This window comes from Giraffa tippelskirchi, chromosome 4 (assembly GCF_054371585.1).
Source record: "Giraffa tippelskirchi isolate mGirTip1 chromosome 4, T2T-mGirTip1v1.2.pri, whole genome shotgun sequence".
NCBI lineage: Eukaryota > Metazoa > Chordata > Mammalia > Artiodactyla > Giraffidae > Giraffa > Giraffa tippelskirchi.
The window spans coordinates 129,259,870-129,400,393 of NC_137278.1; the positions used below are offsets into that span (position 1 = coordinate 129,259,870).

General features: G+C 49.0%; 7 protein-coding genes and 1 long non-coding RNA gene across 13 annotated transcripts; 4 read left to right on the forward strand and 4 right to left on the reverse strand.

Annotated features, from left to right (window-relative positions):
* Positions 1-8,287: 8,287 nt before the first annotated feature.
* KRT83 (keratin 83) lies at positions 8,288-15,209 on the forward strand. The gene is made up of 9 exons (XM_081484321.1): positions 8,288-8,671; positions 10,252-10,460; positions 11,654-11,714; positions 11,836-11,931; positions 12,505-12,669; positions 12,882-13,007; positions 13,260-13,480; positions 14,177-14,208; positions 14,688-15,209. The coding sequence occupies exons 1-9, from the start codon at positions 8,288-8,290 to the stop codon at positions 14,873-14,875; spliced, it is 1,482 nt and encodes a 493-aa protein (XP_081340447.1). The 3' UTR covers positions 14,876-15,209.
* An 8,156-nt stretch (positions 15,210-23,365) lies between these two features.
* On the reverse strand, positions 23,366-37,234 carry LOC145503875 (keratin, type II cuticular Hb1-like). Of its 2 annotated transcripts, XM_081484322.1 has the most exons (11): positions 37,016-37,234; positions 30,568-30,673; positions 29,859-30,189; positions 28,925-29,133; positions 28,079-28,139; positions 27,213-27,308; positions 26,817-26,981; positions 26,442-26,567; positions 26,023-26,243; positions 24,224-24,255; positions 23,366-24,088 (listed from the first exon to the last, which is right to left on the reverse strand). In XM_081484322.1, the coding sequence occupies exons 1-11, from the start codon at positions 37,116-37,118 to the stop codon at positions 23,907-23,909; spliced, it is 1,632 nt and encodes a 543-aa protein (XP_081340448.1). In that variant the 5' UTR covers positions 37,119-37,234; the 3' UTR covers positions 23,366-23,906. The 2 variants fall into 2 exon arrangements, with proteins under 2 accessions (XP_081340448.1, XP_081340449.1); XM_081484323.1 differs by lacking the exons at positions 30,568-30,673; positions 37,016-37,234 and having other exon boundaries at positions 29,859-30,227.
* On the forward strand, positions 24,110-44,959 carry LOC145503876 (keratin, type II cuticular Hb1). Of its 4 annotated transcripts, none has more exons than XM_081484326.1 (11): positions 36,627-36,700; positions 37,229-37,339; positions 39,106-39,481; positions 40,703-40,911; positions 41,636-41,696; positions 42,451-42,546; positions 42,773-42,937; positions 43,216-43,341; positions 43,556-43,776; positions 44,041-44,072; positions 44,314-44,959. In XM_081484326.1, exons 3-11 carry the CDS (start codon positions 39,113-39,115, stop codon positions 44,556-44,558), a joined length of 1,524 nt encoding a protein of 507 aa, XP_081340452.1. In that variant the 5' UTR covers positions 36,627-36,700; positions 37,229-37,339; positions 39,106-39,112; the 3' UTR covers positions 44,559-44,959. The 4 variants fall into 4 exon arrangements, with proteins under 4 accessions (XP_081340451.1, XP_081340454.1, XP_081340452.1 ...); XM_081484327.1 differs by having other exon boundaries at positions 36,653-37,007; XM_081484325.1 differs by lacking the exons at positions 36,627-36,700; positions 37,229-37,339 and adding an exon at positions 24,110-24,324.
* Positions 44,960-50,318: 5,359 nt separating this feature from the next.
* LOC145503878 (keratin, type II microfibrillar, component 7C-like) lies at positions 50,319-56,846 on the reverse strand. 2 transcript variants are annotated; one of them, XM_081484331.1, is made up of 5 exons: positions 56,481-56,846; positions 54,498-54,623; positions 52,345-52,565; positions 51,321-51,352; positions 50,319-50,835 (listed from the first exon to the last, which is right to left on the reverse strand). In XM_081484331.1, exons 2-5 carry the CDS (start codon positions 54,588-54,590, stop codon positions 50,645-50,647), a joined length of 537 nt encoding a protein of 178 aa, XP_081340457.1. In that variant the 5' UTR covers positions 54,591-54,623; positions 56,481-56,846; the 3' UTR covers positions 50,319-50,644. The 2 variants fall into 2 exon arrangements, with proteins under 2 accessions (XP_081340457.1, XP_081340456.1); XM_081484330.1 differs by lacking the exon at positions 56,481-56,846 and adding an exon at positions 55,825-55,937.
* On the forward strand, positions 56,018-69,367 carry LOC145503879 (uncharacterized). The gene is made up of 2 exons (XR_014051865.1): positions 56,018-56,118; positions 65,903-69,367. It is a non-coding gene; the product is annotated as an uncharacterized LOC145503879 (long non-coding RNA).
* Positions 65,497-71,171, reverse strand: LOC145503877 (keratin, type II cuticular Hb1-like). The gene is made up of 9 exons (XM_081484329.1): positions 70,752-71,171; positions 69,760-69,968; positions 69,075-69,135; positions 68,600-68,695; positions 68,229-68,393; positions 67,835-67,960; positions 67,376-67,596; positions 66,529-66,560; positions 65,497-65,999 (listed from the first exon to the last, which is right to left on the reverse strand). The coding sequence occupies exons 1-9, from the start codon at positions 71,169-71,171 to the stop codon at positions 65,887-65,889; spliced, it is 1,443 nt and encodes a 480-aa protein (XP_081340455.1). The 3' UTR covers positions 65,497-65,886.
* A 5,027-nt stretch (positions 71,172-76,198) lies between these two features.
* Positions 76,199-85,133, forward strand: LOC145545647 (keratin, type II microfibrillar, component 7C-like). The gene is given in 10 exon segments (XM_081590489.1): positions 76,199-76,496; positions 76,499-76,581; positions 80,462-80,670; positions 81,290-81,350; positions 82,168-82,263; positions 82,771-82,935; positions 83,147-83,272; positions 84,014-84,234; positions 84,407-84,438; positions 84,958-85,133. Coding segments are annotated over 10 exon segments (1,467 nt in total).
* A 1,722-nt stretch (positions 85,134-86,855) lies between these two features.
* On the reverse strand, positions 86,856-100,698 carry KRT7 (keratin 7). The gene is made up of 9 exons (XM_081588505.1): positions 100,290-100,698; positions 98,709-98,920; positions 96,246-96,306; positions 94,962-95,057; positions 93,336-93,500; positions 92,105-92,230; positions 88,990-89,210; positions 87,530-87,564; positions 86,856-87,164 (listed from the first exon to the last, which is right to left on the reverse strand). The coding sequence occupies exons 1-9, from the start codon at positions 100,614-100,616 to the stop codon at positions 87,007-87,009; spliced, it is 1,401 nt and encodes a 466-aa protein (XP_081444631.1). The 5' UTR covers positions 100,617-100,698; the 3' UTR covers positions 86,856-87,006.
* Positions 100,699-140,524: the final 39,826 nt, after the last annotated feature.

The following is a 140,524-nucleotide window of genomic DNA, read 5'->3' on the forward strand; positions in this document are numbered from 1 at the left end:
CTCACTGCTTCTGGAGGAACACTGGTGGCCAAGACAGCAGCCCATGGGGGTTGAGGGCAACTGAGGAGTCCCGAAGAAGAAGAGGTTTGGTGTCTGTGTTGGGGTGAGGGAAAGCTGATGGGGATATGAGAGGCAGCTGTACCCACAGATGCTGTCAGGCTGCTAGGGAACAGGGCTGATGCTTTGGTTTCCAAAGAGGTGAGGACACCCAGGGGGCTGCAGTGACAGGGGACTCAGCTTCGGGTTCCACTTAGGGGGTCACTTCCAGGGCTGCCCAAGCTGGTCATGAGACAGGGAGAAAGCTAACTGCCAGGAGGGTGTAGTGGGACTCTGTGTCCTCTGGAGTTCCCCAACTCCAACAGCTCAGGAGGCTTGCCAGAGGAGAAATTTCAGGAGCCAAACAGAAAAAGAAAAAAAAAAAAAATGGCCCAGAAGCACTTATAACTAGCCCTTTCCTATCTAGTTCCAGGCTCTCATCTAGTTGCATCATACTAGCCTGATGTGTAATCCATTTCACAGATCAAAGCTCTGAGCTCTGCGGTTCAGACCAGCCGACAGAGATGCGTGAGTCCCACTCTGAGACCAGAGGTGCCTTAGAGAATCTGCTCCTGGACTGCTGGCACTGCCATGCTTCCCCACTAGAGGGCATCCTAGTCTGGCTACCAAAGACACCCAATGCCGTGATTGGGGAAAAACCATTTTCCTCCATGAAGCCTTCAAAGGTTGTTGGACACAAAGTGCATCTTCCCTGACTCTTCCCAGCCTGGATTTTTTCACTCTCCCAGAAGCTTCCCTCTGAGTGCTCAATACCTCATGGTGTAACCTCCTTGGACAATCCACAGTCATCACCCTTACATGTTAACTTTCTAACAGATCTTGTGTACCAGGCCTCCTTCCTCTGGTCCTTCCTATCCCTTGTCAATTTTAGCTCCTTAAAAATCTGCTTCCAAGACACATCTACCTAGGCACCAAAGACTCAGCAGAAGATGTCTGAAGGCTCCTCAGCCCATCTCAGGTTGGCCCCAAGGAAGCACTCTTTCTCATCTCCTAGGTCTTTCCCACTTTCTTTGTTTCGTTTCTGGTTTTTCTTTTAGGCCTCCTGGCCAGAGTTGAGTTCATCACACTTACCAGTTCTTGGCACAGTGTCTTCACCAGCCTGTAGAAGGCTCTTCCCTCTTTTATTCGTCTGTTCCACCTCATTTCTTATCCCTCCTCTCACTCTCCTCACCAAAGGCACCCACTGTAGTGTATGTGATGATGTCTCCAAATTGTATAAAGTATTATAGCCTTATTAGTGTAAAGTAGGGCTTCTCTGGTGGCTCAGATGATAAAGAATCTGCCTGCGTTGCCAGAGACTTGGGTTTGCTCCTTGAGTTGGGAAGATCCCCTGGAGAAGGGAATGGCTACCTTCTCCAGTATTCTTGCCTGGAGAATCCCATGGACAGGAGCCTGGTGGGCTACAATCCATGCAGTCGCAAAGAGTTGGACACGACTGAGCAACTAAGCATACACACACACAGTGTGAAGTAAGTAGCAGTGCTTTTGGACAGTGAATATTTTATTTACATAAATGGTATGGTTTTGACATTGTTTAACTCAATACTGTGTTGTCTGTAAGTGCATCAGTTCTGTTGCTTCTAACTTCCATAATACACCTTTATCACCTTTTATGTCATCTAGGCTGCCTCCCACTTCCTTCTGCTACAAACAATGCCACCATGAATTGTCTGGTGCTGGCAGAGGGACTGCTCTCAGATGCGGGGTTGGACTTCCCTCAGAAGTGGGGTTGCTAGGTCCTAGGGTTTACACATGCCTAAATACACTGCACAATGCTACCCTGCTTTCCAGAATGCCTGCACCAGCTCTTATTCCACCCCCGGTGCCCTAGGGTCCCCATTCTCCCAACTCTCCACTCATTGTTGGTAGTACCTCCTTTTCAATCCTTGCCATTCTGATGGTAGAAGGATATCTCATGGTTCTGGTCTGCATCCTCTAAGCACTGGCAGGTGCATCCTCAAAGCCATTTGGTCTTTCCCTTTGGGGGACTGTCTGTGCAGAATCTGGCTAGCTTTCCACTGGCTTTCCTGTCCTTCACTTGTTGTTCTGTAGGGCTCCTTGTATATTGCAGATATTAACCTTTTCCCAGGCTCTCCACTTTTTCTCTATAGTCTTTTGTTGAAGTAGAATTCTTAATTTTGATGTGATTATGTCAAGCTATTTTTTTCTTGTTGTTTTGATTTTTTCTTTTGTGTGTGTGTGATTTTGACTTTTAAAATTTGCTTAAGAAGTCTTTTCCCACCCCTAAGTTACAAGGATTTTCTTTTATATCTTCTGTTTGCTTTATACTTGCATGTTTCATGTCCAGACCTTGCACTCATTGAGGTCTCCCATGGCATATGCTACAAACTGGACACCAGCTCTATGCTTTCCATATAGTGGGTCTATTTTTACTTATCTCACCAGCTGAGTAAACAACTCTTGTTGCCACCATCATCAAATACCAAATTTATTTTACATTAAAGGGCCTGTTTTGAGCTCTCTCTTCTGTTCCAATGGTCCATTTACCTGCCCCTACACAGGTACTAGGCTTTTTAATTACTGTGACTCTCTATCCTCAGATATTCTCTTTGCTTTCCTTTTTTATAACCAACTTTACTGTATGGACTTTATTCTTTTGCATAAAAATTAGATTGATTTTATCAAGCCCCTCAAAAGAAATTCAGCTAGAATTGTATTGCACTATATTTAAAATTAATTTAGAGGGAATTGATATTTTTAAAATATTAGGTGAGATTATTTCTTACTGTATGGACTATGGACTTTATTCTTTTGCATAAAAATTAGATTGATTTTATCAAGCCCCTCAAAAGAAATTCAGCTAGAATTGTATTGCACTATATTTAAAATTAATTTAGAGGGAATTGATATTTTTAAAATATTAGGTGAGATTATTTCTGAATATGATATAATTCTGCTTAGATTTTCTTATATTCTTTTCTAATAGAGTTGTTAGGTAGTTAGAATAGGAAACAGGAGTCCAGAATGGCGGTGGCTAAAAGATAAGGAAGGGAAAAGCTCCCGAAAATAGAACAAAGGAAGGTCCAAGGACCGGAGTGAGGACCTCAGGTAGAACAAACAACACTCCTGGCTAGCCCAATTTACATAGGACAGGCCCAGGGGGAGGAAAAAAAACATATAAAAAGAGGAGTCAAAGGGCCAGGGGATCTCTCTCTCTCTCCCCCGTGCTCTGGGGCACTCTTCTCTTTGTGTCTTTGGGTCAACATGCCCTCATGCCTCGAGGATGGATTTTCCTGCTATTTTCTAAATAAAATAGAGCTATAACACAGTGCTGTAACACTGATCTGTCTAAGAGCTATAACACGGTCTGTCCAAGACCCGAGAGCTGTGACACGCCGAGGGCTTTAATGTCCGTCACTCCAAATCTTTCTTGTGATGAGACAGAACCGAGGAGCATACACTCATCTGACAGAGTCTAACCTTCTCTTCCATAAAGATTGTATGAATAGTTTATTGCTACATGGCAACTACTGTGTTTTTATCACTCTTAGGAATCGTATCTTTATTTTTCTATTTACTTTCTCATTGGTGACACTGATATAGAAACACACTTTTAATTTTTGAAAGTTGATCTTGTAACTAGCCGTACTGTTCAACGCATCCTGTCATTTCTAGAGCTTTTGGGTTGATTTTTGTTGAGTTTTCTACGCAGCTGATCCCACTGTCTACAGATAATACCAGTCCTTTCTCTTCTACATTAATCGCATATATTTATTTTCTTGGCCAGGAACTCCAGTATGTCAAGCAAGCATGGCATTTTGAGAGCCAGTGTCCTTGTCTTGTTCCCAGCCTTCACTGAAATAAGCCCAAAGTTCACTCTTTAGGTATGACACCCTTTGAGATCCACCGGTGCTCTTTGAATATTTCTGTGCTTTTCTGCCCTTTTCTACCGTTCTGACTTCCCCAAGCCCTATCCACCCTTCAAAACCCAACTCAAGCTTGGCCTTTCCCACAGAGCCTCCCTGATTGCACCAGCCTACAGTGAGCTCAGTCCCTGAAACAGACGCACTTTGTCAGGCAATTGACAATCAATCATAATCAATCTCGAACTGACTTGAAAAAATGACTGTATCTACTATCCATTTAACATGTTCTTATTTCCAAACCTACCTGATTAAACAGTCAGCTTTTGGAGGACAGGGAAGTGTGTAAAATGTCTCCTCATCCCTTACAGGACATGCTGCTGCTGCCGCTGCTCAGTCGCTTCAGTCGTGTCCGACTCTGTGCGACCCCATAGACGGCAGCCCACCAGGCTCCCCCATCCCTGGGATCCTCCAGGCAAGAACACTGGAGTGGGTTGCCATTTCCTTCTCCAAGGCATGAAACTGAAAATTGAAAGTGAAGTCGCTCAGTCGTGTCCGATCCAGCGACCCCATGGACTGCAGCCTACCAGGCTCCTCCGTCCATGGGATTTTCCAGGCAAGAGTACTGAAGTGGGGTGCCATTACTTTACAGGACATAGTACTCGCTGAATAAACAGTTGTAGAGTATGTGACATGCCACGATTTATCAGCTCCAGCCGCTACGACTCAGCGTATTGCAAGTTCAAGGCCGGAAGGCAAAACTGGAGGCGGCAAGATTGGAGAACAAAGCAGGCAAAGGGGAGGGGAGGCAGTTCCCTCCTGGATCGCAGGCAGTGCAGGCTTAGCCTCAGGAGCTTTCACATAGACCATCTCGTTTCATCCTTAGGGAGGCCCAGGAGGCCAGAGTTCCAATCCTCACTTTATAGCCAAAGAAACAAGGCACACAGAGATGGACTTACTTGTCACACAGCTAGTCAGAGGAAGAAATGGGATTTGTATCCACATCTCCTGACTCTCACATCCTCGGCTTCACTGCAGCAGCCTCGTCGCTTCCAGACAGGCAGCACACAGGCACAACCTGAGCCACGATGGCCCTCTTGCACCTAGTGATTTTACCTAAAGTAAAAAGAATGAAAGGACTCATGGTATAGAGGCAAGAAGAAATGACCAAAGTCAGGGCATCCATGGGTCAAATGTCAGGCAGACAGGCAGGTGACCACCAGGAAACTGCACAGTTATGAATAAGGCTGGGTGATGCTAGCCATCCCAGGGTGGTAGGCAGGAATCAGAGCTACAGGGTGAGCTGTAATTCCAGACAGCAGAGGCGGATCAGTCCCCAGGCGGATCAGTCCCCAGGCGGACCCAGGCCAGCTGTGTGAAGGGGAGACACAGTGCACAGGCCTTGGTGACCGAACCAGCCTGGGGCTCAGCCAGAACCTTTATAGCTCAGGGTGAGGGCGGGGCCCAATCCAGCTGGAAGCCCAGGTGGAAGCAGCCTGGCAGGATGCTGCTGTCCCTTTGTCTGCTTCCTCTCGAAGGGGATCACCAGGTCTCAGTTCTCTTTGTTCTGGACCACTTACACATAAGTGCTTTAATTAAAGCTTGCTGAGATGGTCTTAATTGCCTCATAAAGCTGCCTGGCTATTTTCTGCTCACACAAGGATGACACTTCACAGCCAATGCTCACTGGCCCTTTGCAAGGTCCTGCTGGCCCCTGTTAGTACACAGTATAGGGGGGAGCACCTCCTGCCTCCAGGCACACTCCTCATCCTCCCAACATCCCAGCAAGGTCTGGATTGCATACATGTTTTACAGATAAGGAATCTGGGGAAGGATAACTTACCACAGGTCACAAAGCTAGTATGCGGCAGAGCCGAGCTTCCAACCATGCTTTTCATCTCCAGAGTCTACACTCCTATCAGGACCGGGGCTGGGGTACACTCATGGCTTCCCCCAACCCAAGGAGATGGGTGTATCTACCCAGAGACCCTCAATGAAGAGTCCAATTTGGATACCGTGCCCACTGGATCCGGGTAGATGAGCAGGATCAGAGGACAGAGGCGCAATTAGGAGTGCAACGACAGATGGAGGATCCACCGTCTTGCATCCCTTAGCACTCGACCAAGAATTAATCTCACATAACCATTGGACAAGCAGTGAGAACCTTCTAGATGCTCACCAGTTCCAGCTCAGACAAGAGGAGAGAAATATCTTGTTCTCTCTTGGCAGATGTTTGAGCCAGCAAGGGCTGAGCAAGAAAGTACCAACCAGCACGCCTCCCACAGAAGCACCCCCAAAGTCCCATTGGCCATTCAGCTGGACTCAGTCACTCCCAAACTCCCAGGCTGCCTCCTGTATGTCTCTCACAGCTGATGCCCCTATCCCACAGAGCCCACTCCAGACACAGGAGTCTGTGGAAATCTGTGCCTAGGGCTCAAGAGGAGGGGTTGGGAAAGTCTGTTTTCAGTTCCATGTGTATGTCGCCCAGCTCTCTGCCAGATCTCCACAGCCCACCCATTCCCTGCCCTCCCAGAAGAGACAGCCCCTCCCTTACCCCGGGACATAACTGAACACTCACCTGAAAGGTGGCAGGGAGGGCAAAAGGTGAGGCTCTGGGAGGATGCTTGGAAGGCTATTTTTAGCCCAGACTGGGTCAGCATTTGGTGGCAGTGGGTCAGCAAACAGGTTCATCAGAGGAGTCATCCTCAAGTACAAAGGTGGTTAAGAGACATACGCTTGGAACTGTTTATAGGCTCAAATCCTCGGGTTAGGGAAACCTCCTGGCTCAGTCCCTTAGTCCACCCATCAAAGTCATCAGTGGTCCAGGCTCAAAAGGAGGGGGGCAAAATAAGGGAATTTAGCTTTCGGGACAGCCACGTGAACCCACCTCTGCTCACCCAAGGATCCTCTGAGGGAAGAAGTGACACCATTTCAGGACTCTGGTGGTCTCTACCTCCAACACCTTTCACTCTTCTGAGTGGGTATACCGACAGTCATCACTCAGCCTCCCTGTTAGGAAACCGAAGGACTTCCGCCCCACCAACATCTGACCCCAACTCAACCTGGGCATCAGGGGTTTCCTCCTATCTGTGACCTCTCCCCTTCCCACACTGGACAAACCTTGGCACCCGTGTGTCCATGCCAACCCTCTCCCACCTCCAAACACCTCCAGTCTCTACTGGATTCTCAGGACCTAGCAAGGTGCATGGTTGGCACTGGATAAGAATATACCGAATGAATGAAAGAATTAGTGATAGCACAGTTTCCAAATCAGAACTGAACTCCTTCCTTGTCTCCCACCAACCCTAGCCTTACCCCACCCTGGTCCTCCTTAAACACACCTCCAAGAATGCTCCTTGGATTGATCCTGCAGCTCTGGGGTGTTCTACTCTTACTCCTGCTCCCTGGCCCACCGGTGAGTGCTCAGTTGCTTCAGTCATGTCCGACTCTTTGTGACCCTTTGGACCCTATGGACCCACCAAGTTCCTCTGTCCCTGGGGATTCTCCAGACAAGAATACTGGAGGGGGTTGCCATTCCCTTCTCCAGGGGATCTTCCTGACCCAGGAATCAAAGCTGCATCTCTTAAGTCTCCTGCATTGGCAGGCAGGTTCTTTACCACTAGTGCTAACCTGGGAAGCCCACCAGTAGTGATGGCTAAAACTCTGAAGAACAACCTTGGTTCTCTCCTGAACTCTCTGTCTCAGGTTCTCCTATGTCCCAGTGGATGCCCCATGGCTCTTGCCTTCCTAGGAATATCCAAAGTGCAGGGGCTATGCACTCTCCCAAATCTCTCCCCCAACCTCCATCACTGAATAGGCTCTGGGTAGGAATAGCTTAAGAGAAGCTCATTTTGATGGTGAAGAATGGGACATACTTTAAGAGATAAAGGCAAAGAAGCCCAGAACGAGAGGTTGTTTGGGACAAGCCAACCCCTCTCTATGGGACAGGCCAACCACTCTACCCATGGCCAGGTCATGGGTCCAGGGCCCATAGTCCAGCTCTGTGCCTTCCAGAAAAGGATTCGGGGAGCAGGCTCTACCCCAGGTCACTGCAACCATTGCCTGCACTCAGAGCATGGAGTCCAGCTAGATACTTCTAGGAGGTCTCCACTTCCAGTAGCAATGGGAGGGGGAGAGGCCATGAGGAAGCTCGTAAATGGCTTTGAAGATGAAACAGGCCTGAGGCCAAGATTGTTGACACAGCTCTACTGAATAGGCAAACAGTTGGCTCTTAAGAGGCCAGGGTGATACCAAGCCAATAAAATGCAGCTATTGTCTCTTTGCTGCCCCTTTTACTGCCAGCTGCCCTGGTGCATAAAAGGGCCTGCTGAAGCTCAGGGAGCACAGGCCTTTGGCTCCATCCTCTGCCAGCTTCTCCACTGTTCAGACACCTCCCTGTCTCCAACATGACCTGTGGCTTCAGCACTGTGGGCTCTGGATTCGGCGGTCGCACCTTCAGCTGCGTCTCTGCCTGTGGACCTCGGCCTGGCCGCTGCTGCATCACGGCCGCCCCCTACCGCGGCATCTCCTGCTACCGCGGCCTCACCGGGGGATTCGGCAGCCGCAGTGTCTGCGGAGGCTTCCGTGCTGGCTCCTTCAGCCGCAGCTTCGGGTACCGCTCCGGTGGCGTGTGCGGCCCCAGCCCTCCCTGCATCACCACCGTGTCAGTGAACGAGAGCCTCCTCACACCCCTCAACCTGGAGATTGACCCCAATGCACAGTGTGTGAAGCAGGAGGAGAAGGAGCAGATAAAGTGTCTTAACAACAGGTTCGCTGCCTTCATCGACAAGGTGAGTCTCCTTGATCATGCCTTTCCTGAATCCCACCCATGCTCAGGACCCCAGCTGGGCACTGAGGAAGGAGTCAGAGACAAGCCCACAGAAGTGCTCAGTCCAAAAGGAAAGGAAGTCATACCTCTTGGACACAGACAGAAAGACAAGAATAGACTCAGAAGCTGCCTAGTCTAATGAGGGAGACAAACTGGAAACACAGAAACAGAACTAAGGGCAGAAACTCTAGTGCTGAGACATAACATCTTGTGAGCAAAGGGCTGCTGTGTGGGTGTTCAATGCATTTGAGGACTAGCAGCTGCTTACTTGGCAAGGAGGTGCTCCCCATGTCCAAGCAGGGCTGGTGAGTGCAATACTGGAAGACTGCCCAGAGGGAATCTCCTGCTTTGCACAGAGCCCTTTATATACCACTGGTTACTTGGCCACTGAGCAGGGGCCAGTGTGGTTTGTCCATGTCTCTGTGCCTGGGATCCAGGGGTGAGCAACAGACTTGGTCCCCACTCTCCTTGGCCTTGTGGAGAGGAAAGCAGTATGTGGTCTGGTTGAAACCCTCTGCAGATGTCAGTGTCCAACTCAAGTCTTCTCCACTGAATCCAGGCAAATGCCATGAGGCAGTGGTTCAAAGGGCCCAGGGAGAAGGCTTAGTCGAGGAAAAAGTTCTGGGGCCAGGGAAGGTTGTCCAGAGCCAAACTTGAGAGAATTGATGCTAGAGAGATACCCACCAGGAAGGACCAAAAGGATCTGGAGCTCTTAACAGTATGAGAGACCAAGAGTAGCACAAGAAAGGACTTACCAGGGATGTGGCAAAGTTATTACACAAAAGGATCTGAATGGGGTGGTGGGCCAACCTCATGGAAGAAGAATGGATGTGAAATTTTTCTTGGGCACTATTGTCGGCAATGATTGTAGTAAGAGAAGCCCACTCCCCCCACCCTCCCACAGGGCAGAAGATCAAAGTTTGAATTCTTCTGCCACTATAAGATCTCAGGCAGTTAGGGAACCTCTCAATTCTATAAACCTTCCTCATCTGTAAAACAAGGGGGTTGGCACACACCACATCCCTGCACTAATAGTCCAGGTGACTATTATTCTAACTGCATTGTTGTCATAGGACTTTGATTATTGGCACATACTTTATCTTTTAACTTTTACAGTTGGTCTTTCTAAAAAGGTTGACCTGTTCATTTGCACGCTGACAGTCACACCTGTCTTGGAATAGTAGACATTCTGCATTCGGGCGCTTTTCTGCACCAGAGCTCATTAAGCTCTTAGCAAGGCAGGCACTCAGGACAAGGGTTAAGTGCTAGGCCCAAGGACACAACATTAACAAGAGCAGCAGGGTCTGGACTCTGCATGGCTTAGTGCTTTCCATGACAGTAGGTACACTACCTTAGAAGAGACTGACATTAGCTCCAAGGAAGGACTTCCAGGAGAGCCTCTGAAGCCCTAACATGGTTTTAAGAGAGGGGACATAATGCTTCTGAGGACTCTGGGTCAGAGAGTTAGGGATCCTGGGTCTCCCCCCTCTTGCCCTCTGGTCCTACAAGAAGAGGTTCTCAGGCTCTGCCTCTGTGGGGCAGGTGCGCTTCCTGGAGCAGCAGAACAAACTACTGGAGACCAAGCTTCAGTTCTTCCAGAACCGCCAGTGCTGCGAGAGCAACCTCGAGCCCCTGTTCGAGGGCTACATCGAGACACTGAGGCGGGAGGCCGAGTGCGTGGAGGCTGACAGCGGAAGGCTGTCCTCGGAGCTCAACCACGTGCAGGAGGTGCTGGAGGGCTACAAGAAGAAGTGAGTGCGGGAAGGGGCCAGCTCCTGGAAGGGCTTGAAGGTGGCTCCCAGAACAGGGGAGCGTCCAGACCTGTGGCTGGGTCTCTGCCTCAGGATCAGGAAGAGCCTGTGCCCTCTCAGGAAGAGCCTGTGCTCTCTGCCCCTCCTCGAGGCACGTGGGTGGGTCCTGGCCCCCTGGGAATGGAGCTCAGTTTGACTTCCTACCAGCAGGTCAGGGAAATGATGTTCTCTCCCTTTCTTCTACCCATAGATCCTTCTCTTAGGACCCCAGAAAAACTAACATTGCTGATACCTTTGAGTCTAGCTTTCAAAGTCCTGGACCTTCTTCTGAAGTTCACCCCTTCACTCTGCTAAGACTTTTTGAGCACCTACCGGGCACCAGGCAGATCTGGACAGGGTGTTAGCAATCCGAGGGCGAATGATAGACCCAACTCGTGTTTTTGTGGGGCTTATAGTCCCCTGGTAGGTAGAGATGGCAGTCACAGACAGAGACCTCCGATGACAAAGAGTGACACAGAATAAGAAGGCGTGCACTGGATACTCTAAAGGAATCTAGTTTCCAGAGCTGGCCACCTTCCCTCAGTTACACTCTCAGCCATGCGCTGCCAGGCCACCGTGCTCCCTGCCTCTGGCTCTGAGCAGGCCTGCCCACAGAGCAGGAGGAAATAGCAGGCTCTACTTCTCTTGGCTGAGCCAGGAGGAGGATGACAGAGGGGAGATCCCACCACCTGTAGCAAAGCCAGGGGCAATGGGAGGAGTCAGAGGAGAGGGAAATGCAGACCCAGGTGAGAAAAGAAGGCATCTCCCAGCCGCAGCCACATACACACACACACACACACACACACACACACACACACACACGCACACATGCACACATGCACACACACGCACAGTTTCTAGATCCTGTCCCCGGCCCCCCTTCCACCCCTCCCACCACACTGAGGAGCTCAGAGGTGATGTGAAGGTGGGTGTTTCATTAGTCCCATGTATCCCAGGAGGCCTGGACCAACCACCTGGTTCCTCCCTGGTCCCATTGCATTTCTTTTAGAGGTGGAGAAATGGGCTGGGGGCGGGGAAGGGGGTGGGGGCGGGGAGTAGAGGGAGGAACTAGGAATCAAGCTTGTTTGCTTGCCTGCTTCATGGCCAAGTTGAGAGTTGCTCAGAAGGGGCCCTGTTTTCCCCATGCCCCTCAGGTATGAAGAAGAAGTTGCTCTTCGGGCCACAGCGGAGAACGAGTTTGTGGCTCTAAAGAAGGTAAGTGCTTGAGCCAAGCCCCTCCCTGAGGCCCTGGCCACCCTGTCCTCTCTGTCCTGACACAATGCAGTCAAGCCCACAGAGCGCCCTTGAATCTCACGGCCCCTTGAACCCCACACAGGATGTGGACTGCGCCTACGTCCGCAAGTCGGACCTGGAGGCCAACTCGGAGGCCCTGATCCAGGAGATCGACTTCCTGCGGCGGTTGTATGAGGAGGTGAGAGGGTTCTCGGTCCTGGTGGGCATCCCTGAGCCCCTGTCCAGCCCCCCCACTGGCCGGCTGATGCAGGAACACGGGCTGAGATTGAAGGGTTAGGCAGAGGAATGGAGAAGCAAAACAGGACAGAATTAGTAAGGAGCATGGAAGGGTGACAACCTCTACAACAGCTGTGCCTTGGGAAACCAAAGCCCAGGCACACAGCTTGACTGCATTTTCTCTAGATCAGATTTTCTCTGGCAGCCAGGAGCCTGTGGCTGGTACATGAGAACATGAAATGGGTCACAACACAAGGGCCTGGACCCCAAGGAAGTGTCCCCAGCATGCTGGCTGCAGGGACAAGATTTACAGGGCCCTGAAATATCCCCAAAGCAAACATTTGAGAAGTAATTGCACTTTTTTCTAAATGGGATTTCTTACCTGCATGGAAAGTGATGCAATTTCATCAGGGAATTGACTGCTCCAAACGAGACTTTGGCTCCAGATGGACCAAAGAGATTATAGCCATTGGCGGGTGAGGAAAAGCTCAGATAACTTGCTTACACTTCCTCTTTCCTGACTCCCGATCCACAGGAGATCCGTGTTCTCCAAGCCAACATCTCGGACACCTCGGTCATTGTCAAGATAGACAACAGCCGGGACCTGAACATGGACTGCATTGTCGCCGAGATCAAGGCCCAGTATGATGACGTCGCCAGCCGCAGCCGGGCCGAGGCTGAGAGCTGGTACCGCAGCAAGGTGAAAAAAAAAACCTTTTTTTTTTCCCAGGGATTCTGACCCCTAGAAATGATAACAGAAGGGCAGACAGTTTTCAGGTTATAGTGGCAGGACAGAGTTGCCATGTATGGTTACACAGACTGAGCACTGTACAACCTGCAAATCATCCATGTTGTCCTGAGTGGGTGGAATGTCACATGCTGAGCTTCATGAGCCTTTCTGCTTCCCTCCAGTGTGAGGAGATCAAGGCCACGGTGATCCGGCATGGGGAGACCCTGCGCCGCACCAAGGAAGAGATCAATGAGCTCAACCGCATGATCCAGAGGCTGACGGCTGAGGTCGAGAATGCCAAGTGCCAGGTAGGGAGTGTTTGAGGCCCACCCAGGGTCCCACAGTCAGTGTGTGTGCCCAGCTGGATCTCACCATTCACTCTCCAGCCCATTTGGATGACTTGAGTCCTTGGTTATGGCCACTCAGGGAGCCCTAGATGATAAAATGGAGAGGTCTGTTCTTGGGGTGATCTCATCTGTGTGGAGAGACTGGACATATCCAGGAAATGGACACAGAGACCCAGAGGCCATAACCCACCTTATTCTCTCTTGGGCCCTTAGAACTCCAAGCTGGAGGCTGCAGTGACCCAGGCTGAGCAGCAGGGCGAGGTGGCCCTTAATGATGCCCGCTGCAAGCTGGCCGGGCTGGAGGAGGCCCTGCAGAAGGCCAAGCAGGACATGGCTTGCCTGCTCAAGGAGTACCAGGAGGTGATGAACTCCAAGCTGGGCCTGGACATTGAGATTGCCACCTACAGGCGCCTGCTGGAGGGAGAGGAGCAGAGGTGAGGATCATCTCTGTTGCCCCATGAATTCCACTTGCAAAAGTCTTCCCACTTCTGATTTTTCCTCATCCTAGTCTCAGTCCTAAGAACTGGTCCCAAGCTAGACTCTGAGGTCTTTGAAACCCATATCTCGAAGGACTAGAACATGGTCAGTAGCATACAGAGAGGAAATGAAGGCCAGTGCCACAATAATGTCCAGAGTCCCAGAGAGCCCAGGGCCTTCCTAGATTTAGAACCTAGGTGCCCTACCTCCTAGTTCAGAACATCCTCAAATTATTCCATCCTCAGCTCTTGCAAGATCCACTCCCTGCCAGGTTTCTTGGCAGTCATCCTGCCCTAGGGTGGAGATGCTGGCCAAACTCTGATCCTGGCCTCCTATGACTCCCCAAAGGAAACTTCCCCTTTCTAAAGCTGAGCCCAGCCAGGTATGCCAGGTATTGTTGCTCTGGCTGTGCACTACACAAAAGCAGCCAACTGAGGGGCAAGTGAGGCTGAAATTCAATATGTACTCTGTTTGCTAAATAGTGGGCCTTGGCAGTCCTGCAACTGCCAGAACATCACTTTATAAAAGTTAACACAAGGGCATAAATATAGGCCAGAAATAGCCCATTTGACCCATCCTGGCACCCAGGGGAAACTTGAGGATCTTATTCTAACCTGTTTTCTCTTTCCCTTTTTTACCTTTTCCCCACTCAGGCTGTGTGAAGGCGTTGGAGCTGTGAATGTCTGTAAGTATTCTGAGCCATGAAAAGGAAAATTCTAGACTGGGCAACAAGAGTGTCCAGGCTATGAGTGTATAGAGATACCAGGAGGAGTGTTTCAAATAATTCCCTCAGTAAATGGGAGTAGGTTAGTCATACAGTAGGAGAGACTGAGGTTAGCTAACTGGAAGAAACTCACAGCATGAATGAGACTGGAAAGAAGAATAATATATCACTGCAGGAAGGGACCTCAGATGTCACACTGTACTACCCTCACCTTGTATAGTGAGGACACTAAGGCCCAGAGAAAGGAAGGGACTTGCCCAAGGTCACAAAGGAGATGCAGGGCCAGAAGCCAGGGCTCCTGACTTCCACACCTTCAGAACATCAACTGAAGGCCCTTTCTGTCCTTCCTGGGAGGGTTGAACAGATAAGAGAGGCCAGAGGAAGGTGGCCAGATGCAGTGGCTGCTAGCAGGCCTCCTGACACTGCCCTTGTCCCCGCAGGTGTCAGCAGCTCCCGCGGTGGGGTTGTCTGCGGGGACCTCTGCGTGTCGGGCTCCCGGCCGGTGACAGGCAGCGTCTGCAGCGCCCCCTGCAGCGGGAACCTGGCGGTCAGCACCGGCCTGTGTGCGCCCTGCGGTCAGCTCAACACCACCTGCGGAGGGGGTTCCTGCAGCCTGGGGAGGTGCTAGGCGGCCCCCAGGGAGAGCCAGAGAGGCCCCTCGGCCTGCCAGAAGTCCCACCGCCCCCACTGCTGGCTGAGAACTGCAGTGCCTTGGTAGCTGTCCACCTCGTGGTCTGAGAATACAGCACGCCCTTCTTCCCATCAGCCTCTTCTCCGCTCTTCTCATCTTGTCACACCGGAAGGGGATGTAGCCTGGGGAGGGACTCCTCCCTTCCGCTGTCTTGGCCTCTGGCCTCGCCCAGGAAGAAGAGCGCTCCTTCCCATGTCCCCTGACTCTCTGGCCTCTTGTCCGCCGCTCCCCCTCCCCCGCCCCCGTTTCTCCAATAAACCGAGGGACCCGCTTTCTGTGCTGTGATGTCTGGCTTTCTAGGTGTGAGCCCCATGCACCGACTGGTGAGTACCCCAGCCCAGGGAGCAGGCCTGAGGACTGGCGTGCTTCTGGCCTGCCCTCAGCCTGTGCTCCTGCAGGGCCTGTCCCCGAACGCTGCCGGCCTCCCCCTGGCCAGGCAGTGCTGACCTTCCTCCTCAGTCACATCTCTGGGTCTGGGGTAGCTGGGGACTTATTTCTCCGACTGGTTTTGAAGACATTCAAAGGAGGGCATGGGAATCCGCTGGAAGGCTGTGTCTGTTTGTGTGTTTGTGCGCTTGCGTGCACACTTTTAGCCCCCTTCCCACCCACCGTGCTTTCTGGGCACACCTTCATTCTGCTCACCCACCTCCACCACACAATGCACCACAGCAGTAACCGTCACAAGTGCCAACAGCCACCTCAGGGGGCCACCCTGTGTCAGCCCGGACCCTACCCCACCTCATCCCCACTGCTGTCCATCAAACAAGGGGAGATGAGACCCTGACACTGGCCCCTCCCCCATACACACCCCTCCTCAGCACCTGGAACAGCCTCCCAGCAAAGCCCTGTAGCTGGTAAGGGGATACTGTCTACTGACTCTCCCAACTGCCCCACTCACTGCCCTCACCCCATATACCTTCAGTTTGGAGGCTAAGATGGCTCCCCTGCCCCCTGTGTGGCCTGACTTTGCATGTTCTCTGTTCAGGAAGTGTCTGGGAGGTCTTAGGAGGAAGACCTTGAGAAGCCCCAGCCCCATTCTGGAAGCATCAGGCCTGTAGTAATCCCTCTTCTGTGTTGCCCATTTCCCTCCCACTGGCCCTCTCCTTGTCTGCCTTTGCCCCACCTTATCCCAGAGCCCAGTGCTGGTCCTTCCTCAGGCCCTGACCTTTCTACCCAGCTCACCACACTATCTCTGGAGGACCCAGAACCTTCCCTCACTCCCTCCTGGAGTCTAGGGTCCCTTTGGCTCCTCACCCAAGCCCCTCTGCTCTCCGTCACCCTCACCGCCTTCCCTTCTCTTGAACCCTGAGTCTCTGACCTTTCACTTCCTTGCTCTGCTGGCCAGGCTCTCAGCTCTTCCCTGGCTCACTTGCCTCACCCAGACAAACTCACCCTCAAGCATAAAAATGCCTCAGGGCCCTTCCCTCACCACTCTGAGCACACTCCCCAGACAATTACCTCCACCCCTTGCCTTCCCCACCATGGTTAACATCCTCCCTGGTTCAAATCCTCCAGCTCGAGTCCCCATGGCTCTCCACTGCTCTGACCTCACTCCTTGGCTTCAGATCCACTCATCCCAGTTCCTCCAAGACCTCTCCACTTGGCTGTCCTGGAGACTCTTCCAGCCCAACAGACCTTCCAGCTGAACTCACTATTCTTCATTCCATCCACTGGGGTCTCCTCCTGCCTCACTTGTAAAGATCATCATCACAGTTGCCCAAATCTGAGCCTCTATGATCTGCCCAGGCCTGAACTCTCCCCTTCAAAACCAAATAACCCCTAAGTGCTCTCCTTTCTACCTCCTAAGTATTCCTCTCATCCATCTTTTTCCTCTCTCTGCTGCTGCTACCATCCACATTTTGGCCACCACCATCTTGGTTGGAGACCTGCTGTTCTCCCCTTCCAATCTACACTGTGCAGCAGCCAGAGACATCTTTCCAAAACATAGGTCTGACCTGTCAGTGGATGAAGTCAAGACTCTTGACCATGGCATGCCAGTCCTGTGTATCTGGCTGTGACCCATCTCTCAGTGTTTCTCATCACTCCCCTGCTCTGACTTGGGAGCCCTGAACACCTCTTAAATGAGAGCTGGCTTTTGCACAGCAAAGGAAACCATAAAGAAAATGAAAAGCCAACCCTCAGAATAGGAGCAAATATTTGCAGATGAAGTACTAACAAAGAATTAATCTCCAAAACATACAAGCAGCCCATGCAGTTCAATATAAAAAAAAATAGACAACCCAATCCAAAAAATGGGTGGAAGAACTACATAGACATTTCTCCAAAGAAGACATACATCATCAATAGTGATGATGATCACTATTTTCTTAATTGAAAAGTTAGATTTTAGCCTTTTATTTATGAAAGCAGTTCATTTATTTCAACTGTGGGGAGGTGAGAGCTAAAATCTTGAATGTGAAATAGTTATGAAAATTGAAAGTCATGGTTTGAGGAGTTAATCAAGTGGACTTTAGGATATTATTCAAACAGCCACTATGTTCTTGGAGTTTGCATAATTAAAACTGAGAAATTAAAAAAAAAAAAAGATACACAGATGGCCAACAAAAACACATGGAAAGATGCTCAACACTACTAATCATTAGAGAAACGCAAATCAAAACTGCAATGAGGTATCACTTCAAACCAGTCAGAAAGGCCATGTTTAAAAAAATCTACAAACAATAAATGCTGAACAGGAGGTGGAGAAAAGGGAACCCTCCTATACTGTTGGTGGGAATGTAAGTTAATACAGACACATAGAAAACAATACGGAGGCTCCTTAACAAAATTAAAAATAGAACTACCGTATGACCTAGCAATCCCACTACTGGGCATATACCCAGAGAAAACGGTAACTCAAAATGACACATGCACCTCAATATTCGTAGCAGCACTATTTATAACAGCCAGGACGTGGAAACAACCTAAATGTCCACCAACAGAGAAATGGATAAAGATGCGGTACAAATATATCATGGAATATTACTCAGCCATAAAAAGGAACAAAATTGGGTCATTTCTAGAGGCATGGATGGGCCTTTCAGTTCAGTCTCTCAGTCATATCCAACTCTTTATGACCCCATTGACTGCAGCACTCCAGGCCTCCTTGTCCATCACCAACTTCCAGAGCTTGCTCAAACTCATGTCCATCAAGTCAGTAATGCCATCCAACTATCTCGTCCTCTGTCCTCCCCTTCTACTCCTGCCTTCAATCTTCCCCAACATGGGGGTCTTTTCCAGTGAGTCAGTTCTCCACATCAGGTGGCCAAAGTATCGAAGCTTCAACTTTAGCATCAGTCCTTCCAATGAATATTTAGGACTGAATTCCTTTTGGATTGACTGGTTTGAGCTCCTTGCATCCAAGGGACTCTCAAGAGTCTTCTCCAACACCACAGTTCAAAAGCATCAGTTCTTCGGTGCTCAGCTTTCTTTATGGCCCAACTCTCACATCTATACATGACTACTGGAAAAACCATGGCTTTGACTAGACGAAATTTGTTGGCAAAGTAATGTCTCTGTTTTTTAATATACTGTCTAGGTTAATCATAGTTTTTCTTCCAAGGAGCAAGTGGCTTTTAATTTCATGGCTGCAGTCACCGTCTGCTGTGATTTTGGAGCCCAAGAAAATAAAGTCTGTCACTGTTTCCATTGTTTCCCCATCTGTTTGCCACGAAGTGACAGGACTGGATGCCATTATCTTCATTTTCTGAATGTTGAGTTTTAAGCCAACTTTTTCACTCTCTTCTTTCACTTTTATCAAGAGGCTCTTTAGTTCCTCTTCACTTTCTGCCATAAGGGTGGTGTCATCTGCGTATCTGAGGTTATTGATATTTCTACCAGCAATCTTGATTCCAGCTTGTGCTTCATCCAGCCCAGCGTTTCTCATTATATACTCTGCATATAAGTTAAATAAGCAGGGTGACAGTATACAGCCTTGACGTACTCCTTTCCCAATTTGGAACCAGTCCATTGTTCCATGTCCCATTCTAGCTGTTGCTGCTTGACCTGCATACAGATTTCTCAGGAGGCAGGTGAGGTTGTCTGGTATTCCCACCTCTTTAAGAATTTTCCATAGTTTGCTGTGATCCACACAGTCAAAGGCTTTGGCATAGTCAATGAAGCAGAAGTAGATATTTTCCTGAAATTCTTTTGCTTTTTCTGTGATCCAGTGGATGTTGGCAATTTGATCTCTGGTTCCTCTGCTTTTTCTAAATCCAGCTTGAACATCTGGAAGTTCACAGTTCACGTACTGTTGAAGCCTAGCTTGGAGAATTTTGAGCATTACTTCACTGGCGTGTGAGATCAGTGCAACTGTGCAGTAGTTTGAACATATTTTGGCATTGCCTTTCTTTGGGATTGGAATGAAAACTGACCTTTTCCAGTCCTGTGGCCACTTCTGAGTTTTCCAAATTTGCTGGCATATTGAGTGCAGGACTTTAACAGCGTCATCTTTTAGGATGGACCTAGAGACTGTCGTACCGAGTGAAGTAAGTCAAAAAGAGAAAAACAAATATTGTATATTAATGCATACATGTGGAATCTAGAAAAGTGGTATAGATAATCTTATTTGCAAAGCAGAAATAGAGACACAGATGTAGACAACAAATGAATGGCTTCCAAGGGGGAAGGGGGTTGGGTGGGAGGAACTGAGAGATTGGATTGACACATATACACTATTGATACCATGTATAAAATAGACAACTGATGGGAACATACTGTATAGCACGGGGAACTCCACTTCATGCATTGTGATGTCCTAAATGGGAGGGAAATCTAAAAGGGATGACATATATTTATGTATTATGTAGGGCTGATTCATTTTCCTCTGCACTAGAAGCTAATACAACATTGTGAAACAGCTATACTGCCATAAAAATCAGTATTGAAAAATTGAGGCCTGCCCAGAGACTCTACAAGGGCCTTTTCAGTTCTGACCTTTTGGAGAAGTGACTCTGGACTCTGCTCTGGGATTGTAACACCTCTTTCCCAGGTACTTAGGCAGGATTCTGTAATAACCTTGCGAAGTTGTTCAGGTGCCACCTGGGGGAGCCCAGGGACACCCCATGCCTCTGGAGGTGATGCATCTGCCTCCCACCTACCAGCTCAAGGGACAAAGCAGGACTGACATTGTACACTCGACTTCTGTAAGAGCTTCATGTCCTTAGGCCCTGAGCCCCACCTCACACCTTACAAAATTTTTAAAAGAATTATAGCAGATCTAACTGCAAGGAATAGAAACCATTCAAAGTGAAAAGAGGCCTCTGGGCTCCTAACCTCCTACAGACAAGAAGCAGGCTAAGAACACATGGGCTGTTTATCATGGAAAAGAAAGGATGATACAGAAGGTGAAGCCACGATTCCAAAGGATAGAGACAAGGGCAGAGGAGAACCAATTCCAGGGAGCAAAACTAGGCACTAATCAGATACACTCCCAGTCTCTGCAACAGGAGAAATTAGCAATGGGTGCCTGACTGTACTTAGAACTGTTATAAATCAGGGACTGCTCAGTGTGTCAAATTTTTCCTCTTTCTAAACAGAAGTGCAGATTGTGGCTATCCTATCCCAGAGGCTCTACAAAGGGCCTTTTTACTTCTGACCTTTTGGGGAAGTGACTCTGGACTCTGCTCTGGGATTGTAACACCTCCTTCCCCGGGACTTAGCGAGGATTCTGTAATAACTGAATGTAATGGTGATTGCATGATAGGTGTGGTGGACATAAATAATTGCCATTTAATTCATAAGACTTCAGCCTGAGGTAGATAATGATGGAGGAGCTACAACAGAAGAACCATATCCCAAGAGTCTCAAGTGTTAGTGGATCTAATCCAACCAGTGAGATCTTGAATTTCCAGCTGATGTAATAATGGGATGAAATTTGGGGAGGATGTTTGGAGGAGATAGCATATGTTGTTTGTGGAAGGGACGTGAATTGTTGTGACCAGAGGGCACACTGTGGGATCTAGTGTCCACAAGAAGACTTGACCATTCTGTTCTTCTCTTCACATGTAAGCCATCACAAGGTGGAGCCTGTTTCCCCTCCCCTGAATCTGAGCTGGCCCTGTGACTGCTCTGGCCAGTAGAATATGGTGGAAGTGAACTTCTGAGCTCAAGCCTAAAGAGGCCTGGCTGCTTCTGCTCCCTACCTTCCTTCTTAGAACCCAGCCACCAAGCAGCTATATGAGAAAGGCTCATGTGGAGGAGAACCAAGTCCCTGGACTCCAGTTATCAATGTATTGTCTCTCAGCTCCAGAGTCACCTGTCATGGCCTGCTCTGTGAAAATTTAGATAGTGAAAGTGAAGTTTCTCAGTCATGTCTGACTCTTTGTGACCCCATGACTGTTGCCTACCACGCTCTCCTCTGTCCATGGGATTTTCCAGGCAAGAGTACTGGAGTGAGTTGCCATTGCCTTCTCCAGGGGATCTTCCCAACCCAGGGATCAAACCCAGGTCTCCCGCATTGTAGGCAGGTGCTTTACCATCTGCACCACCAGGGAAGTCTAGAAAATTTAGAGGGGCCCTTTAAATACTTTCCTTTGTTTACTGGAACAAGATTGAGCTTTGTCAGTAGAGGGTGATGGAGAGATAGCACAAGATGAAGGGGCTTTCCTTCCTGGCTCCAGGTTCCTCCAGGCAGACTCCTGTAGCACCCACAGTTTCTCCAGAACTTCTCCTGTGTTGCCATAGCTTTACCACTGCAGTGCACAGTGGCCAGCAGTCTCCAGTATCCCCCTCGGGTGGTTTTGAGGTGGAGACATGTCTTCATGAGCAGGTCTCCTTAGTTTTCCCTGGATCTGAGGTCCAGATCTTGGCAACAGGGTCCACTTTCTTGGGTGCGCTCCCTTAGGTCTAGAGGTAGGGGCTGCCCCTTATAACTCCAGCCCATGTATGCTTTAGATTTCTTGCTTCTTACTAGCCAAACTCTCATGCCTCAATCACCTATTACAGTTAATAATTCTTTATATTAAACTTCATCTGTTCAAATGATTTTCTCCTGACTGACATGTCCTGGCCAACAGCTCCAGCTGAACTCCTAGCTAGTGTGTGTTCTTAGTCATTCAGTCATGTCCGACTCTTTGTGACCCCATGGACTGTAGCCTGCCAAGCTCCTCTGTCCATGGTATCCAGCACCAAATCCAGCCATGTGAAATGAGGCCATTTTGGACCTTCCAGATGTCCTAGCATCCCAAATAACATCACATAAAGTAGAATAACTGCCCAGTAAGCCTATTGAATTATGAGAAAAAATAAAGCATTGTGGATATTGAAAAATATGGATACTGAAAAAATAAAGCATTGTGGTTCAAGCCTCTAAATTTTGGAGTCATATGTTATGTGCAATAGATACCTGAAACCTCCCTACAACCCAGTAGGTGTCATTATTCCATTTTACAGATGAATAAACTATAAAGCTCAGTGACAGTGTCTTGCCCACAATTACAGAACTTGCCAATACAGAACTGAACCAATATTCAAACATAGGCTTGTATTAACCAAACTCTTTTAAATACACAGTCTCACTTAGGGAGCCAGAAGGAGCCTTAGGAATAGTGTCCAACATCCCTCATTCTATAGCCAAAGAAACTGAAGCTAGGAGGGCAGAAGTGACTTGCCCAAAGTCACCTAGTTAGGAAATGGCAGAGTCAGGACTCTGAATTAGAAGCCTGGTTCTCCTGACCCTCAACCTGAAGCTCTTCCTCTCCCTCACACTGTTGTTCTTCATGCCTTCCTTTCATTCTTACCCTCACCCAGGTACTTTTCCCCTCCAGGAATGTCCTTGGCAGGGTAGACAGAAGGATCACGCTGGTTGAAAAGCCATAGGGCACATCTGGCCATGTCTAGGGACATCTTTGGTTGTCACAGCTGGGGGAGAGTGGACTATTACTGCCATGTAGTAGGTAGAGGCCGGTGGGCAAGTCACTGATCCTCACCAAATTTTAGCTTCTTCATCTGTAAAGTGGAATAATGATACCTATTGGATTATAGGTAGATTTCAGCTGTCTATTGCCCTTCTGGCTCCCTAAGTAAAATTATGTATTAAAGAGCTGGTTAAACCTATGTTTGAATGTTGATTCAGTCATTTACTAGTTCAGTAATTGTGAGCAAATCACTGATCCTACAATGCACAGGATACTTGCCCCCCAATAAGGAAGTCTCCAGCCCAAAGTGTCAGTAGTGTTGAAGTCAAAAATCCTTGGTCTAGAGAAACCATAACCACACAAGGCAGGGAGGGGTTCCCCGTCTCCATGGGTCTTCTCTTGTTTTCTCAAGGCTCCGCTTGCTCAAGGCCAGATGGGCAGCTTCTACTACATCATTTTCACCTAACGAAAAATAACTGAGTGCATGAGAGGTCCTGAGGACATCTCTGGCAGGGAGCACTTATCTCAGGAGGGCCCTGGCTTTTATGAGACTCTGAGGCACCAGGTCTGATTAGCCACAATTAGTTTATTGGAAACAAAGAGTGAAACAAAGACAAAAGAGCTTGCAGGCAGTTGACTCACTGGCTTTGTAGAAGCCTCTGTGGGCATCCTTGAAAGGTGATGGTCTCCCCTCCCACCGGGCACAGCCCTCAGAGAGTTATAGGAAAACCACCATCGGTTTTCCCCATGTCCATTCCACAGGTAACAGCACACTCACAGATTCCCCAGGATGTGCAAATCAGGAGATTCTGGGGCCTGTCCCGTGTTCCTCCAAGATTAGGTGAAGGGGATCAGGCAGGACCAATGAATCCAGCAAAACACAGAAGGCAGGAGAAGGCATGAATACTCAAGACAGCAAAACGACTACTAGGAAAGGCTACAGAAAGAGGTCAGGGTGCGCCCCAGCCTCCCCCGGGCTCAGGTGCCTGCCAGATGGCACGCAGAGAGGGCAGACCGTGCAGGCCAGCGGGTGGCCCAGGGGCGAGGGGCGGGGGGTGCAACGGAAGGGGCGCTCCAGTGGCGCGAGGTCCCGGCTGGACCGGAAGGCGACCTTAGCACTTCTTACAGCCCAGGATGCTGCCGCCCACCCTAGAGCAGGGGCCGCAGGCGTCGGAGGTGCCCACCACCACGTTGCCGCTGCAGGGGGCGCTGCAGACGCTGGTGGTGACAGCAGGGGCAGCACCGGAGACGCAGAGATCGCCACAGACGACGCCACCGCGGGAGCTGCTGACGCCTGAATGGGAGGAGAACAGGCAGAGACGCGGGTCAGACACTGTCCTAGCCAGGCGGCGTGGGGCGGGGAAAATGCCCCCTCCCTAAAGGCATTGTGACCACCCGGCTGGAGAATGGGGAGGGGAGGGCTACTTACAGACATTCACAGCCCCGACGCCTTCGCACAGCCTGCGGGGAAGGGAAAAGAGAAAAGTCAGTGCCCTGAAAAGACACTGGACCACACAGCCAAGGTGAAAGGTGAGGTCCCCGGCCCTCATTCTGAGCAGTTGCCCCGGAAAGGCGCCATTAAGCGGTAGCTCCGGGTCAATGTATGGATTCTGGAGACAGATCACCTGGTTCTCTAGCCCTTATTAGCTGAGCAACCTCGGATTTGGGGGCTTCCCAAGTGGTGCTAGTAGTAAAGTGCCCGCCTGCCAATGCAAGAGACATTAAGAGATGCAGGTTCGATCCCTAAGTCGGGAAGATGCCCTGGAGCAGGGCATGGCTACCCACTCCAGCATTCTTGCCTGGAGAATCCCATGGACAGAAAAGCCTGGCAGGCTACAGTCCATTGGGTCGCAAACAGTCCGACACGACTGAAGCAACTTAGCACACACACAGCCAGCCTCCTGGGGAAAATCTGCTCCCTGAACTTTGTGAGGATGAACTCAAACTATGCCTGTAAATGCCTGATTTCTGCCATCAGAAATGGTAGTGCTTCAGGAAAGGTAGCTCCTACTATTTCTTTCCATTCTGATTGACTTGTAAATGTATCTGAGGAGCAGCAGATTTAAATTCCTAAATCTGACTGGTATAACTAAAACATGGGCTTCGGGAGGACAGAATTGTTTTGTCTATCCTTTTTCCCTGCTGCAGAACCAACAGTGCCCCCAGATGATGCTTGGTTCAATAAATAACTTGCATAAATGGAGGGGATGTTAGAACCTATTGAGAGCAGACTCAGAGATTAGCTACATCTAGTCCCTCACTTAACAAATGGATAAACTGAGGCCCAGAAAGAGGAAATAACCAGTGCCACTCCAGCCACCTAACTCCATCCAGCCTGGGTTTCCTTCCCACGCGATGCTGTCTCCTTAAGGAAAACACAGAGTCCCTCTGAGAGACCAAAGCAAAGGGTTGTCTTAATCAGCTTCAGAAACGAGGAAAGTCTGCAGCTCATAATCTACCTTCTCAGGCCCAGGTTTCCTAGGGAATCCACAGCAAAGCTTCTGAGTTCATTCCAAGAGTGTTTTGGGGCAGAGGGATGGACCTTTCTGTTTACAGGGGAAAGAACCAAAGGACATAGCCTGTGACTGTTGCCCTCAAGAAGCTGTTCAGCTGCCCTCCACTTGAACATAGATGGCTAATGACCAGTGGGTCTCCCTTTGCCCTCAAAAGAAGCAACAAGTAAAAATGCCCAGAGCAGGCTACAGCTGCTTCAAGGGACCAGTCCCTGTTATCTGTCTACCCTTAATTTCACTTGCTGCAATGAAAAAACACTTAGGCAAAGGCACTATATAGTTAGAATATATAAGTGTGTTGATAAAATCCTCTATTGAAGCTGTCATTTGGAAGGAAATCTGAACTCCCAGGGCTGGGGCCAGGGCCAGGCTTGAGAAAAGAGTTGGAACCCTGAGGGGCATGTGCAGTGAGGGCCAGAAGAGAAGAATCACTATCGAGGGAAGGCGACCCAGCCCAGACAGGGCTACTCAGGAACAGCAATTACTATGACCCTGACTCTGGGCTGTGAGAAACAGATTTGCAAAGGCACCAATCCCAGATCAGCACCTAAGTGGGCATGAGAAACTGAAATGGGGCTAGAAACATACCTAAAGAAATTACTCAAATTACCTGTCCATTTGGAGGATGGGGAGCTTTGTCAAGTAGGAAAGTCAGGGACACCGCATGATGAGAACCCAGGCAGGCCTGGTAGAGAAATTTGGCTACAGTACCCACCTCTGCTCCTCGCCCTCCAGCAGGCGCCTGTAGGTGGCGATCTCGATGTCCAGGCCCAGCTTGGAGTTCAGCACCTCCTGGTACTCCTTGAGCAGGCAGGCCATGTCCTGCTTGGCCTTCTGCAGTGCCTCCTCCAGCCCGGCCAGCTTGCACTTGGCATCCGTGAGGGCTGCCTCGCCCTGCTGCTCTGCCTGGGTCACTGCAGCCTCCAGCTTGGAGTTCTAAGGGCCCAGGAGAGAACAAGGTGGGTTATGGTCTCTCCACACAGCAGGAATCTCTCCCCTTCATCACCTGGATCACCCAGAGTGACCACAGCCTTGGTCTCAAGTCATGCAAATGGACTGGAGAATGAATGGTGAGATCCAGTTGGGCACACACACTGCCTGTGGGACCCTGGGTGGGCCTCAAACAGCTCCTACCTGGCACTTGGCATTCTCGACCTCAGCCGTCAGCCTCTGGATCATGCGGTTGAGCTCATTTATCTCCTCCTTGGTGCGACGCAGGGTCTCCCCATGTCGGATCACTGTAGCCTTGATCTCCTCACACTGGTGGGGAACAGAGAGGCTTGTGAAGCTCAGGACAGGACATTCCACCCATTCAAGACACCACAGATGTGCAGTGCATAGCCTGTGGAACCATAATAGCAGCCCTGTCCTTCCACTATAACCTGAGAACTGTCTGCACTTCTGTCATCATCTCTAGGAATCTAAATTACCAGACAAAAGAAGCCTTGTTAATGTATACCTCACATCCCTTCCATCATGTCTAGAAGGCAGGTGTCCTGGACCACTCACCTTGCTGCGGTACCAGCTCTCAGCCTCGGCCCGGCTACGGCTGGCAATGTCATCATAGTGAGCCTTGATCTCAGCCACAATGTTGTCCATGTTCAGGTCCCGGCTGTTGTCCATCTTGACGATGACAGAAGTGTCTGAGATGTGGGCTTGGAGAACTCGGATTTCCTGCAGATGGTGGGGCGGGAGGGTGGAAAGGTCTTGTTTACACCTCGGCTTCCCCCACTACAGTGTGTACAAGCCTTCTCAGCCCTCCCTGATCTCCCTGGGCCTCCCAGAGACCCCCCCTCTGACAGCCTCATGGACTGCAACTCCTGCTCAAACTCCTGTCCAACTCCAACCCCAAACCAACACCCTCTCTTCCAGATCCTGGTTTCTACCAGGGTTACAATCACTCACCTCCTCATATAGTCGCCGAAGGAAGTCGATCTCCTGAATCAAGGCCTCCACATTGGCCTCAAGGTCTGATTTGCGGAGGTAGGCACAGTCCACATCCTGGGAAGATGGGGAGTCTTTGAGCAATGAGGACCCCTGGTGATCATCATCACCCTGAACTCCTCTCTCTTCTCACCCATTACAAGAAGGTGAAGGGGAAAGGATTCCCTGTGTTCCTCTTCCTGTCCCATCTCCATGCTGCCCTTCCCTAGAGGCATCTCATAACCTCCTCCCCTTCTAAGAACAAATGCTTTGTGCCTTGAAGATGAACCACCAGCCTTTCACCCTTCCTACATGAGACCTCTCACTTTCTAGCTCTCCTTTTCCCCTTCCCTGTACCAAAAAGCCTGCCAGACTGGCTCCCTCGCTCAACCACCTTGACCTTTCCCTGTTTCCCTATAGTCCTCCAAGACTCCACCTGGCCACTGTTGGCTCTGCTCCACCCTCCCCCAGATCCTGGGACTGTGCCCCTCCTCTTCACCAGACTCCTGAAACACTAGACAGGACACCATCCCTCAACAGAGAGACTGAAGCTACCATGCCTCCATGGAATCCCAGCCACAGACTGCTACTTCTGAAACACCACAGAGCATCCAGAGGTCAATTCAGCTATACCCCTGCTTCAGGGCAAGGTGTTAGTGGATTGTCCAAGGTTACTGCCCTTGTCAAAGACTTGGATGTGACTTTCATGACCTGGTCTATGGGAATTTCTCATCCTGACTTGGCAAAGTCACTGCTCCCCACAGAGGATGAGACCATTGTTCTCCACAATGAGAGCATGTCATTCTGAGGTCCTTCATGGCTCTGATTCCTGATCCCATGTTACTCACCTTCTTCAGAGCCACAAACTCATTCTCGGCTGTTGCTCTCAAAGCAACTTCCTCCTCGTACCTGAGGAAGAGGGCAGAGAGGGGAATCATGGCAGAGCAGTTCTCCCCAGAACCCCCTCTGCATTTTACCAGTGAAGGGGACAATAGTAGGGACCTCCCCACACAGCCAGATCCCTGGCAGCCCTGCTGGGTCCTCTCTGGTTGGACTTGAGGTGTGTCTGTGATTCTCTCTCCGCTTGGAATAGAGGGCTCCAGGGGGCGACTCTTCTGGAACCTCACAGTCCTGCTGCCCAAACTGCTCTGAGGTCACCTCTGGAGGAAAATAAGGACTCAGCACCAGCCAGGAGTGGACAGCAGCCCCTCTGGAATGCTGCAGCCCCAGCCTCCCCCAACCTGGGTGTCCAACCTAGCTCAGCTGAGGGAGGACCTATGAATCTCAGAGGCCATCAGCACTAGAGCAACCTAGGCAGTGGGACACCCAGAGACCCAGGACCTGGCAGCCCTGAGAGACATTGAGACTCATATCACATCCAGGTGCTACAGGTGGGAGCCTGAGGGGCCAGGCCTGGGAGAATGCAGATTCCTCCTCCCCACAGAGCACAGGGCACTGCTGCTGGGTGATCAGGCTTCAAGAAGAGAAGCCTGAAGGAGGAGAGAGAGACCTCCTAGGGAATCACCGCCTACTCATAGGCATCTGAGCAATGACTGCCTGATGGGAAGATCCTGCTGCATACCACCAACTTGCCCTGCATGGTCACATCCCCTTCTTTGAAATTCTTCAGTCTCATCAGTGGGTTGAATCCATGTCCATTTCCTGTGCCCAACATCACCCCCAGCCACACTCACTTCTTCCTGTAGCCCTCCAGCACCTCCTGCAGGCTGTTGAGCTCTGAGGACAGCCTTCCACTGTCGGCCTCTGCACACTCAGCCTCTCGCCTCAGTGTCTCGATGTAGCCATTGAACAGGGGCTCGAGGTTGCTCTCGCAGCACTGGCGGTTCTGGTAGAACTGTAGCTTGGTCTGCAGCAGCTTGTTCTGCTGCTCCAGGAAGCGCACCTGCCATTTGGGGTGGGAGGAGGGGTCAGATGGCTCCTACTGCCCCAAAGCCTATTTGGGGGATGGAGGGGATTGGGGAGGGTGCTGATTGCTTTAAGGTAAACTCCAAAACCAAGAGTTCAGCAGAGATTAGACAGAGGGGGCAGTGGAAGACAAGGCAATTTCTGTATTTCAAGATAGTGATCATGTTTGGATTTTCCATATTAGGGTGAGAGCAAGGTGTTTGGAAAGATCATTCACCTCTCAGGTGAACTGATTATCCTGACCTGCTGAGTCTAGATGGCATGTGATCAGGAGTTAAGTAGAGCTCTTTTTGCATTTGGCTGCCCCATCAGTGCCCAGCCCTGGGCATGGGGAGGGTTCAGAACAGGTGTGATCAAGGACAAATACTTGAAGGCTGAACTGTGGTCCTTTTCCTATATCTTATGTGCATTTCTTGAGTCTTGCTTGCATGTATGCTTTCTTCTCTGACTTGTGGTCCCAAGCCTTGTCCTTGTCTGTGGGGACCCTGCCTGTCTGAGCAGAGGTTGTATACAATAACAGTGCTCTATTCAGGAGCCCCTGCTCTATACTCATCTCTCTGGTCTGTTTGTGCCCTGGATGTGTGTCCATTTCATCAATCAGACTGGGACCTGTAGGGACGACATCGCTACTGCCCTTGACTACCCTTTCACTGCCTACCCAGGAACGGAAGGTTCAGGAAGGGTGTGATCAAGGACACCCACCTTGTCGATGAAGGCAGCGAATCTGTTGTTGAGACACTTGATCTGCTCCTTCTCCTCTTGCTTCACGCACTGCGCATTGGGGTCGATCTCCAGGTTGAGGGGCGTGAGGAGGCTCTCATTGACTGACACGGTGGTGATGCAGGGAGGGCTGAGGCCGCCCACGCCGCCGGAGCGGTACCCGAAGCTGCGGCCGAAGGAGCCAGCACGGAAGCCCCCGCAGACGCTGCGGCTGCCGAAGCCCCCGGTGAGGCCGCGGTAGCAGGAGATGCCGCGGTAGGGGGCGGCCGTGATGCAGCAGCGGCCGGGCCGAGGTCCGCAGGCGGAGACGCAGCTGAATGATGGGAGAGCACGGTAAGATCCACAAGTCATGGTGCTTCTTTAGGGCACGGGAGGCTCTCAGGAGGCAGATGGCCTAATGGAGGGCTAGTGGACGAGGTGTTCCCTTCTTGAACATCATTGGGCCTTTTATATATGTGAGGAGCCTGATGTATTCACGTGTTAGGAGCAATTAGACATGTTTATGGGCTTGGGTTGTTTAGCTGCTGTTGCTCCTTCCTAATGTGCTTAATTGGGTGCCAGATGTTTATGGCCTTTTACCCTAAACTGCACAATTTTTGTCCTCAAAGGGCCAGCTCACCTCTCCTCACCCCACCCAAAACTCGTACACAGTGGGGGAAAGGTTTTTGAGGATAGGGGAGCGGTGACTCACGTTGGAAAGGAGGGCAGGGGAAGGCGGGGCTGCGGCTTCTTCCGTACCACCCATTTGATGTGCTCGTGCCGCTGTCCGTGGTGCTGATCACATCGGCACTGCAACACTGGGAGAGCGTAAGATCAGTAGATGGGGAACTTGACATCGCTTCGTGATTTCCCTCACAGGGATGGCTGTTCTTACAGCATCAAAGCCTCACACAGCTGCTCCCAAATTCCTCACCTGCACCCATCAGCCAACTCTCTGTATCTCGTCTCTCTGTTTCTGTCTCTGTCTCTCTCTCACACACACACACAAACATACACACTTGAGAACTCACATGCTGGACTTCCCATCAGCAATCTCACAGATACTCACACGTGCTCATACACACATACACCTACCTCCACTTGCACACTGACAAGCCCACTTCTTAGACCTTATCTGTCAGCCTACGCTGAGAGGAGGCGCTCCCTCCCACAGAGTCTTCCACGAGGCCTAAGGGGACACACCTTGGCTCAGCGGCCTCCAGAATGCCCAACCGTTTCCAACAAGGCCCCAAGCAAGGATAGCCTGTCTAGATTTCACCTCCAGGCTCCATGATTTCTCCAGGGCCCAGAAGGACTGGGGTAGACACAGCTATTATAAGTCTTTATAGCTTTTGGCTCAGAATACAAGAGAATCTTTCTAGATAGAGCCATATAGGGGGAGCATCCAGCCCCCTGCCATCACCCCCCTGAGCCTATATTGCTTTCCATGTTCTAACAACCCTGCAACATCCTTCCCTTTACAGAAATTTGTCAATAGCATTGGAAGATGCTAATCCATACTGTCAGATCCATATTGGTGTGTGCCATCCATCCAACATAGTTAGATTTGTCCTTGATCCCTAAAAGGCTGGGTAGGAACCAGGGATCTTCCATGACTAGCTCTCTGTGATCTAGGGGGTGAGGTAGTTCACTCCTCTGGGAAATGGATTAAGCATCTTCTTCCTAGGGCTGCCTTGGAGAATTACAGAGATGTGCATGCACTCAATAAACTCCAGAGGACTGTGCAGATGTGCTTTGTTGTAATCACTAAGAAGCAAGAGGCTCTGGGACTGCATTTTCTCAGAGTTCACATCATGACCCACAAATAGAAGCAACCAGAATTTTAATGAAAGAGGTTAGGACAAAATCAAGTAGAGTAGAATATAGTAGAAGACATAAGAGTGTAGCATACATAATAAAAACATTTCAGGGTCTTTTATTTCAATAGTATGTGATACGTACATATGTGTGCACTTAATCACCATACAAAATTATTTCTTACTATAATTAAAACTAAAAAGTTTAAATACATGCTTATCAGTTAAGAATACAGACCCAGAGTCCAAACTGCCTAGTTTCAAAGTCCACCTCTGCCAGTTTCTAGCTATGTAACTTTAGGCAATTTCTTAACCTCTCCCTATCTCACTTCATGATTTGTAAAACAGGGGTAATGCTACCTACCTCATAAAGTTTTTATAAGGATTAAAAGAATTAATCCATGTTAAGCAGTTAAAATATAGCCTGACACACTCTTAAGGATGTAATCATATTAGTGGTAGGTGTCGCTGCTGCTGCAGTTATAATGTCAGGTTTGATGGGGAAGTAGAGATATGTGTTATTATTGTTGTTGTTGCTACTGCTGCTGATGTGGATACATCAGCAGGTTTGATGGAATATAACAACCCACATTACTAAACCACATATATAAATTACCCACTAATGATACCAATCTTAAAGGAATAATGAAGTGAAATGAAGTGAAAGTTGCTCAGTCGTGTCCTACTCTTTGCGACCCCGTGGCCTATACAGTCCATGGAATTCTCCAGGCCAGAATACTGGAGTAGGTAGCCTTTCCCTTCTCCAGGGGATCTTTCCAACCCAGGGATCAAACCCAGGTCTCCCACACTGCAGGCGGAATAGACAGATTAAATTTAAAAATACATGGATAATTCTTAACACAACAGCTGGCACATAGCAAGTGCTCAACAAATGTTATCAACTCTTATTCTACCATGGGGTTAGTCTTAGGGGCAAGTAGAACTGGAGACCTTTCCTTTATCCTGAAAAAGAACCCAAAATCAAAGGTCCATCCTCAAGTCCAAGTACCCCAGGGAAGGCCCAATGAGAATCTCTCTTCTTAGGCAAAGGGAAAGTGTCATCAATCCTCAGGCAACCACACTAGTGGGTGAAAAGAAAAGATTGGACAGTCCAAAAAATATGTTATCTGTTATAATTGATAAATTTATGTTCCTTATTTGGCCTTAACAGACCATCAGAAATCTTTAGCCACAAATCAATGACATGCTCATTCACCTAGCCTAATGGTGATTTTTTTTTTTTTTTTTGCCTAATTCCAAAACCTCCTGACTGGTCAGTAGCCCAGGGATATCATGGAGTTGAGGTTGACAATCCAAGTATAGTGTAACTCTAAAGAGAGCAGGACTTCTACTGTGGCTGGACAAATGGAAGTTGGATTTGGAGAAAAACTTGCCAGAAGGAGGGCAAGTCATGCCTTCCTAAGGAGCTTGCATTATGTCTCCCATTTAGGGGAGCTTTATGTAAAAGAGAAACATTCTTTATTCTGGAGTAGCCATCATGTTTATGGAGACAGGGTGAACCAAAAGACCTTTATATCTGGAGATCAGAGCCTCTTCTTTTAGCCCAAGTAGATCTTGTTTCAAGGGATGCCTGGAGAGAAGGGGTAAATCAGGTAATTTTAACATTGAGAAGTTCTTGTTCAGACTCTCTCTAGTCCATCCTGCTCCTGTGAAGGATGTTGCAAAGCAGATGCCCCAAGATGGACGGTGGGTTAGACAAGGTAACATCTTTTTAGATTCAAGAATTTTGTGATATATCCCTGTGATATGCTGAACCCTATCTTAAGTTTGGAAGGAGAGAGGAAAGCACTAAGAAGAGGAAGGAAATATGGATTCTGGAACTCCTGATCTGATGGGGAAGACAGACCCAGAAGTTCAGAATTTCATGAGAAAGGGCAGAAGTCTGAAGAGTGCTTGTTTTTAGCTATACCATCAGATCCTCAGGAGCTCAATGCCTATTGACAGTGCCCATTCTGGGACAGTGTGAAATATAGTTCATCTGATGAGAAAGGTAAGAACAGATCCCTGAAAAGGGTGAGGACAGGCTTCACAAAGCAGCAGGAGGGACAGTGTTGGTAAAAAGATGTGCATGGAGGTGTTTCAGAGAGTAGACAGTGGGGGCAATCTGAGGGCCCTTGCAGAAGAGGAAGGGATCATGAGATGCTGTGACAGTGGAGAGCCAGTGGAGACAGAGACCTTCGAAGCAGAGCCCATGTCATTCTGCTGCATGGCTGCAGACTGGGAAGTAGCCTGTGACCTCTATATCTGGAAGATACCAAAACTCTAGGCTTGCAAGTATCCAAGAGGTTGTGCCAGAGCTCTGCTCCTCAGCCAAGATAGCCTGGGACAGTGACCAATTGTCCATGAGAACTCACCAGAGGAGGGAGGGCCAAAGGCAGTCCTAGAGAATCTGGCAGAGGAGGAAGCCTGACTCAGGAGCTCCACCCTTGGTGAGGTGCATTCCCATCAAACAGGCTGAGCCCCTGCACCTCCCCCAGCCCATGTCCCTGCCCCATGAGGGCTCATTTCTTTAGAGCTGGAGACTACCCTTTAGGCAGGTCTATATCTGTGCCCCTTCCCCCATGAACTTCCTTTGCTCTTCCACTGTGGAGTGTCCCCCCATTATTCTCCCATGGGTCTTGCCCTTCTTTTTCCTCCACTGTCCTCCCCTTCCCTCCTCTCCCCTCTGTCTCCCCCAGTCTCCCTTCCATGCCATTCTCCTCACCCCAGTCAGTCTCCATCCTTCTTCCAAGTGGCCCTGAAGAGTAGTAATCTAAAAGTAAGCATCTTTCTTCCTCCTTTCCTCTAGAAAACTACCTTCCATCCACTTCTCTTTCCTCAACCCTACCCCATCTCTACTCTGGCCCATGGCCTTCAGAATTCTTGCCTTGTTGTCTGCCTTTCCCTTCCACTCCCATCATCACTCAGGTTGAGGAGTTTGCTTTGGTAAAGGACACATCTACTCACTTCATCTTCCCTTCAGGCCCCAGCCAAGAACCTCTCCCCACCCCACCCCCACCCTTAGGAATGGCCGCCATTCGGTCTGCTTCATCTGGTCCCCACCCCATCTTACCAAAAAAAGCTTTATGTAATTAACCATCAAGCTTTGATGGCTCTATTACTCAGCACCTAATGTGCATCTGGGATTCATTTCATTCACGCAACAAATATTTATTGAGCACCTACTGTGTGCCAAGTCCTTGGAATATAGCCATGAACCAATGTTTGTACCCATTGGTATGTGGCAGGGTTTGCATTTTTGTTCATGATCTGGGTATATGTACAGCTTTTCCTTTGGAATTGGAAGCTCACAACAAATAAGAGTGAGCTCTCCTCATCCTGTGGTCCTGCACCCTGAGAACATGCTGAAGGACCCAGAAGGGGTACTGGAGGGAGAGGAGCTTGTGTGAATCTACCATGTACCACGTGATGCTTTAGTGATGGAAGACAGTGGATGGACAGGACTACAATCAAGCCTTTCCATTGTGATCAAATACACCAGGCTATGAGTGCCAGCTCTGCCTCTAACTACAACCTGAGCAAATCTCTTGACCCTCTAGTCCTCAGTGTCCTCATCTGTAAAACAAGAATAGTAACACCAGCCTCAAAGGGCAATTTGTAAAAATTAAATGCATTAATGCAAGTTGGACAATCAGTATAGTATCTACTATGAAATAAGATGAACATCAACAAATGTTGTTATAAGTTTGGAAGACTGTTCATAAAATAGGTTTCTAAGCATGTTCTACCTGAATAATTTTTTTTAAATAACCACATACCCTAGAAAAACTCTTGTACAGATATACCAGAAGACATGGGAAATAATGTTCATGGCAGATCTGTTCATAATACAAACTCTGGGAACAGCCACCAGGACTTGGAGGTGGAAAGATGAATAAACTATGACATATTCATACAGAGAGTACAATCCACAGTGAATGTGAACACAATACAGCTACAGGAAGCAACTTTAAACAAAGGAATACATATAATATGATTCCATTTATATGAAGTTCAAAAACTGGAATATATGGTTTAGAGATGCATTCCTTGGTCCTTAAACTAAAGAAAAGAAAAGAAAAGGAATCATTCAACGCAAAATCCCAGAGAAGAACCATCCTCGTTCAGGAAGGAAGGGAGTGCAGTGAAAATGAGAATCAGAGAAAGTTCCTAAGTTATACATATGTTCTATTTCTTCCCACAGGTGGTAGGCATACCACCTATACATTCTTTTGTAGGGGTGGTATATTTCACAATAAAAGCAATGTTAACTTTCCTGATGGCTCAGCGGGTAAAGAATCAGCCTGCAATGCAGGAGATTCAGGAGATATGGGTTCAATCCCTGGGTCAGGGAGATCCCCTGAAGAAGGGAATGGCAACCCATTCCAGTCTTCTTGCCTGAAAAAATCCCATGGACAGAGGAGTCTGGTGGACTACAGTCCAAAAGGTCACAAACAGTTGGACACAACTGAGAACAATTGACTAGGCTTAACTTCCATAAAGCTCCCGTTGCCAGAGCCAAGACCACAGAGTAGTCATTCTGCCAACCCTTCCCCCTCCCCTCTCCCCTTCCCTCACCAAGAGCTTTTTTCATTCCAAGAAAACCTACAGATAGAATGTCTTTTTAGGTCTCAAAATTAGCAGCCATTAGTAATACCTGAGTTCAATGAAATGGTGTCACATTTGAATTTTTTTGTATCCTGGTTTAAATTGCTTCTTGCTTCTTTCAAATTGCTTAGCAAAGACCAGCCATTAGTAATTAGCTTATGTTTATGCGTGTCATTTTTATAGGGAGTTACACTAGTAGAAAAGGCAAAGTGTGTGTGAGCTGCACTCTGACTCACAGGGCTTCTCCTTGGGACACCCAGCCAGCTCGCTGGCTGGAAGCACCACAACTCCATTGTGGGCAGTGCCCAGAGTGGCAGATGAGGGCATAAAGGGCCTCAGGAGAGCCGGCCCATGTCCCCAAACACATAAAGTGACATCAGGAGCCACACCCTCCTCTGGGATGGCCAGATTGCTGACATGGTCCGTGACCCCATGTCTATCCTATCGCAAGTCCCCATTCCTGAATGTTCTACATGGATATACTATTCTCTTCTCCTCCTTCCTCCTCTTTTCCTACCAACCCCCTCACCTCTTGCCCTAAGCTGCTTTGCCTGCCCTTTGCCCCTAAAGCTCACCAGCTACCAGGGGCTGCCAGCTGCAGTGTTTCTCTTCTCTTTTCTTCCCATCCATTTAAAACAAACCCCTGTACTTTTATGGGATTTTTCTAGTCTTGCTCTGTCGGAATGGGGTGTTTCATGTATGTAGAACACAGTATAATCTTATCAAGGTACTTACAATATACCAGAGGAGAGAAAATAGCTAAAACTGCTATTCTCCATCCCTTTCCTTCAACTCTCGGCCACAGGATCCTGCAGGTCTCTTCTCCGCAGCCTCTCATTGCCCTGTGTCACACGCATGACCATTGGCCCTCCTAGTTCCAACCATTCCAACACCCTCTGACTCTGCCCATTTTTCTTAGACTGACTCTCCTCAATCCTATATCCACAGATTGCTGTTGTTGTTTAATTGCTAAGTCATTTTCAATTCTTTTGTGACCCCATGAACTATAACTCATCAGGGCTCCTCCATCCATTGGATTTTGCAGGCAGGAAAACTGGAGTAAGTTGCCATCTCCTTCTTCAGGGGATTTTCCTGATTCAGGAATCGAACCCAAGTCTTCTGCCTTGGCAGGAGGATTCTTTACCACTGAGCCACCAGAGGAGCCCTATATCCACAGAAACCCTCTCCCAATAAGTTTCTCCACCCTCTTGAAATTCTCCAAGGACTAGGAAATCCAAGGGTTGTCATAACCTATAGGTGAGAAGGCATAGCATCTCCTCAGTTCCACTTCTTAATAGCTGGGAGGTTTGGGGCAAGTTATTTAACCTCTCCAAGCCTCAGTTTCCTCATCTGTAAAATAGGGATAATGATACCTACTTCATATGGTGGACGTGAGAATTAGAGATCATTTATGGCATATAGTGTTGGTAACATAGTAGATGGCCAGTAAAAAGGAAATAGAACCTATATTGCCCTATAGAGATCTTTCTAATTGTAAAGGGGAAAACATACTCAAGTGATCTGATTTAGCATCACCAGTAACAGGACAGCTTGATTGTGCTCTCTGGGGTGATACATTAAGAGTTATAAAGCATCGTTTATGATGTATGCTGCCGAAAAATGTTTCAGTTAAACCCCATCAAGCCTCCAGACCAGCACTATCTGAAAGACACTGGTGTGATGGTGGAAATGTTCTGTTTCTATGCTGTCAATAATGTAACTGCTAGTCAAGCGTGGCATGTGACTGAAAGACTAGATTTTTAATTTATTTAATTTTAACTAATTTAAATTTAAATAGCCACATGTGTCTATTGGCTACCATGTTGAACAGCCCAGCTCAAGAGTTAATTTTCAGTATATAGAAAATACAAGAGATATAGCCATAAGTTAAATCAAGAAAACCTATTTTTAAAAATCATAGGACAGTTAGGAAATTTTAATATGAATGGATAGTAAATGATTTTTTGGAATTATCATTCTTCTTCTTGCATGGAAAAAATGGTACTGTCTCTATTCTTAAGAAATGCACACTTAAGTATTTAAGGGTTCCATGCTATGCTTTCTGTAATCATCAAATAACTGGGCAAATGTGAAGGCAAATATGGCACAATATTAAAAACTCTTGAATGTGGGTACCCGGGTGGAACACATCAGGGTGTTTGTTATACAGGTACCATTTCTTCAACTTTCTTAATTTTGAAAATTCTCATAATAAAAGTGAAAGAAAACATAAAACACAAATATTTAATAATCTACTGACTGCTGTCATGGCAGGAAAAGTCAGATGTTTTTCAGCAGCCAGCTGGACTCTCTGGTGATTGGGAAAATACAGCTTTATGTAACAGTAGGGCCTTGCTCACTACTGGGATGAAAACTTCCAGAAGTTATTTGCTAATACTCCAGTCTCTCCTAGGCCCCCCACTCACACCTGCACACATAGAGGTCCCCTGTTTCTGCCACGTCTGGTTTCCCTTCTCCTCCCTCCACTCTCCTGCCCTGCCCTTCTCATTCCAATCTCCTCAGATGACTGCATGCCCAGCTGGCAAGGCACTTTGAAGATGAAACATGTTGAGTCCCTTACAGCCCAGGGACTGGCATCCTTTACACAGAGGAGGGTGCGGGCCACTATTAAAGCACATTCTAGAGAGGCGTTGAACTCAGCTAGCCACACAAGCCCATAAAGCACAAATTGCCACAACCGCATCTGCATAGCCAAGCCCCTTCCAACCTGAGCATAAATAGGACCCTGGCTCTTTGAGGAGGACATTGGAGTTTCCACAAGACTCCAGCTCACCTGTCGTGTACTCTGCAACCTACACCTCCAGAAGGATCATGACCTGCGGATCAGGATTCCGTGGCCGCGCCTTCAGCTGCGTCTCCGCCTGCGGACCTCGGCCCGGCCGCTGCTGCATCACGGCCGCCCCCTACCGCGGCATCTCCTGCTACCGCGGCCTCACTGGGGGCTTCGGCAGCCGCAGCGTCTGCGGGGGCTTCCGTGCTGGCTCCTTCGGCCGCAGCTTCGGGTACCGCTCCGGCGGCGTGGGCGGCCTCAGCCCTCCCTGCATCACCACCGTGTCAGTCAATGAGAGCCTCCTCACGCCCCTCAACCTGGAGATCGACCCCAATGCGCAGTGCGTGAAGCAAGAGGAGAAGGAGCAGATCAAGTGTCTCAACAACAGGTTCGCTGCCTTCATCGACAAGGTGGGTGTCCTTGATCACACCCTTCCTGAACCTTCTTCCTGGGTAGGCACTCAAGGGTTAGTCGGGGGTCAGGAGAGATGTGGGCCAGGTGAGCCCCCAGGCTGATGGAGGAGATGGACACACTTCCAGGGCACAGACAGACCAGAGAGATGAATCTAGAGCAGGGACTCCTGATTAGAGAGCACTGTTATTATTTACAACCTCTGTCCAGACAGGCAGGGTCCCTACACACAGACAAGGACAAGGTTTGGAACCACATGTCAGAGAAGAAGGCATACATGCAAACAAGACTCAAGAAATGCACACAAGATATAGGAACAGAACCACAGTCCAGCCTTTGAGTGAGTGTCGTTGATCACACCTTTCCTGAACCCACCCATACTAAACTTGGGCTGGGCACTGATGGGGCAGTCAAATGCAAAAAGAGCATTGGCTTGGCTCCCGACCACATGCCATCTAGACTCAGCAGATCAGGATAACTCAGTTGACCTGAGGAGGGAATGACCTTTACCAACCCCTTGCTCTCACCTCTAATATGGAAAATCCAAACATGATCACTATCTTGAAATCCAGAAGTTGCCTTGTCTTTCACAGTCCCCTCTGTCTAATCTCTGCTGAGCTCTTGGTTTGGGTGGTTGTTCAGTCACTCAGTCCTGTCCAACTCTTTGCAACCCCATGGACTGCAGCATACTAGGCTTACCTATCCTTCACCATCTCCCAGAGCTTGCTCAAATTCATGTCCATTGAGTCAGTGATGTGATCTGACCATCTCATATTTTGTCTCCTCCTTCTCCTCTTGCCCTCAGTCTTTCCCAGTATCAGAGTCTTTTCCAATGAGTCAACTCTTCACAACAAGTGGCCAAAGTATTGGAGCTTCAGCTTTAGCATCAGTCATTCCAATGAATATTCAGGGTTGATTTCCTTTAGGATTGACTGGTTTGATCTCCTTGCAGTCCAAGGGACTCTCAAGAGTCTCCTCCATCTCCAGAGTTTAAAAGCATCAATTTTTTGGTACTCAGACTTCTTTAAGGTCCAACTCTCACATCCATACATGACTACTGGAAAAACCTTAGCTTTGACTATATGGACCTTTGTCAGAAAAAGTAATGGTCTTGGAGTTTACCTTAAAGCAATTAGCACCCTCCCCAATCCCCTCCATCCCCCAAATAGGCTTTGGGGCAGTAGGAGCCATCTGACCCCTCCTCCCACCCCAAATGGCAGGTGCGCTTCCTGGAGCAGCAGAACAAGCTGCTGCAGACCAAGCTACAGTTCTACCAGAACCGCCAGTGCTGCGAGAGCAACCTCGAGCCCCTGTTCAATGGCTACATCGAGACACTGAGGCGGGAGGCTGAGTGTGCAGAGGCCGACAGTGGAAGGCTGTCCTCAGAGCTCAACAGCCTGCAGGAGGTGCTGGAGGGCTACAGGAAGAAGTGAGTGTGGCTGGGGGTGATGTTGGGCACAGGAAATGGACATGGATTCAACCCACTGATGAGACTGAAGAATTTCAAAGAAGGGGATGTGACCATGCAGGGCAAGTTGGTGGTATGCAGCAGGATCTTCCCATCAGGCAGTCATTGCTCAGATGCCTATGAGTAGGCGGTGATTCCCTAGGAGGTCTCTCTCTCCTCCTTCAGGCTTCTCTTCTTGAAGCCTGATCACCCAGCAGCAGTGCCCTGTGCTCTGTGGGGAGGAGGAATCTGCATTCTCCCAGGCCTGGCCCCTCAGGCTCCCACCTGTAGCACCTGGATGTGATATGAGTCTCAGTGTCTCTCAGGGCTGCCAGGTCCTGGGTCTCTGGGTGTCCCACTGTCTAGGTTGCTCTAGTGCTGATGGCCTCTGAGATTCATAGGTCCTCCCCCAGCTGAGCTAGGTTGGGGGTAGGCTGGGGCTGCTGTCCACTTCTGGCTGGTGCTGAGTCCTTATTTTCCTCCAGAGGTGACCTCAGAGCAGTTTGGGCAGCAGGGCTGTGAGATTCCACAAGAGTCACCCCCTGGATCCCTCAATTCCAAGTGGAGGGAGAATCACAGACACACCTCAAGTCCAACCAGAGAGGACCCAGCAGGGCTGCCAGGGATCTGGCTGTGTGGGGAGGTCCCTAGCATTGTCCCTTTCACTCCTGTGAGGTGGTGACCTCCCTCTGTCCTCTTCCCGCAGGTATGAGGAGGAAGTCGCTCTAAGAGCAACAGCCGAGAATGAGTTTGTGGCTCTGAAGAAGGTGAGTAACATGGGATTGGGAAGCACAGACATGAGGGATATCAGAATGATAGGATCTTGTTGGGGACATCCATGTTCTCCACCTCCCTGTGGGGTTCAGTGACCTTTCCGAGTCAGGATGGGAAATTCCCATAGACCAGGTCATGAAAGGCACATTCAAGCCTTTGACAAGGGCAGTAACCTTGGAAAATTCACTAGCACCCTGACCTGAGGCAGGGGTATGACTGAATTGATCTCTGGATGTTCTGTGCTGTTTCATAGTTGATAGTCTGTGGCTGGGATTCCATGGAGGCATGGTAGCTTCAGTCTCTCTGTTGAGGGATGGTGTCCTGTCTAGTGTTTCAGGAGTCTGGTGAAGAGGAGGAGCACAGTCCCAGGGTCTGGGAGGAGGGTGGGGCAGAGCCAACAGTGGCCAGGTGGAGTCTTGGAGGACTATAGGGAAACAGGGAAAGGTCAAGGTGGTTGAGCGAGGGAGCCAGTCTGGCAGACTTAGTGTAAGAAGGAGACATGCGAGGTAAGAGATCTCAGGTAGGAGGAGTGAAAGGCTAGTGGTCCACCTCCAAGGCACAAGGCATTTGTTCTTAGAAGGCGAGGTTATGAGATGCCTCCAGGGAAGGGCAGCATGGAGATAAGACAGGAAGAGGAACGCAGGGAATCCTTTCCCCCTCACCTGCACGTACTGTGTGAGGAGAGAGAGGAATTCAGGTGATGATCACCAGGGGTCCTCTTTGCTCAAAGACTCCCCATCTTCCCAGGATGTGGACTGTGCCTACCTCCGCAAATCAGACCTTGAGGCCAATGTGGAGGCCCTGATTCAGGAGACTGACTTCCTTCGGCGACTGTATGAGGAGGTGAGTGATTGTGGTCCAGGCAGAAAGCAGCGGCTGGCCTGGAGGAGAGGGCATTGTTCTGTGATCAGAGTTGGACAAGGGTTTGGGCAGGAGCTACAGTCCATGAGGCTTTCAGAGGGGGCCAGGGCTGGAGACCAGGAAGGGCTGGGAAGGCTGGTAAACACTGTGGTGGGGGAAGCGATGGTGTAAACAAAACCCTTCCATCCTCCCGCCCCACCATCTGCAGGAAATCCGAGTTCTCCAAGCTCACATCTCAGACACCTCAGTCATCGTCAAGATGGACAACAGCCGGGACCTGAACATGGACAACATTGTGGCTGAGATCAAGGCTCAGTATGATGACATTGCCAGCCGCAGCCGGGCCGAGGCTGAGAGCTGGTACCGCAGCAAGGTGAGTGGTCCAAGTCATCTTCCTCCTAGACATTATGGAAGGGATGTGAGGTATATGTTAACAAGATTTCTTTTGTCTGAGGATTCTGATCCCTAGAGGTGGTGAAAGAAGTACAGACAGCTCTCAGGTTATAGTGGCAGGACAGGGCTGCCATTATGGTTTCACAGGCTGTGCACTGGGCAACCTGAAAATCATCCGTGTTCTTCTGAGTGGGTGGTACATCCCATCCTGAGTTACATGAGCCTTTCTGCTTCTCGGTCCCCTCCCCCCACAACCAGTGTGAGGAGATCAAGGCCACAGTGATCCGACATGGGGAGACCCTGCGTCGCACCAAGGAGGAGATCAATGAGCTGAACCGCATGATCCAGAGGCTGACGGCTGAGATCGAGAATGCCAAGTGCCAGGTAGGGTTTTTTTGAGGCCCATCCAGGGTCCCACAGGCAGTGTGTATGCCCAACTGGATCTCACCATTCATTCTCCAGTCAATTTGCATAAATTGAGACCCTGTTTGTGGTTACTCAGGGAGCCCCAGGTGATGAAGTGGGGAGGCCTGTTCCTGGGGTGATCCCTGCTGTGTGGAGAGACCATAATCCACCTTGTTCTCTCCTGGGCCCTTAGAACTCCAAGCTGGAGGCTGCAGTGACCCAGGCAGAGCAGCAGGGTGAGGCAGCCCTCACTGATGCCAAGTGCAAGCTGGCCGGGCTGGAGGAGGCGCTGCAGAAGGCCAAGCAGGACATGGCCTGCCTGCTCAAGGAGTACCAGGAGGTGCTGAACTCCAAGCTGGGCCTGGACATTGAGATCGCCACCTACAGGCGCCTGCTGGAGGGCGAGGAGCAGAGGTGAGGACCATCTCAGCTTGGCCCTGACTACCCATTCCCACCCTTTACACAAATACCTCCCTTGATCCTGGCTGAGCAATGGCCAGGTCTGGGCAAACCTATCATTTATCACTTTGAGATGGGGTGGGGTATTCTGAGAACTCTTCCTTTTGACACTCTGCTCCTCCTTCTTACCATTCGTGGACCCCACTCCAAGAATTTGTGGAGCTCTGTTTGCAGCTCTGGCTCAGTCACTAATATTGCCTTTTTCTTCTTCCCTCTCAGACTGTGTGAAGGCGTTGGGTCCGTGAATGTCTGTGAGTATCCTCGGCCCTGTGTGGATGCGTTTACTCCCTCCCTGTAAAGGATGGAAGGAGTGTTTTCTCTGACACCTAAATATGAGTGGGCTGGCATCACAGGAAGAGGGATTTGGGGTCAGACAGCAGGAAGGACCACTTCTTTTGGACTCAAGTTGTTAAGATGCTTGGAGAGGGTCATAGCCAGGGAGGCGGCACCCTCGGCCCCCCAGAATTTTCACTCAGTCTTTGGGGTTCGCAGGTGTCAGCAGCTCCCGCGGCGGGGTCGTCTGCGGGGACCTCTGCGTTACGGGCTCCAGGCCGGTGACGGGCAGCGTCTGCAGCGCCCCCTGCAGCGGGAACCTGGCGGTGAGCACCGGCCTGTGCGCGCCCTGCGGCCCCTGCAATTCTGTCACGTCTTGCGGCCTGGGCGCGGGCGGCGTGGGCTCCTGCGGCATCAGCTCCTGCGGCGTGGGTTCCTGCGCCAGCATCTGTCGCAAATGTTAGACCTCCCAAGTCAGGCCCAGCCCGGGCATCTCTTCCGCGCAGCCCGGCAGCGCCCGCCCTGCATGGTCCCGCCCCCTCCCCCTCCACCCCAGCTCTGGGTGAAGCAGGCCCTATGCTACCTCTCTCGTACTTCTAAAGGTCCGTCCCACTCCTGGCCTCTCACGCCCGTGCCTAATGCCCTCTTCCTGGGTTCTGCCACCCGCGCTGGGAAAGGCAACCCTAGAGAAAAGTCCCTTTGGCCACCACAAGAAGGGATCCCAGGGCAGGGAGGACCAAAACCCTACTCTGGGTTGTCATGGGGCCAATGGCCAGAGTCCCCACCCTGTCTCAGCATCTCCCTTCCTTCTCTGCTGTGTTCATCTCTTCCAAGATCTATGTTCCCAATAAACCAATGTAGCCAACCCTGAGCCTTGTCTGTACTTCTGTTATCCTCCTCAGGGTCGAGGTTTGGAAGGGTCCCCAAACATGAAACGGAGAAAGCCCCAGATCCGGGGTCTCCACTAGAGTCCTCTGTCCCTGGGCTCACAGCAGTCTCGGGTTTAGCCAAGGACGGTGCTAGGCCACTATATCCTGTAATTTTATCCACACCACTTTCACGCTATATCTTGCAGAGGAAGAAACTCGAGCTCAGGGACCCACAGTAGCAGGGGCCAGGCCCTACCCTGAGTTCAGTGGCCCACAGCTGGGGTTTAAACCTCATGTGCATGTTTAGTGGTCATGTCACTAAACCACAGCTGCCTCCCAGAAATCACCTCTGTGCACATCTGTAAACAAGAATAGATTCACCAGTCACTCAGAGCTTAAGAAAACATCACTCTTGGCTTTGGTGGAGAAGACTCATGCCTGAGTAATTCATGAGAATTCTTTAAGGAATGAATATATGAACATGACTTAAGCTTTCAAAAAGCCTTTGATATGACTACTTTTTTTTTTTAATGGAGTCCTTTTGGGGTTTGGAGACCTGCCATCACTGATAAATTACCTCAAAGCTAGACAACAACAATGAGCAAAAAGATGATGTGGCCCAGAGGTGAGTACACAGACCCTAGATCCAGATTGCATAGGTCCAAAACTGGGCTCTGTTTGTAGCTGAGTGACTTTGAGCAGTTTACTTACCCTCTCTGTGCCTCAGTTTCCATATGACTAAAGTGAAATGATAAAAAGAGCACCTCTCTTTCACCTCCTAGGGTTGTTGGCAGGATGAAAGAATTTTATATATGTAAAATGATTCATGCTTGCCACAAAATAACAGCAACATGTGTTTATTGTTGGTAGTATTCTTTTGCAGAGTATAAAATAGAAATCCTTCCTGAAATCAGGGCCATGACCTGCCTATCACTACGCTTATATCTGTGATCAGAGATGCAAGCATAGAGAGAAATCCCCACATCTTCTGGGCCATCAAGCTCCTCCCTGCAGTAAACTGTCCCCCCTATACTGATGAGGATATTACAAGTGCTGGTGCCAGTGGGACTTTGGCCCCTCAGTTCCACTAGAGACTGAACTGAGTACCTGAATATACATGTGTACAGCACAGTTGAATCTCAAAACTTCTGGATCTGAGGCCAGGAAGCTAACAGAAATGGAAGTCCCCATTCCATCACTAAGGGCAATAGAAATAATTGAGACCAGAAGTGAGAGGTCTGGAAAGACACAGGCTCTTTTGAAGGACAAGATTAATCCTAGGTCTTCTGGCCACCAATGTGTCCCCTCCACCCTCCAATGGAATTCTGAGGACAGAGCCCTCGGAGAGTTCCAAAATCCACAACTGTTCTAACCAGCCCTCTGTGCTGTGACAACACACAGCTCAGAAGTAGACCTTGTCTGGAGTCCAGATCCAAAGCCCCAGCATCACTCCATCCCCCACCCCCAGTTCAGGAGCCGCCAGTACTGAGAGACATCTCTGTCAACTGACCCCTCCCTCTGCATCTCACTAGTCTCATCAGCCCAGCTGGACCTTGATGATCTGTCATACTTCACTCTCTCACACTCCCTCTGGCTCTGACCTTCTCTTACCTACTTCAGCTCCACAGTCCTCACCTCCCTATAGGTTCCCAGTCCTGGACCAGCTCAGGCAGAGGAGCAAGGGTGAATGAATCACATACATATTGCCCATGATGCAGGATAGTAAAGAAAATGAAACATCCTGCTGTGTGACTTCTCCTTTCTGGGCCTCAGTGTATTTATTAGTGTGAAAAAAAAAAATGATTGGACCAGATAGACGCTAAGGTCTCTTAGCCATTTAAAGTTCTATTTTTTTTTTTAATTGAAATATAGTTGATTTACAATGTTGTGTTAGTTTCAGGTATACAGCAAAGTGATTCAGTATATAGATAGATAGATAGATATTATTTTTCAGATTCTTTTACATTTTAGGTTATTACAGGTTATCTAATATAGTTCCCTATGCTATATCCCTGTTGTTTATTTTATATATAGTAGTTGGTATCTCTTAAACCCGAGCTCCTAACTTATCCCTCCCCCTGATCTTTCCCCTTTGGCTAACTGCAACTTTGTTTTCTAACTCTGTGAGTCTAATTCTGTTTTGTAAATAAGTTCATTAGGATCACTTTTTTAGACTCCACATATAAGTGGTATCATATTTGTCTTTCTCTGTCTTACTTCGCTTATTATGATAATCTCTAGGTCCATCTATGTTGCTGCAAATGGCATTATTTCATTCTTTTTTATGGCTGAGCAATATTCTAGTATATATATATGCCACATCTTCATAATCCATCCATCTGTCGATGGACATTTAGGTTGCTTCCATGTCTTGGCTAGTGTAATCAGTGAAAGCTCTATTATTCTTTAGTGGACATAGGACAGGACAAGGAGCTGGAGGGAAGTAGGGAGCCACGGTGCCATGCACTGTGCTTCATCCCTCACAGCTCACTGTCTGTAGGTTTCTGTCTGAGTGGAACAGAATGATTGCATCCAGGTACATGCACATGTCTGGGCATCTGTGTGGAAACATGTACATGTGTGAATATGTGTATACCTGTGTATATGTGCTGAAGAGAGGACATTTGTGGTTACATGAGGGTATGACTGCAGTGTGAGTACACAAGTGGACTAGTTTTGGTGAGACGGGGTCACATATGAAGAACTGGACTCCACACTATGGGGGAGTGGTGATAGGCAGGTGCTGCTGGGGGTCATACTGGGGAGGTACCCTCTGACTGGGGAACCCTAGCTGTGACTTGGGCTCCTCTACCTACCCCTCCTGCCCTGCAATTACTGCAGCTCCAGCCAGGGCAGAGGGAGATCAGCTGGCCTTCTTGAAGTTGGACAGCCTTCTTCAATGGTGCTCAAAACTTTTCCCAAGAACTCCAGTAAGTGAAATATTGATTATATTCATAGAATTCTTACTATGTTTTCAGCTCCTTACGTATAGTAATATATTTAATTCTGAAACCTCCCTGTGTTAGGTACTATTCTTATTTTACAGATCAACAGTAGAGAGATTAATTAGGGAGGAAAAATACAAGTGATAAATGAATCTTCATTAGGTGTAGAGAGAGCAGGACTGAGGCCCAGAAACAGTTGAAAAGTAAAAGCAAGATTGGGGACAGAATCTGGGCCCTTTCTTCTTATTCCAGATCGGACTGGTTGATATACTGTAGCTAGAATCACATCAGGAAGGGCTGCATTTAGATGCATCAAGAGACTCCCAAGGAGGTCCCTAGGGTTAACAGTGGAAGAACGGGGCCAATTCATCCAAGGACAGAGTGGACCACACAGGATCACAGAGCTTCAACCCATTCATATCTACTACATGCCAGACTCTGGAGATGGATGGATGAGATAGGTCACGGTCCTCAAGGGATGCTATGAAGTTGCATTCAACACTCCAAGTGCTGCTATCAAGTGTGAAGCAGGTGTGGGGGCAGATGGGGGCTGACCCCTCAGGATCTCTTTCGCTGAGAAGCAACTGGTGACACCTCTCCTCCCTTCAGAAGTCACTCAACTCACAAAGCTTTGTAAATAGACGAGGACTGACTCTCCATAAATGCCCCAGGCTGGAAAGCCACTCAGAAAATTGGTCCCCAGACTACAAACATTGGCCTGGGCCCAACAAGTGACTAAAATCTGACCCTATGGCCCTTGGTGTCTCTAGCCTGACATCAGGCTTGGGATTTGGAAAGAAAACCTGTGGTCTGCAACCAGTCCTCAGTGATACTGGATGCAGGATGCTCACCATCAATCCTGCCTACAGCTCCTGGGGCACATGGGGTGGGGGTGGGGGGTGGAAGGCAGGGAGGGGCATAGCTCTTCCTTCTGCACTTCCCATAATCTTCCTTCACTGACATGATCAGCATGGCAGAACGTGGAAAAACCTGACTTTGAATATCAGAGAATCTCATCACCTCCTAGCAAACTGCAGGGAACACAAAATCTACCTGAAAAAGTGTGTGGAGGAGCGGCTCTGCTTTCAGGCAGCTGCTTTGCATTGGATGTGTTGGTCAGAATGTTTATACCATTGGTGTCGGTCAGAAAGGATCAAGGGGGGTGATCCACGAGTCCAGTGGGGCCCTGTTCCCTGTTCCTCAGGTGGATGGCAGGCTGCCAGCCAAGTTCTGGTCCCATTCCTCTTGCATGAGACTGCTCTGTTTATCCAGGAGGTAGGTCTTTTGGGTACCTGTTCTCTGGGCAGGAACCCAGAAAACATAGCAGACATTCTGGCACTAGCGAACCTTAAAAGGTAAACCTGGAGCCTCTGGCCAGTGACTCACCTTAGCCCCACCCAGGGACAGAGAAAGCAGGGACCATTGTCCGCCAGTTAGGTTGCTGATGTAATCCTTTGAGCAACAGAAAAGAATGTGAGCTCCTTGAATGGATGCTTCTCTCAGGCCTGTGTGGCAAGGAAAGAACCCAGAAACCCAGCCTTTCTCAGGCCACCCCACCGCCACAAACTGGCCTACCTTCTGCACCCCCTCCCAAAGGTGCCTTGTGAAAACGCAGACCAAACTACACCAGAGACCTGGAAGTAGCCAAACTGAAACTTCTGATTCCAAAGCTCATGTTTTCCTCCTCTGTGGTATGTTGTTCCCAGCCCGTGGTCAGATGATTTGTTTATTTTAAGCCTGGACCACCCAGCTGTGTCCATGTCCTTCAGACCTAATCGGCCAGGGTCATTTTCCCCAGGGCCTGTCCTCAAGTGGTTGCACCAGGGCAGTAGAGGGAGGCTTAGCTTCAACCCCATCACTGTATTTCTTTCTGCTCCATTTCCTGGTTTATGGCCTGCCCCCATCCACCACCACCAGACCATTGCCCAGGACTAGAATGCCTTGCCCACCAAGCACTATGCCTGACCCTCAGTGGCCATTTGGCGCTTATAGAGTGAGTGGATCAATGAATGCAGTTCTCAGCAACTCTGGCAAGATCAGCTGCCTGTGGACCCCAGGCTGGGAATCAGTCCACCATCATGCATGAATCAACCCCTTCTTTCCCTTTCACTAGGTTTCCCTGGTAGCTCCAGGGGCCCTCACACACACACACTCACACACACACTCACACACACACACACACTCTCTCTCTCTCACACACACACACACACACACAAAACACATCCCCAACCCTAAAGATCCTGGTCCTCTGATATCACCATCAACTGAAGTCATGTGAACCCACACACCCAAAGGGGGGTTGCTTCCTGGTAATGTCTCCCCTTTTCTTTTCCCTCCCCCAAATCCAGCCAGCTTTGTCTGCTCTGGGGATAGAGAGCCTGAAGAATCTAGGCACAAACAGCAGGAAGGCTCCAACGCTACATAACTTTTTATTGCAGAAGAGTCTTCCCAGGAAAAGAAGGGGATGGGGCAGTTCAGAGAGGAGGGGTGCTGGATGCGGGGAAGACAAACACCATGCTTCCCAGTGGCACAGCGTTCAGCCTATCCCCACGCTGGGGACGGGTCTACCATGGTCCAGTAAACTACATTCAAAGACTTTATACTCTTAGGTGGGGAACAAGAGGCAGAGGTAAGACGAGGGTCGGAACCGTGGGAGAGGGCATCTGAGACACAGGTCCAAGTCACTGGGGAGAAAGCTAGGCTTCCTTGACTTCTCCGGAGTAGGGCAGGAAGGATTCAGCATCCGCGTGAGCCGCTGCATCGTAAACCCCCGACACAGCCGGGGGAGCCGCAGAGCGCACAGCCGCCGCCAGGGGCGCTCGTCTCCGCGGCGCTGGGACCCGCTCCGGGCGGCAGCAGTGCCTCGGTGTCCGAGGCTGAGCCCGGCCCGCCGGTCGGAGCACTTGCCAGGGCTGAGCGGAGGCCGGCTGTTGGAGGAAAAAACTCTATCGTCTCCCCTGCCCTTTCTGCCCCAGAAGACAAACATACAGATATACAGACGCGCAGACACCTCCCCCTACCAGGAAACAGACGTGCAAACTCCTCAAAGTAACAGATACATAGACCCCATCCCCTAAGAAACAAACTCGGGAATGTCCCCTCCCTGGAGTCAGCCCCAGATTCTCCCCCACGCGAGAATAAAACAGTCTCTTCCACGGGGATAAACCCACAGACCCTCCTCCCACACCCCAGGACACACCAACAGATCCCCCGCCAAAGAACAGACCAGAGAACCCCCTTCCCCGATACACACAAACACCAATAAACCACCCCCAAGAGAAAAAACAGCCCTCACAAATGGGAGACACACAGAGGAAGCGGCTCCCTACTCCCTTGCCAGAGAGAATACCCAGGGTGGGAAGGGGATAACATGTGACCCCTCTCACCCCAAGTTACTCTCTTATTTACTTACTGACATTTCCTGCCCCAAATCCCAGACCAAGCCTGCAGGGAGAAGGAGGGAGCAGGTGAGTGAATCCATCTACCAGGCAGAATACTCACCATTCTCCAAAACAAAGCACTCCTGGCCCTCTCCCGACAGGCAGAAATCCTTCCATTCTGAAAGCTACTTGGGTCTCTCAGATCCCCTCAGCCCTTTCGAGTAAAGACTCCTTCTGGACCTTTACACTCAACCCTTCCTGTCTTAAATTCAAATAATTCTTTTATTGAAGAATTCTTAGAGAAGGGAGAAGGCAGAAGATCTACACTGTCTTTAGCTTAAACTTATCTTGAAATTAGACCCCATGATGGGGGCATTTTGAAGGCAGATCCCAGAGGAGATAGGTCAGTTGTCTGGAGAATATTGTTCAAGCCTCACCCAGTCTGTTTCTACTTGTGGGTCCTTAAGGTGGTCTTTTACTCTCTGAGACTCAGTTTCCTCATCTGTAAAATGGGGATAATAGAACCTCTCTCCCAGGATTTTAAAGGAGACAAAAAATGCAGCTTGTCTGCTGCACGATGGGTTCCCTTTCCTTCCCCTCAGCCTAGTGGGCCCAGCTGGAGCTGGAAGCCCTTGGGTGTCTACCTGCCTAATGTTAAAAGCCAAGCCCTACCTGTTGCCATAAACCCTGCCTCCCCAGGCCTGGAGGAGAGGGGAGCAGAGTTGAAGGCACCGACACCAGGGATCTTACTCCCCCTGGCTGGGCCTTGGTCCTTGCAGTTGTCTCAATAGACAAACTGGCCCCTGCTTTCTGACCCTGGGAATGAAAGAGTCACTCATCACAGGTGCTAAGGTTATTTGTTAGCTGGGACCCTTGGTCTAAAGGTCTGTGAGATGGAGGGAAAAAAACTGACTCCAGGAGAACAGATCCCTGGATACCCAGCTCACCTCTCCTCACCTTATCCCCCACCCCAGCTAGCGAGGACCCAGGCGATATCCTCCCTAAGCCTCTCTACTCCTTGCCTTGACCACATCTGAAACACCACCTAGCCCTCACCTGCTCTCCTCTCCCTCCAGCAGCTTCCTGTAGATGGCGATCTCAAACTCCAGGCCCAGCTTGACGATCATGAGCTCCTGGTACTCACGCAGCTGCCGCACCATGTCCTGCTTGGCCTTCTGCAGGGCAGCTTCCAGCCAGACCAGCTTGCCCTTGGCGCTTCCTGAGGCACTTTCCTCCTGCAGAGCGGCTGGGTCCTTGCCTCTCTCTGGTTCACAGGGCTGGGGGCAAAGGGAAGACCACAGACAGGAGGACATCCTCAGCCCCTCCCCACTCAAGGATCCAGACCTTTCTCAGTAGCCGGAGGGCCAAGGAGAAATTAGAGATCGTTATGAGGAGTGAGTGTGCCTGCCTGCTCTGAAATCTGTGTTTGTGTGTCTGCCCCGCTCCCAGGGTGGAGGTTGGGGACCAGCCATCTTAGGTGACTGAGAGCTTTTCGTATCTAGTATGTGTGTGTGCATGCTAAGTCGCTTCAGTCATGTCCAACTCTTTGCAACCCTATGGACTGTAGCCCACCAGACTCCTCTGTCCATGGGATTCTCCAGGCAAGAATACTGGAGTGGGTTGCCTTGTGCTCCTCCAGGGGATCTTCCCAACCCAGGGATTGAATCCGTGTCTTCTGCAGCTCCCACTTTGGCAGACTGGTTCTTTACCACTAGCCCACCTGGGAAGCCCACATCTAGTATAGTGACACTTCCAAAATGAGCTAGGGTCTGGGAAGCATCAAATACATTTTAGCTTGTCATTCTGGGGTTATTGTTTCATCAGGGAAATGAACAGGAAGAGTATCCTTTCCTCATAAGAGACTGGAATTTGTAGTCTCAAGGGAAAAAAATTATTGATAATAAAGGCCTGCCTTGGTGAGGCATGCTTGCTGCTTAGGAAACCAGTCAGGCAATCAGAGCAGCTGAGGCTGCTGGGCCCACCCAGCCACCACTCTGTCACCCCTGGAACCTGAACAGTTTGTCCCTCCTCAAAGTCAGGGGTTCCTGGAGAAGGGAGAACACCCACAAATATCCTGCAGAGCCTGAGACACTTGTCTCTGCAGAAAACAAGAACTGACTGGAAGCAGAACTCCTTCCCTTTGTGGGGTGGAGCATGAGCCGGGGCAGGAGCTTGACCAAGAGGGCAGCTGAGAGGAAAGAGGAGCAGGTGAGAGGGAGAGAGGTGGGGAGAAAGAGGGCATTCATGTGGGAACCTTCTCTTTCTCGAGCCTAAAGCCTGAGAAACACAAGTGCCTACAGAGCCTAGCTGGAGACATCAAGAAATATAGGCCAGGGACTTCCCTGGTGGTTCAGTGGTTAAGACTGCACTTCTGATGCCCAGGGCCTGGTTCCATCCCTGATCAGGGAACTAGGAATGCTGTAACTAAGAATGGGCGCAGTGAGGGTTGGAGAGAGGGAATAAAGGCCAAATGTGAAGTATATATGGATAGTACCCAGCTCCACAAAGAAATATACACACTCTAATTTTCCTGAAATCACAAGGATGTCTTTCCTGTTTTCAGTCTTTCATTTCTTCACTTTAGATAGAGAGCTAGATCCAGAGCCTAGCTATATCTCTTTGACAGGGATGACAAGAGTACTAGCCAAGATGAAGATAAATGGCAAAGATCCCTCTGCCTCAGTGTCAAAGGATGCAGTTTGGAGTGGTGGACTCTGCAGCACACTGCAGGAACATGAACCCCATTTGAAGATGAAAGAGAAGATAGAGGCCTCTCTTCTCTCACCAGATGTTACTATGTGAGACCATGTGAGACCAGTTTAATATTGCCAGATCTGCATGTTTTTAGAGGGAATCCATGATACTGAATTTCTAGGTAAGATCTTGCCATTTCTGAAGATGGGCTCAAATTTCACACTGTAGGACAATCACAAAACATACAGACTTAAAAATATACATATACATAAAAATGGTATACAAACAAGCATCCATATGCATAGATTTTTACCAACATGTTAATTACTTATCCACATTAAAAAAAACTCAAAGTCCTGGGCGAATGGAACCATGGTATATATACACATAACCACATTCCTGTTTGCTCAAACATTCACAGAGAAACTCTATCCAAAGGATAGGGGGAAGGTCCAGTCAAGTCTAGGATGCATCACCAGCATCACCACTCAGCCACCCCCTCTCCCGCCCCTTACCTGACTCTTGCTGCCGTCCACCTTGACTGTCAGCCGCTGGATGGCCTGGTTCAGCCTGTTTAGCTCCTCCTTACTGTGTCGCAGGTTCTGCATGTATTTCTGCGCTGTTGCCTTTATCTCCTCGCACTGTGAGGTGGAGACAGCCAAGTAGGGTGAGGGGTTGATCAAGAAGATGGGAAAGCAGCAGGTGCACTCACTGGAGACTAGCAAGACCGTTCCAGCACCCGCCCACCCACTTGCTATCATGGGTGGGTCATTTGACTCCTCTGAGCCTCTACTTCTCCATCTATAAGATAGGAATGGTCATCCTTTCTATCCCCAGAGGTGGCTGAGAGAAGGAAGTACACTTGGCTGACACCATGGCACGTGGGCCACCAGGTCTGCGGATGCCAAAGGTAGTGTGAACTCAGCCACAAAGGGCAACAGTGCAGCAGTCTGTTGAGTCTTTGGACTGTGACCACACAGAGCTGATGCCGAGAATCAAGGTAGCTAACCTAGGAAATCAATTCTCATCCTTCACTACATAGGATCATCTAAATGAATAAAAAATGCAGTTAATAAAATTCAACATTCCCAAATTTTAAAAATACTTTTTCAAATCTAAGAATATGAAGGAACTTTCCTAATTTGATGAAAGTTATTAATCAGTGACAAGAGATCCAGTTTCCAGCTACTTCCCCAAACCCCAGGCCGCTCTGGGACAACACTATGGGATGACAAGGGACAGTGGGCCTTTACCCTTCCTGCTTCCTGTCTGTACATGCCAACATCTAACCAGTTGGGTACGGTGACTGACACTTTCACAGTGCCTTACACTCCCCAGTATTTTCCCTCCACCATCTCCCTGGTGCTTAGGACCACCTGTGAAGTACGCCAGGGAGATGTTCCTGTCTCTATTATCTTCCCTCGGGCAAGCTGATGCTCAGCCACCATGCAAGAAGTTGGGACCCTGAGGGATACAACTGACCCTGCCGGTCAATGGCTGAGCCTGGCTGCATCTTAAGTCCACGCACTTTGCTCTGCTCCCAAGGAACAGATAAAGTCACACAGGCCCTTCAACACAGAGAATAGGAACTGTTCACTCCAGCCCAGTGCAAATTTCCTTCCAAGGTATTGATAGATAGGGTGTGCAGAATGGATGAAAAGAGACTGCAGAACTTCATCTCCCACCAATCTCTGCCCTATTCTTACTGCCTGCAACCCCTCTCGTTCCCAAAAGCTGAAGATGCAGCAGGCAAGCTCGTGTCTGGCTGGGTCCAACAGATCTGGGTGGAGTTCAAGACCCCTCCTCCTGTGTGAACTAATGAGGCGTGTAGACAAGTCTCACCATCATGAGCAGAGCTGTTCTCTCCTCTAAGCCTCCCGTGGGCCCTGAAGCTCAGCTCTAGCCCAGAGAGCTCCTAGAATGCTCAGCTCTGAGGGACAAAGCCTCTTCTTCCTGGGGGCTCTGTGACCTCATCTTGTTACAATTGCAGTGTTCTGATGGGGAGGAGTGGTGGAAGGGGCCATCCTGTGAGCCCAGAGGGGAACATGATAGTCTCTGAGCTGGAAAGGACCTGGAAGGAGCTGGAAGGAAAGAGGAGGAGGAGGAAACGGGGTAGGGGAAGGAAAAGGACTTCAGGTGGGGAAAATGTGTGGAGCTGGAGAGTCTGGGCTTTGGGAGTGGGCAACAGGGAGCCACAGAAGGTGCTTGAAGAGGCCAGCGGCGTACGATGCAGTGTGGGAAGGCCTGTCTGGTAGCAACACAGAAGACAGATAGGAGGGAGAGAGACTATGGCTGGGAGTCCATTTCCACTAGTAGGCAGGAAATCTGAGGAAAGACAGGACTCCAAGCCGAAGGAGTAACAGGGACCAGAGAGCACAAGTTGATTGGCATTTTCTTCTGTTTGATAAATTTCTCATACATGCAAGAGTATATATAACATGCATTTAATGATTTAAATAGCGACATAATAAAACAAGCCCTTGTGTGCCCACCAGTACCTTCAAAGCCCGCTGTGGGACCAACCCTTCCTGCTTACAGCATCCTCTCCCTCTGACTCCATTCAGTCTCCAAGGTGACCACTATCTTGGGTTTTTGCGTTAAGCACCCCCTTGTGTTTTCTTTATTGTGGTATCATATGTGTATGAATCCCTAAGCAACTGGTTTAGTTTTGCCTTCCTTTAAGATTTCTATAAATAGAATTATATGCAGGTTTCTATGAATTGCTTCTACCTCCTCAACATTCTAATTGTGAGATTCAACCATTCTGATGCATGTAGCTTAGTTTGTGTTGCAGTGCTGTAGAGTATCCCAATGTGATTATTGCTCCTAGGGGTATACACATGTGTGCTTTTTTTTTTTTGGTCATAACAAACAATGCTGCTATGAACTTTGGGGTATGTATTTGCTAGTGTACTTTGGCAAGAGTTTCTTTAGGGTACTGGCTTGTCAAACTTTTTTTGTAGCCACAGCTCAAGATAAATAGCTGTGGTACATATACACAATGGAATGTTACTCAGCCATTAAAAAGAATACATTTGAATCAGTTCTATTGAGATGGATGAAACTGGAGCCTATTATACAGAGTGAAGTAAGCCAGAAAGAAAAACACCAATATAGTATACTAATGCATATATATGGAATTTGAAAGATGGTAACAATAACATCACTTCATGGGAAATAGATGGGGAAACAGTGGAAACCGTGTCAGACTTTATTTTTGGGGGGTCCAAAATCACTGCTGATGGTGATTGCAGCCATGAAACTAAAAGACGCTTACTCCTTGGAAGGAAGGTTATGGCCAACCTAGATAGCATATTTAAAAGCAGAGACATTAGTTTGCCAACAAAAGTCCATCTAGTTAAGGCTATGGTTTTTCCAGTGGTCATGTATGGATGTGAGAGTTGGATGGTGAAGAAAGCTGAACGCCACAGAATTGATGCTTTTCAACTGTGGTGTTGGAGAAGACTCTTGAGAGTCCCTTGGACTGCAAGGAGATCCAATCAATCCATCCTAAAAGAGATCAATCCTGGGTGTTCATTGGAAGGACTGATGGCCACCTCATGCGAAGAGTTGACTCATTGGAAAAGACCCTAATGAGGGTAGGATTGGAGTCAGGAGGAGAAGGGGACGACAGAGGATGAGATGGTTGGATGGCATCACCGACTCGATGGACATGGGTTTCAGTAGACTCCGGGAGTTGGTGATGGACAGAGAGGCCTGGCATGCTGCAATTCATGGGGTCGCAGAGTCGGACACGACTGAGCGACTGAACTGAACTGAACAATAACCCTGTATGTGAGACAGAAAAAGAGACTCAGATGCATAGAACAGTCTTATGTACTCTATGGAAGAAGGTGAGGGTGGGACGATCTGAGAGAATAGCATTGAAACGTGTATTATCATATGTGAAACAAAACGCCATTCCAGGTTCGATGCACGAGACAAATGCGCAGGGCTGGGGCAATGGGATGACCCAGAGGGATGGACTGGGGAGGGAGGTGGGAGGGGGGTTCACGATGGGGAACACATATAAACCCATGGCTGATTCATGTCAATGTATGGCAAAAACCACTACAATATTGTAAAGTAATTAGCCCCCAACTAAAATAAATAAATTAATTTAAAAAAAAAAAGAAAAAAGACATACATTTTAAGGACTTCCTTGGCAGTCCACTGGTTAAAGATCTGTGTTGCAATGCAGGGAAGACAGACTCTATCCCTGGTCAGGGAGCTAAGATCTCACATGCCATGGGAGCAACTAAATCCAAGTGCTGCAATTATTGAGCCCGCAGGTTCTGGAGCCCACGCACCACAACCAAAGACCCCACATGACTCAGCAATGACCCCATGTGCTGTAACTAAAACCCAACACAGCCAGTTAAATTAATAAAAATTAAATAAATTTAAAATATATATATTTTATATCATGAATTGGTACCTATGTACATATCCACACACATACACTGAAATAAATTTTATGAAAAATTACTTCTACTATAAAGTGCCCTCTGATCCTCTAATCGATCACTTTAATGTTTCACTTTCAATTTATGGACCTAGGTTTTCAGTAAGAGCTCATGTTTAGGTTTTCATATGTTTTAGTTTTTTCACAAAGCCTTATGTTTAGGTTTCATTTCTTATAAATAGCATATTAATCTCATTATTTGTTGAATAATGAAAATGAAATATCCATGAACTAACTTACTAACACAGGAACCCATTCTGTTCTCTCCCTCTCACTCTGGAGGCAACCACTTCCTTGAATTTGTGTCAACATCCCCTTGCTTTTTTTTTTTTTAAGTTTTATCACATATGTTACATATATCTAAAAATATATCTGTAAGGTTTTCTTGTTTGTTTTTTAATAAAAAGGGTATCAGTTACACAAGGCTTGCTTTTTTTTTTTTTTTGTCTTTTAACATTATATAGCTAGGATTCCTCCCCTAGCATTCATAGTATTCTATCAAGTGAATATACTACACTTCTATGTTATTCTGTTTTTATTCTGTTCTATTTTTTCCTTTTACAAAGTTGGTTCTGCAACCATTTTTCTAAATGACCCCTGATGCACATGTGTGAGAATTTCTCTTTGATACACATCTAAGATCTAGGAGTGGAACTTGGGGAATCTTAGGATGGTCAAATGTTCAACATGACAAAACAAAAATTATTTTCCAAAGTTGTGATAGTAACAATTTACACTTTGGTCAGCACTATATGACTTCCCAGGTGGCACTAGTGCCAAAGAATCTGCCTTCCAATCCAAGAGAATCAAGAGACACAGATTCAATCCCTGAGTTGGGAAGATCACCTGGAGTAAAACGTGGCAACCCACTCCAGTATTCTTGCCTGAAGAATCGCATGGACAGAGGAGCCTGATGGGCTACAGTCCATGGGGTCGCAAAGAGTCAGACACGACCGAGTAACAGGCATGGCATGGCATGACAGCACTGTATGAAAGATTCATATATTCTCCACATATCTTAATTTTCAACAATTTAATGAGGACTTCCCTGGTGGTCCAGTGACTAAGACTCCATGCTCCCGATGCCAGGGGACTGGGTTCAATTCCTGGTCAGGGAGCTAGATCACACATACTGCAATTAAGAGTTGGCATACAGCAACTAAAGATCCCATTTGCTGCAACTAAGATCCAGCACAGTCAAATACATAAATAAATATTTTTTAAAAACAATTAAATGGTATAATCAATCTTATTTTTGACCTTGCTTTGAATTTTCATGATTACTGTTGAGGTTGAATAGCTGTTTAAATGTTTATTATCCATATGGATTTGCTTTCTTTTGACCATTTTTTCTATTGGGTTATTTGCCTTATTCCTATTGGATTACAAGTGTTCTTTATATTTCTAGATATTACTACTTTATCACTTACATGTATCACAAATAGCACTTTCAAATTTATAGCTCATCTTTTTACTTTCTTTATGGCATATTTTTATCAATAAATGTTCTTAATTTTAATGTAGTCTAACTTATCAAGCTTTTGTATTAAGCACTCTGTGTGACTTGTTTAAAAGTCCTTTTCTATACCAGGATCAGAAAGGTGTTCTTCATTTTTTTTCTTCTTAGAGTTTTAAAGTTTTGCATTTGACATGTATAATTTTAATTTGCTTGAAATTGGTTTTGTGTATCATAGAAGTCAGGGATCCAATTTCATCCTTTCCCATGTGGCTAACCAATGTATAGTTCTTTCTTTGCTATTGATCTGTCATACCATAGCTATTGTGGATCAAAGATATATATATAGGTATATATCTATATAGATACAGATATAAGGTATATTTAACTTTATATACTATATATAATTTTATTTATGTCATATTTATTTAATATATTTATATCATATACACACACAAGAATAAATTGACCAACATAACTAAACAGAGAGCCCCCAAATTGATATGTATTATATGTATATATATAAATATGTCATATATACATATATGATGCAATATATTATACAGTATGTCATAAGAATAAATTATGCAATACATATGTTTTATATATGTATGTATACAACACACATCAATTTAGGGGCTCTCTATTTTGTCTCATACCCACTCCAGTGTTCTTGCCTGGAGAATCCCAGGGACGGGGGAGCCTGGTGGGCTGCCGTCTATGGGATCGCACAGTGTCAGACACGACTAAAGCAACTTAGCAGCAGCAGCATTTTGTTTCATTGGTCAATTTGTCTAATCCTGTATAGATACTGCATTGAATTTCTGTAGCTTTCTGAAAGGGAAAATATTCATTCTTTCTTTTACATCAGTGCCTTGACTATTCTCAAACTTTTCTCTTCACCATAAATTTTAGAAACAACTTATTAATATTTATGTAAACCCTTGTTTGGAATTCAATTGTAGTGGCACTGGTACTGTAAATAAATTTAAGGAGGATTAATGTCTTCTTTTCTCTGAACAATGCTGTATCTCTTCATTTAGTTAGGTCTGCATTTTAACTTTCATTTCCTATAACATTTCATAAAATGTTTGTATTTCTCTAGGCATAGTTCTCTCACATATTTGTCAGACTTATTTCTAAGTATCTTACGGGTTTTAAAGTCATTAGTTTACCCATCTTATTGGGAGATAATTCACATATAGTAACATACACACATTTCAAGTGTACAGTTCAACAAGTTTTGATAGATGTCTGCCCTTGTTCAACCATCACTGAATGAAGATAAACAACATTCCAGCAAGCATCTCAGTAGTTTCCCTCATACCCCTTTGCAGCAATCTTCCCACTTCATCGAAGATAACTACTGATCTAATTTCTAGCAATGGAAATTAGTGTTGCCAGTTGGAGAACTTCCTATGAATAGAAGCACACAGTATATACTCTGATTATTTTCACTTAGCATAATGTTTTTGAATCATCTATGTTGATCCATGAATCAGTAGTTCATTCCTTTTTCTTGCTGAGTGATAATCATCACATGAATATATCTCTGTTTATCCATTTAACTATTAATAAAAATTTTTTACTGTTACTTTGGGGCTGTTATGATTCAAGCTCCTAAGTAATTCATGTACAAGTCTCTGTGTAGACCTGTTTTCATTTCTTGTAGATAAATACCCAAAAGAGGAATTGCTGTGCCATTTGGCAAATATATGTTTAAATTTATAAGAAATTGGCAAACTGTTTTCAGAGGTGACTATATCATTTTATCCTCCATGAAAGTTCCAGCTACTCCAGCTACTTGATGATCAGTCTTTTAAATGGTTAGTCTTTTAAATGATTAGTCTAGTGGGTAAGTCTTTTCTCGTTGTGGTTTAATTTAGGTTTCTCTGATGACTAATAATGATGAATGGCTTCTCACATAGTTCAGTTCAGTTAGGTCGCTCAGTCATGCCTGACTCTTTGCGACCCCATGAACTGCAGCATACCAGGCTTCCCTGTCCATCACCAACTCCCGGAGCCTACTCAAACTCATGTCCATCGCATCGGTGAAGCCATCCAACCATCTCATCCTCTGTCGTCCCCTTCTCCTCCTGCCTTCAATCTTTCCTAGCATCAGGGTCTTTTCAAATGAGTCAGCTCTTCGCATGAGGTGGCCAAAGTATTGGAGTTTCAGCTTCAACATCAGCCCTTCCAATGAACACCCAGCTCTGATCTCCTTTAGGATGGACTGGTTGGATCTCCTTGCAGTCCAAGGGACTCTCAAGAGTCTTCTCCAACACCACAGTTCAAAAGCATCAATTCTTTGGCGCTCAGCTTTCTTTATAGTCCAACTCTCCCATCCATACATGACTACTGCAAAAACTATAACTTTGACTAGACAGACCTTTCGGAGAAGACAATGGCACCCCACTCCAGTACTCTTGCCTGGAAAATCCCATGGACGGAGGAGCCTGGTAGGCTATAATCCATGGGGTCGCTAAGAGTCGGACACGACTGAGCGACTTTACTTTCACTTTTCCCATTCATGCACTGGAGGAGGAAACGGCAACCCACTCCAGTATTCTTGCCTGGAGAACCCCAGGGATGGCGGAGCCTGGTGGGCTGCCGTCTATGGGGTCGCACAGAGTCGGACACGACTGAAGCGACTTAGCAGCAGCAGCAGCAGACAGACCTTTGTTGGCAAGGTAATGTCTCTGCCTTGTAATATGCTGTCTAGGTCAGTCATAACTTTTCTTCCAAGGAGCAAGTGTCTTTTAATTTCATGGCTGCAGTCACCATCTGCAGTGATTTTGTATCCCCCCAAAATAAAGTCTCTCACCATTTCCATTGTTTCCTCATCTATTTGCCATGAAGTGATGGGACCAGATGCCATGATCTTAGTTTTCTGAATGTTGAGTTTTAAGCCAACTCCTTCACTCTCCCCTTTCATTTTTATCAAGAGGCTCTTTAGTTCTTCTTCACTTTCTGCCATAAGGGTGGTGTCATTTGTGTATCTGAGGTTATTGATATTTCTCCCGGCAATCTTGATTCTCACATACTTACTGAACCTTAATACATCTTTGTATTAGGTTTGTAAAATGTCGATTGAAGTCTTTTACCCATTTTGATTGAGTCGTTTGTCTTCTAGTTACCGAACCCAAGTCTGACTGCTCAATGCTCAAAAGCTATCAAAGAGGCCAGGCTGGTGGAAAGAAACTTTATTTTGCATGCCAGCAAGCAAGGAGGCAGGGTGGGCGTGGGGGAGGTGGACACCTGTCCAAAAGCCAACTCCACTCACCATTGACAGGGGGCAAGACCTTTTATAGACAGAAGGAGGGGGTTACGTGCAGAAATAACACAGTCAGCCCTGACAGTCATCTTGAGGTTGGTCATCAGCGGTCTGACCAGTGTCAACTTGACTGTTTTAGGTATAGTTTATCTTCATTTCCATAGTTGGTTGGTTCTCATTTCCTTGAGGCCAATTCTTGGAATTACAGCAGCTTATGTCATGGCTACAGTCTGGTCATCATATAGTTAACTTCGTCCACCTGGTGAGGGTTTCAGTATCCATAAGATGGTTCACAGGGTATGGCTCAGCATGTTATTCACTGTCGTTGAGAGGGAACTAAATGTTCTTGATTATGCTTAATGACTACATTATTATTATGTTGTCTCCTTTGATTGTGTTCCTTTGTTTCTGCATTTTCTGACTTCTCTGATTAAACTTATTCTTTGGCTAAAGTTTTCCATGGACAAAATGCAGGCAGAGGACATGAGGGAGCAAGGACTATGGGGTCCTGCTCCATTTCATTCTTATTGAGAGCTGAGTTCTTTACCTTTACATTTAATGTAATCATTGATATGATTGGTTTTAAGTCAATAATTTTGTTGTCTGTTTTGCATTTGTCTGGTGTGTTTTTTTTGTTCTCTAAAGTTCGTTTCCTGCCTTCTTTTGATTTAATCAAACATTTTTTTAAATATTTCAAGATTATTTATTCTATTGTATTTTTAGCACTATTTTATTTTATTTTTTTATAATAAACACTGTTTTAGTGATTGCTCTAGAGCTAAAACTGATTGTGCATCCTTGGGACTTCCCTGTTGGTTTAGTGGCTAGGACTCTGATTCCACTGGTGGGGCTGAGGTTCAGTCCCTGGTCAGGGAACCAAGATACTACAAGCCATGCAACTTGATCCAAAAAAAAAAAGTATCCTTGATTTATCAAAGTCAATTAAGATCCCCTGGAGGAGGACATGGCAATCCACTCTCCAGTATTCTTGCCTGGAGAATCCCATGGACAGAGGAGCCTGGCGGGCTGCAGTCCCTAGGATTGCAAAGAGTCGGACACGACTGAAGCATCTGAGCACACACACAAGTCGTCTTCCCGGGGATTAGGCTGATGTGAGATGCTTTTGCTCACCCCTCTTATGATAGCATCTTGGTTCACATTTCATGATTTTTGATTAATTGTGAGCTTCCATTTGTTGTAACACTCTCTGAAAGAATTCCTAGAAGCCTGGGTTTAAATGGCATTCTTCTAGAAAGGATTTGTATTAGCTCTTGCCAGATTCAGGGGAGAACCAACAACCTGGGCTCATTTTAAACTATGTTCTCATGTATGGTACTGTGGGCATTTGCCACCAAAAGAAAAAAAAGTCAACTCCAGCCCAGAGCTGGATGAGGGCAAACTTGTGGTTTAAAGTTATCAGGAAAAACTTTTCTTTACCAAAGCCAAGGTCAAGACGAGCATGTTTCTTTCCTCTCTTTTTGCAGATTCTTTTCCTGCTTCCCCTTTCACTGAGGATCATCCAGTTGCCTATTATGGACCTTGGATCCAATTCTCCCTTTTATGGGCCTAGGCTTTGTGTCTTGTCCCCTAACCATAGTGGGCTTCCATCTATTGAATGCCAATGACCAACAGATGTCCCTACCATGCCATCAGGCTCCATCATTCACATACTTCCCTGGAGTCATGTTTATTGTTATTGTTATCCAACCCTGATCATCTCCCTTATGTTCTTGCTAGCTCATGATGCATTAAAATATTTTTTAAGTATATTATCTAGAATTTTAATGACAAAAAGTTTATTCAGAGTTCCTAGTCTGACTTATTGCAAGAAAAGAAGTTGCTGGTGGCATTCTTCAGAGAAAACAATTCACAAAGTTTGGTGACTCATTATATAGGGAAAATAGGTACCAAAGAATTTTAAGCTGGAAATATTAGAAAGAACTGATAGAAGTAAAGTTGATGAATGGGCATCTGTAGACGGGAAAAATGATGAGATGTTTTTAAGGCTTTTTGAATTTCAATTATCAGTGCAACATTCACATGGAGGTGCCCCGTGGTCAATTGGAAACCTCAGAGATGAACTCATTCATTCTCTTAACATTACTCAGTGCCAACTCTGTGTCAGACACTTCCTAGCACTAGAGAATTACTTCAGAGAGCCCTGAGCTATCAGAGCGCCCCTCCTCAATGTCCCCAGCCCTGAGCACACAATAGCATGGCCTGAGCAGCAGGCTCGCCCCCCATACCCGCCCCCCGCTTCCTGGAGATCCCACCCACCTGTTCCAGGCCTGAAATAATGGACGGAGAGATGCACACATATGATGGAAACTAGATGACTTTATTTTAAGCACAGATAGCAAGGAGGAAAGAAGATTTGGGAAAGAAAGTGACGGACATTCAAGAATACAAGGGAAAGAAAGGTGGGAGGGGGACTCAGGTGTTGCCCTCTTCATGGGATCAGAGAGCTCAGAATCCTCAAATAGACTACATCCATGGATCACTCCTCCCAGCAGCCTTTCTCAGCCAGAGGCAGGCAGGAGACAAGGAGGGGAGGAGGGGATTCCCACACAAGAATTGAGAGATGGACAGTAGAACAGGTGAGTCTGAATGACGAGTTGCACATGGTAGGGTTGGGCAGACGGGCCAGCTGGGAGGCTCGGAGAGGGAGAGCTGGGCTGGGGCTTGGGTGTCTTCTCAAGTCCTGCCAACTCAACACTTCTTACAGCTACTGCCACAGGCTCCCACCCCGTAGGAACTGATGCCACAGGTACGGGTGACTGAGAGGTCACCACATACAACTCCACCCCGGGAGCTGCTGACACCTGCACAGAGACAATAATGGTAAGTCAGAACCTTTGGGGGTGACGGGGAGCTGGTCCCAAACACAACTCCCTCCCTAACACCCAGGAGGATGTCTCTGGATCATCTACATCTCCAGGGAGAAAGACAATGTGAACTCCCGTGTGGTCTCAAGACTCCCATCCTTGCTGGACGGGAATGACCTCAATCTTTCTTAATCTATTCTTCTGTAGCTGATTTCAGGAAGACCTCCATGGGGACAACCACGCTGATAAAATATCTGTTTTGATCCAGAACAAGACAACTGGGGTATGGACAAGTGTGTTTGGACAAGGAGAAAGTCAGAGCTTCCTATGACAGGGAGACTGACACTCCAACAGGCCTGGGGTGAAGTATTATTCCACTCATAACTTGTCAACCAGCTCCCTCTTTGTAACTGTGTGGCTGGAAATGAATGGAACTCTTCTCCCTGGGTCTTTTCACCCTCAGAGCTAAGACATTCTTCCCACTGTCTCACTTCAGTGTCTCCCCTTCAGGGCCCGAATTACTCACTGACATTCACAGCGTTGATGCCTTCACACAGCCTGATGTGGGAGAGAAAAGAGCATTGGGACTGGGTGTTACTATCTGACAACGATCCCTGAGGTCACATAGTCACCCACTCTGAACCCAGTCACCTAAGGAGCCACCCAAGTCCCTCCCCAGAAGGTCAGAGAAAGTCTGGGGTCTAGCACCTCTAGAGGCTCAGCATCTCCCCGGCTCTGTTCCAAGGGAACACAAGGGGGCACGATCTCCCAGGTCCCTCCAGGAAGAGGGTCCCACTGAAGTACAGTGGGACTGCCCCCAGGACTCCAGCTTCAGACTGCCTACCCCACTCCTACTGACTGGCTCTACTATCCTGAACAATCCAGTCTCCCTGGGCCACAAGCTTTTCATCTCTCTAATCGAAATGTATTTTTCTATTTGCCCTTTCAGTCTGAGGCCATTTTTATCCTGTCCCTTAAGCAAGGATGTTCTGGCACCAGCTCCTACCAGTTAGTTCACAGATACTGTTTTGTACATTTCTAGCCAACTCTGCGTGAAGTCACAGTGGTAGCTTGAGCCCAGCCATGGTAGAAGTATTTATACCACTAAAAGACGCAAATGTTATACATCATAGACTTGTTATTCCCTCAGAGAACCAGCAAACTATTGTCCCTAACCAAATGATGTAGGAGCCCATTGGAAATCAGACAGTGGGCTCAACTGAGACTGTTCTCCTTAGTCTCTCCTTGGAACAGAGAGGGAGCCAGAAAGGGTTTCAAGATGCGAGCAGAAGAAAGAATGGAGAAGTAGTAGAGGAAAAAAAAATGGGCCAGGTCTGTGCAATTGAGGCCCCAGCTGTGCAGACTGTACCCACCTCTGCTCCTCGCCCTCCAGCAGGCGCCTGTAGGTGGCAATCTCGATGTCCAGGCCCAGCTTGGAGCTCATTACCTCCTGATACTCCTTGAGCAGGCAGGCCATGTCCTGCTTGGCCTTCTGCAGGGCTTTCTCCAGCCCTGCCAGCTTGCCCTGGGCATCATTAAGGGCCGCATTGCCCTGCTGCTCCGCCTGGATCACCGCAGCTTCCAGCTTGGAGTTCTAAGGGCCCAGGAGAGAACAAGGTGAGTTATGGTCCCTGGGTCTCTGTGTCCATTTCCCGGATGTGTCCAGTCTCTCCACCCAGATGAGATCATCCCAGGAACAGACCTCTCCCCTTCATCAACTGGGGCTCCCTGAGGGGCCATAACCTAAGACTCAAGTCATACAAATGGGTTGGAGAATGAATGGTGAGATCCACTGCCTGTGGGACCCTGGGTGGACCTCAAAAACACCCTACCTGGCACTTAGCATTTTCAATCTCAGCTGTCAGCCTCTGGATCAGGCGGTTGAGCTCATTGATCTCCTCCTTGGTGCGGCGCAGGGTCTCCCCATGCTGGGTCACTGTGGCCTTGATCTCCTCACACTGAGAGAGGAAGCAGAGAGGCTCATGAAACTCAGGACAGGACCTCCCACACATTCAGGACAACGTAGATGATTTTCAGGTTGTCCAGTGCTCAGCCTGTGCAACCATATACGGCAGCCCTGCCTTTCTACCCCAACCTGAGAGATGTCAATACTTTATTTACTGTCCCTAAGGATCAGAATCCCCAGACAAAAGTAGCCTTTTTTAATATATACCTTGAATCCCTCCCAGCACCACGTCTAGGAGGCAGGTGTCCTGGACCACTCACCTTGTTGCGGTACCAGCTCTCAGCCTCGGCCCGACTGCGGCTGGCAATTTCATCATAGTGAGCCTTGATCTCGGCAACAATGCTGTCCATGTTCAGGTACCGGCTATTGTCCATCTTGACGATAACTGAGGTGTCTGAGATGTGGGATTGCATGACTCTCAACTCCTGTGGGGCCAAGAGTCATTCACATTACATACACCATCCAAAGCCATGTAGAACAGAGTTCACATTCCTCCTTTACACACACATACACACACACAAGCCCACAATTTCCAAAACCCTCACGGCTGCAGGCACCCTTGTCTATTTCCTCTGTACACAGGCCGGCCTGGGAATCAGGAGGGCTGAGTGTCCTCTCTGCTGGTGCTCACCTCTTCATACAGGGTCTTCAGGAAGGCCACCTCCTCTACCAGGCTGTGTGCGTTGGCCTCCAGATCTCCCTTGCGCACATAGACACCGTTAACCTCCTAGAGATACAAACAGACAGCAGTCCCTGTTCATTGCAGAGGCTTTCCAGGGAGGCTCCACCTCCCCCAACCCCATTTCCAGCCCTGCAAAGCAAGTCATAGGCATACATCAGAAAGTCAAGAATAAGGAAACTAAGGTCTCCCACCAACTCTAGCAAAATGTCCTGTGTGACTTTAGAAAGTCCTTCCATCACTCTGGGCCACCCTATAAAGGAACAGCCAGAGAATTCCTGACCTGTAGATCTCCTAGAGTGTGAGAAGGGAAATGTCCTTCTATCGGTTGGAATAAAATAAAAGTTTATTAACTGAACAAGGGCATACCGATGCCCTGAGGGCTACCAGACTCCCAGGCGACTATCCCACAAGCAGACCTACTCACCTGCTTGATTTTGACAAACTCATTCTCTGCCGTAGTCCTCAGGGTGACCTCCTCTTCATATCTCCACAAAGGAAGGTAATTTGAAACAAGAGATTTAGCTAGTAATGGAAAGGAGGGCTCAACCCGACCCATCACATCCACCCCCCAGGATATCTGAAACATCCCTCTCACCCACATCCCTCTCACCCACATCCCTAATTACACATTTCTCTAACTTAGACATGATTCACTTTAAAGATATTCATTTTGGCTATTTGGCCCATTACTCAAGTATAATAAACTGCCTGGAAAGTGGATGGAACTAGTGACTTGAACCAGTGATTGTGAACAGTAGAGAAGACATAGTGTCATTTCTTTGTACCTCCAGTACCTAGCACAGTAAAGCAAAAGAGTAAGTGTTCAGAACAGGCTTATGGGTTGGGTCGATGGATGGATAGATGGACGGATGAACAGGGATATGGTCCCTATCCTAAGAAATTCATAATGCAATAGAAAAAGATTCTTTGCTGACATTTCAGCTTCTCTTCTTTTCATGTGTCTTCCTGTCACTGCCTTTAAAGCTGACAAAAGCAAAAAGTGAGTTAATGAAGAAAGAAGTTTCTAAGGCCAGTGCGCTCAGTGGTTCCCCAGTTGTCGTATCATGTCAACCCTTCTGAGAGAAGTGGACCTTCCCAAATGCACTCACTTCTTCTTGTAGCCCTCCAGCACCTCCCGCAGGCTGTTGAGCTCTGAGACCAGCCTGCCACTGTCAGCCTCCACACGCTCAGCCTCCCGCCTCAGCGTCTCAATGTAGCCATTGAACAGGGGCTCCAGGTTGCTCTTGCAGCACTGGCGGTTCTGGTAGAACTGCCACTTGGTCTCCAGCAGCTTGTTCTGCTGCTCCAGGAAGCGCACCTGCCACCCAGAGGAATAGTCAACCAGACAGCCGTAATTCCAGCATCCTGCAGGATCCAGCCCCCAGAACTTCCACCCATTCCTTTCCCCCATCCCACCCCAACACATACATTAGTGACAGAGGATCTCTGTCACTGAGATGGCTGTAGATCTGAGTCCAACTATCCATGATCAAGTGGAAAAGCCTTTCTCATGCCTGGCTTCACTGTGCCAGGGGTCAGAATCCCCTCCCAAATGACCAAGCTTTCCCCTGGGAAACCTTCCCTAGTTAGGTCTCCTGCTGGCCCATTCCTGTCTGAAGTGAACATTACTGGGGAAACCTCAGCTGGCCCCAGGGTTCAATGTGAGAGTGTGAGTGAGTGAGTGAGGGGGTGGGGTGCGGAGAGAGAGACTGGGGTGGGGGGGGACAACTAAGCATTCCAGGCAGCATCATCCGCAAGGATGACCCTATAGTCCTATTTCTATTTCTTTTTTTCTTCTGTTTCTATTTCTGATGTAAATTTCTTATGTGTCCCATGGGGAACAAAGGTCTGTGTCCACCTCCCTCTGACATGCAGTTCCAAGCCCGTTCTTGTCTCTCTTGTACATTATAACAGTGCTATCATACCAGGAGCCCCTGCTCTATGCTCACATCTCTCTGGTGTGTCTGTGCCCTGGAAATGTGTCCATCTCCTCCATCAGACTTGGAGTTCACCTGGTCCACATCTCTCTTGCACCCTGACTAACCCTTCAGTGCCTACCCAGGAAAGAAGGTTCAGGAAGGATGTGATTAAGGACACCCACCTTGTCAATGAAGGCAGCAAACTTGCTGTTCAGGCTCTTGATCTGCTCCTTCTCCTGTTGCTTTATGCGCTGTGCATTGGGGTCGATCTCCAGGTTGAGGGGCTTGAGGAGGCTCTGGTTGACTGACACGGAGGTGATGCAGGGAGGACTGGGGCTGCCAGAGCGGTACCCAAAGCTGCGGCTGCTGGAACCAGCACGGAAGCCCCCGCAGACACTGCGACTGCTGAAGCCCCCGGTGAGACCACGGTAGCAGGAGACACCGCGGTAAGGGGCAGCCGTGATGCAGCAGCGGCCCGGCCTGGGCCCGCAGGCCGAGACGCAGCTGAAGGTGCGACCAGAACCGCACCTTTGAGTGGTCACACTGGAGCTGGAATTGCGGACTCCACTACAGGAGCTAAAGCAAGCTGATCCACAGGTCATAGTGACTCAAGGCTGGAGGAGATGAAGCCAGAGGAAGAGGAGAAGGATTCTGAGCTCTCCCTCACTGTCTGTGCCTTTTATAAACCCAGACACCTGGGGCTGTCTGCGTCGCCACGTGGAGCAACCTTCTTGTCACCTTTATGGGCTTGAGGAATTTCTCAGTCATTTCTCCTCTCCTGGGATAATATCATCAAGATGGAGCTTTGGAAAATCCTACACTCAGGCAACTCTGAAGCCTTGGCAGAATTTTTTCCATAGTTCAGGGCTTGAGGGTGCCAAGGAGCCTAGGTCAACCAAGGCCTAGGGACTCTACATTTTGCAAGATAATTAAGGAAAGGAAGGGAAGCCAGGTTGCGATGATGGTTTTCAGGTCAGCTGGACTCATAAACTCCAACTTTTAGTTTGAGTCACAAGATGCACTAAGACCAGGGACAAAGGGTGGGAAGGTGGGGGTGGACCCTGGCAGCTTTGAGAGCAAGAGCCTTCCAGGGGCTTCACAGGTAGAGTCTTGGGGGCCAACTCTTCAGGGCAACCTATGACACTTGACCCTTGGCATGGCCAGAAGGAGATTGTGTTTACTCCCACCAAGACATGGAAAAGCCAGTCACACAACCAAAAAAAAAGTATTTGTTCAGCCACTTCATGCTGGGGGATCCATGAAGTGGGTAGATGTATGTGAGCAGTGTGGTGTGAGAGTTCAGCATCTGAATCCCTAAAACCCCCTCTGTCCACCCACCTCCATCCCTCTCTGTGTGCCTTCAAGATTCCTCACCCACACCTAACACAGAGTGTCTTCCGCAACTAAACCTTAAGTGCAAGGCCACACTCCCCAGACAGTCTCTTTCAAAGGCCTCCCTGTTTTCTGGGGCATTTTCAGAAGAGCTTCTCCAATAAACTCTGAGCCTGGACTGAGTGGTGGGACCTGGGATCCATTCCAAGAAACTTCAGTGGACAGGATGCCCCAGCTCCCAGACCTGGAAGACAAGGCAGGCCCAGGGTGGGGGTGAGGGGAGTGGGGAAGCTGGGATGGTTGGAAGGGAAGATACCTGGGGCAACCAATGGGCCATAGAGGGGAAATAATAACAACAATAATAATAATAACAGCTGATATTTATTGACCACTTACTATGCACCAGGCATTGTATTAATGCTTTACATATACACTCACTTTATCCATATCACATCCCCGGATAAGTTTTATTATCTTCATTCTAGATACAAAGGAAACTGAGGCTCAGAGAGGTTATGGAATTTTCACCCAGGTTGCAAGGTTCAGAGCCCAGGCTTGAACCCACGTATGTCTGAATCCAGAAACACTTTGACCATTATACCACGGAGAAAAAAGAAGTGTGTCTCTGAAACGGGCATGCTGATGTTCAAGATGTTTCATAAGGATGCCATGGGTTACCAAAAGTAGACACAAACACACACACCCCCCCATGCACTATCCCTACATCCCATTTGCTCACACACGGTGAATATGGCCTTCTGGTCAACTACCTCTCACACTCAGTTTGACAATCTAAGCCCACCTTACCCATCCACCATATTCACCATCCCCCTGCCTCTTTTCCCCCTAACCTCATCCACCCCCTGTTTTCCAACCAAAGTGGACTCTTTGCCAGCTGTTCCCCCCACATCCTCTGGCCTCCCTCGTTTTATGTCTTTGCTTACACAGTTCCCTCTGCCTGAACCCTCCTCCCCTCTCTCTTCTCTGTACATCCAGCTCTTCAGTGTTCTTCATCCCCAATCAAGCTGTCATTTCCTGCTAGACCATGCCCTGACCTCTGGCCCCAAGGCCCTGGAGGCTGACTCTCCCACCGAGTACCCTGACATTAAAGTCAGACCCCCTGCAGCCTTGTATTAAAGTCCTTTGTGTGTGCCTGCCCTGCATGGGGACTGCAGACTCCTTCCAACTCTGAGCCTGACTCCTGTTGGGTACCTATTTGCTCCCTGCCTTGTATCGGCTCCAGGGGCCTAGGATGGGGGTAAAGAAGAATCGCGACACCAAGATAGAGAGTTAGCTTTCCATCAGTTGACTGGTGGGTTGGAGATAAAGGGGGCATGGGAACAATTTCTAGAAGATCTGGCTGAAAATGGAGCAGGCCCCCTCTTCCCCATCACTGTGACCACCAACACTCTTTATGGGGAAGTCTGTCCTTGAATGTATCTGAAATTGGTGCTGGGTCAGGGATTGGTACTGACACTTGGGGGACCACTGTGCTTTAGTTGTCAAACCTGTCATTTCCATCCTCTTCCAGTTATGTTAGAGAGCACAACTCAGCCTGCAGCCCTATGGTCTCTTGGGATTTTAAATGCACTTTAAATCAGTATGAACAAAAGCTGATTATTAACCTCCTCATTGATTGTGATAGCACAGAAAATCTGCTCCATCCATCCACCAAAATGCAGAAGGAGATCCAAGCAAGCATCATGAAAGTGCTTCTGTAAGTCTAATTTAAATCTTTAAATTAAGGAAATTAAATACTCTGGAGTAAGTCCATTTCCTCTTGTGAGGGAGATACCAAGGGAAGATTTCTTCAATACCAGTTTATTCCCTAAAGAAAATTGGAGTACAGGGCTTCCCAGTGGCTCAGTGGTAAAAAATCCATCTGCTAATGCAGGAGACACAGGTTCAGTTCCTGGTCCAGAAAGACCCCACCTACAGAGCAACTAAGCCCGTGTGTCACAAACTACTGAACCCACTTGCTGCAACTAGAGAGTAGCCCCCTCTCTCCACAACTAGATAAAAATTCACACAGTGATGAAGATCCAGCCGAGCCAAAAATTAATAATTTTTTAAGGAAGAAAGAAAACTGGAGTAGAAATTCATAATCCTGAAGCCATTAGTCACACAGCTGGAGCTGGGAGCAGAAGCACAGACACTGGAGGTGGGCTCCGTCTTCTGCAGAGAATGGCACTAAGGTTACACTGAAACCCCTGCAAAATCAAAGCTGGACCAAAGGATTCAGGCCCACAAGAGAACTGGGAAAACAGCAAAGGGGGCAGCAAGGCACTCCCTAGAAATGGGACACGGGCAGCCAAAGCCAGGCATGGCTGGCCAGGGTGACCTCTGGTGTTCCAGGATTTAATTACCCCCTTGCATAATAACACGTCATATTTAAAAGCAAAGGAAGCTAAAGATGATTTGCGTATTTCTCTTTAATGCTAGCTGCTGAGTTCACACTTTGGTTTCCTCTGTCCATAATTGGAAACATAATTAACTACCATTATATGACGGCTTGTAGCCATCTAGGGTTGGTGGCCATGAGCAAGCATCAGTTGAGGAGAAGGCTTTGGATCAGACTTTGGATCTGATTTCTCTAAGACCCCAAAGCCTAGCAGTCTGGGCTCCTGCCTCCATGAGGAACTTAACTCTCATTCAGTCCTGAAGACTCAGACCCCTGAGTCTTGGCGGAGGGCTGGGAGCCTCCTTCCAGATTCTGACTTTGCCCCTTGATGGACCCTTCTGTGCTTTACCTTGTTTTTTTTTTTTTCAATCGTTATTTTTATTTATTTCTTTCTGGCTGTGCTGGGTCCTTGTTGCCACAAGGGCCTTTCTCTAGTTGTGGAGAGCGGGGGCTACTCTCTAGCAGCCCCCTCTTGCAGCAAGTAAGCTCAGTAGTTGTGGCTCTCAGGCTCTAGAGCACAGATTCAACAGTTGTGGCGCACAGGCCTGGTTACCCCACTGCATGTGGGATCTTCCCAGACCAGAGATCAAACCCGTGTCTCCTGCATTGACAGGCAGATTCTTTACCACTGAGCCACCAGGGAAGCCCCCATGCTTGATCTTAAATGAGCCATTGGTTCACTCTGAGTTCACCTTCCTAATCAAGTAAATGGGCACAGTAATTCTGACCTCAGAAGAATGCCCCGGGGGTTAGATGAAATCATGCAGTATAAATTCCTCACACGTTGTATGTGCGTGTGTACTCAGTCGCTTCAGTCATCTCCTGCTCTTTCCTACCTCATGAGCTGTAGCCCAACAGGCTCCTCTGTCCATGGGATTCTCCAAGCAAGAATACTGGAGTGGGTTGCCATGCCTTCCTCCAGGGGATCTTCCCAATCCAGGGATTGAACTCGCTTCTGTTTCATCTCCTGCATTGTAGGCAAATTCTTTAACTGCTGAGCCACCCAGGAAGCCCACACATTGTAGGTACTCCATAAATGTAAACTCCCTTTCTCCTGGCCAGTAGAATGGAGAGAGGTATGAGGGGTGGGAGTGGAGGATCCAACCTTACCAGGTGAGGGGCTATGTATGGGCTGAGTTCTGACAAAGAGAGGAGAGAGTTTTTGTCCCAGGGGAAACAAGATGAATGGCAAATTAATAATAGAATAAACAGAACAAACAAACATTTATGAAGCTCTTATTAAGAGCTAAGTAGGGCCCTAAATACTACCCTGTCCATTGCGCTGCCGCGGGTGCTGGTAGGACCCCTATTTTGCACATGAGGAAGCTGAGGTTCGGAAAGGTTATTCACCTGTCCCAGGTCATGACAAGAATCTCCAGAACTGATCTCTAAGATGTCTCCCCTTCAACATACACACACACACACACACACACACACACACACACACACTCACACACAGACCTCGCAGAGCCGCACAGGCAACTAAGACCAAAGCTTCCCAGCCTGCAGGGCGGTAGCTCAGGCTGGTGGGGCCGGGGGTGCCTAGCTGCCCAGTTTGGGACTAGAACCAATGCCCCTGCGCTTCCCGGCCAAGTCCCGGCCTAGGGCCGCGGGTGGCCGGCCCCAAGCCCACAGCGCACGGCCGGCGAAGCTGAGCAGGCGCTACTCGGCCCCATAAAACCCGCGCGGGCGGGAGGCGAACGCCGTTTTATGGAGGCAGCCAGGAGGCCAGGTTCACTTTAATTCCGGCTCGCAGAGGCTCGCAGCCCGACCTCCAAGCTCATAAACGAGCGGGCCGCGTGCTTCCTCCTCCGGCCCACAGGCCGCGATATAAGGCACATGGTGGGCTTCTGGGTCCAGCTGCCCTCTGCCACAGCCGCTCGCCGCCACCGCACCATGTCCTGCCTCTCATCGCGCGTCAGCATCCCCGGCGGGGTCCGAGCCTTCAGCTGCGTCTCTGCCTGCGGACCTCGGCCCGGCCGCTGCTGCATCACGGCCGCCCCCTACCGCGGCATCTCCTGCTACCGCAGCCTCACCGGGGGCTTCGGCAGCCGCAGCGTCTGCGGAGGCTTCCGCGCCAGGTCCTGCGACCGCAGCTTCGGGTACCGCTCCGGCGGCGTGGGCGGCCCCAGCCCTCCCTGCATCACCGCTGTGTCAGTCAATGAGAGCCTCCTCACGCTCCTCAACCTGGAGATCGACCCAATGCGCAGTGCGTGAAGCAAGAGGAGAAGGAGCAGATCAAGTGTCTCAACAATAGGTTCGCTGCCTTCATCGACAAGGTAGGTGTCCTTGATCACACCCTTCCTGAACCTTCCCTTTCTGAGTGGGCACTCAAGGGTTAGTCAGGGTGCAGGAGACATGTGGTCCAGGTGAGCCCCCAGGCTGATGGAGGAGATGGACACACTTCCAGGGCACAGAGAGACCAGAGAGGGGCTCTTGATTAGAGTACTCTTACTATATACAACCTCTGTCCAGACAGGCAGGGTCCCCACAGACAAGATCCCACACTTCCTGAGCCTGGAAGTCCTGGCAGAACCTGAGAATTTAAGGCCAGTCTCTCCTGGAAATTCATTCCTGGTGGCTCAGTGGTGAAGAATTCATCTGCAATGCAGAAGACCCTGGTTCAATCCCTGTGTAAGCAAGATCCCCCAGAGTAGGAAATGGCAACCCACTCCAGTATTCTTGCCTGGGGAGCAAGAATACACAGAAGAACTATACAGAAAAGATCTTCATGACCCAGATAACCACGATGGTGTGATCACTCACCTAGAGCCAGATATACTGGAGTCCAAAGTCAAGTGGGCCTTAGGAAGGATCACTATGAACAAAGCTAGTGGAGGTGATGGAATTCCAGTTGAGCTATTTCAAACCCTAAAAGATGATGCCGTGAAAGCGCTGCACTCAATATGCCAGCAAATTTGGAAAACTCAGCAGTGGCCACAGGACTGGAAAAGTTCAGTTTTCATTCCAATCCAGAAGAAAGGCAATGCCAAAGAATGTTCAAACTACCATACAATTGCATTCATCTCACACACTAGCAAAGTAATGCTCAAAATTCTCCAAGTGGGGTTTCACAGTACGTGAACCAAGAACTTCCAGATGTTAAAGCTGGATTTAGAAAAGGCAGAGGAACCAAAGATCAAATTGCCAACATCTTTTGGATCACTGAAAAAGCAAGAGAGTTCCAGAAAAACATCTACTTCTGCTTTATTGACTACACCAAAGCCTTTGAGTGTGTGGATCACAACAAACTGTGGATAATTCTTCAAGAAATGGGAGTACCAGACTACTTTGCCTGTCTCCTGAAAAACTTGTATGTGGATCAAGAAGCAACAGTTAGAACTGAACATGGAACAACAGACTGGTTCCAAATTGGGAGAGGAGTGTGTCAAGGCTGTATACTGTCACATGCCTATTTAACTTTTATGCAGAGTACATCATGCAAAATGCCAGGCTGGATGAAGCACAAGCTGGAATCAAGATTGCTGGGAGAAAAATCAATAATCTCAGATCTGCAGATGACACCACCCTTATGGCAGAAAGCAAAGAAGAACTGAAGAGGCTCTTGATGAAAGTGAAAGAAGAGAGTGAAAAAGCTGGCTTAAAACTCAATATTCAGAAAACAAAGATCATAGAACCCGGTCCCATCACTTCATGGCAAAAAGATGGGGAAACAGTGAGAAATTTTATTTTCTTGGGCTCCAAAATCACTGCAGATGGTGACTGCAGCCAGGAAATTAAAAGACGCTTGCTCCTAGGAAGTAAAGCTATGACCAACCTAGATAGCATATTAAAAAGCAGAGACATTACTTTGCCAACAAAGGTCCATCTAGACAGAGCTATGGTTTTTCCAATAGTCATGTATGGATGTGAGAGTTGGACTATAAAGAAAGGTGAGCATCAAAGAATTGATGCTTTTGAACTGTGGTGTTGGAGAAAACTCTTGAGAAACTCTTGGACTACAAGGAGCTCAAACCAGTCAAACCTAAAGGAAATCAGTCCTGAATATTCATTGGAAGGACTGATGCTGAAACTGAAGCTCCAATACTTAGGCCAGCTGATGAGAAGAACTGACTCGTTGGAAAAGACCCTGATGCTGGGAAAGATTGAAGGCAGGAGGAGAAGGGGACGACAGAGGATGAGATGGTTGATGGCATCACCCACTCGATGGACATGAGTTTGAGCAAGCTCCAGGAGTTAGTGATGGTCAGAGAGGCCTGGCGTGCTGCAGTCCATGGGGTTGCAAAGAGTCAGACACGACTGAGTGACTGAACAGAAGTCTCCTGGAAATGGGGAATGAGGAGTGTTGATATTTTATGTGATAGTTTTAGATGTTCCATTGAAGCATTAAATAACATCAAAACACCTAATGAGAAAATTCATCTCTTTAATTTATTAAATTTGATCCTTAAGATCAAATGGGGGAAATCTCATTAGGTATTAATATGTATTTAATATCCCTCTAATACTTGCTACTCTCACGCTTTTAACGAAAGAGAGGAAGCATCAGCTTCAAAGCTGTCTGGGGCAACAGTTTCAGCTAGAATTTCATGCTTTCTGTCTTCCTCTTATGTATGCCTAGTGATACTGGTTTTACAGCTATAGTGCTAATATAAAGTTACCCCTTTAAGCCCTATTTAAGTGTTTAGTGAAATGCTGAACAAATCCATCTGTAGACAAATCATGAGTAAAACAGGCAAAATCCTGAAGTTGGCCTGTGAAGGGTTCATGTTTGAGAATCACTGCCACCAGTGTAGCCTTTTGAGTGCACATAGAGGAGAAAGGAGACGGGGAATTACGGCAGGACCAGCCCCAGCCCCCACTCACATTCCCCGAGAGTGGGTGGCAGAGCAGAAGTCCAAGCCTGGCTCTTCCAGGCTCTCCAGGTCCCTGAGGCTAGAGAGTTCAAAGCTGGGGGCCCAGCTCTCCCACTCCCCTTGAGCAAGAGCTGGCCCACTTCAGCAGGCACTCCATCCTGAGTGTGCTGGAGCTCACACCCGGGAAGGGTGGCCAGGGAGTGGAGCAGAAAGGGTCCTGGCCCAGGAGCAGGCAGCATGGGCTCTGTGTCCAGTTTCTCCACTGATTCTCTGTGTGATGCTGGCCGGTGGCTTCCCCTCTCAGCCCCAAAGCTGTGCTAGGTGCAGTGTGTGTGCTGGCCATGACTCTGAAAGGAAATGTAGGGATCAAGACAGGCAAGCAACTCACCACCATGGCTTGAGCCCTGCCAGCTAAGACCCCCTAAAATGATCCCACATAATATCAGCAGTTCCCTTTCCCCATTTCTGGGAGCTCCACAGGGATTCCCTAGCTGCATTCATTGGGTTGGATGAAAGGATACCAGGTCTATAAAAGGCAAGGCAATGTCTCAAATCCAGCTAAAAAAATATCTGAAAAGGGGAAAGTTGGAGACCAGGGAGCCTTTCTGGCAGCACAGTGATTGCTGCTGTCACATCTTTCCAGTTTGAATGATTCCCAGCAGAGATTTGCATGCTTTACTTCCCTACAGCCCCCACCCTCCCTATTTTTGAAAATCATCCCCCCTTCACATTACCTGCCTGGCTTCCAGACACAGGAGAGTGTGTGTCTCCTCACACAGGAGTGTGTGTCATCCCCCACCAGGCCTCTTCAGATCCCAGCCATCCTACTTGGTGAGAAACTGCCCTCTCCAACCTCCCTCCCCAGCTAGGAAGCCCTGCCCAGGCTGACCATCCATTCAAGCCCCAGGCTGGCCACTGAGGACAGAGCTCCCCTGCACTGGTGAGGTTCACAGTGAAAGGCTTTCCTCTTACTCTAACCCTCTCAACCTTCCTTTACGCTCCTTTCCTCCAGGAAACCTTCCCTGACTGTCACTACTGTCAACCCCTATCTGTCCCCACCCCCAACCCAACCCAGCACAACCCATATGCCCTTCAGTGTCTCACTCACCCCAGCCAGGCCCAAGTGGACAGACCCTCACTCAGACCCGAGCAAGCAACCAGAAAACAAGGAGTCTCCAGCTGCCTCCTAAGGCCAGGAGAGCCCAGCAAGGACTATGCCGTCCACCCACCCTCTGCCTCTGCACACCTCGCTATGAGCGCCAGTTCTGTCTCACTCTGCCTGCTCTTGCAGGAGGGCTGGACTTATTGGCTCCTCTCACTGTTTCTGCCACCTCCACACCAGGTGCGCTTCCTGGAGCAGCAGAACAAGCTGCTGGAGACCAAGCTGCAGTTCCACCAGGACCGTGAGTGCTGCAAGAGCAACCTGGAGGCCCTTTATGAGGGCTACATCCAAACACTGAGGCAGGAGGCTGAGCGTGTGGAGGCTGACAGTGGGAGGCTGGCCTCGCAGTCCAACCACATACAGGAGGCACTGGAGGGCTGCAAGAAGAAGTGAGTGCACCGGGGAGGAGGCTGTGGAGAAAGGAAATGGGGTGAGATCAAAGCAGGATAGATTTGGGTTAGACCCCTAGAAGAACTTTCCACTAGAAGTAGAGAGTGACAGAATGCCTGTGGGGAAATTTTTTTCTTTTCTGAGATGGGAGAGGAAACATTGGCGAGTCTGTGCTTCTCCAGCCACCTCATCATTCTGTGTTTATTTTATTTTGATTTATCAAACATTTATTGAGCATTTATTCTATGTTCTAGGTGCTGTGTTGGGCCCTGAAGAGGGGTAAGGATAAGAAAGTCAAGAGGACAGGAAAGGAGGACACCTGAATTAGATCAGGGTGCCACCACCACCACCACCAGGGAGTTAGCTTCAGGAACAGAAAGGAGGCCTACAAACATGTGCATGGCCCCCACCCTACCTCTGAAACAGGAAGAACAGTGGGTGACATGGCTGGTTTGGGTGCCCAGAGGAGAGGGATGGACACTTTTTGATTCCACGACCACGTCCAAAAGATCCAGTTCCTGCAATTTGTTTGTCTGAGTCTTCCTTCTCTTTGCTTCTCTTCAAACCCCAGCCTATTGAAACTCTAGCCACTGAAACTTGTGCCCTTTTTGTCCCCAGGTATGAAGAGGAGGTGGCCCTCAGGGCCACAGCTGAGAATGAATTTGTGGCCCTGAAGAAGGTGAGTGGCCCCAGAATACACATCCCACAACTCAGAACCGTGGACAGAGGTGGAGGGAGCACTCTGTGATTCAGTGAAGCTAAGTGACTTCCCCAGAATCACACAGCCCAACCTCTCCCCTATTTCTTTCTCCAAATGTCCCAGTGCTCCCTGGGTGGCCCTGGACATCAGAGCACAGTGCTTCAAACAGGGCAATCTTCCACCATCCAAGCTAACTCCCATCTGCCCAATGGCTTCCCACCTCCTCCTGCTCTGAGCTTAAATTTTTTTGAACAGAAGAGCAACTGAATGCTTGGGGATGGCTCTATCCTTGGCCGGCAATGGTTGGGAAATGCTGGCGTGAACAGAGCTGCTGTTCCTCACCTCTTAGGACTTGACTCAGCAACACCACCCTCAGTACACTGAGACACAGACCAAGCACGGGTCTCGCCCTGAGTCACATTGGTTTGGGAGCAGAGTTGATCCCTGGGATGACTTCTGACCACACATCTCTAGATTTCTTTCCATAACATTCCAGAGCAGGGAGAGGTGGATCATCATTAGAACTGAGCTATTTTACATCAGATCCTAAGTTTCATGATAGTGCATTCTAGAGGGATCATCCTAATACCAAGGAGAATGCCTGGAAACATTGGGACCCCCTCTCTCACCCAGACCTGCTCCTGACCCCTCAAAATGAGTAAAGGACTTCACCAACACCATGACACCAGGCACCAGAATGAGCGGCTAAGGAGGGTCCAAGGAGTGCGCCCTCCCTGGTGGGAAGAGCTCTTTGCTGTCTCCCCACTGAGACTCTTGCTTCTCCCTCTCCCTTTAGGACATGGATGGCGCCTACCTCCATAAGTCAGAGCTGGAGGCCAATGTGGAGGCCCTGACCCAGGAAACTGACCTCCTACGGCAGATGTATGAGGAGGTGAGGGGCCACAGAGCAGCTGGGCAGCAAGGAGGATGGCAGTTAGACATTGGAAAGTATTTGCCACCATTTGGCTCCTGAAACTCTTGGTTTGGGGACACAGGGCAGAGCTGAGGGACCCAAGGCAGGTTTACTGTCAGAAGGTGAAAGGCATAGCTTTGTGTCTTATCTGCCAAGCCCAGACAAGCTGGTGCTCCCAGTTAGTGTGGTGACAATTATCACAAATTTTAAGTTCTAGTCCTAGATCCAGGATCAAGACAGGAGGCCCTGACTGAAGTCAGCTAGCAGGCCTCAGAGCTGGACTCCTCTCAGCCTCAGGACTCTAGTCCTGAGGAGCACTGGGAGGTTCCAGGGTTGAACGGGAGATGTCACCTTTGAATTGGGGTTTCAGACAGTAAGGCTGTGGAAGAAGCAGGGGCAGGGGACAGGAAAGGAGGTGAGAAAACAGGCTGTCGGGAGTGGGGCTATGGTCCAAGGGGCTCTTAGCACTCCCCCACTTCCTCTCAGGAGCTACAAGTTCTCCACGCCAACATCTCAGACACCTCAGTCATCATCAAGATGGACAACAGCTGGGACCTGAACATGGACTGCATTGTGGCTGAGATCAAGGCTCAGTATGACGACACTGCCGGTCGCAGCCGGGCTGAGGCTGAGTCCTGGTACCACAGCAAGGTGAGTGGTCCAGCACTCCCTTCCCAGAACAGGGATGCTAAAATCTGAATGCATTAGCAGGGTGGGGAGGTATGCTGAAAAAGCGTTGACCTTTGTCTGGGTGGGCAAGGGAAGGGCAGGCAGCTCTTGGGATGGGGTGCAGATGTGCAAGCTGTGGAGTTCAGTTGGATGACATATCCTGTGTTTCATGAGCATCTGTGCTTCCTCCCAGTGTGAGGAGATCAAGGCCATGATGATCCGACATGGGGAGACCCTGTGCCTCACCAAGGAGGAGATCAACGAGCTGAACTGCATGATCCAGAGGCTAATGGCTGAGGTCAAGAATGCCAAGTGCCAGGTACAGGATCCTGGCCCACCCCTCAGTATAGAAAGAGAACAGGGTTGGCCTGAGGCAGGGAGATTGAAGTCAGATACCTTGCCAAAGTGTGGGAAAAGGAGCAACGTGAAACTTCAGGCAAGTTCCCTCCATAGACAATACTCTCCATTCCCCCTGAATGTGGGTTGTGGGGGGAGGGCTATGGAGAAGAATGGAATGACCTGGTCTTTCACGGTCTCTGAGGCAGAATGAGGCAGAGGAAATAGCAGAGTCTGAGGAGCTGGAAACCTGCTCTCTAACCAGCCCTGCCACTAGCTAGTCACATGATTTGGGGGGGGGGGGCATTTCATCTCTCTGGCCCATTGTTTTAGGTCAGTGATCACACACTGAGATGTCCCCAGAGATTAGTGAATGAGTGAAGCAGGCTGTACCAAAGGCACTAGGGCTCGGTAAACTGGAAAGCACAATGGGCAGAGCTCATCATATCAAACTGAGACAGGCCCTATGGAAAAGCAGGCCCAGTGTGGTCAGATCCTCTGATATTTCAAGAGAGGCCAGTAATGTGGGTTTATACGTTAAATATCAAAAAGTTAAGGACACTGTGCCAACATTCCCAAACAGCACTAATTTGCAACCCCTGACCTAACAAACCAGTAAGGTCCCTTCTTCCCCTGACAGTCAATGGCCAGTGGATACCTGGTCTCTGACCCTAAGTCCAAAAGAAGGAGCCTTAATAACCTTACCCCCCACCCCCACCCCCAGAACTCCAAGCTGGAGGCTGCAGTGACCCAAGCTGAGCAGCAGGGGGAGGTGGCCCTTAACGATGCCCGCTGCAAGCTGGCAGGACTGGAGGAGGCTCTGCAGAAGGCCAAGCAGAACATGGCCTGCCTGCTCAAGGAGTACCAGGAGGTGATGAACTCCAAGCTGGGCCTGGACATCGAGATCGCCACCTACAGGCACCTGCTGGAAGGCGAGGAGCAGAGGTGAGGATCACATCTGTGCAGAGGATGTCTCTTCACCCTCCAACCTGTGTTCAGAGCCAGGGACGTGTCTGCATCTTATTTACATCTAATTTGCATCAAGATTATTTGGAGGAGGGAATTTGCTGGTTCTGCTCTCCCCAACTAATTTTTGTCTCTTTCTTCTCCCCACAAGGTTGTGTGAAGGCATTGGTGCTCTGAATGTCTGTAAGTAATTTGTACTGTGGGTCCTGAAATAAGAGCCTGGGGTTCCCGGTGGGCAAACTTTTAGCCAAGTAGTAAATATTTTAGACCTGGTGGGTCACGCCGTCTCTATTCAGCTGCTCAGCTTGTTGTAATGTGAAAGCAGCCACAGCCATAGCAATACTTAATAGATGTGATTAGGTTTCAGTAAAGCTTTATTTACAAAAACAGGAGGGCCTCAAGGGGCCACAGCTTAAGACCCTGAAAAGAAGGAGAGGGATGTGGCAGGGAATGACTGTAATTACTTAAATAGCTGTTCCTGCCTATAGGGAGGGCCTGGTCTAACAGTTTTTCTAGGATGTTTGAGGTTGGACTACAGGAAAGAGTGTCCGAGTATGATGGTGTTTGAGGGGGAAGGGGGAATAGAATGAAAGGAAGGTGCTCTGAGCAAAAGAAGAATGGGTGGGGGGACTCTGGCTAGCAGGCAGGAGCCGCTGAGGACGACCTTGCACGAGGACTAAGCTATATCTCCTCGCCCCGCAGGTGTCAGCAGCTCCAGTGGCGGGGTGGTCTGCGGGGACCTCTGCGCGTCGGGCTTTCGGCCGGTGACGGGCAGTGTCTGCAGCGCCCCCTGCAGCGGGAACCTGGCGGTGAGCACCGGCCTGTGCGCGCCCTGCGGCCAGAGCAGTGGCAACAGCCTCCTGGTGCGCTTTGCATAGCGCCTTCCGCTTTGTAAATTCACCGCTCCGCAAGCCAACGGTACCTGACTCGGGCGGCGGCGGGTCTTGGAGCTTCTGGAACTAGCCGGCTTGACCTGTCCCAACGGCTGCTTTCTCCTTCTGCATCTCTCCTCCCGCTTGTCTCTTCATTTCTTTCAGGGAGAGGGGCGGGCTACTCGCCTCCACCCACCAGAGTCAGAATGACCGGTTTCCTCCAGCCCTGGGCATAGAGCCCATCCTGACTTGGGCTGCTCTGGGGGCTTGGACGCCCTTGGCTTCTAAGGGACAGACTGGCCCCAGGGCCCCTCCAGTGCCTCCTAAACCCTCCCACGGTGCCTGAGTTTGCGTCCCCGGGGTGGGGGGCGGGGAGGGTGGATAATTTTATGCCCCTGCCTCCCTCCTACTCTCTCCCTTGTGCTTGGTCTCCGAGTTTCCAATTAAGCTCATGACTGGAATATAACGCTCTCTGAGAATCTCCCTACACATGTGGACTGCCAGCTCGGTTTCTGCCCTCTTCCAAAGGAACAGAGGAACTATTCTAAGCAAAGAGGGAGAGAGGGCTGTCTCTAAGGTACCCTGCCCCTAGGACCACACTATACATCCTGAAGGGGCCTAGGGATGTCTGGCAGCCCCCAAAATCTAGGCACACAGAGGCATAAGGGGGAGCTGGGAGGGAAGTGAGAGGGGCTGCAGGGAGGAGTGGTAGCCAGCAGGGGAAGGGTCTTACCACATGTGGCCACTGAAACACCAGTGGTCCACTTCCTCTATTCCCTCACTCCAACCCCACCTCAGTATTTGAAAATTCCTGACCATGGGATCAAATACACAGTCTTCACCTCTTCCCACAAACCAACACTCCCTAGATAGTCCCCTCCAACCCTGCCCCCACACCCACCACCACCATCACCTCCAAGGAATCCCAGAGACCTCCTACCTCCCCTCCAGTACCCAAGATACCAGCTGCTGTCCGTCAGAGATGGATACACCCAAGCACAGACCCCCAAACACCCCACACCCTCACAGACACACACACCACATCAGAGACCCTGACATATACAGACGTCCCATCAAGCAGAGCCTTAACATACTGATGTCCTCCCCCACCCGCACCCCATCAGGGATCCAGATCCACAGCCCATCCCTAGGTGAGGGGGTTGAGACAGCCCCCTACCAGGGATCCAGACTCTGGGACCCCCTCACCCTAAAGTCCTCCCAAACGCACACAGACCTCGTCCCACTGCCATCACTCCCACAGAATCCCAGAGCCCCTCCAGGACCTCAGACACACACCATCCAGGGCCCAGGGCCTGGCCGACTCAGCACCAGGAAGGGCTGAATTGCCACTTGGCTGGTCCACCCGAAACCCAGGCCCGAGGCAGCTAAATGTTTGTGGTCTTCTCACCACTGAGGAATGTTCTCTGACGGCACAGGGCATTGGCAGGGGGAGGAGGTGTGCAAACAGCCCTCCCACCCCCTCAGCAGGAGAGGAGTCCAGTGCCCACTTCCTGGCAGAACCAGAACTTCCAGGGCTTTCTGGCTTGTGCAGGAGAGGAGCTGGAATCAGCCCCAGCCCTGAGAGGGGCCACGGCCTCACTCTGGGTAAGAGCCAGTTTCCTTTGAGCAGCGCCCCTCTCCCAGTGCTCTCTAGAGCCCCTCCCTCACCACACCTTCCCCTCGGGGCCTAATGAAGCCGGGATACCAGGTGTCAGGCAGGGGCTCATCCAGGCCTCAGAAAGCAGCTGCTTTATTGGAAGCTATTCTGATATCTTTTTTCAAACTGTCTTGCAGTTGTCGGGATGAGGGGTGGAACCAGGGTTGGGGGTCCCCTTGTGACTATGGGAGGAGGGGGTATATATCTCCCCACATCCAGGGCTCAATTGCGGGTGCTCCTGCTGGTGGCGGATTTGGTCCTTATGGAGTAGGCCTTGAGGGTCCCAGGCCCTCCACCGCTGGAGAATCTCAGGGCGTTGTTGCCCATGGTTCCCCCAAAGGTCAGCCGGCTACCAGAGCCGCCCGTGGAACTGACCACAGCTGAGAGAGAAGAGGAGAGGTCTCCATCAGTGTGTGAGGCCCACTACCTGAGCCCCCAGCCTCCTGCCATAGCTGCCTGTTTCCCTCCCTCTACCCACCACGCTTCCCCCACCAACAGCCAAGGGCCAACCCAGAAGTAGCCTCAGACAGAAATGAGGGCTGCTCCACACTGCCCCCGCCCCACCATGCCCTCATGCATGGCTTTGCTGGGCTGTCTGGATGGAATCTCCAGGCACCTGCTGAAAGCTGTTTAAGGGAAGGAGGCTCCGGGCCTCCATGAGGCCAGGTCTTCAGGCCAATGTGCCATCTAATAGACCCAGCCTAGTCTGGACAGCACAGGTGATGGGCCGCAGCCAAGGACTTACAGATGTTCACGGCTCCCGCTCCATCTCCGGTCAACCTGGGGGCAGAGGAGAGACTTGTGAGGGAGGGCTGCTCTCTCCTCAGCACTGGAGGAGGCACTCCTGCACCCCTCCATTCAGGCCGCAAGCAGGACTCATGTTCATTCCTGTGTCCCCACACATCCAGCCTTCCTGCAGCCTTTTCACTTCTGACTACACAATCTTGGGAATGTCTCAGAGCCTCCATTTCCTCACTTGTAAATGGGGTCTTAGCCTGTCCCAACCTCACAGGGTTGTTTGTGAGGGTTAAACTCATAACTTACCTAAAGCCCTGGGCACACAGGATTCTGTAAATGGTAGCTGCTCTTATTGTTTATGTAGATGGCTGCCTCCCTTAACCAGATCATAAAATCCTCAAAGAAGGCTGTGGCTTATTGATTCCTGCATCTCCAGTCACCAGCATGAGGTCTGGCACATGCTAATTACTTAATATGGGTTGAAATGGTTAATGAAGTGTAAGTGTTGACTGAGTGAATTCAGCTACAGTGCGAATTGCGAGGGGAAGGAGGAGGCAGCGGTGGCTTTAAGCAGCCTGAGGAGCTGAAACAGGTCTTGTACTGGAAATTAAAAATCTATCTGAGACAGATAGGTATATTTGTTCTGTGACTCATAGCCCCATTGTCACCAAGCCCTTGGCCGTGAGGATGCGTTTATGCTGCAGGGAGGAGGGAAGGCCTCAATTTAGTGGAGCAAGTGAAGGAAGCCCAGCTGACCTCAGCAGCCCCAAGTCCTGGAAGGGGATAGAGCAAATGGCAAGGACAAGAGAAGCAGACACTAGAAAGCTTCCAGGCCCTTTATCTGTTGACAAAATGAGTCAATCAAGCTATCAAGGTATGAATGAAGACCCAACTTTATGGACATAGGTTTTGGGTCTTTTGTGAAGAATTTCCTATAAGACTAACCCAGCCCAGCTTCATCGCAGGCTGCAGGTAAGCATGCAAATATCTCTGGGGACAGGGGAAATTTACCTCCTCACCATGCTCAGTCAACACCACATGACTTAGCCCTCAATTATGTAGTGAGAAGCAGACTGTTGCCAAGGAAGATGGTTGGACCAGGAATCAGCAGAGCTCAATTGCATACTGGCTCTGTCCTCTCAGTTAATAAAATAACCAGTTTCCCCTCTGTACACCCAGAAGTCAATAATACCTGTCTTGCTTACCTGATGTGTTCTGAGAATCAAATAAGATGACCTTGTTAACACACAAAAATGCTGTTATTACTTCAACTTTCCCAGTGAGCTTATACCACAAGGTCTTTCCCTCCAAAAAGCCATCTCATCAAGGGCAAAGAAGCAAGCATTATCTGTACCCTCCCTGCACTTCCCATCCTCAGTCCCCTGCAGAAGGAGGGATACAGGAAATGACTGCAGGTGGATGGGTGTCAAGCTGCAAGCCCCACTGAGCCAGCTTGTGTGTCCTCACCGGCTCTCCTCGCCCTCCAGCAGCTTGCGGTAGGTGGCGATCTCGATATCCAGGGCCAGCTTGATGTTCATGAGCTCCTGGTACTCCCGGAGCTGCTGGGTCATGTCCTGCTTGGCCTTCTGCAGGGCAGCCTCCAGATCCTCCTGCTTGGCCCGTGCATCTTTGAGAGCCAGTTCCCCACGCTGTTCAGCATCAGCAATGGCGGCTTCCAACTTGGCGCGCTGTGGGGAATAGCAGGGCTCTGAACAGGGGTCGCAGGCCTCATCAGTCACTGCCTTCCTGCCTCCCCATCCTGCAGTGAGCACCTGGGCAACTTGCTTACTGTGACTTCACTGGCACCAGCCTTCTCCCCCAAGCACCAGGGAATACCAAGAGTTTAAAACATGGGCTTTGAGGGACTTCCCTGGTGGTCCAGTGGTTAAGAATCCACCTGCCAGTGCAGAGAACACAGGCTCCCTCCCTGGTCTGGGAATATCCCACACACCAAGGGGCAACTAAGCCAGTGTGCCACATCTACTGAACCCGTGCGCCCTAGAGCCTGTGCTCTGCAACAAGAGAAGCTACAGCAATGAGAAGCCTACACATCACCACTAGAGAGTAGCCCTTGCTTGTCACAACTAGAGAAAGCTTGTGTGCAGCAGCTAACACCCAGCGCAGCCAGTAATTAATTAATTTTATAAAACATGGGCTTTGATACCCAATGCCTAGCTTTCAGTTCTGGCTCTGCCACTTATAAGCCATGTGATCTTGTATGAATCAACCTTTCTAAGCCAAAAGTCTCCTCTTTTCTAAGATAACAGTAATCATGGTATATAAATATAGATGGGAATAGCTCAAGAAATGAAATGAAATAATACACAAGTCCTTGGCACAATGTCTAGTATTCAGTAAGCATTTAATAAATGCTATTATGAGTAAATGCAATTATGATTTACAAATGCTCACATACCCAACCCCTAGCTGGAGGAGCTCCAAGGCCATGGGATTCTAGTGTAGTACTCAAATTTCAGGCAGCTGACCAGGCACCTTCCAGGTACCTTGAAAACAGGAGCCATTTTGCAACAGGCCCAGAACAGGGAGACTTGGAACGCAGAAATGCTTCTTGGAACCCCTAGATTCCAAGTCAACAGCCCCCCAGGTGTGGGTAAAGGTGGTGTTATTCAGAGGGACCTGAGCAACAGCTGTCACTTCCTGCCTGGCCTTAGTGTTCCCTCTCTTGTGGCCCATCCCCTACTAGAGGAGCCTATAGTGTCGTGTGTGTGTGTGTGTGTGTGTGTGTGTGTGTGTGTGTGTGTGTGTGTATGCTCAGTCGTGTCTGACTCTTTGTGACCACATGGACTGTAGCCTGCCAGGCTCCTCTGTCCATGGGATTCTCCAGGCAAGAATACTAGAGTGAGTTGCCATTTCCTTCTCCAGGGGTTCTTCCCAACCCAGGGATGGAACCTGCATCTCCTACATTGACAGGTGGATTCTTTATGGTTGCACCACCTGAGAAGCCTGAGCTACCCCTTATTCAGTTCCAAGGGCCACCATCCCATCCCCTAGCCCAGGGCTCCTCCTCCTTCCTTCTCACAACCACCTTCTGCCTTCAGATCCTCTCGCCTCAGCGCATGCACTCTGCCTCTCTGCCCGATCCTCCCAATCCTGCCCTGGAGGCTGGCTGATGCCCTTGCCCCCATCCATCGGTCATCATCCTCCCCGTCACATTGGTGCCCCCTTGGCAGGGTCATGCCACACTGCCTCTGAGCCACAGCTTCAGGGCCTGAGCCTACCCTGCTGTGTGAGAGGAGAACCGGGTGTGGGAGAAGCTGTGGGGTTCGGGAAACTGCCATTCATTGCTCTGTGCCTCCCCTCCTGGCCTGGATGCTGGCTCACTGCACCAGTGACTCATGGCTCTGAATCTGTGCCAGAAGGAAGCCTCCATTCTCGCCCACATGTAAACAGGCCTGCAGGGCTCCAAGGGGAGGACATTTCTGGGTAGATCACCCTCACATCCCGTCCCCCGGCCGTCATCCATCAGCTTCTTTCGCTTCCCACTGTAGATGCCTGCTGAAGCTTAGCTGCCTCCCCCACTTCCATGCCTTCATCAGATCTCAGGGGACCCTTTCTCATCAGTGCCCTCCACCCCAGCTTCACAGGATCTCCTCACATCAGTCTGTCATCTGAGACCTGTGCCCTACTGTGTGTCACGTGCTGGGAAGGGAGGAGCAGTGAGCCAGATGGAAGGGGGGCCCAGCTCTTATGGCATTTTTAATGTCCCAGTGGAGGTGGGGGACAATATTTACTTACACCTAATTAATAAGACTTACCTAGTAAGTCAATGGACTTCCCTGGTGGCTCAGACAGAAAGAATCTGCCTGCAATGTGGGAGACCCGGGTTTGATTCCTGGGTCAGGAAGATCTGCTGAAGAAGAGAATGGCTACCCACTCCAGTATAAGACAGAACATTTCAGAGAGTGTTAAGTGTTTCAGGGATCTTCCCACAGACTGCTGAGAGAGTGGCTAGGTGGCTGAGGAAGCCATCTCTGAGAAGAGGTCTTTTGTCCTCAACAAAAGATGATGAGAAAGGGGCACAATGTGCAGAGCTGGGAGAACCACATTCCAGGTGGAGGGAACACCGAGTGCAAAAGCCCTGAAGCATGAAGATGCTTGGCAAATATCATCTCCAGGAAGTGGCAAGAGCACGGCCAGGGAGGGAGCGGGGGGGAGTGAGGTCAGCGGATGTGGCAGGGCCTTGGGAGTCACAGCAAGTTGGCCCCAGGCCCCATGGTCCCCATTCCCAGGTATACATTGCATCCAGAGCTAGGTGCAAGAAGAGGGCTCAGGACCAATGTGGTAATGAATGGTGGTTCTCATCTGGCCAGCAGCCTGAGGCTCCCTCCACAAGCTCTATGCCCTGCTAGGACTCCTGTTCCCCCTTTGGCCAAACCAGCACCTGGCCAAGAACATTTCATCCTGGAGAGCTCACAGGTGGGTCTGAGAGACTAGAGCTACCCCAGCCTCATCCCCAGGGCAGCAGGGGCAGGATTGATGCCCCTGCCTCCTGCTTCTCATCCTGAGCATGGTCCCAGCTGGCTGCCCTTCACCTGCCCCAAGGACAAGCACTGGTGCCCACCTGGTTCTTGATGCTGTCGATCTCAGCCTGCAGCCTCTGGATAGCCCGGTTCATGTCCGCAATCTCAGTCCGAGTATTCCGGAGGTCGTCCCCATGCTTCCCAGCCTGGGCCTGGAGGGTCTCAAACTGGAGGGACCACACAGAAGGGTATGGCAGGAGTGGGCTATGATTACAGGGGGCTCGTCTTCTCCCCACCCAAAGAAGGCCCCAGGTTCTGAGTGACAAGGCCTCCCAGCTTATCTTGCCAGGGAGGGGCAGTCTGACTCCCAGCAAGCTTTGCCCGATGCCAGAGGCCAGACTCCTGGACAGTGGGGTGGGGCAGGGGTTCAGCTTCCCCCCAGCCAGGACAGGGAGGACAAGGATGGCTCCCCAGACCCGTCCCCACTGATACCAGTGCTCTTCCCGTTTCCATCATGTCCGAACGCTGGAGAACCACAGGAAGTCTGAGGTCCTCATCTGTTAACCCCTTCATCAGCATCACCCATTTCACAGATGAAGAGAATGAGTCCCAGAGTGGAAGGGACTGCCTGAGAGTCACACAGCAAGTCCTTACTGACATACCTGTGTTTTCACGTGCACTACGGATGACCCCCTATTTCTGCAGGGACATCACTCTATGCCGCTTTTAAAGCCTCAGGCTCCCTCCCTCAGAACACTGGTTACCCCAGCACCCCCCACCCCACCCCAGCCTCACCCATCCCCTCATCACCTGCCCTGTCAGCTGCCCTGCCCTCACCCTGTGCATATGGTTAAACCTAATCTGGAGCCCTTGGATCCAAAATCTGGTCTCTGCTCTTCCATTTACTACCTGTGTGGAGCTAGAAAAATCACTTAACCTCTCCATGCCTCAGTTTCCCCATCTGTAAAATGGGGATAATGTTGCCTACCTAATGGGCTGTTCTGTGGCTTATATGAGTCAATACAGGTAAAACATTTGAAATGTTGCCTAGCACTGTGCTTACTCGCCAAGTTTCAGCTATAATAATTATTACTCCATGTCCATTTCCTCTGCCCTGCCCCCTACATCAGGCTGGAATCTCTCCCTGGGCAGGGCCTGGCCTTCTCTTCCTCTTCTTCCCAGGACACTGGAGTCCCCCACAGACTTAATCCCTGGTGCCTGTCAGCACAGTGAGACACAGGCCCCAGAGGCTCGAGACAGGGTGAGGAGTAAGGGAAGCCACCACCAAGGACGCTGCCAGGAAGAGAAAATATGTCTCCAGTGACCACACACCTTGGTCTGGTACCAGGCGTCGGCCTCGGCCCGGCTGCGGTTGGTGATCTCCTCGTACTGGGCCTTGACTTCAGCAATGATGCTGTCCAGGTCCAGGGAGCGGTTGTTGTCCATGGACAGGACCACGGACATGTCTGAGACCTCAGACTGCAGCTCTTTCAGCTCCTGTAGGGACCAGACAGAGCATCAAGGCTTGGGTGACACATTCCTGTCCCCACGCCCATCCTGGGATCCCCTGCACTAGGGAAAGATAAAGGAAGAGGAGGCCAGAGTGGGAGCGAGTCACCAGGCAGCCCGAGCGCACCACAGACCCAGCACCTGCTAAACAGCTCCGCCAGCCCTGGCTCCCAGAGGAGCCCACCAGCAACTTCTCAAATCAAAGAGGCTGGTCAGATCACAGAGGAAAAACAAGAGACAGAGTGTGGTGAACGGCGGTGGCTCCTGGCTGTGAGTTGCTGTGCTGGTTGAGCTCTGTTATGAAGCGGATCACTAGGGGGTGGGTGAAAAAAGTTATATTCCACCCTGTTATGGACGGGACACTCTGCAGCCTTTAACACTGATGATACAGCCATATTTATGAACAGGGAACTACATCCATGATATACAGTTATGTAAAAAAGATATGATTCTATTTTATTAAATATGTTTACTTCTGTATCTTTATGTATATATACAGAAAAAGCCTGAAAAGGTAGCTATCAAGATGATAAGAGCAGGTACAAGAAACTTGCTTTCAATTTTATGCTTTACTTAATTTTCTAGATTTTTTGCAATGAGTATGTATTTTATAACAAGAGGAAAATAATTATATATACGTGTATATACATACACACACACATATATATAACATGTGATAGACATATAAAGGCCCACAATGAGACTAGGAGGGCCCAAAATCAACTTCAAGGATCCAGCCCCTGAAATTAACACACGTGGAAATTCTCTCAGAGATGCAAATGGAAGCTGGATGTTCAGGAAAAAACGAGACTGAAGAGAAGTGAGAACTGGTCTGTAATTTGTCTCTTGTGTAACTATGTCCCAGACCAGCCAGATGATCAGCCATACTGTCTTCTGCCTAAGGCCAGAGCCTCACACTGATGGGATGAAGAGGTTTTTAATCCCCTTCAGGGAAAGGATCTGGAAGCTCAGGGCAGAGTGAGCAGGAAAGGAGATGGGAGGGGCAGGCGGAGAGAGAGGCTGGGTGGTGGGCGTAAACCCTCAGGCACTCCAGTCTCTCCTGACCTGGCTCCCCTGCCAGCCCACCCAGCCCACCCATGAACCCTGTCACGTCCCAGATCCCTCGACATCCTCCTGCTTTCTTCCAGCCCCTCCCAATCTCCCTTCCTAACAAATGGTCATCCCATGTCTCTAGAAGGCCAATTTTGACTGACGCACACCCCCATCCCCCACTCCCACCCCCACACCCCACTGCTGCACTGCCTCAGCTCTTCCTGAGCTCCTTGCCCACCACAGATTCTTGAATCTAGAAAAAGTAAAGAGTAGGATCATCTCCCCTACATGCACTCAACACACACCCAGACTGACCCAGAGACAGAGGGTGGACCAGATGGCCCCCTGGCTAGGACATGTAGAATGTGGCATATTTCCCACCCCTGAGGTCTTCACCTGCTCATAGAGGGTCCTGAGGAAGTTGATCTCATCATTCAGGGCATCCACCTTGGCCTCCAACTCCATCTTGTTCATATAGGCAACATCCACATCCTGGGAGGGGTGGTGGCAAGAAGGCGTAGATGAATAACATGTTATCAGTATGTGAAACATTTGGCAGCCACTACTGTCCAACCCCAGGACCAAACCCCACTGCCCTACCAAGAAACATACAGCACCTCCATGCCGCCTGACACATCCACATAGGGACGTTCCCTCCAGTGGACCCACCCAGGCTTTGAGATTGACATTATCTCCACTCATCCCCAGGACTGGAGGTGCCTTCTCAGCACTGACAGCCCAGAGCATTCAGAAGCCCAAAACCTAGCGCTTCACCGGTTCCTAAAGGCTTCAGTGGTTTAGACACAGCCCTGGCTCTGCCCCCTAGTGGCTATGTCACCTTGAACAAATCACTACAACTCCATGACCCTCAGCTTTTCATTAGTCAAATAGGAGAGTGTGAAATCATGCAGACTCCAGGATACCACACCCAGAGATGAGAAATCTCCAGCCCAAATGTGTAACTGGCAGCTTGGGTGATACTGAAGCAGGCAGGCCACAGATAGCACCACAAGTCCAGATGATGTCTGGGCCTCATCCTCTGCTGTGGGTTAGCTCCTGTGGGGAGCGCTCAATTCCACTCATCCCAGAATCTCCAAGGGCCCAGCACTCCAGAGCAGGTTACATTTCTGTCGATGGGCCTGGGACACTGAGTAAGTGTACTTTGAATCATACTCTTAAGTCAATCCCTCCTAAGATATTCCTAAGGCCTTCCAAACTCATCTTGCACACCTCCAGGTATGGGAGGCTCACTCTGCCTCAAGGCGTTCATTCAATATTTCAGGCCTGCCATGTGCCACCCTCATCTGTAACCGAATGTTCTAACTGATAGAACACTTGCTTATTGGGGGGTTGAAATTGCCCTCTCTAACCTCCAACTTGTAGTCTTAATTCTAATCCTTCCAAGCCCAGAAACAAGTCTACTGACTTGCCAGACACACACACACACACACAAACACACCACACACATGCACGCACACACACATGCACGCACACAATGTTATAGCCTTATAAAAGGCCTGGCTTTCAGATCTCTCCTTCTCCAAGCCCATCATTTCCCTCTTATAGACCCAGCCAGACTCTGACCACAGGTCCCTATTGGTTGCTTTGGTGAGAGGCTTGTGGTCCCCTGGGCCCTCTGTTTCTACAGCGTCCCCTACCCTCCGTGTCTGCCCCCCTCACCTTCTTCAACACCACGAACTCATTCTCAGCAGCCGTGCGATGGTTAATTTCATCTTCATACCTGCAGCAAAGAAGGGGAGCATGGTTTTGGTGCAGCTCTGCCTCTATCCCCTCGTATCCTAGTGTGAAGGTCTGTCCTGCATCACCTTCACTCCCTCCTTAATGACACGGTAGCTCAGCTGGTAAAGAATCTCAGCAATGCAGGAGACCCTGGTTCAATTCCTGGGTCAGGAAGATCCACTGGAGAAGGGACAGACTACCCACTCCCGTATTCTTGGACTTTCCTGGTGGCTCAGCTGGTAAAGAATCCACCTGCAATGTGGGAGACCTGGGTTCAATCCCTGGGTTGGGAAGATCCCCTGGAGAAGGGAATGGCTACCCACTCCAGTGTTCTGGCCTGGAGAATTACATGGACTGTATAGTCCATGGGGTGGCAAAGAGTTGGACACGACTGAGCGACTTTCACTTTCACTTATGACACAAAATGTCCCTGACTCATCCATATGGCTATTCCTAGGACTTTGAGTCTTGGCAGGGGGTGGGGGTGGGGGAGCAGGGAACATACGTGAATTAAAGGACAGAGGTTGCATATCCTGGGAGTGAGAAGGCAGAGAACAGCCAGGCTTATGGACCGCTTCATATGGCCCTGCCCCGTTACGTGCTTCCTGTGCATTCGCTAATTTAATGTCCACAACAACCCTGTAACAATGGTGCTGTGACTCACAAGAAAACAAACAGAGGCACTGAGAGGCAAAGTACTCTGTCCATTCATCAAGCTGCTTAGTGCAATGCCCAGACTTAAAGCCTGGTCATCTGACCCTTGAGCTTAACCTGCTTAATCCCATTGGCTGAGGGTAAAGAAGGGGCCTGAAGAAGAGGTACCTTGTGGACTCAGGAAGAAGAACCAAGTCCCAAGTAGGCGGTGAGCCCCCATCCCTACTCTCACAGGCCCCCTCCCATCCTTCTTTCTCTCAAGGAGCCAGCCCCATGCCCATAGGAGGACACCAGCAAAGCCAGGCACAGAGCAAGAGGGCAGGTGGGCCTGACCTAGTGTTTACTTGAGGATTCAAAACAGGTGTCGGAAACTGAAACTCAACAGTGCACACAAACTTCTGGAGAACAACAGGAGCAACGTGGGGCAACTTCAGTGGGGAGCAGGATGCTTGGGCAGGCAGAGGCCCTCCAGGAGCCCAGACCCCCAAAGTCCACTGCCCCTACCCTAGCCTCTAGAATAGTTAGAAAAATATCTACAAGGCTGTCTGTCCATTCCTGCTGTGCATATCTGTGTAAGCATATCTGTGCCGCTGGGCCCAGAGGGCGTATGGATGAGGGCTCCCTGAGCAGCTGCATCAGGACCCCTCCCCACATCCCCTTCCAGCTCCTCCTTCAGCCTGGCCCGGAGCTCAGCCTGGCTCCCCAGGAAAGTGCTCTGGGGCTTTGGCTGGGGGGACCATGTGTGCACACATTCACACCTGACAGCAGGGGCTCACAGGCTGTCCCAGGCCTTCCCTGCCCTGCACCTGTCTGGTTCCACCTGCTGTGGGATTAATCCTGTTGACTGTTGCCCTAGGGAAGTTGGGGGAGGGGGGAAGGGGCACTCCCTTCAGAGGCCTTTGTTTGTTCTGCCTCCAGTCAGAGGAAGTGGCCCTGCTCCAGCTTAGTCATACACCCCCGGGCAGAGCACAGAACTCACTCATTACCCACCCACCACCCCTGTGCCCACAAGGCAGGGATGCCCACTCAGCCTCTGGCTTTGGTTTCCATTCAGTGAGAACAGCGGGCACCTCAAAGACCTGCCCTCAAAACCAGCCTCCACACTCCCTGCCCCTCCTCATAGCCTCCTTTCTGGTTCCTGCTCTGGCCAGAACCCCCACCCCCACCCCCACCCCAGCCTCTGCAACCGCTCCCATTGCTCACAGTGATCATCCTCTCTGCTTCTTTCCTTCCCAAGTTGGCTCCATGTATGTCTCCTCTCGGGAGTCAGGGGCCCGAAAACAAGACCCAGCACTCCCAGTGATCTACTCTGCAATCTCAATCAAGTCCCTGAAACTTGCTGGACTCTAATCCTCACAGGAACAAAATGGAGTTGTAGAATAATCTGATGGTCATACAAGTTCTGACGCACATCTGTCATAGGACTCTCCCTGTCCTGCTGTCTCCTGGGCCTTGGTCAGGCTCCCAAAGGGAACAGTGCAGATCAGGGCAGGGTTGAGAGAGTTCTTTGGGAATAAGTCGGGAGAGAGGACCAGAATGACTTGGAAACGGCCCCCAGAGACAAAGAGAAGAAAGTGGAGGAAAGGCAGGGAACCTGTGAGTCCAGACCTTCCTTCCCTTTCGGGAGTTATTGTACTGAGCAGCTGCACCCCCTGACTTCTGATCCCAGAAGGATTATGAGGGCGTGAGCTGAGAGGGGCACATTGGCCCAGGGCACAGATCCCCAGAGGTTGCACTGGGGGACCATACTTATTCTTGAAGTCTTCCACAACATCCTGCATGTTCCGAAGCTCCACCTCCAGGCGACCCCCATCCAGCTGCAGGGCCTCTAGCTGCTTCCGCAGGCCAGCAATCTGGGCCTCAAAAATTCCCGGGAGGCGGTTGCTCTTGGTAGACTTCTGCTCCTGCAGCAGGGCCCACTTGGTCTCCAGCAGCTTGTTCTGCTGCTCCAGAAACCGCACCTAGAAGGAGCAGGAGGAGGAAACTCATGAAGGGCAGACTGTGCCACTCAGTGCAGTTGGGAGGGTCTCCAGCCACCTGGCAGAATCTGAATTCCCACTGGCTCTTCCCCCAAGGGCCCCTAGCCCTTGGCCTTCTTCTCCAGGAAGCCCACCCTGAACAAGCCTCTCCTCCAGGACTCTCTGTCTCCAGTGTGTCCAGGGCTCAGATCACTGACATGTCCCAGTGTTTATGCTTTAGGGTCTCCTCCTTTCTCTGCTCCCCATCACACCGCAGGTGATGGTCTCCACCTCCCTCTCGGAAGGGCTGCCTCCTTCCTATCTTCATCCTGAGCCTGACTTAGGCCCCCTCCCTTCAGGCTGGGACCTTATCTCTTCCTCTCTCAATATCCTCCCTTCCCCTCTTCCCTCTGTCCAACAAGGCCTCAGGACAGATGCCAGAATCAAGCCAGTGTAAAAGGAGCCCTAAGAGGCACCAGTATGACTGGTGGTGTGAAGCCAGCCTCCTCAAGATCAGCCACTCAGGCAGCAGGACCCGGGGGCTGCAGCTAAGTAGCAGGGGGAGGAAGCCTGGGCCTGGGGCTTCCTGTGGAGGCTGCCCCAGAACCTGAAGGATGCGTATGGTCTGAAGGGTGAAGGAGAGGAGGAGATGGGAGACAGAAAAGCGGAGAGGTACACAGGGCGGGAGAGGAAAAGCCTGCTCCATGCCCAGGGAGGAGGCCCTGGCCTTGCTCCAGGGGACTAGCCCTTAACTCCTGGGTCCAGCCCCACAAGTCTGCACCCCCATCTCCATGCCCCACTCTTTTGGGACTTGAACAACCGAGAAAAACACCTCCTAAATGGCCCTTCCCGGGCTCTCTCCAAGGGCAGGAATAGCCTCACTTCCCACCACCAAACAGAGGGTTAGAAGACCAGGTAGGTGGGGAAGGCAGGGCTGGGAGCCTCCCTCTCTCCAGCCCTTTATTTCCAGCAACTGCTAGATCATAACTGGAGAGGACAGGTGGGAGGGTGAGGTTCTCAACCTACCCCATCTCCGACTCCACACAGCCCCCTCTCAGAGAAAGGGGCCCAGGGAAAGAAGTTCTGGCCCCGGCGTTTGGAGCTCGAAAACTGGGTGTTAAAAGCAGCCCAAGAACTCCAGCTCACAGGACAACCCCCGGCACACATTCTGGGAGGAGGTTGATTTGGGTAGCTTGCCAGAAGAGACAGGCTGAGGTAGACAGAACAGCCTCAGGATTCATGGGGAGGGCTCAGTCCCCGATATTGGAGGAAAGAGAGCCGGCACCAGCCCTCCCAGCGCCCGGCTCACGTGTGGCACGGCGGGGCGGCTGCTGGGGCCTGGATCCTAGCTCCTGGCAGTGAGGGAGCTCACCTTGTCGATGAAGGAGGCGAACTTGTTGTTGAGGGTCTTGATCTGCTCGCGCTCCTCCTGGCGCACCTGCTGGATGGAGGGGTCGATGTCCACCTGCAGTGGGGTCAGCAGGCTCTGATTGATGGTGACCGCGCGGATGCCGGTGCCCACGGGGGCCCCGTAGGATGAGCGCGCGGCCACGCGCGGCCGAGAGGCGCCCAAGCCATAGAGACTGCTGCTGCTGCCGAAGCCGCCGGGGCGCACGGAACTCAGGCGCACAGGGGTGCCGCGGCCCGGGAAGGCGGCAGAGCGCGAGCTGAAGACCTGGGAGCCGAAGTGGAGCGACATGCTGAGCTGGGTAGGGATAGAACGAGCAGCTAGAGACAGGGAGCTGAACTCGCTGACCTCCGGGGCAACAGGGCCGCTTTTATCCGCTAGGCGCGAGCGGATCGGCTTACACAGGTAGGGGCGGGGCTGGCCGCGCGCCACCTTTCTCTGCCCGCTGGCCTCTCCTGGGACAGCGCTTCCGCCCTCCACGCGGTCCACCCAGCCGAGGCTTTCGGTCTCAGCTGGGCCAGTCCAGACTGGGCAGGAGGGCTGTAGACACCCAGACCCCTTGATGCAGGCGAATGCAAAAAGCGGTGGAAGACAGCGGGCCCAGTCCATCTGAGAGTCGGGGAAGGCTTCCTGGAGGAGGCTTGGGGAAGAGGTGAAGAATATCCAAATTTCTGACAGCAGAAAGATCAAGCGGTAAAAGATTGAGCTAAGAGGTGAACAAAATGTTCTAGTCCAGGAATCAGCCCCCCACCCCCACCCCGGTCCCCTCCCCAGGCTACTGAAAGCCAGAAAATCATTCCCACCCAAGTTCATCTCCAACTTGAGAGATCAATCAGCTCAGTTCTTGAGTCAGCTAACCCCAAGGTGGGCCTGCCAGAGCTGGTTTCCCTGGCCACAGGCCCCCACATCTCATTTCTATACAGAGACTAGGCCAAGTGTGGTGGGACCCCAGTTCTTGCCCCTCTCCTCCCCACTCAGGAGACATTTTAAGCCCAGAGGCCTCTGATAATAGTTACCCTGGGCCTTCCCTTCACCCCACTCCCAAATCACATTCCTGTCCACTTACTTCATTTGTCTCAGGAGAAGAAGGGAACACCTGTGTGTGAGACACTTTGCACTAATGTTTTGTGTGTTTTGTGTGTACATGCCTGCAGGTTCCTGGGCTTGGCTGTATATACAATCTAGACATTTGTGTTTACATATGTGTTTGCATGATTGGCAATGAACTTATACAAACTGGAGTCTATTTTGGGGGAGCAAGTGGACAGGTGCGTCTGTGGATACACACTTGCACACTTTTGTAAGCACATCTGTGCAATGTGCTTGTATTTGCACTCAGACACTCCTGCCTATTCCCCACCCCTGCCACTTTCCTGTTTAAAGGTCCCCAGCTCTCATCATCTCCTCCAGCTGAAGCCACCACCAAACAATCCCCAGCAGTTTCAAACCCAGCCTGAGATGGGGATAAATGTGCTGAAACGAGGAACTCTGGACCAAGGAGCTAAGCACTGGCCTCACTTCCTAGTCTCCTGCAGCCATACATGCCACACCCTCTGCATGGCTCTGCTGCCCTTTTAGCTCTGCTAGAGAGGCAGCCAGAAGAGCCTTTGGAAAAAACAACTGACAGGACTGTTGTCATCTTTAGGCCCCTTTCTAGCCCTACAAGCCAAGTTGTCACTTCAGACCAAGCTTTTGAGGGTATCCTGGGTGGAGGAGGGTAGGCATGGAATGCCCTTCCTGGTTTTCATTTCAATTAGACAAGGAGGACTAACCAGCAGCAACCCTTTCTCAGTGATCTCAGTGGAGACCCAGGCCCCTTCCCCTCCCTCTGCTCCACACTGGTGTTGGGACAGCTCGGGCCAAGGGATGCCCAAGGAGACCTTCAGTGTGTCTGCTGCAGGGTGTGTGCCTGTGTGTGTGTGAGAGAGAGACACACACACACACATACACACTCACATACATATATTCATATATACATACATGCTCATACACATTCATACAAACATTCACATACATGTGCACCATGTCACAGACACACATACACACACATACCATATCACTCACATGAGCACATGCACATACATACATATATACCACATCACACACTCACACACACACACTCTAAAGTCCTTATCCCTCAGTGTTCATCCTCAATTCTTTTCCCCGCTACCTCCCACCCCAGCCCCCTAGCCCTCCACCTCCTAAACCCACCCAAGTTCCACAGCTGGCCCCTCCTCCCCCTCCAGATGCAGCTTCCCCCTCCCAGGATCTGCCCTCTGGAGTCTACGCCCCACCCATGCCAGGAATTCCTCCTCCTATACCCCACACCCCCACTTCTTCCCTGGCCTGGGAAATCTCTGGCTGGGCAACGCTGGTGACCCTGAACAAGTCACTGCCCCACCCTGGGCCACAGCGTCTTCACCAGAGGTGAAACCCGCAGGTTAATGGGGAGAGGGAGCTGGGAGGACGCAACAAAGGAGAAAAGGCCTGTGGGCTTTTCAGGCCCAGAACGCAGCCTGGCTTCTGGCCACATTTCCCCATTCCAGACCTGCCCTGGACCTGCCCCTCAGCTCCCCATCTCCTCCCTCGTGTGTTCGGGCTGCTCCAGCCCTCCCCCCGTCTCCTCCTGTCCCTCCATTCCCAGACCAGCACCATGAGCCCACTGGGTGCCTGGCTGCCCACACAGACACCTTCTGGAGGGCTTCACATGGAGATGTCGACACTGAGAGGCCAAGGGTCAAATTCCTGCCCCGCAAGAGTGCCCCATCCAGGGGTTCATCTACATCCGGTCTCCTGCCAGCTGATGCCTCTGCTGGTCTCACAGAGACCTCCTTAGGAGATTCTGGGTAGAATCTTGAGATGAATTAATTTCCAAAACCTTTCTCAGTTGTTCCTCCCCACCCCAGCTCGCCTCATCTCTGTAACATTCTATCTCACACACACACACACACACACACACACGCATGCGTACACCATGCACATCACTTGTCCTCCACTGCCCACCTGACCTCCCCTACACCTCTGGACCCAGCTGTAAACAAGCAAGCCGCACCAGGTCCACAGTCCTGCTTGGCTTCACCAAACCTGCCCAGAAACCGCAGTCCCGTAGCCCTCAAAGTTGGAACAGACTGGAGCTCTGTGAGAAGTGGAGTAGTCATTCCTTCTGGCTCTATTACTCATTGTCCATTCCCTCCAAACACCTCCTTAGATTCCTAAAGAAAACAAATGTTTAAGACATAATTTGTTTTCATTATCTTGGAATTCCAGTGATTGCAATCATAACAAAAGCCATTTAACATTTCCACATGCAATGCAATACTTTAAAAATAAAGCCAAAACAATTTTTTTAAATAAAGTCAATTGACGAAACACATATATGGCAGCCAACTTTCCAAAAGAGACAAATTCATAAGGAAAAGAAAAGTGGGCAACAAACATGGATCATATCAGCCAGTGCTTACCTCATACTTACTTTACCTGCGCCCAACTCTGTTCTAAGCACTTGCATAGTGTATGTTATTATCTCATTTTAAGAGAGATAAAGCGAATGAATTTGAGTAAATGGACCATGGTCACACAGCTCGTATGCAGAAAAGCCAGGATTTGAACTTTGGCAGTTTGAACTGCTGGATTACTTCTAAAAAAGAAGATAAAGAAACAAAATCAAATACTAAATATGAAAAAAAAAAATGTTCAACTTCACTCAAATTAAAGAAACACAACTAGAGTAGCAATAAAAAGCCATTTGTACCTGTTGGGTTATCAAATGATTAAATCATTTGCTAACAGTGTTAGGAAGTGTGTGGGTAACAAAGTTTTGTCCTTTATGGGCGCATCCTCTTTAGCTGTCATCTATTGGTGCATCCTCTTTAGAGAGTAAGTTGGCGACAGCTATCAAAATTAAAGGCATTTCCTTTACCTCCATAACCAAAACAAATGAAATGAATACGCTTGTCCTTGGCCAAGCACATTCACTGCCAGGAACTTATCCTACAGATGTTCTCACCAAAAGTACACACACACACACACACACACACACACACACACACACACAGAGTCTCTGTTGCCATTATTTTATATCAGCGAGACACAGGGAACAATATAAATGCCCATCAGTTGGACCTGATTCAATGCATTGAGCTGCACACATTCAGAGAAACGCTATCTATTGAAAAGAATAAAAGCCTTTATACACTGATTGAAATTTTACCTTTATATATTGATCGTACAAATCACTGTGATTTTTTTTTTTAAACTCTCAGGAGGCTCATGCTATCAGCTATGCCACATCCACCCTCTACCCTGTGGCTGGTCCCAGCGGGCCCCACAGTCACCTCCTGATCCCCTGGCCTCTCCCTCACATGCAGGATCCAGGACTCTGGATCCTGGTTCTGGGTGCACCTCTCCCCTCCCTCCCACCGCAACCTCATCTCCAGGCATATGACCCACTCAGCATCTTAGCCTGATCCAGCCTCCCCAGTTCCAGTGCCTTCCATGTCCATCCTTTTTCTCTCGTCTCTGCCTGTGTCCATTCTCAACACCCCAAACTTCTGTCTCTGAGACCTCAAACCCTGACCTCACACTACAGGACCGTTCATAACTCTGCCACTGGCAGCAGGTGGGCTCTTAGCCACAGCAGTGTCTCCAGTCCTGCATCCAATTATTCCATTTTCTACCCCCTAATCTCCTTTAGGGGCTTCCCTGGTGGCTCAGATGGTACAGAATCTGCCTGCAATGTGGAAGACCCAGGTTCGGTCCCTGGGTCAGAAAGATCCCCTGGAGAAAGGGAATGGCTACCCACTCCAGTATTCTTGCCTGGAGAATTCCATGGACAGAGGAGCCTGGCGGGCTACAGTCCATGGGGTTGAAAAGAGTTGGACTTGACTTAGCCACTAACACTGTCACTTTCTCCATCTCTGAGTCAGTCTGTACCCTGGATGTGTGCCCACCTCTCCCAGGCTGGAAGCTCTTCTTCTTTGCAAAGCTTTCCCCAGTTCCCAAAATGGGACTGCAAGTGTTGAGAGCTGAGACAAGACGGAGCAGACTGATAAAGCAGAATCATCTTGGTAGGTAACGCTTGTCAAACCACCGGTGACCAATTCCAAGATGACTGTCTGAGCTGACTGTACTGTTTCTGCATGTAACCCCCTCACTCTGTCAATAAAAGCTCTTGCCCCATGATTGTGGGAGAGGGAGGAGAAAGTCAGCCTTTAGACAGGCGTCTACCCTCCCCACCCCCAGGTTGCGGGCATCCAAAATAAAGCAAACTTTTGTTTCCACCCACCTGACTTTATTGGCTTTTGAGTGTCGAGGACCCGGACCCCCACTTTCAGTAACAGAAGGGATCATTTTCACTGTGTGCTCGGCTTGTAGAGCATGGGACTGCATAGACACCTGTGGCCTTTAGGCACAGCTCCCATGGGCCTTGGGCAAGTCACTTCTCTCATTCTTTTCTGATTTAGACATTTAGAGAATGTTGACTCTGTGTAGCAATGCAGTATTTCCAGGATGAGAAATGAGTCTCAGAGAGGGTCAAGTGACTCACACAAAGATAGATGGCTCACAAAAATGGCAGAGATGCAACAAAAATCCAGGCACTCTAACTTCTAGGTTAAGAAGACCTAGACTAGAAATCTCCTTACCAAGCCACTCCTTTAGTGGCTTCCAATCTGGGGTCACCTAAGTCTCATCAGAGTCTGATTTTCTAACCTCAAGAACACTGAATCCCCTGGAGGGCTACCAGATCATCTCCTTCTGCAACAAGCCAGAACGTGTAAGTACACAGGTAGCCACCTTCATTTATAGCATATAGTCTTCACTTTTCACCCTGGGGCCTCAAGAGTTATCTACATACCATTCCCTAACCCTTTCCTTGAGCAAAATTCCTTAGTCATTTGTAGGAAATGAACAGTTATGCTGAGAAAGAAAAGGAGGGTCAAGGGGACTTCCCTGATGGTCCAGTGGCTAAGATTCTGAGCTCCCAATGCAGGGACCTGCATGCCATGACGAAGATTGGATCTAAGATCCTATGTGTCACAACTAAGACCTGACACAGCCTAATTAATTAATTAATAATAAATAAAAATAAGTATTAAAAAAGCGTGAATCAGGACAGCACAGTTTTCTCCAAAAGCATTGCAGATGGTATCAGCTTGCATCTTTGATCACTGTTAACTTTTCAGAGTTTCTTACTTCATTGTCTTTAATTATAAAGGCTGTTAATCAATACATCCTACTTGGTAAAAACAACACAAAAACTCAAGAAGCACATAGAGAGAAAGATGAACGTCCTCTCTTCACTTCCCTAAATCTCACTCCCTGACCTGTCCCTGTAGGTCACTACAGTAGTGACTGTCCTTCCAGTTTTTTTCTTTTTTAAATTCATTTTTCTCGTCCCTGGTGTTTGGAATTTTTTTCTATGTATCTCAAGTTTATTAGTAATTAGATTTCAATTTATGTTTTAGTATCTCTTTATTTTTAAATTAATTAATTAATTATATTTATTTTTGGCTTCACTGAGTCTTCATTGCTGCATGTAGGCTTTCTTCAGGTGCAGTCTGCAGGCTTCTAATTGAAGTGGCTTTTCTTGTTGCAGAGCATAGGCTCTAGGGCACACAGGCTTCAGTAGTTGTGGCTCACAGTCTCTAGAGCACAGTCTCAGTAGTTGCGGCATTTGGGCTTAGATGCCCCAAGGCATGTGGAATCTTCCCAGACCAGGGATCCAACCCATGTCCCCCACATTGGCAGGTGGACCGCCAACCACTGGACCACCGGGGAAGTCCAAGTTTTCAATTTATATCTGAACCCATACTTCCCTATCAACATACCAAAATGATATCATTATATGATGCCCTCCACTTAGTGCACACCTGTTGTGCTTTCTATCTCCTCGTCTTCATCCCCTCTTTCCTCTCAACTCCATCAATCTCTCCATCCCATATCCTGGGCTTGGTTAAAAATAATCTGACATTTTAATTTCAACCTACTAGTAAGGATTTTCCCTCTGGCTTCTATTTCAAAGATCTTTTCTGGTTTATAACATAGTTAAAAGTCAGTTTATCATCATCCATTTATTTGCTATAGATTTTACTAGATTCATTGCTCTCCACTGCTTTGACATGCTCTTTGTCTTCTCTTGAGATGTCTCTGTTTTCATTCAAATGTAACTTTCATTTGTCTTAACTACCTTCTTGATTAGGTTCCTGAGAAATGGATCATGGATCTTGCAGATTTGAAAATATCTGCCTTCTGTTCTCACACTTAAACAACATTTTGGCCAAGATTCCTTTCCCCTGGAAGCTAGGAGTCTTTTCCAAGGCTCTGGGGCTTGCCAAGTTGCAGGTGATAATTTCAGTGCCAGTACAATTCTCTTTCCTTTGCAGATAACTTGTTTTTGTTGTGAATTGTTGGATTGTTTTTATGTCTGGAGACTTTTAGGATTTTCATTCTTTTTTTTTTTAAGTTCTGAAATTTCACTAGGGTCTAGGGTTCTAGCAACTCAAAGAATTCAAATCTTCTGATATATCTCCTCTGGGATCCCACAAGAAGCCAAACTTCCCCCGGCCACTCTCATTAGCTGGTTCACTTTTTATCCTCTTGGTTGAGTCTCCCAAAAGGACAATGGGAAAAAGAAAATCACCCTTCTCCAGCCACTGTTTTCCCAGTATGCCCCAGACATAGATAAATTGAAGAATGAATGGATCTCTTATTTTCTCGCTTGCACTTGAATCCCTGTTTCCTGCATTCTGTCTCTTCCTCTCAAGTTTACCTCTTTATTCCTTTTTAAAATATTTATTTATTATTTATTTATTTGGCTGTGCCAATTCTTAGCTTTGGCACATGGGATTTTTGATCTTTGTGGCAGTATGCGAGATCTTTAGTTGTGGCATGCGAATTCTTAGTTGCAGCATATGGGGTCTAGCTCTGTGACCAGGGAAGGAATCTGGGCCCCCTGCATTGGGAGCAGGGACTCTTAGCCACTGGACCACCAGGGAAGTCCCCTGCCCCTTAGTTTTCTCTTTTTTTTTTTTTGCTTTTTAAAAAACATTTATTCAAATATAGTTGATTTACAATGTTGTGTTAATTTCTGCTGTACAGCAAAATGACTCATTATACATATATATATATCCTTTATCATATTCTTTTCCATTTTGGTTTGTCACAGGATATTGAATGTAGCTTCCTGTGCTATACAGTCTTACCCCTTAGTTTTGATAGAGCATATCCTCCAGTAGATTTCTGAGAAAGGTGAGGTAAATGTGCTGATAGGAATGCATGTCTGAATATTCCCTGTGCTCAAGAGTAACTCATGGTTTGTAAAGCTATAGAATTCTGAGTTGGAAAATGTTTTCCCTCAAAATTTTCAAGGTTTTAATTGTCTTCTAGCTGCTAATAGTACTGCTGACAAGTTTGAAGTCATTCTGATTCTAGATTCTTTATACAAAAGTTTTTTTCTCCACTCTATAAGTTTGTAGAGTCTGTTCTGTCCCCAGTAAAATACCTTGATATCTGTTGGAGATTTCGTGGTCCATTTCAATCTGCAAACTCGTATCCTTCAGTTCTGGAAGTTTTTCTGGGAATATTTCTTCTTTTGTTTCCCCCTTACATTTTCCCCGTTCTCTCTTTCTGGGACTCTCCTTATTTAAACACTGGACCTCTTGAATTGGTTCTCTAATTTTCTTATCTTTGATCTCCTATTTCTCATATTTTACCCTTTTTCTCTACTTTCTATGTTTCCTTCATATTCTCTTCAAAATTATTTACTGAAGTTTTCATTTCTGTTATCATAGTTTTTATTTCCAAGAGCTGACTTCTTTTCTGAGTATGCATTTTTTATTGTATCATGTTTTTGTTTCAGGAATGAAGTATCTTCTCTTTCTTTTTGAAAATACTAATAAAATTAATTTTAATATTTTCATCTCCCTAGTCTCTGCTTCCTCCACATTTTTTTTTTCATGTTTGTTATCTGAGCTTCAGTTTTTATGTGGAGGCTCTTCTCAGATGACTGACTGACATGGCTGACAACTCACATTTCCAGGGGCAGCACCAACAACTCCATGAGTGTGGATGAAGCATGTCAATGGTAGGCTCTCTGTACAATGTTTGCTAAGCTATTCACATGGAGAGATTCTAATGTCAGTGTTTTGGGTCTTTCCTTTGCAGTTAGTAGAAAAATCTTCCAAATTCCCTCTTAAGCATCCACAAGCCTGACTTCTAGCATTCTGGAAATCAAATGAGAAAAGAGGCTTGGAGATCTTAGCCCTTTTTTGTAAACTTTCCTCCATTCACCATTTTTTCAGTAAGGTGTCTGTGCCCTACTGTGCCTTGTTATAAAGACCCTCTGTTTAACCCTCCAGAGAATAAACCTGAAGTCCTCCATGGAGGTGGGGAGGAACAGTGTCTGGCTGTTCTGAGCATAAGAGGAGATTCCAAAGTCCAATGGCTCATTGAATAAATTTTGACCAATCATCCAGATTTTTCAAATCAATTTTATTGAAGTACAATTTACATAAAATAAAATGCATCCACTCTAAGTGTAAGTTGGATCTGTTTTGATAAAGGTATACACTCGTGTAACCACCACCAAAATAAAGAACATACCCATGACCCCCAAAGAATTTCCTTATATCTCTTTATAATCACCCCCCACAACCCTAGGCCCCAAGCAAACACTTATCTCTTTTCTGTCACTATAGAATAGATGTGTCTCTTCTAGGATTTCATATAAATGGAATCCTACAGTAGGTACTTTTTAGTATCTAGCCTCTTTTGTTTAGCCAGAGCAGGAAATGGCCACCCACTCCAGTGTTCTTGCCTGGAGAATCCCAGGGATGGAGGAGCCTGGTGGGCTGCCGTCTATGGGGTCGCACAGAGTCGGACACGACTGAAGCGACTTAGCAGCCGCAGCAGCAGAAGCTCTTTTGCTCAACATAAATTTTTTGAGATTCATCCATGCTGTTGCATGGATAAATCTTCATTTCTTTTTATTGCTGAGTAGCATTACATCATGGCACAGTGGTGAGGAATCCACCTACCAATGCAGGAGATACAGGAGACACAGGTTTGATCCCTGGGTCGGGAAGATCCCCTGGTGGAAGAAATGGCAACCCACTTCAGTATTCTTGCCTGGAAAATCCCATGGACAGAGGAGCCCTGTGGGCTACAGTCCACAGGGTCACAGAGTCTGACACGACTAAGCATGCACACACACAGCATTATATCATATGACTATAGCACAATCCATAATTTTTATGGACATATGAATTCTTCCCAATTTGAGGCTATTTTGAATACCTGATATGAACACTCTTGCATATACATTTTTATGGACATACATTTCCATTTCTGTTGGGTGAGTAAATACCTAGAAGTCGAATTACTGGATCATAAGTAAATAGATGTTTAACTTTATAAGAAACTACAATGTGGTTTTCCAAAGTGGTTATGCAATTTCACTTTTCTACCAGCAACACATGAACATTCTAGTTGCTCCACATACTCACTAATACTTGATATTATCACTAATTCTAATGGGGTTTGGTGGGTCTAATGGTGGTTTTAATTTGATTTCCCTAATAATTAATAACACAAAACATATTTTCATGTGCTTATTGGCCATTCATGCAGCTTATTCTGTGATGTGTATGGTCAAATATTTTACCCATTTTTAAATTGAGCTACTTGTTTTCAGCAGGTAAAGAATCTGCTTGTAATGCAGGAAACACAGGAGACACAGTTTCAATCACTGGGTTGGGCAGACTCCCTGGAGAAGGAAATGGCAACCCACTTCAATATTCTTGCCTGGGAAATCCCATGGACAGAGGAGTCTAGAGGGCTACAGTCCAATGGGGTCACAATGAGTAGGACACGACTGAGTGACTAAACACACACAATTTGTCTTCTTATTGAATTGTACTAATAAGTGTTCTTTCTGTATTTTACATTCAAGCCCACTGTCAAGTATGTGAATTATGAACATTTTATATTTTCAAGGATGACTTGACTTTTAATTTTTTTAATGCATCTTTTGAAAAACAAAAAGTTTTATTTTTAGGAAGTCTAATTTATCAGATGTTTTCTTTTATGATTCATGCTTCTTATGTCTTATCAAAGAATTCTCTCTCTCTACCCCAAGACTGTAAAGATTTTCTCTTATGTTTTCTTTAGAAGTTATATAGTTTTAGCTTTTGTGATAATGTTTATGATCCATTTATAGTTCATTCTTGTGTAATGCATTGAGTTACTTTTTTTCTAACAGATACTCAGTTCTTTTAGGACCATTTGTTGAAAAGACTATTCTTTCCCCAATTAATTGCCTTTTTGTCTTTGTCAAATATCAATTGACCATGCATGTATGGGCCTGTTTTTAGATTCTATTCCATTCCATTGGTCTGTGTGTCTACCCTTTTGCCAATATCATACTGTCTTAATTACTGTGGCTTTATATTAAGTCTTGGAATTTGGTAGCACAAGTCCCCTAGTATTAAGCTCAGTATTAAGGGTAAGTTTAGGGTAGTCTTTACTATGGACTAGTTTAGGCTTTCCACTAGTATGTGATGCTCCTGGGGCCTCCACTGAGTGCCCAGGGTGGTTATTAAGGATTCTCCTCTCTGACTGGTTCTAACTTGAATGAGTTCTGAAAATTGTTCAGCTTACAACTCCCCAGTCATTCTTTGCCTAATCTCATGGATCATCATTCTACACATACAAGACTGGTTACTCAACCATGTACTCAGGGAGAACTCCTGCAGATTTCTGAGGCTCTCTCTCTGTAGATCCCTTCTGCTTTCTCCCAGCTGCCTTAACAGTCAACTTTCTTGGGTCTAAGATAGTGTATTAAAAAAACCTAGAGTTCCTCTCCTGTGTGTCTCCTTTACTACTCACACAGACACTTCATTTTTTATAATCCTGGTGGCCAAATGTGTGGGAAGTTTTCCCCACACCAAGCAATTCTGCAACACCATCCGGGTCCTACAATCTAACTCAATTCTGACACTTAATCTACCTAGAGATAGGATCAGGTCCTATAGATCAAGGACTCAGTCCCACAAAATTGCCCCCTCCTTTCAGTCCAGGTTGTCAGGTATGCTTCTGATTGATTGGCTATAAATCTGAGGTTCCCACAACTCCATCCTCAGGTTCCATCAATTTCCTAGAGTGACACACAGAACCCAGGGAAACACTTATTTATGTCAACCTGTCTATTAAAGGAGGTGATAAAAAAAAAATACAGTAGACAGCCAGATGAAGAAACACATGGGGTGAGGTGTGGGTAAGTCCCAAGAGCAGGAACTTCTGTCCCCATGAAGATAGATTGCGTCACCTTTAGCCCTATCCATGGATGTTTTCTGCAATTTGGAATCTTCCCAAACACCCTTCTCTTGGGATCTTATGCAGACTTCTTCACATCAGTTCAGTTCAGTTCAGTCACTCAGTCACGTCCAGCTCTTTGCGATCCTATGGACCACAGCACACCAGGCCTCGCTTGTCCATCACCAACTCCCGGAGCTTGCTCAAACTCATGTCCATCAAGTTGGTGATGCCATCCAACCATCTCATTCTCTGTTGTCCCCTTCTCCTCCTGCCTCAATCTTTCCCAGCATCAGGGTCTTTTCCAATGAGTTGGTTCTTCGCATCAGGTGGCCAAAGTATTGGACTTCACATAGGCATGATCAATTATTAATTCCATTTCCAGCCCTTCTCCCCTTTCTGGAAAATGAGGGGTGGAAACAAAAATTCCAAGCTTCTAATCATGACTTGACATCCAGGAGCTCACCCAGAGTCTCCTCAAAAGAACAAAAGATGCTTCTACTGCTCTTATCACTTAGGAATATACAAGGGCTTTAGGAGCCCTATGTCAGAGACAGAGTCAAAGACCAAACTTTACAACAAAAGATGCTCCTAAGGTTCCTATCACTTAGGGAATTACAAGGGTTTTAGGAGCTCTGTGCCAGGAATGGGAGGTTAAGGTAGAGACCTATATATATATACATACATTTTCAAAACAACCAACTGTGTTTGTATTCAAAGAAACCACCTTCACTGCAATTTTTGTGGGTTTCAGAGGGAAACAGAGGTAAAGACGTGTTCAATCTGCCATATTTATTTCTTTACATGATGACTTCCCAAGTGGACAGTGGGATCTTCCAGGGTAAGGACTAGTAACTCTATATCCATTCTCCCAGTCTCTAGCCCAGGATCTGACTCTCACTGTTATTGTTGTTGAGCTGCTCAGTTTTTTGCAACCCCATGGACTGTAGCCCGCCATGCTGCTCTCTCCATGGGATTTCCCAGGCAAAAGTACTGGAATGGGTTGCCACTTCCTTCTCCAAGGGATCTTCCAAACCCAAGGATCGAGCCTGTGTCTCTCGTACCTCCTCCACAGACAGGTGGAGTCTTTACCACTGAGCCATCAGGGTAGCCCCCCAACCCTCCTTAGGGGCTCACTATTGTTAGTTGAATAGAGTTCAAATGAAAGTTGTTCTTTGGCCGTTTAATACATCAAACAGACGAAATATTTGTGTGAATTTATGAAGACAATTTAAAATAGACTGTCTTCAGGAAATGCCCTTAACTCCATGGAACATATAACAGCCAAACATTCTAACTGGAATTTCTCCAGTCAGCAATTCCTCAATGCAGCTAGACACTTCTTATTGGAAACTTGTCAAGAGAGAGCAAGAATGTTCTGGAAGGGGCCACTTTCTTTCAGCCAACACTATAGCCCCCACAGCCCCACTGGCCAGGGAACTATCTCTTCCTCATACCTCTGTGTACACAGAATTTAAAAGAAATCACGTAGGCACAGCAAGGGCCTCTGAACTTCAGGAGCTCTAGGCCTGCCGTTTGTCAGTCAGGTTCCAATAGGGAGAAAAGGGTCACACTAATTTTCTGAACAGAAAGAATTCTGAAAGAAATCTGAAAACCTATACAGAAAGAATTTAATGTCAAGAATTGTTAACTAAATTTAGAGTTGTTAACTGGGAGAATGAAAGAGTACCCTAAGATATCACGGAACTGGCACTGACAGAAGTAGATAGTGTAACTAGGGTTGAAGGAACAAAGGGAAGAGGTTAGAAGTGTTAAAACTCAGAACCTTAGAAGAGGGGCCCCTGAAACAAAGAACTTTGGGGAGGAGGCGCTGCGTGGCTGGCGCTGGTACCTCTAGTAGGAGGCACAATGAAGTTGAGTGATTCTTCAAGTGTTGGGAAAACTGCTAACTAGATTCACCCACAACTACAGGAAGACAGAGCTGCTGTCAGGGTGAAGACACGTTACTGGGGCATTGAGTGCGGACCGGAAGCCCACAGAATGCAGCGCGCAGTCTCCCTCTCGCGCCCCCTACCGGCAGGTCCTAACTGAGCGAGCTTGAAAAGCCAGGTCTCACTCCACGTTGGAGCTAAGGCACAAATAGATGAGAAAAGAGAAGCTAAAGGCAAAGGAGAAAAAGAAAGATATATCTACTTGAATGCAGAGGTCCAAAGAATAGCAAGCAGAGATAACAAAGCCTTCCTCAGCGATCAATGCAAAGAAATAGAAGAAAACAATAGAATGGGAAAGACTAGAGATCTTTTCAAGAAAATTAAAGATGAGCTCAATAAAGGACAGAAATGGTATGGACCTAACAGAAGCAGAAGATGTTAAGAAGAGGTGGCAAGAATACACAGAAGAACTGTACAAAAAAGATCTTCACGACCCAGATAATCACAATGGTGTGATCACTCACCTAGAGCCAGACTTCCTGGAATGTGAAGTCAAGTGGGCCTTAGGAAGCATCACTAGAAACAAAGCTAGTGGAGGTGACGGAATACCAGTTGAGCTATTTCAAATCCTAAAAGATGATGCTGTGAAAGTGCTGCACTCAATATGCCAGCAAATCTGGAAAACTCAGCAGTGGCCACAGGACTGGAAAATGTAAGTTTTCATTCCAATCCAGAAGAAAGGCAATGCCAAAAAAATGCTCAAAAAACCGCACAATTGCACTCATCTAGCAACCCACTCCAGTACTCTTGCCTGGAAACTCCCATGGATGGAGGAGCCTGGTAGGCTGTAGTCCATGGGGTCGCGAAGAGTCGGACACGACTGAGCGACTTCACTTTCACTTTTTACTTTCATGCATTGGAGAAGGAAATGGCAACCCACTCTAGTGTTCTTGCCTGGAGAATCCTGACGGAGCCTGACGGGCTGCCGTCTATGGGGTCGCACAGAGTCGGGCACGACTGAAGTGACTTAGTAGCAGCAGCAGCAGCACACGCTAGTAAAGTAATGTTCAAAATTCTCTAACCCAGGCTTCGACAATACATGAACCGTGAACTTCCAGATGTTCAAGTTGGATTTAGAAAAGTCAGGGAAACCAGGGAGCAAATTGCCAACATCTTTTGGATCATCGAAAAAGCAAGACAGTTCCAGAAAAACATCTATTTTTGCTTTATTGACTACGCCAAAGCCTTTGACCATGTGGATCACAACAAACTGTGGATAATTCTTCAAGAGACCACCTGACCACCTGACCTGCCTCTTGAGAAATCTGTATGCAGGTCAGGAAGCAACAGTTAGAACTAGACACGGAACAACAGACTGGTTCCAAACTGGGAAAGGAGTACGTCAAGGCTGTATATTGTTACATGCTTATTTAACTTATATGCAGAGTACATCACACGAAATGCCAGGCTGGATGAAGCACAAGCTGGAATCAAGATTGGTGGGAGAAATATCAATAACCTCAGATACGCAGATGACATCATCCTTATGGCAGAAAGCGAAGAATTAAAGAGCCTCTTGATGAAAGTGAAAGAGGGGAGTGAAAAAGTTGGCTTAAAACTCAACATTCAAAAAACTAAGATCATGGCATCAAGTCCCATCACTTCATGGCAAATAGATGCAGAAACAATGGAAACAGTGACAGACTTTATTTTGGGGGGCTCCAAAATCACTGCAGATGGTGACTGCAGCCATCAAATTAGAAGACACTTGCTTCTTGGAAGAAAAGCTATGACCAACCTAGACAGCATATTAAAAAGCAGAGATATTACTTTACCAACAAAGTTTCGTCTAGTCAAAGCTATGGTTTTTCCAGTAGTCATGTATGGATGTGAGAGTTGGACCACAAAGAAAGCTGAGCACCAGAGAATTGATGCATTTGAACTGTGGTGTTGGAGAAGACTCTTGAGAGTCCCCTGAACTGCAAGAAGATCCAACCAGTCAATCCTAAAGGAAATCAGTCCTGAATATTCATTGGAAAGACTGATGCTGAAGCTGAAACTCCAACACTTTGGCTACCTGATGCGAAGAACCGACTCATTGGAAAAGACCCTGATGCTGGGCAAGATTGAAGGCAGGAGGAGAAGGGGACAACAGAGGATGAGATGTTTGGATGGCATCACCAATGCGAAGGACGTGAGTTTGAATAGACTCCAGGAGTTGGTAATGGACAGGGAAGCCTGGCGTGCTGCAGTCCATAGGGTCACAAAGAGTCGGACACAACTGAACAACTGAACTGAACTGATTACACCCATCAACTGGGAATCCCATCTAGCCCACACCACATGTTTCTGAGCTGACTAAACCAAATCATTGTTTTGGCATTTGCCACACATCACCCCCTTGGTCTTAGGTGCAATGACCGAGTCCCTGAAACAATCAACTTAGCCATGGGTTGAATGAATTCACGTGCCTTGCTGTTGGCTTTCTCACTGAGTTGTGCAATAAAAATATTTTTGTTGTTTCCATTCCTACCATCAGTCCTAGTAAACAGCAGATACAGCTTAAATGCTCCTTGAATAAAAAATTCAAAAAAAAACCAAACAAACAAAAGTGTATTCAAATATACACTAATTAAATCAAGTAAGATTTTTTTTTTTTTTTGCCTATTAAAGTATAGGCTCTCTTTTTAAAATGATAATATGCCAGTGTCATTTAAGTGTGGCATTCAAACTAGGTCAAAACTTTAGAAAATAATTAGTGAAAAAAACATATCCGTGAAGATGTTCATTAAGGCAGTGTGTGCTGGGGAGGGGAGTGGGGAGAGAAGATGAGGAAAGAGGAAGATGAAGGAGAAGGGAGGAGGGGGGAGAGAGAGCCAGCATCCCACATATCCTACAAGAGTGGAGCAGATGTGTAAGTTATGGAAGAATTTCTCATTAGTACATGCCTGCATTTAACATCAGAGTTATGGAACTAGTGTTGTACTATGTAAAACAAAAATATTTATCTTCAGGGAGGTTGGTAGCAAACCAGACTTTGAAGTCAGAGCTATCTGGTTTCCAGTCCTAGCTCAATCATTTACTAGAAGTGTAACTTTTAACAGTATCCCTGAGCCTCAGTTTATCTCTAACATCAGGAAAATATCTACTTTGCAGATACAGTAAGGATTAAAGAGAAAACAACATATACAGATCCTGGCACACACTACATATTTCATAAGTAGTAAGTGTTTTTATTATGCCTTAGGTAAACATGCAGACTGAAAGCTGTAGCAACATTAAAGCTGTAATTATATTTAAGAGAAAACAGGTGCATGCTGGGGAGAAACTGGAAGGAAATGCACTAACATACTACATACTGGTTGCATTTGAGTGGTAAAATTATGCATGACTTTTTTTCTGTTTTCCAAATATTAACCATGCGGTCTGGAACATTTACAATGGCAAAACAAGAATCATTTTGAAGGGCAAGTTTTGAGAAAAACCTCCCAAAGATCGGGAAATATAGTGATTCATTAGTCAGTGAAAAGTCCAAAATGTTGCTTACTTGCCTGTATAATTCAGTCCCAGTGCTGTAAGATGGGGCCAGAGGAAGCAGGCATCCATGCCAGAGAGCAGTAGGGATGGGCAGGGGATGGGGGTTGCTTGTCTCTACACAGAAGACGGCATCCTTGCTAGGGGCAGTGGCTATAAGAGGAGATGATGGAAGTGTGAAAACTAAAATGACCCATGTGGTGTGTTGGGATTGATATTCAAGGTATAAATATGGACTCCTGGCCTTCAAATTAGTCAGATAAATTAAAAAACATAGATTTAAGTTGTGTTCAAGTGAATGTTGTTGTTTCTCAGTCACCAAGTCATGTCCAACTCTTTGCAACCCCATGGACTGCAGCACACCAGGCCTCCCTGTCCCTCACCATCTCTCAGAGTTTGCCCAAGTTCATGGCCATTGAGTTGGTGATGCCATCCAACCATCTCATCCTCTGTCACCCTCTTCTCCTTCCGCCTTCAATCTTTCCCAGCATCAGGGTCTTTTCCAATGAGTTAGCTTTTCACATCAGATGGCCAATGGCCAAAGTATTGAAGCACACACACACATACATATATATTCCTTACCTCTGTTCACTGATGTCTTAGATTCAGTAAACTGTTGTTTATTCAATAAATATATATTTATTTTTTATTTTAATTATTTCCAGTGGGAGTCTTTATTGAATTAGTTGCAGTATTGCATCTGTTTTGTGCTTTGGTTTTTTTGATGATGAGGCTTGTGTGATCTTAGCTCCCTGTCTAGAGATTGAATCCCTGCCACCTGTATTGGAAAGCGAAGTCTTAACCCCTGGCCACCAGGGAAATCCCATATATTTGCATTAAAAGTTTAATTATGTCCATGCTGTCCACCACCTGAACAGGTTTCGTAGTCACCCAGTCCAGAAGATTAAAGCTTGAAGGTAATATTCTGTCCCTGGCTGAAGAGTTGGAAAATCACTGGCAACATTTCAAAAGCTATGAGCATACCCAGTGCCAAGATCTTGGTTTCTACATCATTCTCCACCAAAGGAAGCTAAGTTGCCTTGGAGAAATGACAAGTTCTGGGGCTGGGACAGATAAATCACAAGATGAGTCAGGACTACCTTGTTCCAGAAATTTGGGAAGTGCTTAAATAATGGAGGGACTATATCAAAAGGACAAAAAACCAACTTGAAGGGGTTCCCACCGGCCAAAGCTGAGATAATCTGAGCCTCAAAATAAAGAGTAAATAAATGGAAAAGTGGCAAGGATAGTAAGAAGAACTTTTTTTATGAACCATTTGATGGTGAGTTGCTAACCTGATGCTCCTTTACCACTCAAATATTTAATGTGTATTTCTTACAAAGACATTCTCTCTCACTCAACCACATTAGAGCCATCAAAACCAGGAGATTAGTATTGATACACTCCTGCCACCTAATCATCAGACCCCACAAATATAAATAAATGAATGAATGGATGAATAAATATGAAGAAGAGAAGGTTTATTTCCCATACAGATGATGCCAACTAATAAATGTAGAAGTAATCCTGAATTTGGCAATCAGTATAGTAATAAGCCAAGAAACAGCAGCGGACCTAGTGGGAGGAAATTTGGTAAGGATCTCAAAGTATCTCTCCACAAGGTACATTTTATTTACAAGGAGAAAAAAGATACTTTAAAGTAGAGAAACCTGGCCAACTATTATCAAAGTTGGCATCATCAATATTGGGACAAGTTGAAATCATAAGCTGCCTTACAGGATACAGAAGGAGACACACAACATCCCTTCTGTGGTACTCTTGCCCATAATTCATACTCATGAGGAAACACCAGACAAACCCAAATTGTGGGTCATGCTACAAGATAACTGGCTTATTATAATCCTCAAAAGTGTCAAGGTCATGAAAATCAAGACTGAGAAACTGTTCCAGATTAAAAGGGATTAAGAAGATGTGATGACCAAATGCAGTTAACACTGGATGCTTTCCCTACAGAGGATATTACTGAGACAACTGGTAAAATATGAGACCCCCTCAGATTGGGGTCTGATGATTAGGTGGCAGGAGTGTATCAATACTAATCTCCTGGTTTTGATGGCTCTAATGTTGTTGAGTGAGAGAGAATGTCTTTGTAAGAAATACACATTAAATATTTGAGTGGTAAAGGAGCATCAGGTCAGCAACTCACCATCAAATGGTTCATAAAAAAAAGTTCTTCTTACTATCCTTGCCACTTTTCCATAAGTTAGAGGTGAGTCAGAGGAAAATTAAGTTCAAAAAGTTTATTTCAGCTGTGGCCAAAAGCTCTGACTGTTTATCTTACTAAAAGCAAAGGCTGCAGCCAGTTCGGTCAGCCAAACCTGTTTGTCTTGATGGTTGGGGACAGACTGCCAGGCGTGGGTTGGGCAAACAGCTCAAGGGATCAGACCAGAGGCTGCAAGGGCTGGGGCAGCAGCTTCAGCCCTGCCTTATGTGAGGAACCTCAGCTTGGGACACTCAGGAAGAGCTCAGAAGCTTATGATCTCTGGGACTCGGGGTAAGAGGAGGAGCAAACCAGGATACTTTCCACACCTCGTTAGCACCAAGCCCCCTCCCATCAGACCCTAAAGGCTCAGAGAAGGAGGAGCTTGGAGAAAAGAAGAGGAGAAGGAGAGAGAAGAGAGAATGACCTAGAATTTCTGGTATTGTCACATTGTTGATACAATAAATATATATTTAGTCCATAAAGTCACCAAACTCTGTTGTCCTTGGACCTCTATGCCTTTTGCCCAGCATTCTGTCCCCAGCAGCAGTGGGCAGGACCCTGCTGATGTGGTAGCCTAGGGACCCAGGAGAGGGCTATTTTGGGAGCAGGTGTCCCAGTAGTCAGTCACTGAAGGATTGGGAGGTTTGGGATTTTTTGGCTACCCAGCAAAGTTGCTGCTTCATTTTTTGCATATTTTAGTAGATTTAATGTTTTTCCTGAGCTAATTCTGCAAATTTCAAAAAATGGAAAAGAAATACATGTTTGTCAATACATACATATCTCAGCAGTGGCCACAGGGCTGGAAAAGGTCAGGTTTGTTTCCAATACCAAAGAATATTCAAACTACCATACAATTACACTCATTTCACATGCTAGCAAGGAAGGTTATACTCAAAATCCTTCAAGTTAGGCTTCAGCAGTACATGAACTGAGAGCTTCCAGATATACGAAAGGCAGAGGTTTAGAAAAAGGAAGAGGGACCAGAGATCAAATTACTAACATTCACTGGATCATAGAGAAAGAAAGGGAATTTCAGAAAAACATCTACTTCTGCTTCATTGACTATACTAAATCCTTTGACTGTGTGGATCACAACAAACTGTGGAAAATTCTTAAAGAGATGAGAGTACCAGACCATTTTACCTATCTCCTGAGAAACTTCTATGTGAATCAAGAGGCAACAGTTAGAACCAGACATGGAACAACGGATTGGTTCAAAATTGGGAAAAAAAGTTCATCAAGGCTGTATCTTGTTACCTTGCTTATTTAACTTCTGTGCAGAGTATATCAAGCGAAATGCCAGGCTGGATGAATCACAAGCTGGAATCAAGATTGCCGGGAGAAATATCAACAACCTCAGATATGCAGATGATATCACTCTAAAGGCAAAAAGTGAAGAGGAACTAAAAATCTTCTTAATGAGGGTGAAAGAGAAGAGGAAAAGATGGCTTAAAACTCAACATTCAAAAGATAAATTGCATCTTGTCCCATCACTTCATGGCAAATAGAAGGGGGAAAAGTGGAAGTGATAAGTTCTATTTTCTTGGGCTCCAAAGTCACTGAGGACAGGGACTGCACCCATGAAATTAAAAGATGCTTGCTTCTTGGAAGAAAAGCTATGACAAAACTAGATAGCGTATGAAAAAGCAGAGACAGCAATTTGCTGACAAAGGTCCATATAATCAAAGTTATGGTTTTTCCAATAGTCATGTACAGATGTGAGAGTTGGACCATAAAGAAGGCTGAGCACCAAATAATTGATGCTTTCAAATTGTGGTGCTAGAGAAGGCTCTTGAGAGTCCCTTGGACTACAAAGAGATCAAATCAGTCAATCCTAAAGGAAACCAACCCTGAATATTCATTGAAAGGACTGAAGCTGAAGCTCCAATACTTTGGCCACCTGATGCAAAGAGCCGACTCATTGGTAAAGCCCCTGATGCTGGGAAAGATTTAAGGCACAAGTGGGAGGCAGATGATGAGATGGTTAGATAGTATCACTGACTCAATGGACATGAATTTGAGCAAACTCTGGGAGACAGTGGAGGACAGAGGATTCTGGTGTGTGACAATCCATGGAGTCACAAAGAATCAGACCAGACACAACTTAGCGACTGAACAACAACAACATCTCCTCCAAGTGACTATGAGCTGCTGTAGGTGAAAGCTGTGCAAAGTCATCCTCAAGTGGCATTGCTTTATCCACTCTGTCCCAGTCTCTAATAAGGGCTGGGCCACAGCCAGTGCTCAGTGAATGCTCTGTTTCTGTGTGTGTGTGCATGTGCACGCGTGTGTGTGTGTGCATGTATGTGATTCAATGGATTTTTTTTTTTCATGTCTGAGTAGCAGAGACAAGTCCCATCACCACAACTTCCCCCTATTCTTCCACATGCAAAGGCTCTCTGAGCCATCTTATCCCAAATCACGTGTTGTATGTGGATGTCTAGAGTGGTGTGTTTAGCTACTGAGAATGGGTAAGCCGTAGTTTGCTGTCCTTAGAAATCAGTAACTCCCAGCTTCAGAGAAGCAGTGGCTCCTAGAGATAAGAAACCAGGCACTGGGGATCCGCATGTGTGTGTTCAATCACTCAGTCCTGTCTGACTCTTTGAGGCCCCATGGACTGTAGTCCACCAGGCTCCTTGGTCCGTGGAATTTTCCAGGCAAGAATACTGGAGTGGGTTGCCATTTTCTACTCCAGGGGATCTTCAGGACCCAGGGATCGAATCTGCATCTCTTAGATCTCCTGCACTAGTCAGTGGATTCTTTACCACTAGAGCCACTTGGGAAGCCCAGGGGATCTACATAGTGTAGCAAAAATACCAAATGTTGCAAGAGACGCTCATCCCCACCTAAGCCGACCTAATACATGGGCGCTGTACATTGTGCTGAATGGTCACAGTTTGCAGAGACAGGAAAAGACAGAACCTCCTGCCCAGTCACAGGCGTAGGAGAGAGAGTTCAAAGTAGGAATTTCCACATCTCTGATGTTCACCAAAGCCTAGAGAAAGTTCATCTGGGTCTTCATTGGAGACTGCTAAAATCTAGATGAAGAAGAGAGGTTCTCGAGGAATCAAGATAGGGCTCTGGGTGTTGCAAGCTGGATTCAGGAGCTCTGATAGAAATGAGGCAGTCCCCAGCCACAGGGCCAGAGGCCCCACCCCCAGTAGCAGCAGCTATGAAAGCAAAGCCTTCCAGGACTTGGCTGGGTCCTTTTCAGGCTATTTTATCTGAAAAGCATCTACATATCACAGAGCCCATGTCAACAACACCTTCAGCCCACAGACCTGGGGGTACTCAGTTCAGCCCTAGGGCCCTGGCTTCCCAGCTCCATCACTGGCAATGGGCATCACATCATGATAAGGTAGCAACCAGGTGCATGCCTGCTCCTGCCTGGGTCCAGCTTCTGACCCCAGTGTGACCTCCCTCCTCCTGGACTTGGGCTTGACTCATGCTTCCAGAATGGGAACCTGGGGATTCCTGCTGCCCCATGGTAGCTGACTCATAGCTGGCCCAGGGGTAACTCTGGAAGGGGCTCCGGGCAGCTGTCGGCTCTTAAAGAAGAGCTACCTGTGGTTCCCTAAGTACCTACCATGGGCCAAGCATCAGGCACACTGTCATATTTCATCGGTATAATGACACTGTTGGGTAATTCCTAGAAAGGAAGAAAGTGAGGTTCAGAAAAGATCATGCACTAAGCCGGCCTCCCACTTATCCTTGAGAGACTCCCTGGGGCCCACCAGCACCCTGGAACCACCATTTGTTTGTTCATTCCCCCAGTCAGTATTTATCGAGGGCTTCCTGCCCTCTGCTTCAAGGCCTCTCAGTCCCTGAGGGCAGCCTGCAGGAGGCCCACCCAGCTCTCCTGGAGGAGCCAGGCTTGACTGGGAAAGGGGTTCCTGGCCCCCAGGTCCACCAAGGCATCCGCCAGGTGTCCCACTCCCTGCCAGCGTACTTCTTTGGCAGCAGAGGAGGGTTGGGACTGGGGCATCAGCTGGGCTGTGGGCTCCTGCACCCAGGAGGTGCTTCAGTGTGGGAAATGTGCTTGTTCTCCCAGCCTTAGCCTGCGGCAGGTGGGCAGGTAAGGGAGGCAGTCTCTTCTCATTCCTTTGGTTTCAGGTGCCTGGATGATGTCAGGCCTGCGTGATGCGTGGGACTCACTGTGTCTGGGGCCTGACTGGGGGTGGAGTCATTTCTTTCAAAGCATATAAATCACTAACTACTTCCCCTTTCAGCCCAACCCCACCCGTGGCCTAGGAGGAGTTGCTCTGCAGGTACACAGAGTCAGTCTGCCCCTGCCCCCCACCTCCGTGCTGCTCACCTGTGTCATGTACACCTTGGATCCAAACAGTCACCCTCCTGTGGGGCTCCTCTCCCCCACGCTGCAGTGATAACATATACACACACCAACCTACCTCACAGGCAGCCAGCCTGTCTTGGACACACAGGTGCATGCTATAAGCGGACCCATGCACGTGCTCACAGCCCCTCACTCACACTCGCACTCTGTGTCTTCATGCTACTCCCATGCTCAGTGGTGTCCCCAAGCACAGATGAACTCTTACCTGTCAGAGCCCTCAAGCTCCTCCAGGAACCCACAAAAATATGTGTCTTTCCACTATCACATGTACTCTGGAGTGTGTACATGCACAAGCCCTAGTATCCAAGGGGCTTACCTACGAGCAACAATCTACAGGGGCCTGCATTCCATTCACACACACACACACACACACACACACACACACACACACACACTACTGCATGCACTCAACACAACCACAGACACATTCCAACCACACACCCACACCAGGCACACAACACCCAAATCTGCACACACCTTCACACACTCAGGCACACCCCACACAAACAAGTGTGACTTTCACGATGTCTGGGGTGACAGTGTGAGCCAGCAGGGAGCGGAAGCCTACACAAAGCTGCAATCCCCAGCCTCACCTCCAGGGGCCGCTGCCCAGCCCGAAGCCCTGGCTCAGCGGTAGGGACAGAAGTGGCCTTAGGCACGGTCCTCCCGTCGTCAGGAGGAGAGGGACTTTCTGGAGAGAAGATTGCCCCGAACTTCTGAACTTCCCACAGTGTATGGAGTGACCTCTCACCGAGGTGGGCAAGGACTCCAAGAGGGGAGTCTGAATGGGGACAAGTGAGTGGAAGAGAACCACAGGGAACAGGGAGCAGAGGTAAAATGAAGACGTGAGGGTCCTGGGGGGACACAGGAGACAGGGAAGGACTGGGGAAAGAAGAAGAGAGAAACGGAGGGAGATGGAAAGGATGTGCCAGAGATGGGGGGGAAACTAGAGGAAGGAGGTGAGGGAGGCGTGTGAGAGATGAGAAGGAACGAGGATACTTGGAGACAGTGACAGGGCTCAGTACACCTTTTCCAGGACCAGAAAGAGGGGTGGCTCTTTCTGTCTCCTAGGCTGGCTGGACCACCCTCCATCCTACCCTCACCAACAGCAATCACCTAGAGGGCGTACTCCACCTCGATGCCTTGGCCAGCCCCAACCTGCCACACACCAGACACGTGAAGACCACTTCCAACAAGACCCAGATGGCAGGTGCCCCAGGAAGGGGCACTAGGGTGTGAGCATCTCTCACCTCAACTCACCCAACTGCTCCCCTGGGGTGTGGAGAAAGCTGGGACCCCTGAGACAGAGCTGGAATTTCTTGTTGCTGGAATCCTTCCTGCCAACCGCAGGCCTATTGCCTCCTGCTCAGGGCTCTGTGGAGTAAGAAGTCGTGCTGTAAAAACGCCAAGATTTGCAGACTTTTGGAGCTGGGAAAGTTTCAGGTTCTCACCCCTTTATGCCTAAGCGGTCACCCAATCTTGCCTGTCCCATCCAACCCAGGTCCCACTCTTGGTCCCACTCTCACAGGATAGGAAGTGAGCCTAATAAGCTGGAATGTTCTGAGACACCAGCTCAGATTACAGAGGAGCAAAGGAGGCCTTGGACCCAGATCTTGTCCACCAGCTCCTCACCCTGGACACACTCCCAGAACACCTGTCCCTCTAGCCCCTCCCAAAGCACTCCAAGAGCTTCATATCATGCCCAGAGCCCACCTAGGCTTCTGCCAGATTCTTTCTCTTTTTTATTTATATGCATCATTTTTTTAAGTCTTTATTGAATTTGTTGCAATGTTGCTTCTATTTTTTTATGTTTGAGTTTTTTGGCTCTAGGCATGTGGAGGAATCTTAGCTCCCTGATCAGGACTCAAACCCACATCCCCTGCATTGGAAAGTGAAGTCTTAACCACTGGACCTTCAGGGAAGTTCCTTTGCCACAGATTCTGCCTCTCTGAACTTCCATGCCCCAGAATTCAGGACCAGACAGAGGAACAGTGACTGTTTATCAGTTGGATACTCCACATGACAAACAGAAATGTGTAGTGCTCTCCATTTCTCAGATGAGAATACTGGGGTTCAGAGAAGTGGCCTGTCTTGTCTGAGGGCCTGTGAAGCCAACCAGCATTTGAGGCCTAGAGGGAGGAGGAGGCTGAGCCAAGGCCACGGTCAGGCCCCTGGCCTGCTCTTCCTCCAGCTTCAGCCCTGTGTTCAGCCTTCCCCCTCCAGCAGAGCACGGCCTCAACCCCTGCAGGTTTCCCACCCTTCCCACATATGCAGGGGCACCTCAACACCCTGCTCCAGACCCGCACACCCACTCCACAACCAACCCGTTCTATCCCCCCTCCCCAGGAGCACACCAGCCCCCATCACTCCCTCCTCCGTGAAACTTGAAGTCAGACTCCCCCATTTCCCCCTGTTCCCATAGCGCTGCAGCCCTTGCACCTGACTACATCTCTCCCCTGCCTAAAAACCCTTTCATGGCTGCCCCTCCCCTTGGGAGAGTGTTCACTCCTCAGCATGGCATTCAAGACCCCTGCAGACTTTTCTGGCCTCATTTCCATCCATTCCCCACAACACCCCACACCACAAGCAGCAGCAGACCCATTGAAGTGTCTGGGGCCCGAGGACCATCTCTGGGAGAGCTGGCTCGACATGCCAGCGAGGAGGGTGGATGTACATCTTGTTGACATGGAGCTCCCTGCTCACCTTAATCTTCTCAGACTCTACAAGGGCAATGGGTGGCCAGGAGGGTCTGAGACACCAGCACTCCACTCCTCCTACCTGCAGGTCCCTGAGGCCTCTGCAGAGCCCCCCAGAGGACCCCAAGGGCAACCCCTCCTCAGCAGCTTTCCCAGCACCTTCACTTCCTGGAGCAGCTACAGCAGGGAGACCATGCGTGTGGGCCCAGCCCTTGGGAAGCTTCCAGGCTGGAAATCGAGGAATGACCTGTCACCTGGGGGCCAGACAGACTCAGGGACAAAGCTAGGCCAGGATGCAGGTGAACACCAGCTGGTGGATGGTGACAGCCACAACAGTCACGATGGCTACTCCTCATTAAGCACTTACTAAGTGCAAGACTCCAAGCTGAGCAGTTTATAGATGTTTTCTCATTTAATCCTCCCCTTTATGTCTATGGAGTAGATATCCTTCTTAGTTTACAGACAGAAAGAGGAAGCTCGGGGAGATCTAGCAATCTGAACAGCATCACACAGCTAACCAGTGGAAGACTTGAAATGTAAATCCAGATCCACCCATTCCTAAGGCCATGCCCTTCCCACCCCATTTTACAGCCACCCCAAACTCCAGGTGGGGACTTGTCACTTTCCTTCCAGAAAGACCTCAAGGGCTCCCCACCACCAAGAGCATAATCTCTCCCAGCTGAGGGGCCCCACTATCTGGCTGCTGCCTGCCTTTCACCACCCACACCCATACACTCCAGATTGCAATCTTGGTGTTTTCTAAGTCAAGCTCTCTGAGCTTCACTGTTCACTCAGGCTCAAACACCTGCCCCATTGTACAGATGAGAAAACAGAGGATTAAGAATGTTAAGTAACTAGCCCAAGGTTACACAGTTGGGAAGCAGTTGAGCCTGATTGGAACCCAGGTCATTAGAGCATCAAGTACTCAAGCATTAATTTGTGTTACAGACAATTAAGGACTGGGAATTAGCAGGACATGCTGCCGATGGTGCAGAAGAAGGTTGGGGGAGAATACTCAAGTCGGTTCCAGAATGAAGGAGGGCAGGCTAGGCCTTCAGGAATGGCAGGGTCTGGATGGATGAATTTGAAAGGGAAGTCTAAGAAAAGTACAGACAAGAGAAAAAAAGAGAGAGAGAGAGAGAGAAAAGGCTGGTGAAAATAAGGGAGGCAATGTACATGGTGGAAAGGGCTGTGTCATGGGGAAGCCCACCATGCACTCCAAATTCCTGTGTGACCTTGAGCAAAGCCCTTCCCTCTCTGAGGGACCCCTTGTCTATAAATGAAGGGTAGATGAGCCCTGATGATCCTTATGGTCTAATCTGGCCCTGACATCCTAGGATTCTGACCCTGTATGTTGCCATTGAGCATTAAACACAGGATATGACCCCAGAACTATTGAAAAGGGGTACAGACTTGAACTCCAAGAGCAGACAGCGGCCAACAGTACCCAACAGGGTACACCAAGGGTTGGCCCCAGTTACACACCAGGGATGGCGCATGCATCCCTCTTCTCCATGCATGCGTGTTGTACATATAGACTCACTACAGCAGTGTTGATATTGTGGAAGTTGGAATGAGTGAATGAGGGGTGAATTCACTCAGGGATGAATGAATCAAAGTGGAACTGAGGGCTTACAGGGAACGTTCAGGACATGCCCAGCATTAGCTAAAAGCCCTGACTCTAGCTCCTCCTCAGGAAAGGGGAAGGGAGTAGGGGTCCCTGAAGAAGGGGCAGAGAAAACATCCTGTGGGTAAGGGTGAGGATCTCAGGCCTAGAATAAGTGGTCTGTCCAACTGGAGGACATTTAGGGAACAAGGATGGTCCCCAATCAAGACTTGCACCCAAATCTAGAGTACATTTCAGACCATCAGCAAAGGGGATGTTCTTCCTTGGGTGCTTGTGGTACAACCACAGAGACGCACTAGAGGGCTCAGAGTCAGGTGGGGCAGAAAATGTGTCTCTAGAGGCTGTGTGCACACACATGCCCATGCACACGCACACACATGCCCATGCAGATGCACACACACACAAACTCCTGCACAAAGACCCCCAAATCAAGTCATCCATTCCCCCCCCACCTCCAGACTGAGCCCTTCAAACTGCTCTCCCTACACAGACAACACGCCCTTCACGTGCCGATGACACACATCCCCAGAAGTCAGAAGGTCTCAGTGCCTCACCTTTATCCCTCTTGCTGCAGTTTTGATGCGCCTGCTTCCTTTCTGACTCAAGAGGTGTCAAACAGAAACAGGCCCACCCACCTCTGCGTGCTGACTTCCACCCTCTGGAACATGAGCTCACCTCTTATCTTTCCTGCCTCTTTGACCTCCATCTCTTGCCCTCAAGAAGGCTGTCTTATTCACCACTGAACACTACATGAGGGAATGAGAGAGCCCTTGGGAGCCCACCTGATCCTCCAGCGGCCCACCTCACTGGACCCTCAAGATATATCAAAGAGCTTTAGACTAACAGCATGCAGAGTAAGTCCTCAGTGAGGACTGTTTAATGTGTGTCCTTAATTATCCCACCATCCCATCACTTGAGTAGGAAGTCCTTTTGGAAGTCTAGCCTCAAGTCCTCATGCTATGGTATGAGCCAGTGTTCCACCTTTGTTGGAGTCTGGGGACCAAACCGGATGAGGCTACACAGGTAGGGAAGAGGAGCCGCCTTCCTGGAAGGGGATGAGGCCAGGAGGGAGATTACAGCGGCGCCGGGCCCAGGGCTCCACAATTCCACCTGCCACAGCTCCAACAGGGAGATCAGGGGGCCTGCCAACTTACCCCACCCCATGATCTCATAGCTGTCTTTGCCAGGCGCTGGCTCAGGGGAACAGGTGCTGACAGCATGGATTGGGCACAGAGCCCAAGGACAAGAAGGCGGGAAGGCTGCGAGGGCCAACAACAGAGTCATCCCCACCGGGCTCAGACATGAGGTCCCTCCAATCTCTGTTTACTGCCTTTGGCTACTGACACCCCATCTTGTCTCCTCTTCCCAAGTTCCCCCACTGCCCACCTGTCCCCCAGACGACAATGGATTAGGAGAGAAGAGACTCCTTCCTCCCTGAGCATCAATCTCTCCATTTGCACCTCTTTTGGCTTCTCTCTGTTCCAAATTGTTAAATGGCCCTGAATGTTGTTTCCAAGCAGGCAGAATTTGCTGGGCGGTAGACAGATGTTCAAATTTTGTCATTCCTGAGGCTACTACAGGCACGAATCTAAATGCCAGTTAAAAGTGACTATGGATCCCTAAATAGATGCTTCTGTCCTAGTTTCAGGGCATCCCCAGAGGTGTCAACCCCAGACCCAAGTTTCTCCTGTGTCTTAGCTCCCCTCCATCCACCATGAAATCCACCTCTGGAGTCAAGAGACCCCCTCTACGCAGCCCTGGTCCAGTAGGCTGCAGTTCCTGGGCTCAGGACGGGGACACCTGGTGGAAACCCCAGGCTTCAGAGCGAAGAGTCACCTGAGTCCTAGGACTGCAGTCAAAGCTCTGCTGGGCCGTCAGAGGCTCCCTTCACCTCTTGATTCAAAGGTGAGGCCCCCAGCTTGGGAGACAGCCGTCCCTCAGGGTGCTTTTTCTTCTTTCCATTCTGCTCTCACCTCAGCCACCCTCCCTCTACACATCTCCCTCTCCCTGCAACCAGGGAACCCTAGCCAGGCCTGCCCCTTCTAGGTGCTCAGTCCTGCTCATGGCTCACCCCTCCCACAGGGCACCACCCCAGATCTGCCCCTCTGCTTCTCCCAGCACTAGTGTCTGAGGTGTGTCTGCTGTTCCCACTGTGGACGGCAGCCTGGGATGTGCCGGTCACCCTCCAGGGAATGCCTCAAAAGCCATAGCAGCACCTCTTCCTCAAATCCTGGGTCTGTCCCACCTCCTCCCCCATCTACACAATCTATCCTCCCAGCTTCTAGCCTTCCAGGTCCCTCTGTGTACAGGAAGGGGGTGGACTAAGGGCCCCTCCCATTCAGCAGCTCTGTGAATCTGAGGTTTCTCTCCAGGGCCTCAAGCCCAGGCCCAAAGCAGTCAAGGTTGGAGACAGACTGACCGCAGATCTGCTGTCCTCCATACTGGCACCCTGGTTCTTGAGAAGGAGATAGGAGGCCTTATTAGCATCCTATCTCCACTTCTCAGAACCTTCCTCAGCCTCTCAGAGGCTCCACACTCTTCCCTCATCTCTTTCGCCAGACATCCCAAGAGAGACACCTGGACAGCCCACCGGCCAAGACTCAGCCGGGCTTCCTGGAGAGGAGGACCTGGCTCAAGGGTAGCAGGTTACTGCGCCAGAGCTCCGGGGCACAGCTCCTGGGGACTGGCTAGTTCCAGAGTAACGATGCCTCTGGGATGCTAGGTGCCCGCTGCTCTCCTTACCTGCCCCCACCCCAAAGACAAACTTGCCCCTCCTCAATCTGTCCACACCCTACTGCTCCGGAAAAGCTTCCCTGGACAACCCCACCCAGCTCTTACTGCCACTTATTCTGCCACCCTACGCATTTAGATACAAAGTTTTCCCTGTATTCAGTTGCCCTTGTTCATGTGTTGCTTTGCAAATGTTCTCATAAAGCTATATTTCTTAGCGTTGTCACTAGTTGTGAGTTCCCATGTTAATTAAGCCTACTTTGCTAGAGGATTAGTCCCTGACCTTACCGAGTGTCAACAAAGACTCTAAACTCCAAGTCATATCTCTTTCACTGCAATTTTTACCTCTTGACAATCAACCAATGTCACAGATGAAACTCCCAACAATGGGCAGCTTCTCCCCATGGCCGAGTTCTTGCCTTGATTGCCAGGGATGCCCCTGATAAGGTTGTTTCCAAGCAGGACTCTCTAGGCAGTATCTGGAAGAGGTCAGCTCCTCCTCAAGGGGATCTTCTTGCTCTGGAGCACTGCAAACCCTTCTGAGATCATTTCCCTTCTCCCTGGCCTCCAGAACCAGGCTGAGAGCTAATGCCGTGTCCACACTGGGGTCCCTTAGACGCTGCAGTAAGATGTGGCAAGAGAGTGATGTGGGATTGAATCTACACTAATTGTGTGGACTAGTGCCTCTGGACCTTGATTCTTCTGCCTATAAAATGGGCAAAATAGTAAGATGGAGTTGATAGACATAAACCAGGCTGAAGCAGGAGTCCCTTTTTTTGCAAAGGAAGATGCTGCAAGTCACTTCAAGGTCACACAGCTAGTCCTGGGGCTGCACTCATTAAGCCGGAAACCCTTTGGTGAGTCCCTACTGAAACCGGGCAGAGGACTAAGTTTACCTGCTTATCTAGATAAACTTACGGTAGGAGGAGGCAGACCTGTGAATAGAAAACATCAGTAGGATAGAATAGGTTCAAAGCTATGAGAGAACGTGAACAAATTTCTGAGAGCTCACAGAAAAGGACCAACAGCCCCTCCCCAGCATCTGCTTCTCAGTTGAGAAAGCTCTTTTTTTAAGACTTTTTTTTTTTAATGTGGACCATTTAAGTCTTTATCAAATTTGTTACAATACTGCTTCTGTTTTTACCTTTTGGCTTTTTAGCCACAAGGCATATGGGATCTTAGCTTCCCAACCAGGGATCAAACTCACACCCTCTGCATTGGAAGGCAAAGTCTTAACTACTGGATGGCCAGGGAAATCCCCAGAGGGCTCTTCTAACTTCATTTCAATCATAAAAGACAGTTTGGTAAGGTCAGTGAATGAGGCTTCACTAGTGGGACTCCAGAGGGTAACTTGCCCTGAGCTGCCCCAGACCCCTTAGCTGCTCCCCACAGGGGCACCCCCAGACCAGACACAGACAGGCTTGCTGAGAGAGGCTGTCTTCATTTACAGAGCTGAGGAAGGACTGGAAGGCTGACTCTGGCCCATGGAAGCTGAAGTAGGTCTGGCTGCCAGAGGTCAAGGGCAACTGGTGGGGAGGGGCAGCAGGGAGCAATGCTGGGCCCAGGTTGCAGCCGCCCACCTTTCCTGCCCAGGAATGTCATCGGCCAGCTGAAATTCCCAGCCCGTACCAGGCACCCTCCAGGGCTTCGGGGGAGGGTGGGATTTACACTTCTCCCCACCCCCACTGACACCCCAGTGGGAAATGTGTTGAGTTCGTCAACATCTCTCTGTGCCCTGGGGGCCCAGTGCTCCTGTGGCTCCTAAATGATGGGGCAGAAGCCAGGTCATTAGGCAGGAGAGACTGTCATTAGTGCAATGGTGATGCCACCGCCGCACAGACAATGGCAAACAGTCATTAGTGGCTGTGTCACGGGGATGAGGCAATGCTGGCCGCCCTCCCCTAGTCCAGCTCCTGCACACTCACCTGTGTACTCACACCAAGGAGAAACCAGGCACCCACTCCCTCAAGCACACATTCACACAACAGAAGTCTGAGTAAATACTCCCACATACTCACACACCTGCTCACTCACATGTTCACACTCAACATGTTCACACACACACACACACAAGGAGCTGGACTCCTGGATCCTTCCACAACCAGGTACCCAGACACACAGATATCACCCCTGCTTGAGATGGACACACAGACCTCTAGGGGCCCCAGAGGAGACTTCAGACACCCCTTCCCATCCCACCCACTCTGCTTCAAAGGAGCAGCACCCACAACAACCCTTGCCTTACTTGCACCCCCAAAAATGGTTTACTGCACCCCCAAGAAATGGTCTACCATAGGCATGTTTCTAAGCATTCCTGACTCCCTAGCAGGAAAGAGACAGGAAAGGGAGGCTGGGATCAGAGGAGAGGAATGTCTGAAATCTAGCCTCCTTCCCAGTTTTGAATCTTTCCTTCTTTCCTCCTCACCAACTGGCTTTCATGTGTCAAGCTGTGGGACCCAGCTTTCAGTCTGGAAAACGTGGATGTGGGTGGGGAGGTGGAAAAAGTAGCAGTTACATCAGTCGTGTAAGGTAGAAGGGAGCGGGGGGCCAGCTGAGTCCTGGGTTCAAATCCTAGCTCTGCTACCGATTGGACATATTCATTTCCTGCTTCTCCTGTAACCATGAACCTAGTGACTTAAAACAACATAATTTTGTTGTCTGACAGTTTGGAGATCAGAAGTCCAAAATGTGTTTCAGTAGTCTAAAACTCAGGTGCCAGTAGGGCTGCCTTCCTTCTGAAGGTCCTAGAGGAAGATCACTTCCCTGCCTTTTCCAGCTGCTGGAGACCACCCACCTTCCTTGGTCCCCTTCTCTCTTCAAAGCACCAGGAGTCTCTCACAGTATCACTCTCAGCACCCTCTTCCTCATTAAAAGGACCCCGGTGATGATACTCGCCCACCCTGATCATTCAGGATAATCTATCCATCTCCAGAGCCTTCACTTATTCATGTCAGCAAAGTCTATGACCAGGCAAGGTAACATATTCTCAGGCTTTGGGGGTCCATTATTCTATCTACCACACCTGGTGACCATGGACAAGTCCTTTAACCTCTCAGAGTCCAGCATCTTCAACCATAATCTAACAATAACTCCTACCACATGGATAGTCCTGGGGACTTGGAAAGTCACATGAACAGGAAGCCCGGTGCCTCACATGGTGAGTGGGAGGGTCCTTGGCCAGCAGCACTGTCATCTCCCTTTTTGACTTCCTGAGGACAAAGGAGGACGAGAAAGCTGAGTGAGGGACCTCACAGGCTGGTGAGGGAGCTTTGCAGGCTCCAGCAGGTTGGGAAGGAGGTATGGATGTCTGTGAGGGTCCCCGGATCCGGGCAGTCACCCAGCGTGGCTGTGGGCACACATACCTGCAGTGACCGGGGACAGGGCAGCAGGGCGGGACTGGGCTGCCACTCCTGCTTGCTCCTGCCTTTCTCTCCCGCATCGGTTGCCATCTGTTTGCAGGGCCCTGGGGCCAGCGGGCAGGCAGGAGCCCCAGACCAGGCTGCTATTACCTGCTAAGTGCAGAGTGCAGAACGATGACCTGGGAAGATAAACCCCACATAGAGGAATCGCCCGCTGGAAAACACTCATTAGTCTCCGATCTCTCCCAGCACTGTTTGTCCACTCAGTAGGCAACATGGCACCTCAGAGAGGAGCTGAGGTTGTCAGATACCCACTGGCCAGTCCGGCTCCATCTGGCAGCCCAGGCCCAGGGCGGGGGGGTCCAGCCTTGCACCGTTCCTCTGCCCACCTCCCTTTCCTCACCCCTCCCTGGCCCATCCCCACTCCAGTTCCCCCAGAACTTCAGAACTTAGAGGAAGTCTGGGCTGGGAGCTGCATTTGGAGGCAGAAGACTAGTTTCAATCCCACACCTCTGCACAATGAGGGCACAGGGATGCTCAGCTGACGAGAGTGTTGGGGACATGAAACCAGGTCACCTGTTCGAGCGCTTTTTGTAAGCCTGGGTACTAATTTGGGTTTGGGGACACACGGAAGGACTTCTTCCTCCCTTTCTCCCTGGGATGCATCGGGCAGGGCTGATGACCTTGGATCAGCCTTTCATAGACAGCTGCCTTGGAGACCCCACATCTCACTGCATCCAGAGACCCCAACAGGTGTTAGGGGGAAGAGATGGAAGGATGGAGAGGGAGGGAGGGCTCTTCTAGTTCCTAGAGGGGGATGCTGCCTGATTCATGAATCACCAATAAAGCCAACTGGATCTTCAATTTAGAGAGGGGGGCTTCCTTTGCAGCCCAGTGGTTAAAATTCTATGCTTCCACTACAGAGGGCACAGTTTCAATCCCTTGTTGGGGAACTAAGATCCTGCATGCTGCACGGAGTGGTTAAAAATAAAAAAATAAAAAAAATAAAAAGGATGGAAAGGGAGGACACAGCTGCCTACACATGATAGGTTCTGATAGATAGGTGCTGAGTGCACACTATTCAACCACTGAGCTCCTGCTGTACGCCAGGCATCGTGCTTGGTGCTGTGGATACAAAGATAAATGAACCATAAACCACCATCACTCAAGCATCAGTCCTCAAGATTCATCCTGAGAGTCTTCCCTGTGCCCCATATGGGCTCTGAGGACCACTGGATGAGTGGGATATCCCTGCCTTAGGGAGTGGACTGCGGGTTGGTGGCTACCCACCTGGCCACAGTCTCTCAGTGCCAGCCGGCCTGTGTCAGCTGGCACAGGGCCCCAGCACCACCTGGGGCTGCTGCCATTCTGGCAGGCTCACAGAGGCTGGGCACTGGTCGCTCCACAGGGAGCAGAACATGGTTTCGGTCTATTATCAGGGCAGATAAAGCAGCCGCTGAAGCTCAGGGCGCAGTCTGAGCTGACAAATGAGCATCTCGAGATGCCCTACCCCTCCCCATTCTGCCTTTGTCAGCCACCCCGGCTTTCCAGTCCCTCTTTGTTCCTCTCTGAAAGCAGCCCCAGGGAGATGGACACCTCCTAAATAGCTATGTACAGTGCCAGCGATGGAAGGGTGAGGAGGCTGGAACCAACTGGACAGCTGGCCTGGAGGCAGAGGCCAGATGGAAAGAGAGTCCAGAGCTCAGAAAGCCTCACTGATCTTTGTACACATCCCCCTGCTCTGCGCCCAGGAGAGGTGGAGAAAGCCTTTTCTCAATGAAGGCCCAATTGGCCGGGGTAGGTAAGATTAGACAGTTTCCCCAGTGGCCAGGATACCAGACAAAGGGAGACTCGCTGGAGGGGAAACTGGGGTTCCCAGGTCCTGTCTAATGGGGGAGGGTACTGCAAGAGAGAGACCCTTGCCTAAGAGGGTCATAGAAACAAGCGCTAAATAATAGAGGACACTCCCTGTATTAATACAAGAACTATTTTGTGCGAACCTAGTATGGGCCAGTGGTGATGAAACAGTGGGTTAAGCAAAGTCTGGCCACCACAGAGGCTGCTCTTGAGCACTCTCCCCACCAAGACAAGTGAGCGGGCTATCTGGGGAGACTTCCTGGAGGAAGGGGGCAGGTGGGCTGGCTGAGTGGTCAGCAAGAAGGCTCAGAGGCAGCTGGGGGAGGGAGGGGTGTGGGGAAGGGAAGAAGAAAGATGAGCGTCTGAGGCCTGAGAAGTGAGGGCTGTTGGGAGGAACCATCCCTGTGGGGGGGGTGGTTGGAGCCACAATAGGTGGATGGAGAGTGGGTAGCAGGCCACTGGGAGTTCCCTGTTGCTGAGACCTGGCATTTCCTCCTGGAGGAGGAAGCAAGTGAGAAGGTGCAGTGCTTCCTGGGGAACAGGGCCTGCGCCGCCGCCGCGCCCTCCCTGGGAGGCAGTGAGCAGCCACCAGAAGTGGAGCCATTCTGCTAGTTTTCCTTTGTGCCATCCTCCTTCCTGCCCCCTCTGCCCAGAAGCAGGCCTGGCAGCCCTGCCAGATGCCATGGGCATGAGCCTAGCACCCACACCTGGGCACAGGCTGGGGTTCCCAGGGAAGGCAGGGCCCACCCTCCACCTGGACCAGGGATTCTGGCCCCATGTGTTCCATCCTCAGGTCCTATGTGGAGGGAGAGGGACCTGGGAGGCTTATGGCTTGGTCCCTGCCCTGCCCCGCCCCGAATGCATGCCAGACTGAAGTCTAAGCCTAATGAGGCTTCTACCAGCTTATGGAGACTTCCTCCTGCCTCTTTCTTTCATGAAGAGGACCATCCATCTTCTCCCCCGTCTGAGGCACCTGGCCGTGACAGGAGGGCATCAGAGTTCCTATGCTGAGCAGGAACAAAGGAAAAGGAGGCCAGGCCTCTGGGAGTCCACCTGTGATGGGACCCATGACACACCCCAAGCGGAGGACCCGGCATCAACCACAGGCCTGTCCCAGTTAGCCCAGCTCAGCCTGGAGAGGAGGCAGCCAGGTCCTGTGGGGCAGGGGCCCGGAGCCAGCCTCAAGATTATGGGGTGTCTCCCCATCCTCACTTGTTCCATGACCCACCTAGCGTCTGTTGCTCTACACCATCCGAAGCTTTTGACGTTGCATCCTGTGTTGTAACATCATATAACAAGTGCCCCATGTGGAAGGGTGGCCTTGCAGTCATTCCAGAAGGAAGTAGTCATCAAGAACCTACTATGTGCAAGGCATTGTGCCAGGCCTTGAGACATGAAGAAATAAAACTATCACGTGGTCCCGGTGCTCACTGAGCTTCTCAGGGGAGGCAGGTACAAGTAAACAACTAACAACAAATCATTACAAATTGGGCTAAGTGCTCTGAAGACAAGAAAGTGTAATTAGCTTATGCTTACCTCTCCCTGGCCCCAGAGGCCAGCCCTCATTAGAGAATGCCCACACCTGCCTGACCTCCCCAGCACACAGCTTGGCTAAAGACCTTGGATCATTCTGGAAACCACTGAGTACGTGGCATAACAAGGGGATTGACCACAGTATGAGGAATACTTGTTGAATCGAACCAGGGGGAAAAAAAAGTTTAATTAAAAAAAAATTCACACCATCCAGTACAACATAATTTTACAAGCGACTGAGGCCCAGAAAGTCTAAGCATTTGTCCCCAAACCACCCAGCTAGGGAGTAGCAGAGCCCAGACCAGAAACCAGCTCTGCCTTGATCCCACGCTGCCCTCTGGTCTACCCTGACCCAGTTCACAGCCACCAGGGCCCAGCAGCCTGCTGGCCCATCTCAAATGCCTTCTTTGCGTATCAGCCCTGGCGGATAGAGCTGTCCGCAGTGATGGAAATGTTCCCTATCCGTGGGGCCCAACACGGACACAGGACATCACTTGGCAGGTTCAAGGAAATGGGGCCTATTTGGCGGGGTGGGAATGGGCAGGGGCTACAGAGAACAGGAAGATGTGGGGAGATGAGATACAGAGAGGAAGAGGGGAAGCAGGCGCAAAGGGTCTTATTTGACAGTCCAAGGAATCTTCTAGATCCTAATCCACAGAGAGCCACTGAAGGGCTTTATGCCAAGTGATGAGATGCCCTCACTGTGGCGTTCCTGGAAGAACTGCTGCTCCTATGAGCTCCTAGTGCCTCCGACACCCCGGTCCCACTGGCTCCCGTCATCATCACTGTCCTACACAGAAAGTTTGCCTGAAACAACCTTCCCTCCCCTTCCTGGACAAGTCTTCCACTTCCTTCAAGCCTTTGCTCACTGCCCCAAACACCTTCGCCCAGGTCAGTGCCTCTCCCATGTCTCCACAGCCTGCCTGGCACATGGAAGGAGCTTCATAGACACTGTTTCGGGGTGGTTTTGTTTTTTATTTATTTATTTATTTATTTATTTTTGGTTGCAGTGGGAGCATAGAGTCTTAACTACTGGACCACCAGGCACCCTTTTAACGTCTCCATCCTTGCTGTTAGTCCCTCTTTCTTGGCCTTGGTCCTTCCCAGTATGCTCTCAGCTCCCTAGTCTCCAGTTCTGGGGCTCTCAGTAATTCTTTTCAGCCAGCCATGGGTTGCTCAAACAGAGAGGGCACTGCCCCAGGTGAGGGCATAGGTGTGGGTGTGCATTTCTGAGAGAGGAGGAGAGGGGGCAGGAGCCTGTGCAGGTTCCTCTGGGAAGCTTCCTGGAGGAGTGTCCCAGCCTTACCACCATGTGCTGGAATGAGGCTAAGAGTCCCTTGCCCGGAGTCACTGTCTGTCTCCCCAGGAACCACATCATGCTCCAGAGCCCCAGCCAGGCTGGGATGTGCTCATTGGAATATTCATCCAGCAACTATGTATTGCTGTCCTGCATTATCCCAGGCGTGCCTGCTCCACAGGCCAGGCCTTGGGCCAAATGGGCAAAGGGCACAGACAGGCCCTGAAACTGTGACATACTGATGCCATTCCTACAAGACCATCCAGCTGGGTTGTGGGGCCAGGGAGCTTCTCCTCTCCCGGGGCTGAGAGCTGGAGGAGCCCCGGACCAGGACTCTCCCAGAGGACAGGGAGACAGGGAGGCAAGAAAGAAGAGGTGGAAGGAAGCGAGCAGTAGACACATCAGCAGTTGGGAGGTAGTGACTTGGAGAGAGAAATAGTAGGCAAGAGGAAGCAGAGAAAATAAGAAAGCCCCCCCTTGATTCTTTGAGGACCAATTTCAGGAGATCCAGCCTCCCCAATTCTTACCTCTGGCCAGCTCTTATCCCTCTTCCTTCTTCTCTCTGCCCCCTGGATGGTCAGAATTGCCTTCTGTTGCCAGTTACAGGGGACCGGAACAAAGGATGTAGACTTGAGGTGGAAGGTGGAGAATGGAGATTTCTGTTCCTGGACCATGTAAAGATCAACCAAGACAGGGCTCTAGAATTCCAAAGGGGCAAAAGATGCTGTCTCCAGCAGGGTCACCCAAGCTCATACCCTACCAGAAGCCCCAAGCTGGTTTGTCTATG

Bases quoted from the DNA above. Each gene is read 5' to 3' on its own strand.
- LOC145503875 (XM_081484322.1), bottom strand. From the start codon at position 37,118: ATGAGAGGCTGCGGAGAAGAGACCTGCAGGATCCTGTGGCCGAGAGTT. The intron at 30,674-37,015 runs GTAAGTACCTTG...ACGCTCTCCCAG, and splicing joins TTTCTCTCCTCTGGTATATT to TGTTGCAGTGCCGATGTGAT. The intron at 26,982-27,212 runs GTGAGTGATTGT...CACCATCTGCAG, and splicing joins TTCGGCGACTATATGAGGAG to GAAATCCGAGTTCTCCAAGC.
- KRT7 (XM_081588505.1), bottom strand. From the start codon at position 100,616: ATGTCGCTCCACTTCGGCTCCCAGGTCTTCAGCTCGCGCTCTGCCGCC. The intron at 93,501-94,961 runs GTGAAGACCTCA...TGGTCCCTACAG, and splicing joins TCAGGACCCTCTATGAGCAG to GAGCTGAAAGAGCTGCAGTC. The intron at 87,565-88,989 runs GTGAGGACACAC...CTCTGCCCCCAG, and splicing joins CTGGAGGGCGAGGAGAGCCG to GTTGACCGGAGATGGAGCGG.
- LOC145503878 (XM_081484330.1), bottom strand. The intron at 51,353-52,344 runs GTGAGGGCTAGG...TTCTCCCTGCAG, and splicing joins CTGGAGGGAGAGGAGAGCAG to GCTTGGTCTGGGATTTGGGG. The intron at 50,836-51,320 runs GTAAGTAAATAA...TTCCTCCAACAG, and splicing joins ATTTGGGGCAGGAAATGTCA to CCGGCCTCCGCTCAGCCCTG.
- KRT83 (XM_081484321.1), top strand. From the start codon at position 8,288: ATGACCTGTGGCTTCAGCACTGTGGGCTCTGGATTCGGCGGTCGCACC. The intron at 12,670-12,881 runs GTGAAAAAAAAA...GCTTCCCTCCAG, and splicing joins AGAGCTGGTACCGCAGCAAG to TGTGAGGAGATCAAGGCCAC. The intron at 13,481-14,176 runs GTGAGGATCATC...TTCCCCACTCAG, and splicing joins CTGGAGGGAGAGGAGCAGAG to GCTGTGTGAAGGCGTTGGAG.
- LOC145503877 (XM_081484329.1), bottom strand. From the start codon at position 71,171: ATGACCTGTGGATCAGCTTGCTTTAGCTCCTGTAGTGGAGTCCGCAAT. The intron at 69,136-69,759 runs GTGAGTGCATTT...TCCTTTGTGGAG, and splicing joins CTGGAGGGCTACAAGAAGAA to ATATGAAGAGGAGGTCACCC. The intron at 66,561-67,375 runs GTGGGTACAGTC...CTCCCACATCAG, and splicing joins CTGGAGGGCGAGGAGCAGAG to GCTGTGTGAAGGCATCAACG.
- LOC145503876 (XM_081484325.1), top strand. From the start codon at position 39,113: ATGACCTGCGGATCAGGATTCCGTGGCCGCGCCTTCAGCTGCGTCTCC. The intron at 39,482-40,702 runs GTGGGTGTCCTT...CCCAAATGGCAG, and splicing joins TCGCTGCCTTCATCGACAAG to GTGCGCTTCCTGGAGCAGCA. The intron at 43,777-44,040 runs GTGAGGACCATC...CTTCCCTCTCAG, and splicing joins CTGGAGGGCGAGGAGCAGAG to ACTGTGTGAAGGCGTTGGGT.